This window comes from Pyxicephalus adspersus, chromosome 10 (genome assembly GCF_032062135.1).
Source record: "Pyxicephalus adspersus chromosome 10, UCB_Pads_2.0, whole genome shotgun sequence".
Lineage (NCBI taxonomy): Eukaryota > Metazoa > Chordata > Amphibia > Anura > Pyxicephalidae > Pyxicephalus > Pyxicephalus adspersus.
This window is the reverse complement of record NC_092867.1, coordinates 11,871,095-12,012,517: the sequence shown is the minus strand read 5'-3', so window position 1 is coordinate 12,012,517 and position 141,423 is coordinate 11,871,095. Positions and strand designations below refer to the sequence as shown.

The 141,423-nt window shown below is 39.5% G+C and overlaps 2 protein-coding genes and 1 long non-coding RNA gene across 6 annotated transcripts; 2 read left to right on the top strand and 1 right to left on the bottom strand.

Annotated features, from left to right (window-relative positions):
• The first annotated feature begins 19,973 nt into the window (after positions 1 to 19,973).
• ENTPD1 (ectonucleoside triphosphate diphosphohydrolase 1) lies at positions 19,974 to 81,695 on the top strand. 3 transcript variants are annotated; one of them, XM_072423128.1, is made up of 13 exons: positions 29,061 to 30,176; positions 31,937 to 32,243; positions 33,075 to 33,202; positions 33,353 to 33,545; positions 60,410 to 60,534; positions 63,441 to 63,558; positions 65,908 to 66,058; positions 66,926 to 67,085; positions 68,681 to 68,911; positions 72,034 to 72,294; positions 74,425 to 74,538; positions 75,656 to 75,790; positions 77,103 to 81,695. In XM_072423128.1, the coding sequence occupies exons 4-13, from the start codon at positions 33,497 to 33,499 to the stop codon at positions 77,307 to 77,309; spliced, it is 1,551 nt and encodes a 516-aa protein (XP_072279229.1). In that variant the 5' UTR covers positions 29,061 to 30,176; positions 31,937 to 32,243; positions 33,075 to 33,202; positions 33,353 to 33,496; the 3' UTR covers positions 77,310 to 81,695. The 3 variants fall into 3 exon arrangements, with proteins under 3 accessions (XP_072279232.1, XP_072279229.1, XP_072279231.1); XM_072423131.1 differs by lacking the exons at positions 29,061 to 30,176; positions 31,937 to 32,243; positions 33,075 to 33,202; positions 33,353 to 33,545 and adding an exon at positions 19,974 to 20,318; XM_072423130.1 differs by lacking the exons at positions 29,061 to 30,176; positions 31,937 to 32,243; positions 33,075 to 33,202; positions 33,353 to 33,545 and adding an exon at positions 35,325 to 35,469.
• Positions 50,998 to 52,153, bottom strand: LOC140339562 (uncharacterized). The gene is made up of 2 exons (XR_011922477.1): positions 52,056 to 52,153; positions 50,998 to 51,954 (listed from the first exon to the last, which is right to left on the bottom strand). It is a non-coding gene; the product is annotated as an uncharacterized lncRNA (long non-coding RNA).
• A 19,138-nt stretch (positions 81,696 to 100,833) lies between the features above and the next one.
• On the top strand, positions 100,834 to 126,172 carry CPN1 (carboxypeptidase N subunit 1). 2 transcript variants are annotated; one of them, XM_072423851.1, is made up of 9 exons: positions 100,834 to 101,245; positions 105,437 to 105,633; positions 107,041 to 107,196; positions 111,151 to 111,336; positions 112,097 to 112,208; positions 116,016 to 116,155; positions 120,862 to 120,961; positions 121,453 to 121,571; positions 122,987 to 126,172. In XM_072423851.1, exons 1-9 carry the CDS (start codon positions 101,023 to 101,025, stop codon positions 123,113 to 123,115), a joined length of 1,362 nt encoding a protein of 453 aa, XP_072279952.1. In that variant the 5' UTR covers positions 100,834 to 101,022; the 3' UTR covers positions 123,116 to 126,172. The 2 variants fall into 2 exon arrangements, with proteins under 2 accessions (XP_072279952.1, XP_072279951.1); XM_072423850.1 differs by having other exon boundaries at positions 107,026 to 107,196.
• Positions 126,173 to 141,423: the final 15,251 nt, after the last annotated feature.

The following is a 141,423-nucleotide window of genomic DNA, read 5'->3' as shown; positions in this document are numbered from 1 at the left end:
ATCTGGGGTGCCTGTAGGGGGCAGTGTTATTATCTGGGGTGACTGTGGGGCAGTGTTATTATCTGGGGTGCCTGTAGGTGACAGTGTTATTATCTGGGTAGTATCTAATTTCCAGGTCCGCCATTTATGTCCCATGTGCACAGAGGTATGTTATTTTTAGGAAGGAGGTTTGTTTATTTCTACTCTATATAATATTTGTGATGTTTATATTTATAAATATACCAAATCATTGTTTTATATCTTCCTCTGCTCAGGAGACTGCAAATAATATGACGCTTATCAAATACCCCGATTATTTAAGATGAGCTCTGAGTAAAACTATTATTTACCTTTGTACGTTTATCCCCTCCCCACAGCCAGGGTTAATGCTTGTTTTGTCTAGCGACCGATTGATCTGGAGTAAAGCTATGAACACATGATAGATGATGTTGGCTGGGATGAATGCTCATGAAAGTCTAGCATGTGTACAGTGGTTTATTATGAACATATATGACTAGTGCAGTATCCTATGGGGGAGTACGCAGCGGGGGGCCTCCTGTTTATCCTCCCCTCCCTATAAAACTGAATAACACTGTGTGTGCAGCACTCATTCATTCTTCTGTTCCAGAAACAATTTCCAGCAGTAAACATTTAATGTTTTCACATAGCTTTAAACGTACTGCGTATCACGCTCATGCGGCAAGAGGTGCTCTCCTGCACTGCCCGCTGCTTTGGATTGTGAGCGGGCCCATGGCATCACCCTGAACAATATGGCGCCCATTTACCTGCATTAAGATTGATAACATCAGAGATCAGATAAAGGGGTCGGGGAGGCTGGAACTAAAATCTGGCATTAGGCAGGTGTTTGTTCTGCAAAAAGTATCCTTACCTGTCTGATCACTGCCCATCACGTATGCATAGCCCAGAGTTTTGCCAGGGGTACCCAGCTATCTCAGCTTCCCTTGCACTCCACACGCCTGAGTTACATCATCCCAGCCTGGCCAAAATAAATGGCTAAAGATTGGAATATGGAAGGAAAGAAGGAGGATGATGGCGGTGCCCATGACAGAATGGGGATAATTGAGTATCAATGGGTCTTGTTCTGCTTTAGGAAGAGGTCTGGGGAGGAGAAGGAGATCGTCAGCTGCTTTGAAAGGGAAGGAAAGAAATCTCATAAACATTTCCCCCCTGGACCCCTCGTAATTCAGCAATAAATTGACCCCGGTATAATAAATTGATGGAAGCCATCATTATCAATACCTTATATTTGTAAAGTGCCAACAAGTTATGTAAGGCTTTACAATAGCAGGGGGTGCAGATGACAATCCTACAGACTTGACAAGTGTAAATAATGAAAGATGCCAGAGAAGACCCTGACCAATAGAGCTTACAATCTAATAACCTATTTCTGTTTTCAAACAGAACTTGCCATGAGAGATACACAGAGATTCCTTCAATGAACTCCTTTCAGTACTGCAAGTTTCCTGACTGCTTTATTTTATTTATGGATCACCAACCCAGGAGAAGTAAGTGAACCAAAGAAATCAGAAAGCTTCCCATTTGCATAGTAGTCACTACTCTTCTATAATATTGAAGCAAGGGATGGCTATGATAGCAGGGAATTCACATTTTGTAGGAGAGGTGAGAAATGTTTCCTGTACAGTTGTAGAATTCGGAGCTGAATGTGTTTATGTTTCCAGCATGGAATTTGTCAGTACTGAGATATGTTGGGCAGGGCTGATTTCAGATCTGAGTAATGTCACTTTGTTTTACTTGTGTTATGTGATTATTTAAGTGAAACCAATGATAGAATATTTCTTCTAAATCAAATCCTATCTGCTTTGTATGCAGAACTACTTTTCAACTGTACAGATCACTATACAAGAGAGAGAAAAGATGGAATCAGGTTTCTTGAACTTTAAAGAACTTTCTTAGTCCTCTCAGCATCCCATAAATCCTCTGCAGATCTCTGGCTGACTTCAGTCACTAATATCCATGGAGAGACAAAAAAGGAAAAGATGTAGACTATGATCTGCACATTCTCTTGCTGCCTTAAGCAGTGACCCATCAGTGTCCTAGTTTGTTTTTTATTTTAGATATATTTTAGTTATCTCCTTTAATATAGATTGTATTGTCCACTTGGTAAAATCTTTAGAATCAGAATCTACTGCTTATTAAAGTTTTTTTTTTAATTTTTAATACTTGAAGTGATGATGTCAGTGGGATTTTTCTTTTGCAACAAACAGCTTTTGTTTTACCGTACAGGTCGATGATTAAAGCAGGTCATATAAAAGTCAGAAGTGGGCTCAACTGCAGGTCAAGTGCACCTGCCCAAGGCTGATGCAAGTAGAGTTCCAGAAAGAAAGAGAAGCAATAGCGGTTCATATTTAGTTTTGTAATTCAATTCTTGGTCCTATTGGCAGGTCTAGTACCCCACAAGTACCCCCTGCAATGTGGTACTTGCACTGTGGCTCAGAGGTAGCACTCTTGTCTTTGCAGCGCTAGGTCCCAGGTTCAAATCTCGGCCAGTTTACTATCTGCATGGAGTTTGATGGTCCTCCCTGTGTTTGCGTGGGTTTCCTCCCACATTCCAAAAACATGCAGTAAGGTTAATTGGCTTCCCCTCAAAATTGACCTTAGACTACATTAATGACATTTAATTTTAATTTAATTAATAAACATTAATGTGAGCTCTTTTCAGGGACAGCTAGTGACATGACTATCAACTTTGTACAGCGCTGCGTAATATGATGGTGCTATATAAATACTGTGTAAAAATAATACTCCACTGAGAATTGGATTTCATGCTAATTCCAATTTTACCACTAGATGGCAGCAGAATAAACCATTTGTATCTTATTAATAAGTCATTTGGTAAATCAGAAAAAGTTACAATAACCTTAAAAAAAGGTCAGAAATAGAATGAAAATTCCTGGAAAGGAAATAAAACAAATGTGAAATACACAATTACCTTATCGTGCAGTCCAGCAACATTTTATTCTAAAACAAACAATCCCATCAGCATCCCCTGCTCTAGATCCTGAATTTCTGCAGGGCAATATTTTGCAGAAATGTTCTGTATTAGGTTGGCGGTCAGATAACATAACTGTGATACAATAATATTGGCCAATAATAATATAAATTATGATTATTGGCCGATATTATTGTATGCAACGGATGAATAAGTTAGCCATTTGTGTAGGCCATCATTAAAACCCAACATGGAACTTAGAGTTAGGACAGGATAATCTAGGGAATGGGGGTATTGATAGATGATGGCAGTGGGGTTTTTCTTACAAGAGAAGTTATCTTGCCCAGAATGGGGCAGATTAAACCAAGGTGACCATTGGTATAACCCTGGCTGTATTATAGTCCCACTGGCAATGCTCCAGACTTTCTAACACCAAATCCAACTTCTTAATACTACTTCTTCCCTCCATCATGTTCCAAGACATCAGGGCATAGCTGCTGCCAGTCTCCCATTCAGAGTTTCAATATGGTTCCAAAATGCTACTAGATTGTAAGCTCTTCGAGGCAGGGTCCTCCCCTCCTGTATCACTGTCTGTGTTAGTCTGTCATTTGCAACCCCTATTTAATGTACAGCACTGCGTAATATGTTGGCGCTATATAAATCCTGTTTATTAATAATAATAATAAAAAATCATAGGAGTCGTTATTCGTCAGAAATATGCTCGGCTTTTTGGTTTGGGATTCTCGGCCATCTGATTGACTCCATTGGGATGAGTGCGAGGTCATTCATCTCCAGGATCTCCAGAAATGTACCCAGACTGCAAACAGACAGGGATGATTCCTTAATTGTAGAGAAGACTTAAAAGGGGGCCATTTATAAATGTTTTCCCCCAAATACCCAAAACTTTTTCACATTGGATGAAATTAGAAAAAAAAAGTATGTATGATGCATTGCAGTTGATTCAAACATTTTGTATTGAATCCAATGTGAAAGATTTGGGTAAATATTAGGGGGAAATATTTATAAATAGATCTTAATCTTTTCTTTTCAATAAAAGATTTGAACCATGTAAATTATTCAGCTTTGGATCCACACCCATAATCACCTTTATTGCACACGTTATCCAGCTGTTTCAGACTTCTTCCTATCATCAGTGAAATTCATGGAAACAATGTGGGCTAGAATGAAAACAAGTGAAATTTGATTGCCAGCCAACCACTCCATCGTCTCATTTTGCCCAAAGCGCTTGCCTTATCATTCTCTAGCACATGCAAAGTTTCCTAGTTCATTTTTAAGGTCATAAAGTCCATTTCTTGTTTTTATCAAGATGTCTGCAGGCGGCATAGAGCCCCGCACATGTTAGATTAATGTCGCTGCAAATTATATGTCCTGTTCATTTCCATTAAAATGAATGAGCGTTGTTCTGCTCTATAGAGAGGGGAGGATGAGTAAATGGCACCTCGCTGTGCTCTGCTTCATAGGAAAGTACAGCAGCCATTCCAACTTGGATGCCCATTGATCCGCCATGAATGGTTTTAGGTGAGCTCTGTTCACATGATAAGTTTTCACCGCAATTGTAACTGGTTTATCTGTAAGCATGTTTGGAGATTGCAAGGACAGCAAAACAAAAAATGCTTATCAGAAACAAACTGGACAACCAGCAAGAGGCCCTTATCACCATCTCCGCACCCATGCAGCCATCTGAATGTATGTGACCTTAATGTATCGATCTTTGTAATGAATGCCAGCGGTGCGCTATATATATATATATATATATACATATAAAAATATATACATATAAATATACGTATATATATATATATAAAAGGGAGGTTCTGCCTTTGTTTCTGCAAAGATGGTGCAGATATCCTGAGCTGTTTTCACATTGACATTTCATTGACATGGAAACCGGGTAAGCAAGGAAAAGGGCTGAATAAATAAATAAGCCGAGTAAGATTGGAGGGAAATGTCAGTTCTCACTGGGATTACCAAGAGTGGAAAATAATGTTTAATTTAGGACACTAGTAGGGGCTTATCCAAGGCAGAGGGAGGAGTGCTGGAAAATAATAAAAGAAATAGCTGATACATGACGGAGACATTTAAACCCATCAGTCCGGCGTGTAGACATTTACTATAGAGGAGAAGTCTGGTTTGTTTTATAGAGTAGGGAAGGGATAGAAGCTGTGCCAGGCTTTTATTGGTTTTGCTCTCAGGCTCTGTTCTGCTGACGCAATCATGGTAATGCCAATGTGCACCAAACAGGGTTGCAGAATTAAAAGAAAACCTTAAATGAAATTATATCTGGCAAGTGAGCGTCCAACTAATAGATTAGGAGGAGCATCAACAAACCTTTATAAAGCATTATAATGTCACTTGGCCCATCAGTGTTGGTTCCACTGACGATACGAGAATCCAGAGTGGATGTGAGATAGATGACTTTTTACCATGGGGAGCTACGCTGCGGGGAGCATTTAGGCCCTGACAACAATTCGCTATTTACATAACACAGGGTTCAAGTATAATGGTAAGGTATGCAGCAGGGAGCATTTCTATGATGATTGGGGGACAGGAATGCTCCCTGCTGTGGAGTGCATAGAGGTGGAAGAAGAAGCTTTACTTTTATTCATGGCGACACACAAGAGAAGTAGATAAAAGAGTTCTAAAAGAAGGAGAAAAAGTAGGAGGATCTCCAAAATATACAATATGGTTCTGAATTCTGCTTCATGAATAAGAATTGAAAACCCAATGCGCGTCAATCTTCTGGGTCCTCTTCAGGGACCTAATGCTTCGTGTCATTGCTGCCTTGTGTTGGTTCCTCAGCAGACTTCAGGAGGTCCTTGGTGCAGGAACGGTTCCCAATCTTCATAGGTATGTATTTGCATGATACTTAATGACTAATAATGAGCGATGGTGCACATGGAGAATGAGGTGAAGTTATATAAGAACCTTGGCTCAAGCAGACAGAATATTTGCTAAGTGTCTTCAAGGCAGCACAAACATTTCTCTATGACCTTAGAAATACGCAGAGAGTATGTGAGTCCTGGAAAACACATTTTAAAGTTATTTTAGAACATTGCACATGTGGATTGACCTGTGACCTGCGGCTGACCTCACCGGAGGGGGTAAGGTGACTTCTACAAAGAGTTGCTAGATGAGAACCAAACAAAGACAGCTAATATACCTTGTCAGGAAGGAAAGAAATATGAAAGTTCTGTATACTCCGTGCTGGACAAAGGAACCCAACGCTTGTTCAGTTGGCCAATCAGCTTGATCACTTCAGTTCCAAAATTTCCGATTTTTTCTTGTATGGGATTTATTTTTAAAGCCCCCCTATAATTTGCTTTATACACCAGCGGTGTTTCCTGCATGGAACAGTTAAATCTGATGTTCAGTTAAACATTCTGTCATGTAGCTTACAAGAGTTTGATTTATGGCGTCCCTTTAATGGACAAGTGCGTGCCATTGTAATATGCTTCAAACATTATTATACACGTTTACTTAAGTGGAATATAAGTGTCTTTACTTTCACCTCCATTAGCATGGAGATTTAAATCTGAACTCCAGGGCCTCTATTTATAAAACAGGGAATCAGACATTCCCTGGTGGGAATCTTCCAGGTCTATGTATTTCAATATTGGTAACTGATTCCCACCAGATTGTTTAAATACAGTAATATACAGAAATTAATAAAGCTCTGTATTCATTTATACATAATTACATGTAAGCTGTATAGGTACTGGAGCTTGATTGCTGTCAGCCTTTTGCATGCCTTGTACAGCTGGGCAGGAGAGTGAGAGGAAGAAGCAGCACTAGGTGCCAGATAGAAGGAATTGTATCTGCGTTGCTGTTTCTACTGCCTTGTGAGAGTTTCTTCTGCCTCTGCTGTCTTCTGCAATGCCACAATGGCTAGCGGAGGATTTTGGAATTCCAAACTCATGGAGATTCAGGCATCACAGCACTTGAAAAGAGCAAAGCTTGCTGGTGATTGGCTGGAAAGGTAAGTATAATGTCCTTTGCTTACAGGAAAACCTTCATTATAACATTATTAGTAGAGATAATAAATAAGCAAGAATTCTGACTGAACTTGCTGCGTGTTCTTCTGGGTCAGTGATTCAGGAAATGTAAACCAAAGACAGCCAGACAGCATTTCTGTCGGTGTTCATTGAAGGACATAATATTCAGTTTTTCAATTTATAGAACTTGTGGTTTTATCCTTCTAGCCCCTGAGACTGAAACATGTCTTGGTACAGGGATCCTTCCTCCAGATTCCACATAGGAACCCTTCAGTAGGAGAACTTGTCTAGATTTCATGGCTCCTCATTTTCCTTGGACAGGGAGAAAAGTTTCAAATTGCAGAACATGGCGCCCCGGTTATGGTTTCTGGGGTTGCTTATGTTGACTCTTCGCAGGGGTGTTCTGAATGACCCTCACCACTATATGGAAGCATTCTGGACATAACCAATAGACAAAAAGAGGAATCCAAACTTTTAGAAATAAGGAGGTCATAAAGCAATCCCTGCTGCACTAGGTTTATGAATTAAAGAGTCATCTAGATTCATCATTTCATACCATGTACATATACCGTCTTGCTGCTGCTTGGGAAACTCCACCGACCCCATTGTTCCACATAGACAGTGCCATCAACTCCTTAGACCTTGCTTAGTCCCGGTGAACTGCAGAATACTTAGAACCAAGGAGTTTTCAATGGTATGCCATATTTAGTAGACATGGGAAGAGCATGATGACACCTTAACACGTTTTGTACTAACATTACTTATTCAGAAGACACCTGTCAAGGTGCTATAGTGTTCTTCTTGTTGGAATGTGAATAAAGCACTGAGTATGGTGTACAGCTGATGACTCCTTATTTGTGAGTATTCTGAGTCCAATAATATCTTGGTTTTGGTCTTTATGAATCACAAGGCGGACACATAAGTCTTGATAGTGACTAAAATGTGAATCTTATAGACTGGGTCTTGGCCCGCTCTGTGGTCCACATTACAGAAGTGGTAAAGCAGCAAGCAATTTTTCTTGTCAATGACTCAACCAGAAGAATGATCCCTTCACCTGGACCTGTTATGGTGAATCTTATAACGAAACGGACTGTTTCAAAAAACAAGACCATAAGTGCGAAGTTCAATAGAGTTTGTGTCTTCCAATAAACTAAGGGAGAAAAAAAAAAGTACAAAAATTCCTATTTTTCATGATGCGGCCATTATTGGTACCTTATTTTTCCAGGTTCATTTCCAGCTACCATTTTATTATTTTTAGGAATAGGAGTAAGTGTGTTATACAAATTCTTCTAATAACAGAACCTAATTCTGTAGTTACCGCAGAATGAACAACAAATCAACAAATAACCTAAAAAAGTAAGGCTGCATCAGGAAGACCATTCCACTATTTATTACATGGATTATTTTAATTTCATATTGCTTTGGTTTTTATGTAGATCACCTCCGCAACGACACCATCTAAGCGTGGAATGTGTGTGGTTTTAATAATTATCATTCAGTCTTTTTGATCATACAAACACATGCTAATAATTGTCATTAAAACTTGGTGTTTTTTCCAAATATCCTTTCTTTCACTTGAAGCCTGCTAATAATTACAATGTAGCAACCCCAGTGAGACCTTTCACAGTGTCAGAAGGTATCAGTGTCTCCAGCCACAGAATGGATCCATTGTTTGAGAGGCACCTAGACGAAGTAACACGATTCTCAAGTATTCCCAAGCTGGAATTGTGCCCATCTTTATTGATGAGGTCTCTGGGAACCGGGAAGACCTGGCAGGGAAAAATCACCCAAGCTAATGTGCGATGGTGATATAGCCGTATGGGATATAAATGTAATATTAATATTAAAAAGGATTTTATAGCACCAACATATGCTGTACATTAAATAGGGGTTGCAAATGACAGACGAATACAGACAGTGACACAGGAGGAAGAAAAGGACCCGGCCCCGAAGAGCTTACAATCTAGGAGTTTACTTTTTTTTTTTTTACGCGTTATTTTAGTCTACAGTCCAGCAAAAGTGAGGTCAGGGAAAATTACAACATCCTGGGTCTTCGGAAGTTGTTTCTACATAGTAAGAATATTTAAAACAAAACCAGCTTTTTACAAATATTTGGGATTTGCTGCACAATTTTCTTTCAATTCTCCATCAGAAATTCCACTCCAGGTTTGAGGGTCCAGGTTGGCCAGCGTCCTTCAACCCAAGCCAGAGCTATCACGGACATAACACATCATGTTTGGTTCTCAGATCTGAAATGAAAAAGAAATAAAAGGTGCTATGAACACAGTTTGGTAATACAGATACATAAAACTATATTCACTTTTGTATCATGTATACAGCATACTGGAGATCCAGTAGGAGAGAATTATGGCCATGGCCAAGGATAGGAATCCCAAAGCACCTAAAACCTTGTATATGGTAGGTACAAATCCACCAGGAATTACAATAATTGTAATCAACAGGTGGATACAATCCCAATACGAGTACATCTGCTACACACATGGGACTGGGCCATCCATAACTCATGGGACAGACGATTCTCCCACAGCTAGAATAGCTTCAAAACTTTGTTTTTCTAAACAGCTTAATACAGTAATAACCTCCTCGGGGTAATGAAGCAATGGGAACGGCACTGTGTCATCATACCTGTTATAAATACAAGAAGAAATACAACAAACATGCTAAGCATGTGCTGTGCACCCTCAGGTGTCATTTTTGAAAGGAAAATCCCTTTAAATGTCTATAATGGAATTTAAGAACAATGATGTGTGGCTCAGCTGTAGGCTGCCTATAGAAGCCTGTGCACCAATACCGACCTGATCAGTGTTATATGCACGATAAAAGGAATATATTGCCTGTGCAATGTCGCCAGCATAAAACTATAAACATAAAAGCCTAAAAAGCATTTGTGGAGGAAATGTAGACATTTGCTGCATGGGTTGCACCTCGTCATGTGGTTGGGTAACAATCTATTGCTGCAAAGGAAGCAAACTAGTGTTATGGCAGAAATTAGTAATTTTTAATGGAATATACTGTGGTGCTGTGTAATATGTTGGCGCTATATATATTTAAATATATATATTCTTGTGGTATTATAGTTTGTACTGAAAACATAAAAGATAAGCGTAGTCATATAAATATTAAATATTATTTATTAATACTTTTATCCACAAGCTATAGCTTTTTACCTCTTTTTAAAATACAGTATTTCAATACCACTTGCAGTCTTTTGTTTACAGAACCCAATAGCTTAAGCTGCAATGTATGTACACAAAAGAAGGAGCAATACCTGGAACAGCGAGTTACCTCTCATTTGGACGGCCTTGTCTGAGGTTTCGGTCAGATGAAGTGACCTCCAAGATTATGTTTTAAATGGCCGCCTGATAACACTGAGATCTAGGCGGTGGGGTGGTGGGGCAGGGTTATGATTGGCTGGGGAAAAAAGAGCACTATACTCAAAACTTCTATTTTATTATTACTAAAAAGTATTTATATAGCGACAACATATTACACAGCGCTGTACATTAAATAGCTGTTGCAAATGACAGACAGATACAGACAGTGACACAGGAGTAGGGGAGGACCCTGCCCCAAAGAGCTTACAATCTATTTTGAAGAGATTCTGAAATGTTACCTGAGAGGTCATTGGTAATACATGGCAGGTATCTTGAGTTGGCTTTAGGTGGGTCAGGTTGCTTTTCCTTTGCAGCAAATTGGCCTAGAGTGCTTTGGCATGCACATGGCATGCTCCTCTAGTTCACTATCTGGTCACTTCCCATGATAGGTGGTAAGGCCGATTGCATGGCACAGGTCGGCACAGGACAGGTGCTCAATGCTGACCATTTATAAAACATTGCTTTGCTTTTTCTGTTATTCTGCCCTTGCTACATCTGAGTTTATGAGATATATGCAAGGTTATAGCCTCCGGACAAGGCTGTGTCTCTGGATTTGCATGAGTGTGAAGCTGCAGGCAGTGGCTGTATCTGCACATGAAGAATAGAATCCTATGTTCTCCAAACACTTACTAGTAAAAAAGGTTTTACCTATACAAACAACAATTCAATTTTCCCGTAGCAGATCACCTGAGGTGTTAATTAGGCAAAGTGACACCTGTCCAAATCATGTGAAATTTGGCAAAGTACAGCTAAAGCCCCAATTGTTTCTCAGTTTTGGATAGAGCAGGGAAGGGATTAAACATTCATCATTTTTTCTGTATTCTATTGGGGAGATTTCTCATCATTTTTTATCCATTAGAGAACAAAGTGAAGAAACTCTAATTGAGTTGCCATTGGAACAATTCTCCTTATTCCTATTCTGCTTTTCCTAAGAAAAAAAAGTTTGACTTCAGATTTGCTTGAAGCTAGTTTCAATAAATGTAGATTAAACCTTGGCATTTACCCGTATTTGTAGGATTTTCCGGTTCCATAAGAATTTGCTGATTCTCTCCGGTGGTGATGGAGATGCCACACATTTCTGTATACATCTTAGTCAGCACATTGATTTGTTAGGCAGGTATAGCCGGCTGTGTGCTGGAAATGTGTTCTATATTATTTTATTTTCTATGGCTGATCTAAAACCTGATCCACACATGGTATTAATACAGAGCTGGGAGCATTCCTATGCTACAAACAAAGCAAGCGATATACAAACAACATGGATATTTTGATGTATTTGTTATCAGAATGTTGGAATAAACAGAATATACATGTAAGAGATCAAGACAAGGGAAAAAAGAGATCAAGTTACAATTTGTTCTTTTAGGGTGTTTTCTTTATGTTTAAGTCAATCTTTCAAACAATTATTGTGCTAAAACTATTTACCTCAGGGTGCAACCATGACGCATAATTCACAGAAAAGAAAGAGCCCAACAGATGCTTTTTGCATCTTTATTTGAAACTTTAGACACTGTCATATGCACATAGTAGGAGGAGAAGTACTTGCTCATGTATAAAAGTCTATTTTTATTTTAGCTATTGAGTACTGTGCACAACAGGATTTTGTCAGCAAAGCAGAAAAGGATAGACCGGAAAATGTAAAAAGGAGTTTAAAGCTCCATCTGCTGGCTGGAAGTGGGACTACAATGTTCATATGGAATATTTTATTTATTTCATATATATATATAATACAAAAAATATTAATAACTCTCTAAAAGTGGATATCACTTGTAAAACATAGATTAGGATTGTCCATGGGTAATGATGATTTAATATAAGAACAGGAAAGATTCATCTAATATTGTTTCAGCCCTTTACTAAGATGTTAAAAAAAGTTCTTCTGTAGCACCCTACATGGGTATGTGTGGTGTTCTGTAACTGTACGTGCACCTGGCATAATGATTTCACAGCATGTCTATCTGAACATATGTTATAGTACATATAGGAGGGGGATCAGTATTACACTTACTGACTTTTTTGCAGCACTGGTAATTTGGCTAAGCTGATTTTGTCACCAGCTAGCAAGGATACAGAATTGCTGCACCACTAATGGCTTCTGCACATGAATTTTACTGCGACAATTTGGCAGGGTTTAGGGCTAATACACAGGACTTACAATGTAGCCAGGAACTTCTCTGGCCTCCTTCCTTATTTTATGTCATACCTTTTTCGGCTTTATCTATGTCGTACAGTGTCATTACTATGGCAGGCAGAGGAATCATATGCACCACGAATTGGCATCATGCCCCAGTCATGACCTAACCTTCAATTATTCAATCTTTTTGCAATCACGGTTACTTTTGGTTTCCCTCAATTATCAATAATTATAACCTATTGTGACAAAGTTAGGAACTGGGCCAACAAACTCCATGAGGTCACTGTGCTGTCATAGTTGTAACAATGCCATAATTATAAGTTGGCAGGAGAACGGCACACCCTGGAACATTTAGGTGCTATTAGGCTTATATTATATAACCGATCCAACAAATGCATTGCTTTCTCTACCTTACATGTAAAATATTAGGAGGATGGAGTCAGATTTCCTTTCTTCTATTGTTTCTGGTACTCAGTACATGGACGGGAAGAGAGGGTTGTCTGATACCCTTCACCTGGACACTTATTGGGGGCAACCTCTTTCACAGCGCTTCCAGCACTTCCTAAGCTATCCAAATCAACATATTTACAACACTTTACATACAAACCCAAAACAGAACATTTAGTAACATATGCAGAACTAGGGTTTATAGGTTCTGTGATAGGAGTACATTGGAGATCCATACTGCTCCTCAACATGGTCCAGGTGTCCAACAGGAGCCCAGGTCTTCAGAGGTCCAACATGTCCCACAGCACTCTTTATAGAGCAGCATCTGGATCTCCAGAGTTTTGCAGAGATGGGAAGCTTTAGTTTAGATTTTATAGGAGTTGTCATTCTAACATATGACCTAGCAGCAACCATACCACCTGTGAAATCTGCAAAGACTGACCCTTTTGTTCCAGGTCAATAGCCAGATATTGGGGATTGCACTCCCAGGACAATGAGTCCCTGGTCCCTTGGACAATCATTTATTGCACTTGAAACACATAGACCTGGAAGATTACCACCAGGGAATGTTTGAGGGATTTTCAGATTCCCTGTTAAATGGTAAAAGAGGAGGTAAACATATGGAAAACAATGTTCAGTGTACGTATCTTCACTTAGCCACTGTGTAATATACAAGCTCCCTCAGTGCTGACTTCTTCACTTTAATGTATGCCGATCTTGGTTGACCTGTCCATGCCGATACCATTCCCATGCTTACGCACCAAGTCATGCAAAGATCATACACTAGTGTTGAGCATACCTGAACTGTACGATTTTGGGTACCCGGACCCGGACCCGAACCCAAACTTTGAGCCGAAGTTCGGCTGAACCCGGCGAACCTGAATTTCCAGGTGTTCACTCATCCCTACTATGCACTTATCTATAGACTTAAGATCCAATGCCAAGTTACTTTGTTTTATATTGAATGTTGGATAAACACAAACATATTATTTTGTATGAAGATAAATGGTAATACAAACAAAATATAACTAAATAAACAAAATGCACAAAATACAACATTCCATTTTCTGGATGTGATTACAAAGCAGGGCTCACTGATAATGAACTGTCCCATGTCTGGCTCTATATCTGATCTTTCCCTACACTTTATATCCACATAATGGCACTTATTAATGCAGAACTGGCATATATGGATAACCTTAATAAAGAATGCCAATTAAAATATTTATTTATTTTTTCTTTATATATGTGATCTTTATTTGACAAGTAAACATTTAATGCATGATGCAACAATAGCATGTGCCAAAATATACTAAACTAGAAAATCTAATCTCTTGTAGGAGATATGGAGGAACTGTGTTCGTTCTCTGCAAGCATCAGACCTGTTGATTGGGTGTAAAGTTTTTTTATAATTAGTTTTATTTTTAATTATAATTCTCATGCATGCATATTGTACCCAAAAACTTGCACTTTGGTTGGGTTGCTTATTTTTTGAAGGTACCAAGCATATTTTCTGGGAAGCCAATAATAACTGTGCCCAGGGGAAATCCACACAATCACAGGAGAATATACACCCCAATGACCTACTAATGACTTCCTCACTCATAACCTCCTCACACGCACGGCTCCAGGACTTTTCTAGAGCTCTCTGTAATGGTCTTCCTCATCCTGTTTGGCTTGCTCCTACTTTCTGCTCATTTTAAAGAGCATTCAAAACCTATTTTTCAGACTTGTACCAATCTTCCTCTGTCTTTAAACCCTCACTACTTCCCACCAATCCATTTCCTCCACCTAATGTGTGTTACTTCTCCCTCCTCTCCACTTTCTGTGCCACTGTCTGTATCTGTCTGTCATTTGCAAGCCCTATTTAATGTACAGCACTGCACAATATGTTGGCGCTATATAAATACTGTTCATTAATAATAACATGCAAACACCCTGCAGGTTGTGTCCTGGCCGAGATTCGAACCTGAGACCCAGAGCCAGTGAGCCAGAGTTGTTTTTGTATTTTTCTGCTGATACCTTTCAGCTTTTACACCTCCATTTAGAATTAAAGTCACAAGTGTGTCTTTTTTTGTTTTTTTCTCCCCGGCAGAACATTTGAATTATATGTGTAGGGTTGTCAAACTGCCAGCAAGTTTCCTCGCCTTCTGCTTGTATCTACCCTGCAGACACCCACGTGAGAGAACAGATTAGGTTTATCTCTATACCACCGGGCTCCCCGTCTTCCCACATGCGGCACAAGGCAGGGGACCCTGTGACGTGGTTTTTTTTTAATTTTTTTGTAGCCACACAGATGGATTCCTCTTCTGGCGCTTTGCCGCACGTCCCCGTCAGAATCAAAACTCCTTTAATGGAATTGTCGCTGGCTTTTGCATATCATCAGCGTGCAGCATCGCTTTTTACGCATTTGTGAATGGAGAGGAACAGACCGCACTACTCCTGTTGTGATATGTGACAAGGCAGCAGCCTGGAGTAATAATGATGATGCTTTATTCCCCCTGACTACAATAATTCCATATTCCTCTTCTGAAATATGAGCGTGATTCTCATAGCCTGCTGCAGGGGCTTATTATTATGATGGATTGAAGAGAAACTGTCATGGAAGAATTGTGACAGCTGCTTCTCACTATAAATGCTACTTTTCTGGCTGTCTCTGCGTCTAAAACATTCAAAGTGACCAAACATGCAGAAAGTAAGATCAGAATAAACAATCTGGTTTCATGCACGGGGGGGGTTCTCTTTTAATGTTAATGCCATGGGGGCAGCCTGGTGTTAGGCTTCAATCATTTGTTCAGTTTGTGGAAGCAGAGGTCTCTTTGCAAAGATCTGACACAGCCTTTCCTGAATCAAAGGTAAAGTTCTCCAATCAGCAGAGCCTATCCTTCTTGCTGATTGGAGAATTCTAGCAGGGGAGGGGTGAGACCACTGCTTGCATGCAAAGAGCTCTTTGCAGTATGTGGCCGGGGGACAGGCTTTTCTTCTTGGGATATGGCTGCTTTATAAAGAAACTACACTGTAAGACTTTGTGCACATGTGATGCACCAGGAATGCATTTAGCTGATTTTCAGTTACGTATTAAAGCAAACATTTTGGCACCGACCTGCACCACTAAGTAATTTATGGTTAGTTTAAATGCCAAAAATAGGAAAAGATATGCGATGAAAGACATTAATTTTAAGCGGGAATTTTAAAGCCAACACCATCAATAATAATTACAAAAATAACAAAATTTTATTATTATTAAACAATAAAAACAAACATCATTTTAAATACATAAAACACAATAAAATCATGGGTGTGTATAATGACCTCTCCTTACGGAATACCCCCAAAAGGGTTTAAATTCCAAATTACTTCTTGACGCATTTCGCGGACAAAGTCCGCTTCTTCAGGAGGAAGGAGAGGAGAAGTCTGATGTTTGTACTTCCAGCAGCCCTCTTATTTAAAATTGTTGCAAGGAAGGAGGTGATTATGGAGCAATGGTATATTCAAATTCCGTTTAGCTTATTCGTGAGTAATCTCTTTCAATTTTCAATATAAATCACAGTGATCCTAAGTTTCATGTCCTTCAGTCCTCAAACAGAAATAAGAACATACAGCCCAACAGCACAACCATGTTCCTATTCCATTGGCTTCCCTTGCAAGAGGGCTGCTGGAAGTACAAACATCAGACTTCCCCTCTCCTTTGTTTAGGATAAAGAAATGTATATAGGTGGATGTTTCTTTAAAGGCCAAAAATACCTTCCTAAATCAGATATTATATGATGATCAGGGTCCTGAGTCTTATTCCTTTCTGCGGAGAAGCCTCCTTGTTTGGGTCCCCACATTACTTTCTTTGTTACTTGGAAACTTCCTATTGGCTGAGCAGTAATATAGAAAACTGCCCAGGAAGAGCCCCAGGAAGAGGCAATTGGTCTGATGAGGTACTATGACCAAATAAAAGGGGGTAGGATAGAAAGATAGTAGTTGGTGAATATTTTCCCCCTGGGCCAGTGCTATGTTGGGCTTTAGGCTTCGTCTTTAGGCAGATTCGTCTCTATTCAGACATCAATCTAAATAAGACCTGCAGACAATAACACATGGTGGGATCATAGAACTATCTGCTCCTGTTCAGACCTGCAATCACAGCCTCCGGCAGATGGAAATCTTCCAACCACAACCCCTGCATGCGCAGCTCTCAGTTTATAATTAGGAAAAAGGAATAACAGGTTATAGGAAGAACTTTAGTCTACGTCTGCTTGGAGAAATTTGCATGGACAGGAAGTTGGGGAAATGTCCCCAAAAGAGCTCAGATGGCAAGAAAATGATCACAGGCATTCTAAAACTTCCTAGTTCTACCCAAATATAAATACGTATAAAGATTTTTATTAAATGGAACCCATGGATCTTTAGGAGACTTTTTATGGTTGTGTGGATGAATGTGATGACCCTAATGTAAAGAATTTCTTGCAGTAAATTGGAGTAAATATGAGGTTGAATATTGAAAACAACCTCAATTTAATGTTATAGATTAAAAAAAGATATATGTATGATATGGAAATTTTATTTTTAAAAACAATGGATTTTCCCATGGCAGATAGTTGGTCTGAGGTCTCACTAGAAAGACAATCTACCAATATTATTCCTCATCTAATATACAATTATACCACAACAGCAAAATATATTTATTTTCCTAACATAGCAGAGAAAATCATTCTGTGGGATTTTACCCTTGGCACCCAGAGGAAATATTATCACTGGTATTGCTTGATATCTTCATGTGGCATGGCTGCTTATTCTTCCTGTAGCATTTTAATTTTGAAATTTTTGGGTAATCGTTCTCTGCTATAGTCACTGTTGCATTACCGGATTTGCTACACTTGACATTGTCATACCGGCAATACTGGATATTCTTCTTGTGACATTGTCACTGTAATGTAATTTCTATGGCATTGGTGAACAATGTTTGTGTGATATTTGAATGGTGGTATTGCTGGGTATTGGTGGGTAGTCAACCTATGATCTTTAGACCATGGCATTACTGGGCATTCTTTCTGTGACGATCCAACGTGGAGCATTTGTTCCTACTGGAGAATCTTGCAGTGAATCAATGCGCCATTCTTGGATTTTCAATGTGGCATTGCTGTGGCATTGTTCCTGTTACATTATCTGTTGTATTGCTGGGCATGCTTCATGTGACATTCCTAAAGAATCTTTCTGTGGTATTATGGTCATAAGGATTTGGGTTATAGGGATTTCTTCCCGTGCTGGATATTCTTCCTGTGACATTCTCAATGTGCAATTGTTATGAGGATGTAGCCATCTTTTGGCATATAGTGTCTTTTCACATTCTTAGAGGAGTATTCATAAAGCAGTGAATCCATTCACTAAACATTCACTATGGGTTAATCTTCCAAGTACATCACCACCAGCAAACTGTTTTTTTTTTAAGTCAATAATTGACTTCCATACCTCTAAAGCGGTATAATGGGCACCATGAGGATCCTATGGTTGTATATCAGAAACCATAGTGACACTTAGACTGTAGAGGAGGTACTATAGGGACTCTGATGCTGTATATCAAGTGCTGGCTTTGTTGGAGGCACCATAGTGACCCTGAGGCTTTGTTGGAGGCACCATAGTGACCCTGAGGCAGTATACCAGGCACTGTGAGAACTTTGAAGCTTTATAGCATGCACATTATGAATCTTGATGCTGGATACCCAATCTGCCAACCTTCTTGGATGAGAAATAAGGACAGCATTAAACATAACATCCATCCACCCATTTACATGCAAACAATAATTGGTTAAACCCATAATTACTTTTCTCACCACTCCTTCCTACTAACATAAAATAACAAATGTAATCACTTGCAGGTCAATCAAAGGGTTCAGTGCAATGCCAACCACTGATCGGTAAATAGTAAATGTGCTAAAGTGGTCTAGGTGTCAGACCAACAAAAGGGACAACCAGGAAAGAAGGACTAGATTCCAAAACATGGAGAATAGTTGGAAGGTGGGAGTAAATTGGCATAGCTTTCTGTGCTGCCCCTTCCTCAGTTACCCATGCTAGACCCCTTCTAAAATTCAGCTACCTACCCACTAAATCTGCCATTCTCAGCCAGGGTTCTGTGGAAACCTTTGGTCCCTTTTGATTCCTTGAGCTGTGTCTAGTTCTGGATGTACTGCCAACTCAATAAGCTGTCTACAAGGAGCCATTCTTCCCACAAACCACTGATAAATACATTCTAGCTGGGGTTCTTTTAAACCTTAATCATTTTTAAGGGTTTTTCTGTAATGAAAGGTTGAGAAAGACTTTACATGACAACCCAACATAGAAAGAACTAGATCCATGCCCGTAGGTATGAGCACCATCAGATGCCACCTCAATAGGCTGTCTACATGGAGCCATTCTAACCAATGATAAATATATTTTAGCAGGGGTTCTAGTAAACCTTAACAATTTTAAGGGTTCCTCTGTAATGAAAGGTTAAGAAAGACATTACCAGGCTGACAACCCAACATAGAAAGGACTAGATCCATGCCAGTAGGTATGAGCACCATCAGATGCCACCTAAATAAGCTGTCTATATGGGGGCCATTCTAACCACTGATAAATATATTTTAGCAGGGGTTCCATTAAACTTTAATCATTTTTAAGGGTTTTTTTTGTAATGAAAGCCAACCCAACATAGAAAGGACTACCTCCATGCCAGTAGGTATAAGCACCATCAGAAACCTTCCAACACTCACCTGGGCAGCAATCACACATGGATCCTTCTCATTTAATTATATGCAACAATCCTAATAAATAAAATGACAGCTTTGTAATTAGCAGCATGAATAGCTAGGAAGGTAACCTGGGCTAGGAAACACAAGGTGATCAGAGAGCTGACCCTGCCTGAGCCCTGCTGTCACCAGCTCCAGCACTGAAAGGTGATTTGATGAGCTGCATTGCTGCTGCCAGGGAAGGGCTGGCTCTTTAAGATCAGTCTCTCTCTCTCTCTCTCTCTCTTTGCTCATATGTATGCTTTCCAGAGTCGCTAGAAAGGATGAATAATGAGCGCTTGTGCTTGCAGCCCAGGGTTGTTCTTGCATGGGAAAGCCTCTGATCATGTACTGTGCAGGGAAGACATGGGCTGCCTGTGATCACATCATAAGGAATCCTGCAAGGGGGGATCAGCCAGGAATTCCAAGCTGCAGCAAGCAGGGCCCTCTGTATATGTCTTCCTCCTCCTGACCTCCTGTCACCAGGATCCTCCATGTCAGAGCTACACAAGAGTCCACCCACATGCATGGACCGTTAAATAGGCAAGTCTCATGTGCATCTCTCAGTGAGACCTCCCAAGGCACAGGCTGAGCACCAAGCAGCAGAGCTGATGGAAGAACCAAAGGGTGAGTGACTGCTGCTTACTGCTAACCCTTTCCTCTGATAACCCTTTCCTATACATTGACAGTACAACTTCACCTAAACTTTTATTTCATGGATCTGATGATCAATACATTGATCCATCAGCCACCTGCAACTGCTGGACACTTAGATCAGCTCAGGTTGTTGGCACTTAGGAAAAGTTTGCTGTGATGCTAGACAAGTTTATGGCATTCTTCTGATTTTGTAGCAATTAGATGTTACACTGTGATACAGTAGTAATGGTAAATTCTGCATGATCCAATCACTGGGGTTATTAGATTATTTAGGTATTGCATTGTAATACATGCGGTAGTTATTGCATGCTGAAATCAAATGTTACATTGTAAATATAAAGCAATGGTAAGTCTTATTATTCAGTCGCTGAGGGGTATTAGATTATTTAGATAATACATTCTATTACATTTGATAGTTATTGCATGCTGAAACCAGATGTTACATTGTAATTCTATAGCAATAGTATGTCTTGTATGATCCAATCACTGAGGGGTATTAAAGTATTTAGATATTACATTGTAATACAAGTGGTAGGTATTGCATACTGAACTCAGAAACCAGATGTTACATTGTAATACTATAGAAATAGTATTTCCTAAATGATCCAGCCACTGAGGGGTAATAAAGTATTTAGATATTACATTGTAATACATGTGGTAGTTTTTGCATGCTGAAACCAGATGTTACATTGTAATACTATAGCAATGGTAATTCTTATATGATCCAGTCACTGAGGTGTATTAAAGTATTTAGATATTACATTGTAATACAAGTGGTAGGTATTGCATGCTGTACTCAGAAACCAGATGTTACATTGTAATACTAGAGCAATAGTATTTCCTAAATGATCCAGTCACTGAGGGGTATTAAAGTATTTAGATATTACATTGTAATACAAGTGGTGGCTTTTGCATGCTGAACTCAGATCTTAAATCAGATGTTACCTTGTAATACTATAGCAATAGTACTTCTTGAATGATCCAGTCACTGAGGGGTATTAGACTATTTAGATATTACATTGTCATACAACAGTAGTGGTAGTTATTGCTGGTTCAATTCACCTACAGCAATCAAATGTGACATTGTCATACTATAGTAATAGCACTTACATGCTAGTCACTGAGGGGTATTAGAGCCATCAGATGTTACATTGTATTACAACATAAGTGGTAGTTATTTCAAGATCAACTTGCTTGCAGAAATCCGATGTTACATTGTGATACAGTGGTGGTATATCTTACATGATCCAGTCACTGAGGGTATTCCAGTATTTAGATATTACATTTAATACAATAGTAGTGGTAAGTATTGCAGGCTGAACTCACAGCAATCAGATGTTAGATTGTAATACTATAGTAATAATACGTCTTATATGCCCCAGTCACTGAGGGGTAATAAAACCATTATATATTCCATCCTATTACAATAGAAGTGTTGGCTATTACATACTATTACGGACAATTTACCAACAGCAATCAGATGTTACCTTGTAATCCATTGCATGTTTCAGCTACATTGAGGTATTAAAACCATTGAGTCTTACTTTGCAATACTATATAAATGATACTATTTGCAGGCTTTTTTTCACTTATTAATTTACAACAATGAAATGTTACACAGCAATAAAATAGAAGTGATATGGTAGAAGTGTATTCCTTGCATTACATTACATAGTGAAACCACAATAGTTCTTGTTGCATGCTCCCATCATTGGGGGCTTTACAGCCATCAGATGTTACATTGTAATATAACAGAAGTGGAATTATTTGCAGACCTCATCCGTATACTGATAGACCACATATGTATTGCACGCTAGTGGACCACTGTTATGTATGCCGTATACTGATAGACCACATACATATTGCACGCTAGTGGACCACTGTTACGTATGCCGTATACTGGTAGACCACATAAGTCTTGCACGCTAGTGGACCACTGTTACGTGTGCCATATACTGGTGGACTACATACATGTTGCACCCTAGTGGACCACTGTTACGTATGCCGTATACTGGTAGACCACATAAGTCTTGCACGCTAGTGGACCACTGTTACATGTGCCATATACTGGTGGACTACATACGTGTTGCACGCTAGTGGACCACTGTTATGTATGCCGAATACTGGTAGACCACATAAATCTTGCACACTGGTGAACCACTGTTATGTATGCTGCACACTGGTAGACCACATACAATTTGCACGCTGGTGGACCACTGTTACGTATGCTGTATTGTGGTAGTCCACATATGTCTTGCCTGGTAGTGGACCACTGTTATGTATGCCGTATTGTGGTAGTCCACATACGTATTGCACGCTAGTGGACCACTGTTACGTATGCTGTATACTGGTAGAACACATATGTACCATGAGTATATGTAAACTATATTTCTATGTAATATTTGTTGGTACAAACAGAAATGCTATATTTTTAGCTCAATACATGTCTCCAATTTCTAGGAAAATTAAGTTTCTTTACTGTTATTAATATTCTGTCCATGAATTTAGGGAAAATATTTCAAATGAATAACTTTTTTTTTTAAACTAAGGCCAGTCTGGTATTCTGTCTTTGGAAGATCCTGCCATGACCCCATTTACCTGCCCCTGGTTCTCTCTACCTGCCACATTGCAGTCTTCCTGTTAGAGTTTTCTTTTATTTCACATTTAGATTATTGCAGCAAGAAGATTGAGATAACAGATCCAAGAGATCCCTTTAAGACTAGTAATAATGGGAACTTTATAATGGGCAAGCTAAACCATAAACATCCACTGACATATGAATAATCCATATTGGGTAGTTTGTACGTCATATGAAATCTATTAATATCAAGTCCTGATGGTTTGGGGAAAAAAAAAAACTGGGTGATGGAGAGTTAATTTTCAAAGCTGCTGTTATTTGGGTGCCAGCACAGTTAATATAGAAATATTGGTAGAAATATTATATGCGGTATGTGTGGGCATGCTTAGCACAACGTGTTGTTTGACTCTTCGAGCCTCGTAAGTTTGCAGTTCAGCAGTTGCAGACAAATCCATCTGTTTCTGAGCTCCATTTCTCCTACCAGGGTATTAAACCTATAAAGCAATGTAGGGGTTACAGGGGTGACATAGAAATATGACTATTCTTGTAATTGTGTCACTATATATAAAAAGCCCAAGCTGTTTGTATTCAGTATGTATTGTGTTTCATTATAGTGTGATCACTGCACATTTGTTGTCCCTAATGGATTTTTTTTGCTTGTATACACCTTGGAAATGTCAATCATTCTCCATTCCCGGCTGGGTATAATCCATGTTATGGTACTTAATACATTTCTGCTTTGCTTGTCACTTGATCAGCATTTCTATTTCCATTCTTGTCATTTCACACTTTCATAAATTGAGAAAGCCGGTGGAAAGCTGGCGAAAGGAAATGGCAGATTTTGCCGGCTGCTTTATACAAAACCATAAATATTGTGTCTGGTGCCTTGTAGATGAAGAATTTTCCTGCTTCTATTTCTCTGCATAGAAAAGTCAGCATGGTCACTCCAAGGCAGAGGGACTTACTCATCTGAATGGTGGAGGCCCTGATCCTAAGTCCTGGGGTGTTGCTAAAAGTTCTGTTTATCATTTCACAGAACAGAATGACCTTGCTGTTCTAGGAGATAGCATGGGGGCTGCTCATATCATCTGTTTTTCTATGGATCAGCATATCTCTCTGCCTGGTGCTCTTCTAGTGTATACTGGCTTGTAGCATAGTCATGTTCTCAACACACCTTTTCCTACAAAGAAAACTATCTTATATAAACTTACTGGGATGTTCCTAATAATATTATGACATGTTTCCTAGGAAATATTTAATTTGTCATTCTATATGCTTTTTGTAGCAAACATAATGTGGGAATGTTGCAAATATCAGAGCTATTCATGGGCAAAATTACTTTTTTTTTGGTGCAACATTTTTCTCTAAAACCTACCTGTGTTTGGCTTCAGTTCTTCCAAGTCAAGTTGGAAAAAGATGTCAAAGCCCATCTATGCATAATTGTCAGTGACGCAGAAAGTATTGAAGCCAGGGAGCTAACACAATCAGAAGATACATACTTCAAAAGCTTGGAAAGTGTTGTAGTGCAGCATAATAAAATTGTAAAATGTAGACAGACTGGCCCCGAAGAGAGGACAATCTGGTGAAATGTGGCCAGAGAATGAAAGATGAAACCCTCACTTCCTTTTATTAATAATCATGAGTTTCTCTAGGATTGGTGTAATCTGTTGGCAAGATTTTAGGAAAAAGAAGAAGATTTTAAGAAAAAGAGAAAAAAAGATGAATAAATAATAAATAAGTTTGGTATGTTCCAAAAATATAGCTAATTATATTCACATATGTTTAGGAATAATGGGAAAGAAAATTGAAACTATCTAGATCAGATCTTATGAATAGGGATGAGTGAGAACATTAAGTTCGATCCCGCGGCGAATCAGAAGGCCGTTCTCGCTTACATTTTCGGTAAGCGAGAACGGCCTTCTGATTTGCTGTGAGGTCGAGCTCACGCCGAACAGAAGGATTTTCATGCAGCTCTGGAAATCCTCTGCGATCCCCGGGCACTAGAGGTAAATAACCTCTAGTGCCCCGGGGATCACACACTCTTTTCAATGAATGCAGCCACAGCTGCAATAAAAGATGCCCAGCACAGGGGAACCTCCTGACATTGTAATATAAGTATCTCTTACAAATGATACATTTGTATCTGTAACAAATGTATCATTTGTAAGAGCTACTTATATTACAATGTCAGGAGGTTCTCCTTTGCCGGGCATCTTCTTAATGAATGCAGCTGCATTCATTAAGAAGAGTGTGGGATCCCCGGGGCACTAGAGGTTAAATAACCTCTAGTGCCCTGGGGCTCGTAGTGGAACTGCAGAGTTCATCTACAGTTCAGTTCCCACGGTCACGTGACCGTGGGAACTTTGTGGTCACAGCTGTGGCTGCAGGTGATCCCTGGGGCACTAGAGGTTAATTAACCACTAGTGCCCCAGGGATTGCAAACAGGGAGATTCCCGGGGCTAAATACAGCTCTGGTAATCCTCCTGTTTAAATTTCCTCTTCCGATGGTTTTGCGAAATTGGTTTGCCGAAATTTCTTTGAACCATTGGAAGTTCAAGGAAATTTTCACTCATCCCTACTTATGAACTCAACCTTTTCTTCTTCTTCTAATGTTGGTTGTTCTCTGCCTTGCATTAGATATTCAGAAGTTTCAATTGATCATAATCTTGGTGAGTTACAACCTTTTTATTGTAAATATACTTGGTTCCCAGGTACAGGTTAGGTACACCCCAAAATATGAGACAATATATAATTATCATGTTTACCCAAACTCAGTTTATTTGATTATCTAAAGTTTGGAGAATATATTTCTGACCTGTTGTGTTTTATGTTATCCTCTTACATTGAAATGTTCTGAAAGAAATATGTTGAGAATGTACAACTATTTTCCTTCTATATATACGGTATCTTCTTTTTATATCCTTTCTATCAATATCTGGTACGAGTCCAATATTTGAGACGCTCTTATTGAAACAATCATTCTATAACTTTTCATGTTTATGTGAATTTATGAAATTCTAATTTGTTATCCTAATTCATTCCACCAGGTACTGGAACTGGGGCATAAACAACTCTTTATGTAAATTAGATCATTACCTGTTTATTCACCAATATACCTTTGGCATAAAAATCCCTACTGTTTTCTGTATCTTCTTGACTTTTGGTATGTAAATAATAAGGGTTGGCATAAATTGATATAAGAGACGCTCACTACTTATCTTTATGAATGTAGATGTGGACAGCTTACAAGTAAGCTATGGTGACTTAAAATAATAAACTTGGTAAAGAACAAGAGGACAATAGGTCATAACTTCCGGACCTTGTTGTGTATGGTGACCCCGCAAGTTCCTGGCAGTGGAGACATTGCCCTGCTCCTTTCTTTCCTGAGTGATCAATTCACATAGGAGGTGGGGGATGTGCCTAATATTCAACTTTCAGAAAGTTTGTATTTGTTAGGACACTTCTGAGGTGCTCTGAGCTGGAGGTACGTGAACAATAATACATGGTGTGTACAAAGGACAGACATCCTGTAGATGGTAGGTGGTAGACATATCACACCTACAAACTGTTTTCGAATTGTGTAAAAGTACACAGGAAATTCTAGAAGCGTTAATGTAAATGTGTAAAATGTACTATTTGAGTGACCTATCTTTGTGACCACTATTCTGTACAAAGCAACTTGTGTTTTTTGACATGAAGTAGACTTGGTTTTTGTGGTTTTCTAACATCTTGGTAGCTGTGATAATGCATGTTTAGGTTGCTAACGCTCCGATTTCCCTCCGGTGGCTACAAACACAAACATATGGCTCCAGGGACTAGCTTTGTGATAAACATGCTACAGAATTGTGGTTACCATGTAACCCTTCAGGAAATATATAAACCTAGATGGGGCTCCTATAGGAGCTTTGTATGTCAGCTTTCAGTAATTAACATTTACTTTTCTGTATTTCTTGTTTATCTTCATATTTTGTGCCTTTGATGAAATCGTCTTAGAGCAGCATCACTGTCCCCATTGTAGAAACACAACTGCTGTAACTCATTTCCACTACATCCAGTGAGTTTGACACATGCACCGCACATAGTTGCCTTGCAGAGAGACCAAGTCCACCTCCTTTCCTGGCTGGAGGACATCCAACATCATCTAGTCCTTTCCTACCCAACCCTATTATCTCTCTTCCACCAATTTCATTTCATGCATTCTAATGCAATGACCACTCCACCAGTACCACATCCAGCCATCAATGTATTTTAAGATTTACATAATTCCCCTGAAGCTCACAGCTTGGTATAGGACTAAAGGTTTGAAGACGAATGATACTGAGACTGGATGTGCTAAAGCAGCTTTTCTCAATGTTTTAACCTGGGGTACCCTTTAGGTCCCCAGTATGTTAGTGTGGTGGTCATTGTGGCTCTTACATTGCTGGTCACCCTTACAGATGGCCAAAAAGATCATTGGTGTCACCTAAACTGACCAGAGGGAGACAGATTGCTCAAGGAACTCCTAGCAACCTGGTTGAGAAACCCTCCTCTAAAGTTTTCTGAAAGCTCTTGCCTATCTTCTATTACTAGAACTTAATTATTACTAGCTTATTTAGTGTATGTAATGTCAAAAAAAAACATTTAAAAAAAAAAAAACAAAAACCAAGATGTTGGCATCAGAGGTAAGAGTCCTCCAAACCCTCTGCATTTCTTACTTGCGTTCCTTTATAGTGCCTTGCATTTCTGCAGCTGGCAGAACACATTGCACTACCTGGTTAGGGGAAGAATGCAACTTTATCCCTGTTACACTAAAAGAATCTAAAAAATAATCATTAGGCCTCAGCAATCTCACAAAATCAAGTGATGTCAACCCTTCCTGGTTGCAAACATCACAAATTCGGGTGGAGATGTGAGGACCAATCAGGGAGTGTAGGTAAAGTGAATATATTCTGGGCAGGGTCCTCTCCTCCTGTGTCATTGTCTGTATCTGTCTATCGTTACCAACCCCTATGAAATGTACAGCGCTCCGTCATATGTTGGCGCTATATAAATACTCTTTAATAATATACATAAGATCAGAGAATAGGACATAGGCAAGGTTGTGGTGTTTACTTACTGTCCAGCCAGATAAAGTTCCATCCAGGCAGAAAAAGCTAAATGCATAGCATTATATACAGTATATAATATATAAATGAGCGAGAGAGACCACTCTGTATCTGTTAGACTGCTGTAAACCTACAGTTTTGAAATGGTGCACATCTTGCACTGGATGCATCACAGATGATGGCGGTCTCCCTGTTTCTTGAACTATATGCATTAGTTTAAAACAACAATATACTATGGTCAATTAGATGGTTTAATGGCAGGTTTTTGAAAACCTCAAGGGACAAACACTACAGATTGAATGCTATGGCCCTTCCTTTTCTGTTAGGAGCTCAGACATTCTTTATCTCCACTGTTTTAGGGGTTAACACAATCACAAGCCTAATCTTTTAAAAAAGGAGGAGCATTCCTCTTTGGACATTTATAACACATTGTTCCCGTTGAAATTTTCTGCATATTCATGGGGTGATGGATTTCAGCCTGTTGGTTTATATTAGCTATCAGAGGGCTAACCACATCTTCCACCCCATCAGAAAAGGACAGTATAGTATACTGACCCTCCTCTAACAACATATTTACCCTTATCCTTTTTGATCCGGAGAAACCCAAATACAAAATCATTATAAATGATCCATCCAAAAAATATCTTGATGCCCAAATGGCAATTTAGATATTTCCTAGCCCACCATTCTCCAATTATGTCTAATAATTAATTATGTCTAATAAGCAGCCATACATACGTTTCTTTCTGCTAGAACCATCGCCATTGGTAGGCTCTTGTAAGAAGCCGTTCTTTAGCATGTGGCTTTATGTGTTTTGTGGCACAAATGAGTTATCTGTGGCAGAACTTTCTATACCTGGCAGCTGATTTTGTATAAATGCACAAGCTCTGGGAGTTTAATAGATTTAAAGGTAAACCCGTCATGGAGGCTGCCTTGATAACGTCTCTATCTGGAAATTCTAGACATACTGACCATCTGACTCCATCATTAGGTCTGACCTGAAACAAGTTTATTGAGAAGGACTTATCTCTCTTTCACACTTTTCTGATCCTCTCACATATTTTAAGTCTCTGGCTTGGAAAGTACTAGATACAATGCCAAGCAACTTGTACTTTCAGGAGATGTGATTAGTGACTACCCCATTTTTTTCTCATAGAATGTGTCAAAGATTTGTGAATAGATGGAAATACATTTCACTTGTTAAATAACTTTCTTGTTTTTAGACTTTGGTTGTATTCAGATCAGCTTCAATGTGATATTTAAAATGGTCCTGCAAACGCATATCAATATTTTTGCTTCTCTATGCCAGTCCAGGAAGTAGCTCCCGTTGAAATGAATGTGATGCAAAGAATTGAATCAATTTCAATAGATTTGTCACGGACAAAATTGGTTTACTAGACTTACTTTGTGGCCAGGCTATGGACAACCAAATATTTGTAATAAGCCCTCACTGATCTCTGTAGCTGCAGGAATTGCAAAGTAATCCATCCCTAAGTCATCAGACACTGAACTCCGAACTATTACATTTATGAACAGCTCCTGGAACGTTCTGTACTATTAGATAATAGCCAGCCACAAAATGTTTATAGCTGCAATATGAGTGGCTTTGTTGTGAAGTTTGAGGAGGAGTTCCTCCACAATGTCTGCAGGTTCATAGGTCAGTGAGTGTCCACGGCTCTACATTACCGTGGCTTCCTATTGGCACATGTTGTGGATTATAAGCAGTTTTAAGAGGGATATTTAAAGCACATATTCTTCTAAAATGGGAAAGTCTGCTTACACTCACAGGGCCCCCCTCCCTCTCCAAATCACCTACTCTTCACAGGTAAAACGTGCTAAAAAAAGTTTTTATACTTGCCTTACCCTGTCTTCAGCATTGCTGCACATGATGTCAACACCTTTTCAGGAAAATTCTTGTGTTATACAGATAAGGGAAATCTTGTAGTAGTTACTCCAATAATTGTGAGCGCCTTGAGATGAGATAATCAGTCTACAGCTTTTTCTTTCACTGTCCAGTCACAGCCAGGGGGAGGGACAAGACCTGGCATTGTTACTTAGCTGCACCAGAAAAGCTCATGTCTTCTCCCTGCTAGACAGGTCTGTATGGTGTGGTGGAGCTGTGTACATCTCAGAACTGGATGGACAGAAACATAAATCCCTTTGCAGGTACAGCATATTCTTTATATGTATTTTATTTGTGCATTTAGCTGTTTGCTTAGAGTTAAGCTTTCAATTGCATATGGAAATCCTTCACTGTTGATAGATGAGACCGGCCTGTCTGCCTGATGTTCAGCACACACCATATATACAGAATACTTCAACACAGAAAAGATTCAAGGTGTGTGTGTGACAGAGGATTGAGTCATTCATTGAAATGGGCTTCAGGCAGCTCTAGTGCCCTATTACAACAATTGTCCCACTTTGTGATTCAGAATATGTATTACTGACAATGGTATGACTGCTACAACAAAATAAGGAGACCAAGAAGGAATTCCAGATGGGGCAGAAAATGTCACCAATGTTGTCTCTACATCTCTTCCTCTGCAAATCACATGCTTATTCTAATTTCTTCCTGTACCAAAGCAAGATGGCCTTATAAGAGACGTCTTCCTTCTGTCTGGCCAAAAAGAAGTCCCCAAGTCTGTAGGGGCATTGTTATTATTTGGGGTGCCTGTGGGGACAGTGTTATGATCTGGGGTGCATGTGGGGGCAGTGTTATTATCTAGGGTGTCTTTAGGAGCAGTGTTATGATCTGGGCTGACTGTGGGTGCAGTGTTATGATCGGGGGTGCATTTGGGTGCAGTGTTATGATCTGGGGTGCACGTGGGTGCAGTGTTATGATCTAGGATACCTGTGAGGGCAGTGTTATGATCTGGGGTGCCTGTGGGAGCAGTGCTAGAATTTGGGGTGCCTGTCCAGGGGCAGTGATATGGGGTGTCTGTGGGGGCAGTGTTAATATCTGGGGTGTCTGTGGGGGCAGTGTTATGGGGTGTCTGTGGGGGCAGTGTTAAAATCTGGGGTGGCTGTGAGGGCGGTGTTATGATTTGGGGTGCCTGTGTAGGGGCAGTGTTATTGGGTGCCTGTGTTGGGGCAGTGTTATGATCTGGGGTGTCTGTGGGATCGATGTTATGATCTGGGGTTACTGTGAGGCCAGTGTTAGGATCTGGAGTGCCTGTGGGGCAGTTTTATGATCTGGGGTGTCTATGTAGGGGCAGTGTTATGGGGTGGCTGTGAGGGCAGTGGTATGATCTGGGACAGGGGTGCCCACACTTTTTTGGCTGGCGAGCTACTTTTAAAATGACCAAGTCATAATGATCTACCAAGAATAAAAACTTGGACTTAATAACTCCTGTGCGCGGTGGAGTTTATTTTGAAAGGCAGGGCTCTGGGATCTACTCGTGTTTCCTTTGCGATCTACCAGTAGATCGCAATCCACCTGTTGGGCACCCCTGATCTGGGGGATCCTTTAGTAGCTAAGCTTTAGGTTCAAAAAGTTATGTTCCCAAAAATGAGGTCAGCAGACTACCTAAAGAAAAAAGAATGACCAAGTCTTTCCAAGCATGGACGTTTCTTCCCTGATGGCACGAACATATTGCAAGATGACAATGCCAGGATTCATCGATCTCAAACCACAGAGTTCAGACCTTACCACCACTGAGAATCTTTGGGAAACTTTTGTTCTGGAGAAGACTTTACACGGCGGTCCGATTCTTCCATTACCAATACAAAATCTTGGGGAAAAATCATTCATCTCTGAATGGAAATAAATGTTTTGGCATTGCATACATTTTCCTAAATGATATCACAATGGATGTGTGCTGCAATCCCAGCCAAGTGTGGTCAGTGAATTATTGGAGTATGTGACTTTGATTTGGCCAGCTGCACATTCGGCTTTGTAGTGTGAATGTTTCACTTTATTCTTTCAGGAACAATGCTCCACCAGTTCCTTCATACAGTAAACTTGCAGTCTTGGAAATGTGCCCTGGGATATGCAGGTTTCACAGATGACGTCTTGTAGAGGCCTCCTCATCCGAGATGACACACAGACGCTTACACTGTGACTGTGCCGCTTCTGGGTGTCGGAGAATAAAAGAACAGGAAGTGCTTACATTCCACTCTCCAGCATCTCATTATCCTTGGTGACCAATTCACCAAAGCACGTTTCTACAATCTGTTAATAATATCCCCATTTGTTTTCTCATTCCTACAGCAGCTTGTCGCCCATCATATACGGTACTTAAATGGATTATTTTTTTACAAATCTGCTAATTATTAGTCATTTTTACTATTAAAGAGAAAGTGTATAACAAAGTGCGTGAACCAAATTAAGAGCCCTGCAAGGATACAAATTACAAATGGATCCCCCACTGCAATACTTAACTCCTATACAAGGCTGTCTGTCTCTGATCCAATGCCTGTCTTCTCTTGGTCTAAATGGGGCAGAAAACTGGAGGGTCTTCCTTAAGGGGGTGATGCCATTGAGCACTGCATAGAATGGCACCAATGTCTTCACATCAGCTATACTGTCTGCATAGTCTAGGACCATTCCTCTTTAAAAAAAAGGTATAAAAAAGAAACAACAGTGGGTGCTGCACAAAACGGGGGTCATGGAATGATTTCTGAGGCCATGGGGTGTGTCCATGATAGAATATGGTTGGGTGACATTGAGTGCCACTCCACTCCTAAGGAAATAAGGTGCTGACCAGGATTGGAGAAGGACACAAAAATGGTATTGGGGAAAGAATTGGAGGCCAATATTCAAATTGATTAAAGAGACATTACCATGCACCCAAACAGGGCACAGTGACCATACAAATGCCCACTTCCTCACAGTTGGGTTTGGGGATGCATGCATTGTCCTGCACCCTAGTCGTCACCCTTGTCTCCGAATCTGCTGAGATGGAGTAGAGAGGGAGCTCAGCAAGATTAGTATAGGGTTGGGTGGCATTGCAGAGACGTGCAGGGATAAGGTGACAAGGCCTCTTTAAATGACTGCACCGCTCTGAAATACAGAGGAGCCATTTTTTATGTTGACCAGAATGACCTTTTCTGTTTCCTGGCTAGGACTGACTCTTGCAATGTCACTTCTCCTTTACTGGATATATTTATAGAAGTGCGTCTGACAACAAAGAACACTGGAAACCTTTGTGGATTGCTGCAAGTTTATATAAATCCAATGACTAAACTCCCATGTAAGCTCAAACATGTTACTGCAAAAATGTTATTTTATCTTATTCTGCAGCTTTCATTTAAATAAAACCTGCTGATCCTCCCATACCAATTCTTGTTTAGGCTGTTACGGGCATAACGTGACAACGTTCTGTTGCTGTCTCTAAATTCAGGTTCTTCGTTGCCACCATTCATTGGGATTTTGTTTTGGTTCCCTATTGTCATTATCGCATTACCCGTTTTCAGAACAGCCGTCAATAAAAAGTGCTTGTAAACAGGAAGTGGCTGTAAAGAAGAAGTACCAAAGCATAAGGAAGATGGGTAAACAGAAAAACACAACAGCCGGTACAAAGAAGATGCCAATCGGTAAGGTTTACATCTTTGTTAATATATACAAATAAGATATATTACTACTGCCACCCAAGAGGAGGGACCGTGGTATCACTGCTAGACTTGTGCCACTAATTAAAGTCTATGGAGGTGGCAAAGGTGGCAATCCACTCCAGGACGCTACATGTAGAATCAAAAAAAAAAAAAAAATGTGCCAGTGATTCCACCTAAAACCACTCGTAATGCATACTTTGCAAGTTTATAGTAAAACTTGAGTCTAAATTCTTTTACATGACGCTTTATTTATTTATTTTGTAGAAATGTGTCTTCTGTGATTTCCCTTTAAGTATTTATAGTAAAGTGATTGGTGATTGTGTACTTATGTAGTTTTAGCTGTTTTATGTATAAGGTTCCATTTATGTTTTTAGTATCACCATGCAGAGTAATGTATGTGACCCACATGCATGGCTGCATTGGTGTGAACTCCGCCTGAATGTTTGTGGTGTGTTTACTTTGGACACCTTCTGTATTTACACGATCAGAGATGCCACTTCTACGAATAGCTTTTTGCTGCTTTGATAAGGTGATAGAGGAACATTTGCTTCCAGTATAATAATATTTGTTTAGCTGGTGATCTCCTCGACCTTGTCATGTCCCAGAGCTCGTCACACAACTCCGTGCAGATGACTGCAAAACAAAACTACTGTTAAGGGATGTGTAATGTGTAAACCCAAAGGACTTCTCCTATTGTTCCCTTCAGGTCTGGTAAAGCTGAAGTTTATTCTACTTATTTTGACTTCCCTAGTTGCAACTCCCCTCTTATATACATGCTATATATGATCTTGTTCAATTCTTTGTTATTCACTAAATTCCTTTTTGGGCTTTTCTATGCAATGCGGGCAGTTGGCTTTCCCATATGTGGTACAGAGCCTCATTGATTGAAATCCAATAACTGAAAGATGTGGGTCAGTAAAACTGGGGAGGAAAGGGTTGGATCATGATGGGTGTCCCATCCAGGGTGTCCATTGGTAGACAAGGAAGGTTTATATAGGGTAGCCTGTGATCCACTGGAACAAGGAGCACAGAAGGTTTGAAATACCCCCAGTGGTAGTGTGTGACCCCCTGGAAGATGGAGCATGGAAGGTTTGGATACCCATGGGGTAGTCTTTGTCACAATGGATGATTTTACCATTGTTTTTAGAGACTACTCCATTTTCTGGATTTCTTTTTACTTTCAGTCTCCCATTGGGAGTTCGGGACATGGACAGGGGGAGAACATACAAACTCTGTTCAGATAATCAAAGTGTGATCCCAGACCCGGAATAATGAGCCTTTCTCTTCTATTGTTTAGAAAAGCAGCATGCGGTTTATTTGTTTTTAGTGATGCAATGTAACTAAACTGTGCCCACATAACATTCGTCCAGGAGTGGTCGTACATCGCTTTTATGTTCAATAATGTTTATTTGACTTTCCTGTCATTTGGCGTGCGTTGTTAGAATTCATGAAAACATTTTCCTAAAAAGCCTGCAGATGTAAAAGTCATCTGGACGCCATACTCCCTACATAAGGAAAGCGGTGTTCATTTCCTGGATCGGATCATGGAAACTTGTCTCCTCCTGAACTGTGGGAATATTCAATGAGAACTGCCCAGGGTGTCACCATCAGGGCAACAGACAGACCCTTCTCTGAATCTGGCATGAAAAACCTCCAAAAAAAATGCTGCTCGTTCCTCAAGGGAGGGGCAGGTGTGAGCTGAGATTGGCTGAGGAGGAGACAGGAAAGGTGAGCCCATCAGCCTGCTGCCCAATTATTGTCCAATCACAGGCTGGGCGTGGGTTGTTGTCAGCATTGCATTTCTTAATTGTAACAAATAGAGTGGAGTCATCCTCCTGGTTGTGCTGTGTTACAGAGCTAAGCAAATCTTTGGACTGAATGGATGGAAATACAGTTTCTTTGGCAGGTAAAACAGCTTATATATCATATTATTATATATACTCTATTTCTGTATTGAGGTGTTTACCTGGAATTTAGCTTTAATTATATTGTTATATTACGTCGGCATTGTAAATTGTCAAACCGGTCAGAGAAGTTTTATTGTTTTGTCTTTATGCACCTTCTATCTATCAGAGGTCAGAAGAGATAGTGCTGGCAGTATATCCCTTTTTTTATAAACCTGGAATGTAAAAGAATGTGATGTTTGTAGATTTTTGTCTTGGCTCTTTTTGAAGGCTGGCTATATGCAAGTCACTTTAAAAATAGCATCAGCAAAATGAACACCATTCTATAGAAAATTTATAACTGAACAGGGAATTCAGAAAATGACACAAAGTAATAGACAGACCTTAGACTTTGGACATTGAAGTATTTAAATATTGATAAATGAGCTTTTAAACAAGACTCCACTGACCTCTATAGCTAAAGACACCATGGAGCAATTCATGCTGAAAGAGAAGCAACAAAGTTTTCTCAGCAGCTCAGCTCGTCCTGCTCCCTTCACCACGTAGTGACTTAGTGGCTCAGTGCACGCCTCCCCACCCAAGCTGTAACTTGGCATCTCAGTGCATCTAGCTGCCCTGTCCAAGCAGTGACTTGGTGGCTCAGTTCACCCTGATTCCCTCCAAGCAGTAACTTAGTGGTTTGGTGCACCCCTCTCCCCCTTCGAAGTAGTGACTTAGTGGCTCAGTGCACTCTGATCCCCTTCCAAGCAGTAACTTAGCATCTCAGTGCCCCTTCCGCCCTGTCCAAGCATTGACTTAGTGGCTTGGTGCACCCTGTTTCCCCCTCCAAGGAGTAACTTAGTATCTTCGTGCCCCCTCTGCCCTGTCCAAGCAGTGACTAGGTGGCTCAGTGCACCATCATTCCCTCTCCAAGCAGTGACTAGGTGGCTCGAAGTAGTGACTTGGTGGCTACGTGCACTCTGTCCCTCCTCTAAACAGTAACTTATCATCTCAGTGCCCCTTCCACCCTGTCCAAGCATTGACTTAGTGGCTTGGTGAACCCTGTTTCCCCCTCCAAGCAGCAACTTGGTATCTTAGGACCCCACTGACCTCTATAGCTAAAGACACCATGGAGCAATTCATGCTGAAAGAGAAGCAACAAAGTTTTCTCAGCAGCTCAGCTCTTTCTGCTTCCTTCTCCAAGTAGTGACTTAGTGGCTCAGTGCACCCCTCCCCACCCAGGCTGTAACTTGGCATCTCAGTGCCCCTTCTGCCCTGTCCAAGCAATGACTTAGTGACTCGGTTCTCCCTTTTCTCCCCTTCAAGTGGTAACTTTTCATCTCAGTACCCCATCTTCCTTGTCCATGCAGTAACTAGGTGGCTCAGTTCACCCTACTAATCTTTTCTTGCAGCTTGGCCCCCATTTGCTCCTTCTCTCCCCAGTATATCATTCACCTTATTGGCACCAGAAGTATCTGACAACCAAACTGAACAGTCCCCCCATCTTACAGCACTGATATCCCCACAATAAAAGAAACATATTTCCTTCCAGCTGTCATGTTACGTCAGGTAATGTTCTGCATGTTATCAGATGAAGTCATTGACAAGAAGGAAATATAAATCCACTGATTACGTTGTGAGATCATCTTTAGCATTCCATTTATTATGAAGCACATAGACAGTGGAATGCGGCAATGCTGTCCAAACACTCAGGTTTTCACAATCATCAGTGACATGTGTATCTTGTTATTGCTTTACACGTGGCAACATCATACCTTTTTATGAATAAGAAAATCGACATAATGGCCACTCCAAATACAAAGAGAATATGATAATTATTTATTAGGAAATCACTTGTACAAATACCTGACTCAGTCTGATATCTCCATACAGTCCAGGATGTACATAAGGATAATGGATATTATTAGAAATATAGATAAGTGAAACAGGTAATGGGTAGGGGCCCTGTGACCATTTTGGTTGTGTGTGTTTTGATAGTGTTTGTTTTTTTTGTGCATTGATGTTCATATGATGTTTTGTACCTTCAAAACAGTTTGTACTAAAGCTTATAAAGACGAGGAGTAATTTATGAACGTGGCTGCTCCTGCTCATTGTTCCATGTTATTATAGAATGCTAAATGAAACGGAAAGATCTGCCCTCACTACATTTTCTTTTTTTATTGTTTGTGAACTATTGTTGGTGATTGAAGGTCATCTGCGTGATGACAGATAAATGAAGACTGTGACCAAAGTCAAGGTTTCTTTTCTACAACATAATCTTGGCTCTCTTCTTCGCTTTCTCAGTTCCTTGCAAGCCAGCTGACTAAAAATGGAGATTTGCTTAGTTCCCTTAGCATGTTTTCAGCTTCTGATTCCTGGCCAATGTAGGAAACGCTGAGGTCATTTGGGTTAGGATTAGGTAAAGTTACAAGGAAATTCATTCTCTTTGAGGAGTTCCCAAAAGCCTGCCAGCAAAGGACATGCAAGAGTGACGATGCCATATGTATTTAAATGGATTCTACCCTGCTTATTTTTCCTGTTTGTTTTAGGATATATTCTCATCTGGGTGCCGATTATTCCTTTTTCTGCAGAGAAAAGACAGCAAGTTTAAACTGAATCTTATGTAGAAATCAAATCCAGATTAAGTAATTTTCTGGATCACTCACCAATAAATCTAAGCCCTGATGAAGGGGGATTTTGTATGACCCCTGGAACGTGTTGAAAGATAAATCTAGATAGACCTTTATTGTGCGAAAAAATATCCGGGCCAAATCCTTTTGGCTTGGCATTCCACAGAACTCCTCAAAGTGAAAACCTAATTTCTTTTTTCTTTATGTTTTATTAAACGTGCAAAAGAGATCAACCTCATCTGAACCTGATATATATTTTCATTGTATAGTAGGAGCTATAGGATGTGAAATGCTGAGTCTTTGGTAACACAATGTACCCACTAATGTACCAAGGAAGGAAGTTTACTTGACTTTTTTTTTATCTGCATTTGCATTATTCTAAATCATCTGATCAACATGGTAACATTTTAAAGACCTTGCTTGTATACCTAGTATGTATAATAAGACAGTCCAATATTAATGCAGGTTCTGCCTTATTGTTAGTGTTACACGTGTAAATCATTTTATTTAATTGCCATATACTAGGCAGCGGCTGTCTAAAAACCATATTCTCAGTGTAATGGCGTTCTATACTAATAATGCTCATAGCCAGGAAAAATATTTGCTATGGAACACTGAAGCCACAGGTTTATAAAATGCTAAGATGTATCATTCTTCAATAAACTTCCCATTGCATTATTTGTGCCATATTACAGGCTATGACCTCTCTTGCTGCTGCTGCAATATGTCTTGGTAGTGCTAAAAGCTCTGATCTATTATAGGGAAAGGCAATTGGTTGTCAGTGTGTGTGAATAGGAACATTTGATCAGGTGTTTCTAGATAAGGTTATGAATATTTCTAGATTGTAACAGAAGCTCATTCTCATGTCAGGTGTTCTATCTTACACGGTGTGATTGGGTCATTTCCATGAAGGTTGGGTCAATTATTAAGAGCGTGCGGTAACCCGTAGTGTCCAAGCAACTATTCCTTTTTTAAAGGGGATTTACAGTGTGTTTATGAACATAATAAACTGAGAAAATGCTTCTCCTGCCTGCAGCAGACTGATGAAATAATCTCAGCCTAGACATAGTCATCAAAATGTACAGTTTTCAGGAAAAATTATGTGGTTGCTGTTTAACGTAGTATAAAGAGAATCCTGGTATGGTAACTTGTAAAAGTGCCAAAATGTCCACTTTTTTGGTTTTACCTATCTGAAGTTGGGTTTGCCTATCTGATCCTCCTATCCCTCTACCAGACAAGGCCTGTATAATTTACCAATTCTCTATTATGGGGAGATAATAAGATCCAACTGCATCGTATTGGAATGCACCGTCTCCCTTTTGGATCCAAATCCTTCTGATCCTCTTGCCTCCTAAGCTGGCCCTCTTTTTCAGCCTGATGCATAGATCTCGATACACGCTATGTTCTTTATAACTATGAAAAATGTTACAATGTAGTCAATCGCTAATTCAAGCTGGAGGTGGACAATGAGATGCACAAAAGGTGACTTTTGTGATTTTGCATAAAGTTGAATTTGTAAAAGCCAAGAAAAGAAAAAAATAATAAGGATTTTGGGTTAAAGTAATTATATTTAGTGCATGTAGCTAGGTTTGGACCCATAATGGGAACAGGCATCCCTGTGTGGCTTCTGGCGGCTGGCACCATGCCAGCCACACGATTGACATCGATGATCATTACTGAACTGTTCACAGCCATCCCCATTTATTCTGTTTTTGGCTGCCCTGGGTAAGACGCTACATGAAGCATCTCGCTAGAGGATGAGGTTCAGTGGCACAAGCTAGCCGTAACCTCACGGCAACCTCACCGCCAGTCTGAACATAGCCTTAGTATATAAGAACCATGTAGCCAGGGGCATGGCATGGGTGTGTTTCCCATCTCAAAACTTTTTGCAGTATGCTAAAGGTATTAAGATGCCATATAATCTTTGCATAGGCTTTAGGTCTCATGGTGGAGTATTTATTATTAATGGTATTAATTCAGTACTTTTATTTTATTAAACTATTAATGGGGTTTGGTAATGCTGCTCCGTACCCTACAGACTTATGTGATGTGTGCATTTTAATGATAGGTCCACTTTATTGGGATTAGAGCCAATTTGGACTGATTTCCAGTTCCCTTGAAGCATTTTCAGTCATTCCCAAATGCCCAGCAGTGTACATCTTCCATATGACCCTAATTACAAACTGAAATTTTAATGTGATCATTTCTGACATTGAGTGGCATTTAAGAAGCGGCTGCTGCTCATCAAATGGCTTTAATTTTGAAGATACAGAAAGCAAATATATGTATTAGTGCAGTGAAATGTGAAACTTCAACAATTAAAAAGAAATAACAAAATACAAATTTCACATGATCTCCACTATATAACAACAGAAAATAATTGTAATGAAAATAAATGAATTCCTAGACATTTGTTGGGTATCATTATAAAAGTATTATTGGTTCCAGATGAAATACAAAATACCTCTTTCCTGTATTTCTTGCCTAAATATTGACCTGTTTATGTATTCCTCCACATGGACATAAATCATTTGTGTTTGTAGCACCAGGCTTTTCTGTAAATACGATCTTCTAAATTTTTAGCTGTCCTAAGACGGTGACTTGTATTGGCATTTCCCAGTCCGGTTGTCTTCTGGGAGATAGCATGGAGATGGGTTTGGTTTTTGCTTCCATGAAAGGTTATATTCTGGCCACATTATAAAGTAAGTAACATGATTGATTATTTTTTGTAGAAGAACAATTGATTTATTTTGTAGAAGAATTGGCATGCACACAGTAATACTTTTTATTGTGATGACTGTTCCACCCAAACCATCCTTCAAAAAGATCTTTGACTGTTTTTTGCCCTCTCACCATAGCCATGCAGGACCAATGGCTTTATCATCAGTATTGGACAATCCCACCAGTAAAAGTTCCCAATCTCATTTTAATCCTGGGGAATGGAAAACTAGCCCATCAGATGTGGTGGTACAGTGGATTAAGCTGAGTACCATAGTGTACTAAGAACTGGAGTTGATAATAAACTAATCTAAGTATCATGCAATGCAAAATATTACACAATGAAATTTCAATTCTCATCCTGACAATGTTTTAATTTTTTCCTTATTCTCCCCCCCAGAAGAGAAAAGCCATATTTGTTTAGGCGTTTGTCCAAGGTTAGCATTTACTTCCTGTGCAAAGATTGCATCCCAGAGATGGGAAATGCACATTTTGGTGCTCATGCAGTAAATCTTCTTTCTTGGCAGGGTATAGAAATGTTGCCTCTTAGATCAGCCCTCCTGCTGCTGTCTCTTATTCTTTGAAAGTGAAAAAATTATTTACACATACAACTTGGACTATATGCTATATCAAACCTTGACTTGGAATAAAAAGTGAAATCCTGCAAAGGTGCAAAACACCCCTTGCTGAGATGGATATACCAATTTATATTCAATAATATATAGATAGAGATTATTAATATTAATAAACAGGATTTATATAGCGCCAACATATTACGCAGCGCTGTACATTAAATAGGGATAGAGAGATATTCTTCTGACTCGGCAGGGAGTGATTTGGACCTCTGCAAAGATACTATTTCTTCATCAAGCAAGGATCCTTCTTTACAGCATGCGGGTACACTACAGACTTTTCTGCTCTCCGGCTGCTTTCTAAAACCTAACTGTATTACTTTGCACACTTTGGAGGAACCCTAAATGTACAGCTTATACATTAGCTGAATACTGTCATCATAAAAGCTTGTTTCTTTAATATACTCAGTTTATTTCAGGACAGGAACTTGCTCATACAGACTTGTAAAGTTATTGAGAAGTTAGCACTTCTGTTGTGCAAGACAGGCTGGCCTGGTGGGTGATGCCATGTTACAAGGTACTAAGAAACCACTTCTCTTTTACAGTGTTGCAGTTCTCTTCCCCTTCCTAAAAATCAATTTGTGCCCAGTCCTGTTGTCAAATACATAAACAAGAAGTAACTTCCTAAAATTGCATAATATTGGTGAAAAGTGCCTTCCTTTGGAGCATTTGTTCTTGTAATAAATTTGAATTGTGGCCAAGTTGTGTAACTCATGGTGTCCTATTGATGAACAGCATACCGGACCGGTGATATATAGTGGATCCGATTTATTGAGCAGAGGATGAAAGCTCATTGCTATGGTAGGAGGAAATGATCTTCTTTATAATGGGGTTGGGTTTCTTGGGGGTTGATTTGTGTATGATGAATAAATGAATGAGATGGATAAATGTAGTGAAGGAGACCAACTTTGCCACATTGCAGGGTAGAGCGAAACGGGATCTATTCTATATCATAGGATTCCAGTTCTATCCCCCTCCCATCTACTGCTCTGTAGCCTGGCCTTATTTGCCATCTCCACCAGCATGTTGACCTATAAAACCACCAGTTTCACATGCTGCCCAGTAGCAGGGGGTAGGCGTTAAGAAAGGGGGTTTTCCTTAAACATACTGAATACAGATTTAGTCTGCTGGTGATGCCTCCGATCTGGGACAGGACCATGGAACCTTCTCTCCATATATCTGTAGCCCTAAATGGCCTGATTTAATAAAGCTCTCAAGGCTAAAGAGGATAAACTTTCATCAGTTAAGCTGGGTGATCCAGCAAACTTGGAATGGATCTGGTCCAGGATTCAAAACTTTTTTGAATTTGCTAGCAAATGACTGAAGAAATCCGTTCCAGGTTTGCTGGATCTTACTGATGAAAGTGTATCCTCTCCAGCCTTAGAGAGCTTTAATAAATCAGGCCTAAAGATCGCATATGGACAATTTGCCATGTAATCATCCTTCAGGGATTGATGACTGAACTAATTTTTCTGAGAATGCTGCTTTATTAATATGGGGGGGGGGTAATGAATTAAGTGAACTTTTCTTTTCTTTTGCAATGTCTGCTTTAAATTTATTTTTACACAAGGCCAAAATATGTTCCTGATGTCGGCCTCTTCTAATCTAAAAAACATTTCTTTTTGTGCAGCAGCACTCTCAGCCAATCAGGTTCTACCAAATTGCACAGTATTTAACGACTAGCACTGGGTTTTCCGAGAAAGTGTGCATGGCTTCCCAACCACAGGACTCCAGGCAATATAAATCTGTTTTTGATGACATGTATCAGCTGTTTTCATTGTAGCAATTTTAAGGATTCCAAACTTCTAAACCCAAATCCATTTCAAGACCTCCAAACTGATTTGGTAGATTTTATAAATAATAATTTGGGAAAAGTTTTGCATATATCTTGTCTTGTCATTTTATGTTTGTAGCTTCTACACCTCACCTGAAATCATCTGATCAGATGTTAGTTTTATTGTTCAGTCCCAGACTATATTGCTCAGTTGTTGTGTAGTCATCAAGGTGGCCGAGGATCTGTTCATGAGATGTCTGAATCACAAAACTTGATGACCACAATATAAATCCTTTGGAAGTACTGGTGTAACTTCTGGGGAACAACTCTTCTTCTTCTGGGGCCAGGGGATGGCCAACTTTTTACCCTACCTCTTCTTTTACAAGGACCCTTTCTCTGGCAAGGGCTACAAGAAGCTTTAAGAGCTGAACAGATGTGAGTGGCATCAGAAAGGTGATTTGAAAAAGAGAACCCAAGGCTGGGGCCGTAATATACTTTTTTCATTCAACTGCACTGTTCTACTTTGTTTGGAGATCACTCATAGTGGCCGCATTTTTTATGGGGGTAAAAAAGGTGTCATGGTGGTTGCGTTTTTTTATGGGGATGAGTGACATGGTGGTTGCACTTGACATGGGAGGAAGTGTGTTATGGTAGCTGTAGTTGATAGGTGTCACAGGGGCAACACTTGTCATAGGGGTAGAAAGGGTGTCATGGTGGTGGCATTTGTTATGGGGGTGAGAATTTGGCATGATGGTTGCACTTGATATGGGAAGGGGGTGTTATAGCGGCCACAAATCATATAGGAGGGAGGGAGGATGTCATGGTGGCCACGCTTTGGGGGTCATGGTGGATTCACTGTTATTGGAGGGATTGTTGTAGTTACCTTTGTTATATATAGCCCCTAGTGAATGCGACTCATGCGACTTAACCACATTACAAAGTGTCCCCATCAAAGTTTTACTGAGGAGCCCTATGACTGGTAATTACACCCCTTGTCCTGTTAAATGGTACTCGTGTGTTTTTTTGATCTTTGTTCTTTTTTTTGTCTTTTCACATATTTTCTACCTAAAATGTGACCTCAGGGGGTTTCATCAAGAGTTTGTGATCCCTCTGTCCAGGTGCAGTTGTGCTGAGTTTAGCAGATTGGAGAAGTCGGCCATAAATCCAGCACGTACCTCTTTGTGAATATAATCTCATTGCCTTCTGTGTTTTCATTTTAGACTTTAAACACAAAGAAATGATGTGGTATAATATAAAACAATGACCTGTGACTAATCAAGTGCAGCCACCTCTGTTTTGTGCAGGATGTGTTCTTATTCAGTCAGTTTTGTCAGTGAGAATTCAGCACATACTCCTCCGTTCTCCTTTATCTACTGTACATTCCTGAGGATTGCAGATAATGCGTCTGAGCTGACTCTATGAAATGATTCACCAAGAGCTCAGCGGTAAGCATTGCACATTTTCTACAACAACAAAACAAAATAGCAGGAACATAAGTTAGGGTTTATAATACTTACTGAGCCTTTCAGATAAGTGATTGCAGAGGGAAATGTTTGCATGGTTTCCTAGCAAACATTTCAGCATGTACAAGACTTCTACTTCTAAGAAAGGTGGACATTTGTTAGTAGGTATGGTTCCTGTTGTACAACAGTGGTGTAAAGTCACATTCACATGTTAAACCTAGTTTATGGATGTTTTCCCAGCATTTAAACACCATAAGTAAATGTCCCAAAAACATTCCCCATTCATATTAAAGTACTTTTGAGTGTTGCATTTTTACACCGTTTGGGCACCTTAAATCAACTAATACTTTGTAGCTGCTCCAGTCCTTTCTATTGAACATAGCTGAGGAATTTATATGCATTTTTTTCTATTTTAGCCTTATAACAAGAAGATGTTATTTGAGTATCAATAGATTTTTTCATCTTGTTTTAAAAGATATCAATAAGTTGAATATGCCTCAATTAAAGCATAAAAATCATATATGTGCTTTTCCACAGCTAATTCTTAATCTTAATGTACTTTCTCCAATATTTACAACCAATACGACTAGAACTTCAAATCTATAACAAAAAGTACATGTTAAGTTGTGCGGTTTTTAAGCTTTTATGTTGAATCTCGAACTAAAATTGTTCGGGGCAAGGCATGTTTTTGTTGATTGTTTAACCATGAGGGTTAAATCAAAGCCAATGTTTGTATTATGATTAGGGTTTAGATGGATAGATCAGTAGGTCTGAATGTAATTTGGTACAAATTACATAAAATGGTTTATTGAATATTTGTATCAGTTTAAATCAATCATATCAATTGAAAAAAACATCCAGGGACATTGCATAGTATGTGTTGTGCATTAGACAATAACTACACTTGGCACATCCAACCTTTCAGTAATCTTTCCAACAAAAGTTCAACCTACAAACGCGCTGGGTCACGTTGGCCACATGGAGATGAAAGAGGGTAGCATTGTTTTTTATGAACATTGTGAAAAATCAGTTCAGGCTGACTGGCTCCTCCATGAGTTGGCTGGTCAGGGTCACGGAGAGGCTACAACCACATGAAAGTATCGGAATCCAACCATCAGTGAGCTCATGGAGCGAACATGAGACATTCTCTAATATCTATAGGCATCTGTAGTTTGATTTTAGAGTAGACGTTTACTTTTAGGTTCTTGTAGACAGTCTCAGTGGATGCTTTAGGATCATAGAAACCTTGGAAAGCTTGTCTGCTTGGTGTTTTTGCCTATAGGTCACTATCAATGCCAGAGATGGGCCTAAACCCAAGTGGTCATCCAAGGCCACCATTCATGATCAGGGATGAACTAGTCAGGTATATACTTGTGAGAGGAGTCACATTTTTTGACCGTCATATTAACATACCCTCAGTGGCCCATCACCAGGTTTATGTCTCTGCTACATAAACCTAGAGGTCTAATTGTAAGGATCCAATGAAGTTTTCCAGGTTCGTAGAGTTTCTTTTTTGCATTCTTCCAATTTGCTGCTAACTTCTGAGGATTTACCTGTATTACTCCGTAAAATGTATGTGGCTTTGTTATTGGACTTTTCCCTGCAACCTAGAATAAAAATACATTTAATTTGGGTATACAGCTTGATTTAATAAAGCTCTCTAACACTGGAAAAGGTAGACTATTATGGAAGAACCTTGGTGATCCTGGAAAATATCTGGGCTATGACTGAAAACACTTGCCATTTATTAGAAAATTATTCTTCCAAGTTCCCAGGGTAGCCCAGGTTTTCCCATGATAGCCATGATTCTCCAGCCCATTATGTCAATGATCTTAAACCAAAAAAAATGAAACAAACACTGCCAAATTTTCAGTATAACCACATTTAAAACTCCTAATATTATTATTTATTATTAGTATTATTTAAACCTCTAAATAACCTCTGGTGCTACCAATACCTTCACAAGGTACAAAATTGGTTGAATTTAGTTTACTTGTGTGAAAAGAAATTCACCTGATTCTTGAAGACCCTAAGTTTTTTAGAGAACGTATCTCAACATGAAGATCAAGAACACACCATCATGAAGATGAAGAAGCTATTAAGGGCCGGTTTATTGTGCTGGAGCAACCCTAACCAGGTTCAGTTTATAACCATCTATGGTTCTATGCGGCACTGTAACGGGTCTGTATGGGCCGGCAGTACTCTCCTTTAGCCTGTCACTTACTGGATGGTTGTTGGAAAGTTCTTATTGCTGTATGCATTCCGAGGTTTGTATGCATCAATCATTCAACAAATTTTATCCACAACTATTAAAGAATATAAAAAAATGGACCTGAACTGTGGAAATGGTGGCTGAAAAAAATGGTGGGCAAAGATCTAGTGACCAATATTCTCCACCATTACTTGCCATGCTTCGTCTTATACTATGCTTCCATTTGGAGACCATCTTGGTGGATGAGCTGGGCTTTCCTGGATCATAGCTGCCCTACTGATGAGTAGGGATAAAGTAGTATGATAAATGGTGAGGGAAATTTTCAAAAAGCAGCAGAAGAGGCCGTGAAATCACAAATGCACAGAATGAATGAAGTAGTAGTAGGGAGGTCCTTGCACATCAGCTTTTTCCTCCAGCACGGAGAGAAATGTCTCCCCAGATTTGGTGATGCCAATATTCACTCAGACGTAACATTGCCTTTGATGAACTGTCACTGCATATCAGATCTAAGTGGCTCAAAAAATAAAAGTTGTGCACTATTTTAGCAAAATTAATCGCAAAATAGATATACGCACATCACACCCTAAAAATATACATTTTTAGATATTCCCAAAATAAATGAAAAAAATCCTAACTTTTTGAATTCAAGTGCCTATAAGTGTAAAGTGCTTTGGCCCACATATACAAACCAACCTGTCTACAGTAACCTATCTGTGTATTCTCTATTCTAACCATAAGAACAAAATTTAGGTTTGATTGAGGAAGTTATTTTTATTTATTGTGATTTGCCGCGGCCAAGGTTTTCTGGTATGTGATATATTTCCTCTAAGAAAAGAAGAAGCTTGTTCAAACTTCTGCCACAACTGATAATTTTGTTTGAATTGTAATTTTGTCCAGAAGGTGTTGTGAAATACAACTAGAAAATAGATCTATTTTCCAATCTTGTCTCAGTAGTTTTTGGGTTGTATGAACTGAAGAATGCTTCTGTGTAGTGGGGGAGGAAATTACTGAACACATTCCAGGAAAACTTTCACACCAAAGCTGACTTCTCACCTTTAAAGCATGGGGGAGTCTGTTAAGCTGGAGAAACATACCATGAAAGCCGGGCTTTAGGATTTGTGAAGTGGCAAAAATGCTTGAAAAGCCAACCCATAAAACTTCTTTATGAGTGTTTAGTGGGGGAAGCCTGTGATAACTCCCTCTGAGTTTCAGCCTTTCATCATTTATAACATATATCCTAAAGTTTATGCAAATATAACGCCTTTAAACACCTTCAAAATTCATCTAGAACTCTTCTCAACACTATAGCATTTAAAACATGTAATTTTCCTAATAATACTTGTGTGAACATGGTCTAACTTAATGAAGGGTCTTCATGCCTGTAGGGTTGTCTGTGGGGGCAGTGTTATGATCTGGGGTGTCTGTGGGGCCAGTGTTATGACCTGGGGTGTCTGTGGGGCCAATGTTATGATCTGGAATGTCTGTGGGGGCAGTATTATGATCGGGGGTGTCTGTGGGGCCAATGTTATGATCTGGANGTCTGTGGGGCCAATGTTATGATCTGGAATGTCTGTGGGGGCAGTATTATGATCGGGGGTGCCTGTGGGGGCAGTGTTATGATTTGGGGTGCCTGTGGGGCCAGTGTTATGATGTGGGGTGCCTGTGGGGGCAGTGTTATGATCTGGGGCACCTGTGGGGCCAGTGTTATGATCTTGGGTGCCTGTGGGGCCAGGATTATAATCTGGGGTGCCTGTGGGGTCAGGGTTATAATCTGGGGTTCCTGTGGGGCCAGTGTTATGATCTGGAGTGCCTACAGAGCCAGCGTTATGATATGGAGTGCATGTGGAGGTAGCGTTATGATCTGGGGTATCTGTGGGGCCAGCTTTATGATCTGGGGGGTCTGTGGGGCCAGCATTATGATCTGGGGTGCGTGTTTGGCCAGCGTATATTGAATGACCAGGCTTTTTTTCATCGATTGATTATTTTTCCCTTTCTTATGGTATGGGAATGTTCCAAGGTGACAATTCCAGGATGCATTGCCTTCAAATGGGAATATTCAGGGAGAATCATCATTGTCACACATGGATTGGCCACCAGAGTCCAGACCTTCACCGCCTGAGAATCTTTGGAATGTGTATCATGGTCTGACACTCCTATCATCATTGCAAGATCTTGGTGAAACATTATGGAAATAAATGTGGTGACATTGCATAAAGTTATGATACCATGGCGTTTGTGTGCCAAAATCAAAGCTAAAGAAGGTCCAAGGATATATTAGAGTATGTGACTTTTCTTGGTCAGGCAGTTTATTTACTCAATTTATCATTGACATCTTGACACATATACCCTGCTGTACAATGATCAAGCCTCTATGGTTCAACTGCATTTTCATAGCTTCATCTTTTCATGCTCTGTCCAAATTCTGTCTTAATAAGTGAAAATAGTCCATGTCAGTGGTTCCTTTTTAGTATCTTGATGTCAATGTTGGCTTGTTGCAGACAGACCTTTTCAGCTCTTATCGTTAAGCTGTCAGTTCTTTATAACAGCGGAGTTATGTATATCCGAACCTTTCCACCTGCTCTGAATCCACTGTAAATATTTGCATTTCTAGCAGTTTCCCTGCAGAGCCGTATTCATTATTATCGCTGTTTATTGAACCAGGGATTTCAGTCCACCGGCTTATCTTTTAATTAATGCATGTATATTAAATCTAGACTTTGTTGTAAATATATGACATACACCACTCCCATCTCTCGTATAGATTGCAGTGTATAAAAGCTTTAACATGTTAATGCCATTTGCAATGTTATAAAATCTCCATTACTTTTCCTGCTTTAGCCAGGGAGGTTGTGCAGCACATTGACCAGCAATGCTGTCGTCTTTTAGGAAAATAATTATTTGCATCATAATAAGCTATCAGGACCTTAACCTACCCCTAAATCTAACCCTGACTGCAAGAATAGCCCCTCTACCTAACCCTTCAAGTGTATGAAAGATTTGGCACCTGTCAGGAGACTTTTTGAGTTATTCCTGCGTTAGATAGTAAATCTTTCAAAGGGCAAACCTGTTCTGGTACCAAATGTGTTGGAAAGAAATATAGAACACAAAATGAGACAGAAGTGGAGGCTACCATAGAGAGACACATCTTCTGTATTCTGTATTATAACTGAAGACGCAAACATATCATGAAATGTACTTTTAGGTTTCAGGCTTTGTTTAAGACCTCCTAATGTACATGGCCAATAAAGAATAGTACCAATCTTTTACCCTTTTCACTTTGCCACAACTCATTCAACCCAGTGTGGTAAAGGTGTATGGACCCAATGGGAATGATACTAATGAAATATAGAAGAGACTCCCAAACAAATAAGTATTTAGGAAACTTGCCTCTACTTAACAAAGTTCTATATGGTCCTGCTTTCCGATCCCTCAAAGAGTTTTGTTGCTATGTTTCCCTATAGATCATTTTAATGGTTTTATTTTTCTGTGAGCCCTCCTCATATTGCAATAATAAAGTATTTTCCTCCAAATAAAGAGGCCCTAACCATTCCCGTCTTTATCAAGATTTGCTTTAGATTCACTTCAAAGCTGCATTTTGGACAAATGGCAATTGTAGGGTTTCCTGGTCTTGCACTGGGAGTTCATGGAATGAGTGCTACTGAAGTAAACCTATCCATGCATGGCATAGCAAGAAGTTCATCCCATTGGGGCCATTCTAGGATATGGGTCATTCTAGTTGTAACTTACAAAATGCTATCAACTCTCCATTTGGTAATGGGTGGTTGGTCTAGCACTTTAATTCGTGAGCCAACATTTTGGGATACTTTAGATTACCTGGGCACCACCAGGTAGTATTTAACAAATTTGAAATATTAGGAGGAGAACATAATTTAGGATTTACCGGTACCACATTTGTAAATTTCAAACCCCAAATTATTGCTGTCAATGGCACACAAGCCAGTGTTAAGAAGTAGTTTGGTGTCATGAGTCATGAAATAATGGAATCATGTGTTCATCTGATTACATGCAGAAGTGATCATGAACGTACGCTAGCCGATTACGTAGGACTGTACCCTCGCTGAATAGGAGTAATTAGCACGTCTCCAAAGAACTGATTGGCCATTGTGTTTTATGGAGCGGCAAGGCTGTTTTATTTGTAAGCAGACACCGAGCTGAGACCTCCTTTCAGAACGTCCTCTTACGTGGGATCTTTGGTAAAATAAAAAGGCGTCATTGTGTCTAAATTGTCAACAGGTGCTTTATCCAGTCTGCCTACGTATTACGCAGCCTTGTGAGACTCTAATTGCCATATTGGGTAACAGATAGTAATTTCCATATTAAAAACTTTGGCAACAAACATTTTGTATTTTGCCTTGTGACGCACTGTGCCCATATGTAGAGCCTGATAAATTCTCCAACTTGTGTCCTGCATCCCGCTGAAACTGGACAGATTTGTCAGATGGATTTTGTGCAGGAATAAACGGTCATTTCTGGAGTATAAAAATAGTTTGTTATATGTCCTTGTTCCGCATCAGTGGCGGAACTGTTGTTTTTTCTATGTTCCTTTTTTTTAGATAAACACATGAAACAGACCTGCTTTAAGTGGAACTCCAGTTCAAAAATTAGCTAGGAAGTATGTTGTGCAAAAACAAATATTCACTTGATTTGTCCTTCAAAAACTCCACTCCATCAGTAGCTGCTGGGTCCTCACCTGGGGTTCTTAAAATCAGTTGCCAGGATTTAGGTTGACTTAGCACCTCCTCATAATTTTTGTTGATGTGAAGTCTTCAATAAGGATACCTGCACCCCCAACAAATTCCAGATTGTCTTATTCTTTAATGCCATTCCACCATTTTGGGTCTAGTGCTAATATCTAGTGCCAACATCTTCTGTTATGGCATCGGACATCTCGTCCTGGTCTCTAACCTGTAGATAGCCCCTTGATGACCTCAGATCCTTTGCATAGGTGTCTCATGGGGCCCCACAGTCAGCCACTTCCCTATGGATATCTTAAGGTTTGTAATGGAACCTTCTGCTTCCTGGTATAAGCGTTGTAGTTGTCTCAAGAGGCTGCAGGTTCTATTAGATTAGAGTTTAGGAAAGAGGGACATTTGATTAGGGAATGGTCCAGTTTGGTCTACTTTGGGTTGCATTTTTAAAAAAAAAAAATCAATATTTACCATCTCTGCAGCCAAAAAATCCAGTCATTCATTGGATGGTGCTCCTCTTCCAGGGTGAATGATGACCAGCATCATGCAACCCATTTACAAGCCCAAGCTGTATAGTTAAGGAACAACAAAGTTTAGTCCTGGTGTAGGGAGAAAATATAGTGGCGTATGCTTGATGTAACTAAATAGCAAAGTACAAACTATATATAGAAACACAGGATGTAAAACCTTGTTATTATTCTCCTGTAATTAGTATGTTCATGATGGTTGTCATATTGACGTGTATATCTACATCAAGGTATTTATATTGACGTGTGTCTATATTAGGTTACAAGACTTCTCCAGAGCTGCTCCAACTCTTTGGAATAGTCTTCCTCATCCTATTCGGCTTGCTCCTACTTTCTGCTCATTTAAAAGAGCGCTCAAAACCCATTTTTTCAAACTTGCCTACCCGTCTTCTTCTGTCAATTGAAACCACCACTACTTCCCACCACTACATATCTCCCATCCTATTGTGTGTGAAATTCCCTCACCTACTGGATTGTAAGCTCTTCGGGCCAGGGTCCTCTCCTCCTGTATCACTGTCTGTATTAGTCTGTCATTTGCAATCCCTATTTAATGTACAGCGCTGCGTAATATGTTGGGGCTATATAAATCCTGTTTAATAATAATAATAGAGCAGTCACATTGATTTCCATATCTAAAGAACAATAACCAGTATATAGTTTCCTTCTCATAACCCATGTCTATCGCCTGGATACTTTAGATCTGTCAAATATTACAGTGACATGCAATGAGAAATGGATCTTGGCAGTAATATTTCAGTATGGGTTCATGTATGAGCCAGAAAGCTGGTGGGAATGATATGAAAATGACACTTGGGCTGCCGGCACTGCGATATCTGCATAATACAAGTGTAGGGGTTCGGTTTTATTGCCCCCAGCTTGTGAAGACAGGTGAAGGGCGTGCTAAGGATACAACGCATATTGCTGCCGGTCAGAACCATTGACTACATTGTCATGAAACATTTGATGACTTCTGTTTGTTATTCATATACTGGAACAATGGACCTGTCACCTACAGTTGTATTGATGCATGAAGAGATGACATCAAATCTGATATACAATACTTTTTTATATTCATAGCTGATTTTGTGTTAAAGTGTATGTGTAATATTTAAGGTACTTTTTTGCTGTAGGTGTCCAGCTTGGGACTTTCTCTCTTGAAGACAATACATAAGATATATCCAAATGAGGGCAATGTATTGTAGACAGATGTCACCGAAACATTTGTTCCCATTGTAAAATCCCCTTCATTTTAAATTCCTTTGCTTTGTATCTTGGTGACAGTGGTCACCAGGACTAAAACATGGCTTAATTCCCATGGGGCCCACTGGTAAAAACCGGACCCAGTCTAAACTCAACCATAAATATTTCCCCACTCTATGCAAAAGTTCTGCCATTACATACCCATTTATTATTTCTGTACCTGAAGACTTCTCATCTACTCAATACAGAAGTTCCACAGCTGAACCTCTTTGAATGTTGAAGGAAGAAATAGAAGGAATGCAGCTTTCTGAATTGAAGACAGATTTTATTTGTTCCCCTTCTTTCCTCTCCCAATTGCACAACACGGCATATTAATTCCTAGTAGAAGATTTACAAATAGGAGGTCATAGACCCCTGAAACTATTTAATTTACAAAGAGTTGTACAAATTGTTCTGGACTATTAAACTTTTAATTGTCATGCTTAACAAACTCCCAAACCAATGAATGCTGGAGGTTCAGACTTTATACAGATCTGTGCGGCTAGAATACTTATATCTCTTTGCATTTACAAATCATCCAAGGGCCAATATTTGTAAGACCCAAACTCTGAAAACGAACTGCCGATGCCTTTTATAATAGGGGTATGCTTCAACTTTGTGTTGCTTCAATTCCTATGCAGAACGATGTGCTGCAAAGTATCCTGGTGCATATACTGGTAATGAAAATGCATTAGGTTTGTTGTGTTCCAACCCGTGAACACCTACCTTAAATGTTCCTCCCTATAACTCATATTTCAAACATGCAGAATTTTATACAGTTGTCAGTTGAGAATTAACAGTGACTTTTCCTTGAAGTATTTTCTTATGTAATTTCATACATAAATTTGATTTCTTTTATGTAAGGCAAAGTTCTTTCTCTTTCTGGGCAGCTTTTTAGACAGCACAGCTACTCGGAGAGCGGCACTCTTGCCTTTTAGACTCTGGGTTCCAGGTTTGAATTCTGGCCAGGGCACTATTATATAAAGTTGGTATGTTCTCCCTGTGTTTTGGGGTTTCCTCCAGGCCCTCTGATTTCCTTCCATGTCCGAAAAAACATTCTGGTAATAACCAGCGATGGTTAATAATATGTTCTGCCCCTGGACTAATTTTTTTAATTTTATAGGGTCCTCAACAGTTTTATTTTTTCCAAAAATAAAGTTATTTGTATACAAGCATTTGTGTTTTGTTGGGGACCTGGCTTTGTAAAACCTTTGGCACAATTTGAATTTTAAATAGTAATTTGCAAATAACATACTGTTACATATAATGCAAACATGAATGTGTCATATAATATGGAAACAATGTTTCAAGGAAAAGGGAGTTTGCAAATATATTGTGTAGAAATATTTGTTGACCCTAAAATGACCATATCACCATCCTAAACAATTACAGGTAAAAGTATGGAGTATTTCAAATGTGTATGTTTAGTATTTTTCCTTTACATAAATGGGCTTTATTAATTTGCAATATACCTTTTCATGACTATGCAAGCTCAAATCTATAAAATAAATTTGGAAAATTAACTTCCAATAAAATTTCTCAGTAATCTGACAAACATCCAACAGCCTTGTATTATGAGTTCATCTAACAAAACCATATACAGTAATTCAGTCGTCTCCTATGCTTCCTCATTGTTCTCTTCCGACTGCACTGGACACCTTGGACTACTCAGCTGTCATAACAGATCAAGAACAAAGTCTTAAAATATCTGTAGATGGTTCTGGAGATTTATCACCCAACCACATCTGTTTTCTGTAAGATAATGAAGGTATTCTGGAGTCAATCATAAAATTGTGCAATTTAAAGGGTAACTGTGCTCTCTAATAGTTCTACCTGAACCCCCTCCTTCCCCTTCCTATGCTAACTATTCCTCTTCACTTGCCGGGTGGCACTCCAGTTATCTTCTCGGACAATGGGGCCATGTGGAACTGTCATGTCCACCTGTTCTCTATTGTGCTCCATGGAGGCTGCATAGAGGTGGCCTTACCTTGTGAAAGGGCCACACAGGTGTTGTGGTTCTGTACAGACCTGCTAGCAGAGAGGAAAAACAGATCAATGCCAAGCAAAGGCTGCTAACTGTGGTTTATGGTAAGTAAGTATAGTTGGCATGGGGAAAGGAAATGTGGTCTGTAAGTGTAAAAGAGTTGTAAAAGAGCTGTCAGTTGTAGAAGAGACTCCATGTAAATCTTCTGCATTAATATCTCCTCTGCCAGCAACGTTTCATCTGAATGGACATGGCAGTGTACTTTCTAGGCAGACTTGGAGCATAGAAATGAATTATCTACCCAAGCATGGTGAGGTATTTCTTCATCCCAAGCTTGCCCATCAAGATCGTTGAAGCCCAATCCATACTAGCATGTCATCAATTACAAGTGGCCCATTGGAGCAACAAGTGGGGCCATCACATTGTTGCAGGGATGGTTCTTTGGTATGTCTGCCATAAATGACCACTACTCACTGTGCATTTTTGCTAATTTTGGCAAAACCTGAGGACCCTTTTTGGACTTAGACTATAGCTTCTCCTTAAATCCTGCCTCAAATATAAACCAAGATCAATTAATAAAATAATACTGTTAATTGGAGACTTCCAGCTCTGCACCACCATTCATGGGTCGCCTGTCTTCCTGGAGAATTCTTTTCAAGAGATTATGAACATGCGGGTCAAAGATCGCTAAATTCATTCCAACCAAAACATAGTGACTGCATATTTTAGGACTGTCTTGGACTGCCTTCTGTTCTATTTTAAACTCTTGACCATTTAGAAATAGATTTACAAAGCTGGGAATGACTGGTAAGAGTCTGCATTCCTTCTCAGAATCTGATGCTCAGCTTAGTTACCCCAAACTATGTAAGTACTGAGGTCGTTGGTATGGCAGCCAGGCTACTAGCCTTTTTTAGAAGAAGCTCCACCTTACGTGATTCATTCACCTTCCTGACCTCAACCTTCTGATTTTACTGTAAACTGAGCATCTCGCCATGGACCTGATTTATTAAAGCACACTAGGACCGAAGAAGATAGACCATTATCGGAGAACCTGGGTGATCTAGCAAACATGGAAAAGATTTCCTAAAAATCATTTGTGCAAATGTTTTTAGTCCTAGACCAGATCCTTTCCAGGTTTGCTGGATCACCCAGGTTCTCCCATGATACATCAGTCTTGGAAAGCTTTAATAAATCAGGCTCAATGTACATTAGAAAACAAGTCATTACACAGCATTATCTAACCCTTATGTTTCCACCCTATTGTCCATGGCCTGTCAATTTCATCTTTTGATAATGGAAGAATCACATGTGGACCTTACCATGGGAAGATAATGCAGCACCCATCCTCCCCCAACTCGTCTTGATCTACCAGCATTCCTTAAAGAAATACAAAGACCAGGTGATTAGGATATTGGGATTGTGATGAAAATGGAAAGGTTTTACTTATTATTAATATATTAGCATGTGGATGAGGAGAGAAAGGAAGAACCAAGGAAAGGTAAATACGAGCAGATTAAACTTACAAGGTATAACAATAAAACTATACAATGTTACAATAAAAATAAAGTAATGTGAAATTATACAATTTTAGTTATAACGTAAAAGAAAAAGGTCTTCCAATGTCTTTATGTAGTAACACATTCTGGTAATGATAAAAGGAAGAAATGATCTCTGGAGACTAACTGCAGTGTCTACAATGCTTCCCTTAAATGCCCTCAGTAAACTTCCTTTCCCTTGGCTCCCATTCCTGAGCAGTTCTTTCCTAGAGAAAGATCCCGCATAGTTCTGAACACACAAACGTCTAGTTGATTGCAGTTGGTCTCAATGTCAGGCAATGGCAGCTGGACTGTGGCCTGTTCTTCTGTTTATTATGCAAATGTCTGTGGAAGAGACAGAGAGCGCTCAGACGCTATCTTGGGCTTTACTTGTTTTTCACTCGCAGTGTTTGGCTGAGTGCGAATGTATCCAGATGGAAAGAATGTGCTTTGTAAGAGGCAGTGAATGGCACAGATTGTTAGTATGTGCAACGCCATGCCGCAGGGAATCCCAGCTTACACTCCAGTGACATAATTCCACTGGACAGCAGGGTATTGCCCCCTCTGCTTCCAGCCAGACACTCCACTTTTTCACAGTTGGCTGCTGTTAATGTTCAGGGACTGAACTCAGCAACGCCTTTGTAGATCTGCAGTGTTGTCCCACAGCTGTTTATTTTTACATGTGTATGGAAGCCATCGCTAGAAACTTAGCTAATTATTTATGGGACCGTGCAAAGTGTGCCGACCCATGAAGGCCAATCAGATTGTATTATTTTCTTCAATTAATCACATAATCATACTGTCCTAATATTTGCTTTGGCTGGGGTCACCTGAGCTTAAGTAGATGTAGTTGTATTGGTAACTGAATATACCTTTGGTTTTTGTTCTAGTATAATACTGTTTCCTATATAAAATTTGACAATGGGTCCCGATTGTAACACATACCTGTTGAACTACCACCAAATATAATACAGGAACTTTTTTAATTGTAACATCCTACAATTACATAAAATCATACATGACCATAATAATTGTATAGATGGAACAGGTTCTTTTACGCGTTTCGTACAATTGCTTCATCAGGACAAACATCATCCAATGTATCTCCAACCACTAGCCTCCCTTAAGGGAGATTAAGTAGATGCACTGCCTGGTCTGAAGAAAAGTTTCATTCTCTGATATTTTGTTGGACCTCCTTTAGCTTTGATTATGGCAAGCATTCAGCTGGTATTGTTTCAATAAGTTTATGGAAAGTCACACCATTTATTTCCCCTATAGAGTTGCCTTGTTCACCAAAATCTTGTATTGATTGTGAGAGAGTTGGACCACTGAATAAAGTGTTCTCCAGCCCATCCCAAAGATTCTCAATGGAGAATGGGTATGGACTCATTGGACTGCGGTGGACAATATATGTGTGAAAATGATGCTTCATGCTCCCTGTACCATTTTTTTACAAGTTGAGCACAATGAATCCGGGCATTGCCTACTTGGGAAATGTTGTCAAAGAAAATATTGATTGATGGAAAAACACGGTTTTCAGCTGACCTCATGATGCATGCCTAATCCTTACCATGTGCAGAAGGAGCAGGCCACAGCCTCCTGGGATATGTGATGCAAGTATTTCTTTTTGCAGATTTCCTTTTAACGCCATTGCGGTAAGGACGGAAGCGGAGGGGTCTGCCCCAAGGAAATTTAAAAAAAAAATAAACATATTTTATATAATGTTAAAAATTTGGTGATGGGTCCAGTTTAAAGAAAACCTGTGCAGAGAGAAGTGGCTGGTCTGTTCTTGAGCATCCCATGTTAAAATTGCTGATTGCTTGACTATTAAGCTTTAATTCTATTTTAGATATCACATATTGCATACTTCAGAAACTGGACGCGGCCAGGCAACTAAAGAAGGTCATCATCGGCAGCCCCATATTTCTCTCCATACAATTTTTTTTACTCTTCACGATCTGCAGATATTTCAGGGCTGTACAATAAAGTGTGGGGACAGAGGGGTAGGAATTCTGAAAAATTCCATAAATGTGGCAATATATGCAAAAAACAGAAATTCTTATTAGAAAACTTATTACTGAAATGGAAAGGTAACATTTAGCAGCAAGTATTTCGTTTCACAGTCGTGTATATTTTATCTTTTTTTTGTTTTTAACAAAACTGAAGTTTTCTCTTTTGTAGCTTGAACATTTGTGATAATTTTACAATTCTTGTTGATTGCTTTCTGAATATAACTCGAAAAATGAACATAATTCTTATTTTGTTCTGCCAGAAACTTGTGAACAGATAAAACAAACACTCTAAAGATAGGAATGAATTCAGCGCATAAAACATAATATAGTTTATGGGAAAAAATGTTTTGTAAGAAACACATCTTATGATTTGGGGAGATAAAGTTGTTTTCACAATGTTAACTCCAGAATCAATATGTGGACATAGATCTGTGAAGAACTATTACACCAATGTAAGATTGTGGGACATCTAAATCCAAAACCATAATTGTCCCCCGAGCTTGTTGCTAGATCTGTCTCCAGCTTTCTTTATGGCTTCCCACAAGACTTTTGGGGTTTATCTTTGGAAATGTGTGAATTTGTGAGGCCGGGTACATATGTAATATGAATAGACCTGGCTTTCAATAGGCATTTGAAGTAATGTCCAAGTCATGTGGCCCTATGTACAAAACCATAGTTGCCCCCCCTCAAGGTTGTGGCTAGACCTGTCTCCAGCCTTCTTTAGGTCTTCTCACAAGATTTTGGAGGTTCATATGTAGAAATGTGTGCATTTGTGAGCCAGATACATATGTAAAATGAATAGGCCTGGCTTGCAATAGGCATTCAAAGTCATGCCTAAGGCATGTGGCCTTATTTAGTTAGGTCCAGCAAACCTGGAATGGATTTCTTCAAAGTCATTTGCTTTTTGCTAGCAAATGGTTTGAATCTTGGACCAATTACATTCCAGGTTTGCTGGATTACCCAGCTTCATTGATGAAAGTGTATCCTCTCCAGCCTTGGAGAGCTTTTATAAACCAGGCCTATTGATCAGGCCCAACTAGACCAAGACACCTGAGCTCCTTCACACCAAAATCTTCAAAACCGTGTCTTGATGGATCTAGTTCTGATCATAGGGGCACAGTCATGCTAGCACAGGAACCGGCTTTCCTTACAACTGAATACAACTTCTTCCCTTCACGAAAAAATTCTCCAATCTCAGACATTTTCAGGAATGTTCATAAAAATTTTTTTCATCGTCTAACAATGAAAGATTATCTGACCTCTCCATTGGAATAATTGTCATCTGTACCCACCCAATGGAAGCCATGTCATGACTTTTCTCACCAATAATTCTAACAGCTATGACAAGGGTACCCATCCATTCAATATTTCTATAAGTATGAAAGGCATGATGATTCTGTAGACAGATGCTGCTGTAAAGAGGGATTTGCTGATCTTTTGAGATTTAAAAAGAATACAATATTTCAGTTGTAAAGTCAGAGTCATGATCATTCACTCATCCTTTTGTTTTCTTTTGGTTTGATCACAGTTGCAAAACAGAAGACATGGAACAAGAAGGCCCTTTTGATCCTTGGAGTTTTCTTTGTTTTGGGGATCGTTGCTTTAACAGTTGTGGCAGTGCTGCAGAATAAACCTCTCCCGGAGAATCTTAAGGTAATGAAAGTCCCATTGTATATTCCTGCAAATCCAGTACATGACCAATAGAAGCAAAACTTCCATATTAGTTTTAATAAAGACGACCTGACTTTGCCCCATCCGACAATTACTTATGTTCCTTTTAATCCCATACCTAACTGTTAATCAACCATGGTTCTAATGGACTGTTTGAGATTTACATGTGGCAAAGCACCTCACGTGTTTCTGCGCTGTAGTGCCATTCATTTTGGATACAACCTCAATACACTAAGAGTCACCTCAACCCACAACATGCTGTAGAAATGCACTTGAATTCAGAGACCACACAGATCTAACTGGGCTATAAAGTTCTGCATGCATAGTAGGTTTTCATCACCCAAAATTACCATTTTGATCATCTCATCTCAAAAATCTAGAGCTAGCAAAGATGCTCCCCAACATTGTTGAGGATGTTAACAAATGACTATGTTGTATTTTAATGCAGTGTGGTTCCTCACACTCGTCCTCCCTCCTTCCTTTTCCATTTTCAATGACAATAAGCTATTAGTGAACAGTTGTTTAACCATGTACTTGGTGGCAGCCATGTTTGCTGGTTTGAGTGATTGGCCTCTACATTATAGCCTAGCGATCCTTTGGTATGGTAGCTGCATTTGTCTTTTTTTTTTTTATTTCTTTTGATTTCATGTTACCCAGTACTTCTGCCTGTAACACACTTTCTGACCTGGGTTGACAACACTCTTGCTGTTCTGTATCTATGGTGGAGAAATATTGTCACCCTAGAGAATGACAGCAGAACACCTACGCTCTCTTCTTGCCTTTGTAACAAAGCTGTTCTGTAATTTACAGAGGAGCCCAAAGCAGAGCTTGAGTTTTTAGTGAATTGGAAACAGAGCATACAGAGAGTTTGAAGCTATTTGCATTTGAAACGGCAAATTGTTTTCATTGTATATTTTAAAGCCCAATGGGCCAAATAGGAAAATTTCATTGTTGGAGTTTATATACATTCTATTTTATAGTGTATAGTTCTTTCATCTGCAAGTACTCTAGTTATTACAGACAAATTTTATCTTGGCAGTTATTCAGTTGGGACAGTGACGTCTGTGTCTGATGTACAGATATGGGCACTAGGGGGATAATCTACACGGTACTTTGTATTTAGAAGATAAAACAAACTCTTGTAAAAGTCACATTAAAATGCTTAAAAAATGTAACTTAAAAAAGCAGTAGTTTCCCCATAATGTTACTGGCTCATATAACTGTTTAGTGCTTGCAGCCCCAACAGACTGATACTTCATAGCACTTTTTCACATGGGGTACATTAGTGTGGTAATCAATAGAATTCCTCTTATCCTATCATTGCTAGTCATTGGTAAGAATTTCCCCCTTACAGACCAAAAAAATGATTTGGTGTCACCTGATCTGACCCAAGAGGCACAAACTGCTCATTGCTCAAGAAACCCCCGGCAACCTCTGGATAAACACTAAGGTTCCATGGAACCCTGGTTGAGAAACACTGATCTATTGTGTTGCGCTTTACTGCTGACCAAGCAGTTGTATTAAAGGTTATGTAGGGAGCGATAGGCTAGCTGGGTCAGCGAAGACCACAATAAGACTCTCCAAGACCAACCGGCAACAGTTTCTTTGAGTAGTTCATTAAAAACAAATATGAATTGAAGATACTTGTTTTGTCTTAGCTTTTATCTGCATTTTATTGTTAAATTGATGACAGGGTCTCTTTAAAATGAATCTTGTGAGCCATGGGGCCTATAATTGTTTTCTTGGACCATGTCCTCTATGATTATGTGCTGACTTGTAGATGTTAATAACAATGTTAGCTGGAGAATGCAGGGTCATACAACATCCTTCAAAAAAGCTTGGTGTTTGAGAATGGTAACACATAATTAAAATGGCAGAGCCTACTCAATAACATCCCTTATCTGTGCCTGTCGTCCCTATTTGCATTGTTTGCCTCTTCTACAAGAGAGAAGATCATTAGTGTCAGCTTCAGACTGTAAGGTACCATTTATCAAGTCTGGGAGAGATTCCAGGGTTAAACATGCTGACAAATCTACAAGATTATATACACCATTACCCCATTAGACAGCTTTTGCACGTTTCAGAGAACCAGCCTATACTTAGTCTAAGCCAGCCTTGTGTACGGATGTGTGATTAAAGCCAGAAACTCTAAAACCCATTACTTCTCTTGGTTCTTTATCCAGCATAAACATACATGCAATCCAAACAATTCACCAATGTCCTCTTCTCACATGATGCTTTCCTGATACAGATTATGGCAACTAAGCCACCATCTTGGTAGTGGCAGCCACTGTCATGTCACTTCTTGACCTTCCATGGCTGATATACCACTGTTTATGTGTAAGGTTTTGTGCCTAGGGATGGACTGGCCTGAGGTCTCCTAAGATAATATATCACACATCTCAGGAGGCTTCGAGACAATGTTCATGTAGCTGGCCAGCTGAAGTGTACACCGTCCTCAGCTTGGCAAAGAATGTGGAAGGTAGATTTTTTTAGGGAAATATTAAGAAAACTTCAATTTTGTTATAGGGAATGAGGAGGAACAAGATGAGGCCTTTTTATTATAAAGAGGAAATATAAAGGAGGTAAACAGTGGAAATACACTATTGGACTGATTTTTTTTTAAAGCTCACCAAGCCTGTAGAAGAGAGACTATCATGGGAGAGACTGAGTGATCCAGCAAACCTGGAAATGATTTCTTAAAAATCTTTTTCTAATAATAGGCAAATGCTTTCGATCCTGGACCAGTTCTATTCCAGGTTTGCTGGATCACCCATGTTCTCTCGTCTATCTTCTACAGTCTTTGGGAGCGTTAATAAATCAGGTCTTGTATGTTTGTGGAGACCTGACCATCAGATGTAACTAACAGTCTGTCCTCTCCTCTGCAGTATGGTATTGTGTTAGATGCCGGTTCCTCACACACCAGTCTGTACATCTACCAATGGCCAGCGGAGAAAGAAAATGACACGGGCGTTGTCCAACAAGTAGAAGAATGTAAAGTGGAAGGTTGGTGAACTTTGCCATTCACATGGCAACTTGTTTATACAATTCCTAAAAAGCTTGCTTTTCAAAGTGAACTTATTGTGTCCTCCTTATAATAGACCGGGGCTTTGCCTATGTATAATCTAATTTCACATAAACATACTAGGTTGGTAGTGTAAGATTTCTTGACCTGAAAATGTTCTGCACTTGGAAGTAGATCCTGGTGGTTGCGCGACAAGCCAAAATAATATAACCAACTGTCCCCTAATCGTGTAGCTCTCCTTGCTGATGACTATTGGGAACACCATAGGGTACTTATAGGTTCAGTACTGCGGCTTGCATTTTCTGAATGGGCAACAAAGCTCAGGTCATAGTTTTAAATAATACCAAATTAATTTTTTTGTTGATTTATGTCCCCATTATGAAGATTGACTCCCTTTCTTTGTTCTGGTAATAAATTCACACCAAAGTGAGGGAGTACACTACATTTCAGTTGTTTCCCAAAAGGAATAGGTAAAGTTTTCCGGTATGAAGTCTCATTTTAGTGACAACTAGCTTAGCAAGAGGCCTCCTTTATTTTGAAGATATTTTCTCCTTCGACCTGTTGTGCCTATGGAAAGGGAAAGATAAAAAGTGGTTTCAGTTGCCAAAAAGTGTGTATGGATGAAACCAGGATGGAGAGATATAAGTGAGTATCGGCTAGACATGGTTCAACCACACACAAAAAATCTTAAATGATTCCTTAAAGGACAAGGCTGCAGTCCATACAACATCAGTTCACATGAAAAGGACCATTTCGGTGACCAACGCGTTTCGCCGTATAGCTATATAGCAAGTTGTATGGACACATCACAATTAGCACAATATATATATATGTATAACTTGATGTGATAACCAAAAATAAAAGAAAATGTAATATTTCCTAAGTATTTTATGTATATACATGGTTTCTTGTAGAAATGATGATGAAAAGAGTGCTTTATAGTTTAACAATAGATGTGTCAATATTTATAAAGAGGTTTTCATTGTCTTGTATGAGAAACCATATACTGTTTATTGAGAACAAGAGTCAGTTGATCCTGGCACTAGGGAAGATTTCAGATGTACTTTAACTCTGTGGTCTCGGCCAATATTTACACTCGGGTGAGCTGACCTTCCAATATTCAGAGCCCTCCTCATTTTAGGATAATCATTACAAACACATCCTAAAATGGTCTTGCTGGGTCTTGGATTCCTGTTAACGTATCTGTGGCTACCTTTGTTTGTTTGTACATCTTTATCCCCCACTCATCCATGCTTATGACTCATTTAAACTACAGAAGGAGGATGCACTCCAGTGGGTTGCTATAATTGGATATCTCGAGTGATTAATGTGACTGAAATTCCTATGAAAAGCCTTTTTCTTCTAATTTAGTCCAAAGCTGCGAATACCAGTTGGATAAAACATACGTTTTGGCCATCATCCATCAGTGTTAAATTTGTACCTAAAGGAAAGTACAGCAGATTTCTGGAATGTTTATTTTATTTCTGTCTCACAGTGCCAGAGCTGTATGTCTGCCAATATAAAGTCTGGCAGATATCCAAAAACAGAAAATGATAAATTTCTAAGTGACCAAAGCACGTGTTGAGAGCGGATTGCTCGCGGTCACTGGCTGGAGTTCATCATTGCGTCAGCTAGTGTGAAGATTATACCAGGCCATGTGTTCTCAGGCTTTCTACATGAGAAATGAGTGTTGTGTGCATTACAATGGGGAAATATTCTCCAGACTGGATCCCTCGGTCAGATAAATCATTACGGAGCGCTTTACAAAGTCCATAGTCATCAACAACTGTCCATCAGAAAGCTCACAATCTAATGTCCCAAACATACTCCCTATGTCTAAATATATAGTTTCCTTGTGAAAATTGTTGGGTGTATGGTGAGGACATCACTGACCACTTTCTTTGCCTGGTTTCTCACTCCATTGACTAATGATAAGGTCTGCTGGGTAATAAATACTTAACTTTAGCAGAAAAGTTACTATGTAAGTAAAAAAGTAGTTGTGAATACCATTTTTAATGGATAACTTGTTTTAGGATTTTATTACTACAAAGAAGTTCAAAAGTGCCATTTCTGGCAGTGTAATGTTTCGGGTGAAGTGATAATTGCCCTTTCTGCATTCCTGACATTAACAGGTGTATTCTCTATTTACTGAAAAGGTTTTTGGCCTGAGAAAACCAAGGCATCCACCACATCCACTAAGTGTTGGAAAACTATTATGTGTGATGCAAAACATTGATTTTGATTTTTTAATGACATGTAAAAACTTATATAACATTTTTGTAACAACACAAGATTACATATATCTGAAACCTTTTTTCTTTATTTGTCAGGCAATGGAATATCCAGCTACAATCAGAAGCCAGAGAACGCTGGTCTCTCTCTGCAGGCATGTTTGAACAAAGCACGAGAAGTTATCCCAGTGAATAAGCACAAAGAGACTCCCGTGTACCTAGGAGCCACTGCTGGAATGCGGCTGCTCAGGTATTCTCAATGGCCCATCATCCAAATTATTTACCAGTACCTTGCACAGAAATCTCAGCATGGTGTATTAAAGTATTTGTATTTCTGGTTGCCACCAGAACAAGTCCAACTGTATATACAGTAGTTTTTTTTGTTTGTTCATTCGAAAGGGTTAAAAGAGTTGTACTGTACCTCTTATACAATGCCAATGCCCAACTGTGATTTCTTGAGCAGTGTTGGGGTGCCGGGTGTCAGATTGCTGGAAAGCTTTGCAACAGATTAGGGCCACACTTCGACTCTTCTGCATTAGATGATGACCAAAGGTAAGTTGGTGCCAGGAAGGGATGAGGCATGATCTTGACTTGGAAAAGTCGGAGCCCACCTTAAATCTATTCGAGGCTTTAAAATAATAATGCATCCTTCTCAAGAAAACATTTATTTTAAATGAACTCATCTGTTGCTTCTGGTCTCTTCTTTTAGGTTTGTTCATTCCCTAGCTGTCAGATGCTGTGATTTAAACATTTGGGACAAGTATAATAATAAGAAGAGCTGATGCACTTGCAGATTTTGGGGTTGGACTGAACCACGGGGGGACTGGATAAAACCTTTGTTGGGCCCTTCCCCTAACCAGCTCTAGTGGCCCCAGATCCTCAATCTGACCCTGCTAGTATATATATATATATATATATACATAAATTACTAAAGGAAAGTTTTACAGAACAGAAAGTTAGTGCTTCAAAGAAAGGGAAACTGAACACTTATAACGACACAAAGGATATATGAACATATTGCACATATGTAAACCTAATTGTGTTTGTTTGTAACACTGTATTGAATTCATCTGTATTATGTTTTGTAGTTCTCTTCTCATAATTCATATTCCTTTAGGCTCACTAACTCCAGGTCAGCAGAAGAGGTCCTCACATCTGTGGAAAACACATTGCGCTCGTCTCCCTTTGATTTTCAAGGTGCCAGAATAATTACAGGGCAAGAAGAAGGAGCCTATGGCTGGATCACCATCAACTATCTCCTAGGAAACTTCATACAAGTTAGTACACAGCGTGCGCTGTCATCTACTCAGAACACGTATTTTATGTGTTGTCCTATGTTCTTAGCAAACCAAAAATTTCACAGCAGCAGCAATTTCGAGCACTGTGGTTCTAAGAATAGTCTGGTGTACTGTAATCAGTGCTACAAAAATAAAACTGGTGGTGGTTGTCAAAGAGGTGTGAATTGTCTCAGATGGTCAGTATTTCTCTATAGCAGTCATACTCTAATTGTCATTTTCCAGAGACAGTTTATTCTTTTTATTGTTAAGTCAGATGATTTGTACCACCCCCCCCCCCTCCTCCCCTAAAATGAGTGCACATTCTTTTTTGGAAGAAAAGGCCTAAAGTTGTATACTGTCTGGGCAAAAACAAAAGTTCCCAATCCTGTGAAGTTAGAGTTATTATCTGGTGTGCCTGTTGGGGCAGTGTAATTATCTGGGGTACCTGTAGGGCAGTCTTATTATCTGGGGTACCTGTAGGGCCAGTGTTATTATCTGGGGTACCTGTAGGGGCAGTCTTATTATCTGGGGTACCTTTAGGGGCAGTGTTATTATCTGGGGTGCCTGTAGGGGCAGTGTTATTATCTGAGGTTGCTTCAGTTGATCATGTCTGGGTTGAGCAATATTATATGCCCAAAAAGGAGGTCAGCTGACTACCTGAATATGCTGAATAGGGTAAGCGAGTGAGAATATCTTAGTAAGCAAGGTAATAGGGTAATATTAATAGGGTAAGCAAGTGAGAATGACCTTCTGATTCGCGGAGATGTCAAGCTCTTGAACAGGAGGATTTTCAGGGCTGCATCATGCTCTAATACTCCAGGGATCGCAAACAGAAGGATTCCCAGGGCTGAATGCAGCTCTGGGAATCCTCCTGTTTTATTTTCCTCTTTTAATGGTTTCGCGAAATCGGTTTGCCGGAATTTCGCAGAACCATTGGAAGTTTTCGCGGGAATGTCAGAGGTATTCTCGCTCATCCTTAATGCTGAACGACTGGGTTTTCTGATCATTTGGATTAGTTCTTCCCAGATACATATTCCACGTTTCAATGCCAGGATTCATCGGGCTCAAATTGTAAAAGAGAGATTTAGGGGGCATGAGGCATCATTTTCTCACATGGATTTGCCACCACCGAGTTTAGACCTTAAGAATCATTGGAATGTTCTAGAGGAAACATTACACAGCAGTATGATTCTCCCACCATCTTGGTAAAAATGAATACAATGCTTAGAAATAAATGTTGTGGCACTGCATAGGTAATAAAAATGATACCATGGCAGATGCATGCTGTAACCAAAGCTAAAGGCGGTCCAACCAAACATTGCAGTGTTTTTTTTTCGTGCATTTTCAATTGGACAAAATAAACTGATAACTGTATATGCATTTTGTTTAGAGTGCAGTTCTTGAATTATTAAATATGCTAGCTGGCATTTTTGTAGCTGTAATAACATTCTTTTAGTTCTTTAAAAAATACTTCCGAACCCTGCCTAAAATTTAGGACCTGCTCGTACTTGTCTGGTGTGAGATTCTAGTGATGGGGTTTTATGAGCTTTAATATGTTAAACCTCTTTCTAACATCCTTTCTCTTCTTACACTAGAATTCACCCTGGTTCAACATTATACCAAATTCTAAACAAGGAACATCAGGTGCATTGGACCTCGGAGGGGCTTCCACGCAGATCACGTTTGTATCTGATGAAAATATTGAATCGCAGGATAACACTTTGCGCTTCCGCTTGTATGGGAAATCTTATAACGTCTATACACACAGCTTCCTGTGCTATGGGAAAGACCAGGCTCTCCGTCTGCAGCTGGCCAACAGTATGACGGTAATGACTGCAATAATAGAAAAAGTCTTGTAGTCAGTGGGCCTGATCTATTAAAGCTCTCTAGGACTGGAGGTCTTAGATGCTCAATACCAAACCTGGATAATTTCCTATTTCGTGGCAAATGTTTTCAGTCCTGGACCAGATCCATTTCAGGTTTGCTGGATCTCCCAGGTTCTTCCATGGTAGTCTATTTTCTCCATTCTGGTAGAGCTTTAAAAAATCCGGTTGCCTGCTCTGGTAATACTGGTTAGAGAATGAACAAAGAATACTACTGGTGGGTTTTTCTAGTACATGAGGGCCAAGCAGCGGGTTCTTTTTAATGTGCCCCTACTCCCCTTCTTAGGAGATCCATTCGGCTGCCAGGAACAAAGAAAATTTCTGGTATTTCTAGGTATGGAGGAGCATGTGACTCCCCCATTGTGGACCATGAATGGCGGCTGATTGTCCCAGCGCTGTTACCTATGGCAAGGAGAGTCCTCTGGCTGGGGCCATTTGGAGCTTACTCAGGGTTTGTATGTTCCCAGTGGCTTAGCAGAAGGCCAGGATAAGAAAGAAAAGGCTTGTATTTACTGCTGGGAATGCGAGAGGGTGTGCATTAATTAAACCCTGCATAAAAATCCAGGGGTTCAGTTCAGGGTTCATAACCTAAAATAATATACAGAAATGCAGGGTTTACCTTTGAGAAGGATAATGTGGAAATATTACTATGTAATTTGATTTTATAAATGGACCACATGCAGGCCTGGTGTTGATTATTGAAGAGCATAATGGACCTTCACCAGCTCTCCTTTTATCAATCAACCCATAAGTATCCATAAGAGTCCAGTGTAGCACAATATATATCCTAGAAGGCGGATAAGAATGTTTACTATATAATTTTCTCTAAAGAATAAACAGACGGTAATATTCAGAGTGCTAAAACCAAACGTATGGTGAAATGCTTCACATTGCTTCACGTTTTTGAATATACAAAGTCCCAGACTGTCTGCTTTTAATATTGCTATAACCTGTCAGATTTTTCTTGCTTATTACTGCTAAGAAAACACCCCCTGGGGCCCCGGGAACTGCGGCTTACCAGCCTTTCACCTCTGGAATGATTTGCTACAATTATCTGTTCATCAACACCTAAGTACTTTTTTACTCCATATTACTGAAAAAGATTCCCTCAGGATAAATACATACTTTACCTCTTAATAAAGTGAAACTCTAGGAGCAGAAATGAGGGGACAATGCGGGTCTGCACAAAAGAGGAAGGTCTGGTAATATACTTTTAATTCATCGCTGTTACTTTGCATTGGGTAAGGAAAGGGACTCATAGTGGCTGTACTGTTATGTAAGCCCTGGTGGAAGTCTCACCCGAGCTGGAAGGATTAGGTGGAAGGGCCCCCTGAGTACAAGAATCACCCCATCAATTAGGGTAAAAGGGCCCCCTGACTACAGGAATTGCCCCAAAAGGCCCTCTAGTTGGAAAGGCCCTCTAACTAAAGGAATCACCCCATTAATTTAGGTGGAAGGGTTAGTTGGAAGGGCCCCATTACTACAGGAATCACCCCATTAATTTTGGTTGAAGGGTCCCCTGACTTCAAAAATCATACCATCATTTTAGTTGGGAGGGTTAAGTGGTCCGACTACAGGAATTACCACATCAATTTAGCTGGAGGGACCCCTTGACTACAAGAATCATCCCATCAATTTATTTAGGAAGGTTAGCTGTAAGGACCCCCTGACTACAGGAATCACCCCATTAATTTAGGTGGAAGGGCCCCCTGACCAAAGAAATCATCCCATCATTTTAGGGGGAACAGCCCCCAGACTAAAGGAATCACCCTATTGGTTTAGGTGGAAGGGTCCCCTGACTCCAGGATTTACCCCATCAATTTAGTTGGGAAGGGGGGGGGGGCATGATTTGCCATTAGGCTCCTGAATGCTTATGCTGGCTGGCCCCTAATGGCTTTAAGTGCAGACCCTCTTCTAGATTCTGAGAGGAGTGAGTGCTAGGGTTTTTTAATGATAGTGTTCAGTTAGATGAGGATGGTTGGTACTTAACTGGTCATCATCTTTAGGACGAGCCTTAGATATATAAATATGAGGTCGCGTCTCAACACCTAACAAAAAGATGCAGTTTATAATTCCAGTCCATAATAAATACCTGCACTAATCCCAGCGTTTTTCTCCTCTTACCTTTAATCCATTAATCCTCCCTAGTGTCAGAGCCTTGGAGTCATCGCTAGAGTTAAACAGACTAAAATACATCTTGTGGCAGCATGTTCAATCACTTGGTTGAGAGTATTCTGGAACCCCATAATTGATGCTGAAAAAAAGCGTATCTCAAACTTAACTCAGCCATGTTTTTGTGCCAGCTGCACAATGGCAACAATTAACTGTTTTTATTGTTCCCTGCACTCCGTATCGGGTTTTTATATCACTTGCTGTAAATAGAGTGCGTTTTAGTTTAGATAATTGTTTCAACAAATTGCACGTCTCGTAACGCTTCTGAAACTTTTCACTGTGGTTCAACGTTCTAGGTATTTTGGGAAAAAATATTGAGCTGTCATAGCTTGAAAGATCTGATTTTTCTTTTTCAAACTTGGGATTGTTAAAAAAAAAAGTGTACAGTTTTTTTCAAGTGTTTCCAGCATATTGCCTAAACTTTTATAGAAAGTTTTAGACTCTTGTGGAGTGAATGGTGGAAGTCTTCAGACAGTTTGGATTAGCTGATTTTTAGATGACCTACGCAATAATCTGTCACCCCTGTCCATGTGATATTTGGGCCATGTTAAAGACCTTTTCTAATGGTCTTACTGGTAGTTAGGTAGCGACCCTTCACCCAACATCATTCACATGAAGAAGCCAAATTGAACCTCCTTGGCCGATCTGATGGTTATGTAAGAACCATGATACATGCATAAATCATTATATATATATGTTTATGTAAAAACATTTATAAAAAGGTCTAAGGAATATTGAACTTCTTGGTCTTAGGTCTATGCCTCATTAGATTTCAAGTAATAAGTATAGTAGCTATGGCTGATCATGTGTGTAATAGAGTGGAAAAAAGTGTAATATTTATTAATATCTATATGCTTTCCTTAACACATTAAAAACCATATTTCCTATTGCAGGATGGACAGAACATTACCCTCCTGGACCCATGCTTTAACTCAGGATATAGGCGGAATGTCAGCACAGCAGACCTCTACAGCAGCCCTTGTGTGTCTAGTCTGAGAACCCTCACCCTTCCGCAGACCATTCAGATTCAGGGGACCGGCAACTACCAGCTATGCAAGAAGAAAGTCGAGTCCATTTTCAATGTATCCCACTGTAGCTATTCACGATGTTCATTCAATGGGATTTTCCAGCCAGTGCTGCAAGGAGAGTTTGGGGTAAGAACATATCAGTGTCATCATTCTAGGATTCTGGGGGTTTTATTTTGTTAATAGAACTTATGAACTGTGGACAAGCAACCATTGGCGCCCAAAGCAATATCTGTGTTCTACACGGATCATTTTCTTGTTTTAGTCCTGGTTATTGTAACAATGGGCCTGATTTTAATAAACTTAAAAGCATTAAAGGGATACTGAACCTTATTCGCACCCTTAAAGCACATCTGCATAGACATCTGAAGAACCATAAGTTTGGATTATTTTACTTTCTGCTCTCAGGGTTGTAGAATATGTTTAGTACGGCCCCAGAGGATGCCTTTACAGCCATGGAACATGGTCCCATAAACCGCTAAATGGTTGTATTCTGCATGTGTAACTACCTAGTGAGCAAACGTAAACAAACTCCAAGATTGTGACCCAAGGATAGTAGTAATTAGGAATCTGAAGCAGTAGAATGGATTAGTTTAGCTCAGGGTAGGAGATTGGAAAATGTATGTATGTCCTCTTAGGGGTCATTTTAATTTTAGGGGTCCCCCATTCCAGTCTTTGCTTAAGACTGTACATATTGCGCTTCTGCAGTCTCTCTTGAGGTTTTATCCCGAGATTTTTACCCATTTCTGGTGCTTGTCTCTGTAGTTACCATATAAAGTATATATAATATATATATATATATAATATATATATATATATTATATAATATATATATAATAAAATCCTTTATTCCTTTATCCTTTAATACTAAATCCTTTATAAATCTTATTATTATCTCCAGGACTGGAAATAGGTTCTAATTAATCTAAATGGAGGAATCAGGACCTCCTTCTTCTTGCTGGTGAGCCCTTTGATGTACCCCAGTTTATTACCTATGTTGAGGAATCTGAACCTCCTATTTGTGATTCCTCTATTTCTACACCCCGGAACAATAACTTTATAAGGTAATCAGGACCTTATTCCTCATGCCGGTGATCCTTCTTTCCTTCTGCAGGAGATGTCTCTATTGATGCACCCCAGAATTCTATCTATATAGGAGACCACCTGCCATTTGCTAGTGCTAAACCCACAAATTCTATCTATAAGAGAATTGGGGCCTGGATATCTTTTTATTGCTGCACACCAAAATTCTGTCTGAATTGGAGAATCCTTGCATCTGCTGGTGATCGTTCTAGTTGGTATCCCTATAAGAATAATCAGGACTCCTTTCCTCCTTTCCTTCCTTTGATGCCCCTAGTAATGTACGCAGGAATTCTGTCTATATAGTAGAATCAGAACCTTCTTGCTGATGGGCCTTCCAGTAATACATTCCAATACAATCTTTATAAGAAAAATCAGTACCTTCTTCCTCATGCTGGCAATCCCTCTAGCAGTAGATGCACCCTAGAAATATATCTATGCAGGAGAATTAGGACCCCCTTCAACCTGCTAGTGATACACCCCAAAATTCTATCATTATAGGGGAATCGGTGTCTTCTTCCTCCTGTTGGCAATCCCTTTATTTTTGCATCACAGAATTCTACCCATATTGGGAAATCAGGTTCTTCTTCCTCCTGCTGGTAATGTCCCTAGTAAAGAACTCTTCAATTCTATCTATATAGGGAAACCAAGACCTCCTTTCTCCTGCTGGTGATGCCTCTAGTAAAGCACCCCAAAATTCTATCTAAGGAAATCAGGACCTCCTTCCTTCTGCTGACTCATTTCACAAAAATGTTGATAACCTATTGTCCTATTCAGTATCCTCTGGGTGATTGGACCTCCTTCCACCCCAATGTAGTTTTTAGTTTCCTTCTTCCTACATTAGTATCAATGACGCCAGCTATAGGATTCCTTTCAAAAAAGTTGATTTTATCAGTTGTAAAGAAAGTTTATTTTTGGAAAATAAGATCAAAGGTGGGCGTGCAGGAAGAACGGTTATGTGAGGCAAGCTGGCAAGATATCCAGAGATCAGCATTAACTGTTGTTCCTCTTGATTTTCCCACTACAGTCTGATTAACAAGGGTTCTCATGTGTGAGGGCCTTGTGGTTGCACAGGAAGTGGGGAGCAGCATGCTGCTTGTCTCCGCCATGGCAGGAAAGGAAACATGTTTACCGCCCAAGTGCTTTCCTAATGCTTTGTGTGCTGTTTTTTTCCCGCAGGCCTTCTCTGCCTTTTTTTTTGTTATGGACTTTTTAAAGCTCGCCAAGGGGAAAGCTTCTCTGGACAGCGTGAAGAACACAGTGGAGAGACATTGTTCTAAACCATGGTTTGAGGTAAGGGGTGGAAATGGCTGTGTGGTATGCCCACAGACTGCTGAATGCAGCATATACACATTTCTTGGTAATCATTTATTATATGTTTTAAGGATTTACTATTTCCTGTTCACATTTCAAAATATTTAGGTTGTAAGGTTGGGGTAAATCTTTCAATAGGTACACTTAGAGGCTTCCTGTCACCTCCTTGGGGCAAGAAGTGCAAGGAAAACTCCCCCAACATGTAACATTGGAAATAGCCCTTTACTTCTCTATACACACAAAAAAGTTTTGCCTATACATGTACTTTAAGGTGAAGATATCTTGACTTCAGTGCAATTCTTTGTGTACTTGATGGTATTGGTAGCCTATTGAATGATTTTAATGGTTGCTCTTTAATGCAAGCAAACATGTAAAATGTGAAAAGACATTGAAGAAAATTTTTATAACACTATGGTAAAATGAAAAACAATGTGCTTTCATAAAATATGCCATAGAAATCATTTATAAAGCAGCCATATAGTCGCTTCACACAAAATAATTAACACAGTGTGCTTTATAGATGGAGCTGGAGGCGAATAATGGAACACAATAGGAGTTCTATGTTTAAAAAAATGTGTAATTCAGCTGAATTAAGATAAAAGAGCTCCATAGTTAGAAAAGACCCTGGTCAACTCCCCCATCATTATTAATATTATTACACGGTATTTATATAGCGCCAACATATTACGCAGCATTGTACAAAGTCCAAAGTCATGTCACTAGCTGTCCCTGAAATGAGCTCACAATCTAATTTCCCTACCATAGTTTTATGTCATTAATACAGTCTAAAGTCAGGAAGCCAATAAACCTAACCGCATGTTTTTGGAATGTGGGAGGAAACTGGAGCAGTTACTGCTTCCTTGTGGTAGTAAAATACTGCCTCGGTGGAGATACTACTATGGCACCCCCATAGACAATGGGGCAGCAATGAGTGGTTCAGTACCAATCACTCTTCATTAAGAACCAGCGCCAGTGACCAAGCGGCTGGCAAGGGATCACTTAAACCCACTGCAAATGTTAAGCTGCCCTAAAGTAGATAGTGATATATGTTCTTCTTTATTATTCTTCCTCAATGCATTCCATTATTGCCTTGCAGGTGAAAAGGGATTCCGGCAATGTAAAGGAGAAGTATCTCAGTGAATATTGTTTCTCTGGTGTCTACATTCTAAATCTCCTGGATCTGTATGGCTTTAATGCTAGCAGCTGGGAGGACATCACATTCCTAGGCAAGGTAATGTATATTGTATAAAAGTTTTAAAACATAATCTGTTTACATTTATCCTTTCCTGGGTCCTTCCTCCTCTTGGCAATATTTGATTATTTTTACCCCAATTCTTTCCATGTGTATTACATACAATTTTTTGGCCCAGTAATGTTATCCAGTCTTTGTGCTTTCTATGCAATACAGCCTTGCCTTCTATACCATACAACTCCTTCATCCACCTCTGTCTCTCTCTACAGTGATACCTTCAATTTTGTTTTTTTCTCCCAGAAAACAAGGCTATGGCTTTCACTTTCAAGAACCTTTAATACCTATGCATAGGAACATGCCTCCACAAGTGTAGGGAAGGGGCTTTTAAGACATGTAGTTTTGTGGGTGTGCCTATGTTGATAGTAACTAAGTTCTGAGCAACTGCCCCTTCAAGGAGTTTAAAAGGATAGTGATGGTGTCACAGGGGTAATAAGGGTTTCTTCTGGTTAAAGGACCATGGTCAAAGAAAAAGAATGCTGGGGCAAAGTTAGAGCAGTGACCCTGGGGCATGGCTAGAGCAGTGTTTATCAACCAGGGTTCCTCCAGAGGTTTCTAGGAGATTCTTGAGAAATTATGATCTTTTTGACTATCCGTAAGGGTGACATTCTTCCTATTGGCTAGCAATGTCACCCCAAAAATCTACCTATATTAGGGAATCTGGACTTCCTTTCTCCTGCTTGTGATCCCTTTAGTAGAACAACAATACCTATATAGGGTAACCCGGACCTTCTACCTGCCACAGGTGATGCTTCTAGTGATGCACCCTAGAATTCTAACTATATCTGGGAAATCAGGACCTCCTTCTTCCAGCTGGTGATCTTTCTAGTGTTATACCCCAGAGTTCTATCTATATCTGGGAAACCAGTACCTTCTTTCTTCTGCTGGTGATCTTTAGTGATATACCCCAGAGTTCTATCTATATCTGAAAAAATCTTTCTAGTGTTATACCCCAGAGTTCTATCTATATCTGAGAAATCAGTACCTTCTTCCTTCTGCTAGTGGTGTCCCTAGTAAAGCACCTCAGAGTTTTATCTATATAGAGAAGTCAGGTCTGTTTACATCCTTATTCTGGGAGTCATTGCAACCACACCAACAGTGTGAGCAATAGATATAATAATTATAGAAGGGGTTCCATGAGGACCTGAACATGATTTCAAGGGTTCCCTCATTTTAAAAAGTTTGAGAAACATTGGTCATGATGTAGGATGTAGAAAGAGGCTTCGGGGTAAATTTGGACATTCAGTGGAATACGATTGTTCTAGTGTATTGATTTGCGTTGTTGTTTCCACAGATCCACGGTAGCGATGCTGGATGGACTCTGGGCTACATGCTGAATCTGACCAATATGATCCCGGCTGAGCTTCCTGCTTCCCCTCCGCTGTCCCATGGTGGCTATGTTGGACTCATGGTCTTCTTCTCCGTTTTCATATCCATAATCCTTTTGACTTGCTGGCTGACATCCCGAAAACCAAAATGTCTACAGAAGGGTATAATCTAGGAGCCTCGTTGTATCCAACCTCCAGAAATGGACAAAAAGCAGGCCTGCAAGATTTGGTGCACCGTGGATTTATATGGTGACTTTGCAGACCACATTGATCAATCAGAAGTGGACAATAAACAGGGGAAAAAAAACGAACGCTGCTTAGATGATGGGACGTAAAAACTGGGCATGGACCTGAGCGCTGCCGTTCCTGAACGGGTCATTTTGTTTATCAACTTCATATTTATGAAGACAATAATTAACATTTATCCTTTTCAAGAGAGGGATATGATGGAAGACTGTGAGTAGTGGACTATTGACCAAGGAACGCGGCCGTGGGAGCTCGTGTTCACATTTTAAAAAAAATAAAATAAACTGATCTCAGGTTACATCATATAATTAGCTCTATTATTGTATTTTTATAAGTCAGTTTCATTTATGATGGGTTACATTCCTTTATCCTTGTCAAGAAAGCCATAGCATTACTACTGTGTACCCAAACACAAAATGGTTTATATATAAAAAGAGGAAAAATTCCACCGTCACTGTTGGTGTGTGTGTGCTTGACCAGCCACTGTGTTAAAGTTCCACCAGGAACTTCCATGTAGGACATCATGGCTGTTCCTAATACAAATTCTCTGTATTACCGGGGTTGTGGAGGTAGCATGTGGCAGCAGCTATGTAGGTTTCTGAATTTAAAAGTGCATTCCTGGCATCATTAAATCTTCAAATGCATAAAAGAACTACCTTCTCAGGTTCCATTATTCCAGGTTCCAGTATCTTGATAGTCCAGGGACCCCTTCTTGTGATGCAGGAGAGGTGTTCTCAAACACACCCGCTGCAGGCTCCATGCTGACTCTTACATATACAAGTCACTATCAGGAATTTTTTACAGCCACCAATATGATTTATTATACAGGGGAAATTTACAGCACCTGCTATATGACCTTGTGAGATGCCCTCCAGAGTCTAGCTGCTGTGGATTTTGGAGAATTCGGAGCAAAATCAGTCTGACTTTGAGGTTTTCCTTAATAATTATTTTTGCCTGCAGCATTTTCAAAACTCTTGTCACCATGCACTCATTTTCTTTTATCCTCTCCATAGATTTGATATCCGTAGGACTTGACCACAGATGACATAGAGATGCACTAGTTTTGCATGTCCAGGCACCATTGAGTGCCCTAAGATTGCATGCAGCCTGGTTTTTATGTTTTTACTGCTAATCTATTATTAAAAATGTCCATTTTGCTTAACGCGAACATTTGAGGGATGTTATTGGCTGCCAAAAAGATCTCAAATTGGCACCTTACTAGAATATGCCTGTTAACTTGTATCAGCTGCTGAGAAGATGATGCATGCATTCACAGTGATTTACCTGTATTGACCGATACATGCAACACAGCATTTATTGGGTCTGAATGATTAAAACTCTCCAAGAAGGAGAAAATAGACATGTTATTACTTTCTTCAGGAAAGAAATTGGGTCTGATTTATAAAAGCTCTCTAAGACTGGAGAAGATAGGCTGTCATAGGTGAAGCTGGGTGATCCAGCAAACCTGGAACTGATCTGGGGCAGGATTGAAACCATTTTCCAACTAATAGCAAATCATTTTAAAGAAATCAATTTTAGATTTGCTGGATCACCCAGTTTTTCCCAAAACCCCATCATATTTTCTCCAGTCTTGGAGAGCTTTAATAAATCAGGCCCATAGACTGAATACATAAGATGTCATTCTAAAGTCTAACCACTAGAAGGAGAAAAGAGACTTCAGTCACTATGAAGAGTCAGAGATAAAGTTCTGTTGTACAGGACTAAGCCTTCGTACAGAAGCCCAATTTTAAAAATTAGCAGACAGGAAGATATTGGTGTTGCCGATACCATTCATATAATAAATCAGATATTGGCTTTTATTTCCTAATCTGCTCATCTTGTTCAGATAATTGTAAACCATTATTCTAACGATGTGCATACTAACACCCTTTCGCTAAAACCTCTGAACTTCTACATGAAGTGTTTTCTGCCCATGTAGTTGATGATCCTCCAACCATAGCAATGCAGTGTCCTCAGTGACCAGTAAATGTTCCATCGCTGGACTTCCCAATGGCTCCAGGAGGTGGTGGGGCTTAATGCCAACTTGCACCATAGTGCTTGGATCCAGGGTTTTCCCTATTACATATAAGTTTATGTTAAAATGAACAGCACTATATATAGGCAATACATTGTACCTGCACTGTTCCAGCATTGTTGTTACTCAGATGTTTGCAAGGACTTGACCATCCTCCTAAAGGCCGGTTTTAGTTCTCTATACCTCTGTACTGTTTAAGTTAGTTGGTACAGACAGAATTGTTAACATGTCAGGACACCATAGTAAAGGCCTGGTTTGCATGAGCATTTGTGGGTTCCTTCATTTAATATGATGGCTGTGAAATGAAAAATTGGAATTCTGGGTTGAATCCAGACAGATCTCCATGCAGCTTGTGTGCTCAGGCTTTAGACTTGGAAGCTGGTTAAATGGAATATGCTATTGAGTTGCTTTGCCCATGCTTGTGTGGTTTTTACCTGTTTAGGATTAGCTTTAACGGTAGTCTGAGCTGCTTCTAAGATGATTTGAATTGCCCAAGAAAGTAGACAAATGCCTACAAGCTCTACAGATGTGATGCAAGAGGAGCTTAAAGAGGAACTAAACGCAGGAACAAAATGTAAAATATTGCAGTCATTGGTGACATTATTTTCTTTAGTCCAGTTTAGGTGAGAATCATGCTTCCTCCATATATACAATGGAGTGAGTGTAGTCAGCCAGGGACAGGAAGTGTTAGGGAAAAAGTTTGGACAAAATTACTCTAATTAGTAAGATTAAATATATTACCTTTTTGGGTTTACCTTTTCTCAATATTGTGGTCCTTAAAGAGATAAACTGGGGGGAAAAAACCCCACTCACCTTAACCTTCACAGATCCGTTGATCCCCCAAGGGGTTTTCTGAATCCCAGTATCCTCCTTCGTCTCAGTGAGGAGAAAGTGCCGAATGCAGCCATCTTCTTTTTTCCCTTCCTTCTACGTCACCCGATCTAGCACTGCGCAGACGCAAGATTGGGTGATGTAAATGGGGAAAAAAAGAGTGTCAACCACATTGCGCATACGTGAGTTCGGCATTTTTGTTATTCCATTGAGAAAAAGAGCAGCTAGAAGCCTCCTGGGATCCATGATGTATTTAACCCGGGAAGCTTAGCATTCCCATTCTAGCCACGGCAATCAAGACAGAAAGGGTAGGGGTTTTCCTTTTCTTTATATTGTTTTAAACCCTTTCCCCAAAAAAGGTTTGCCTTGTAAGGTAAAGATTTTAGTTTAGGTCTGCTTTAAGGAACCTCTGCTTAAAATCATTATAATTTCAACTCATGGTAGCCATATTACATGGTGGCCAATAAAAAAGAAACCCATACACCGACGGTCAGCATTCCTTAACAGTTCTTCTTACAATAATGGTCAGTGGTAGGAACGTTCACTTACAGACTGAAAACATGAATATTGGTATCTGTGGCTACTCACCTGAGAAAACTCCAATGCTTCAATGCCTTCCAGAGCCTTATGCTCCGTGGAGACCAGATTTTTGCAGACAATATCAGGTAGAAGGTCAATCAGATCAAGGAACCTGTAGAAAACTTTGAAGGTTCATGAAGGCTGAGCTTTGATACGATCTAAATGCTTAACCTAATATTGCCGTCTAGGGATTGTAGACAACCCCTCCCACCCAACTTTGTTGTAGCACATTGTAATCACAAAAATGTTATGTCCATTGTTCCATACACACTGGATGTATTGAACCAATTTTCTTCTATCCATTGGGGTTCTACTCACCTTGTCCTGACTTTGTTGAAGTGACAGAAGATAATTAATGGTTCATACCACTGGAGAGGTTGTAATTGCAAAATGCAAATGGCAGTGCACATGTAGCAACATATCGCAACCACTTGGATTTAAATGGATTCTAACTGGCTGCACTGGGGACTTCAACATTTTTTTTTGCCCTTAAGACAAATGCATTCCTAAATGCATCCGATTTAGTGCATGCTGTAGAGTTTCTGGTCCATTCAGATATCACAATATCAGTGATGTGGTCAGGAGATGGTGAGAGCAGTCCACCCACATGGGCATAGCCTAGCTAACCACATCTCCTGAGAATAAGGCCCAATTATGAAACAGATGCATTTAATGTAAGAGAGTCTTGTGCTTTCTTTGTTACTATTACAGACTTTTTTCTACCACTAATGTTCTTGCTGTGTTTTTAGCTTCATATGGTTTGGCAATGACTTTAAAGGGAATTTAACCTAAATTCTTAGTATTTTATGTACCTTATTCTATTGTATGTAGTTCTATATTATATAAATAAAACATATCAGGTTTCTTAGTTCTGAACATTTTATTGAACATTTGTTTCTGGGTGTATTAGATGCATAATGGTGCAGTGCAATGGTTTTCATGAAGGCATTATGTGGCCTCCTGATCCACTGATAATGACCCTACCAGTGATATTCTTTTTCCATCACAGCTGGAACCATAATCGCAGGTATGTAAGCCTGGGAGAAGATTTTATGATAAGGGATATGTTTGAGACATAAATGGAAATGGGCTAAATGGTGTTAAAGGTGTGGCTTAAAAAGCTGCCCAACGTCTGCTTAGAAAACAACCAAAGAATTATATCGGTGTGTATCACTGTTGAAAGATAACCATAATGGGGCAATAAAAGGAGCCATTTACACTTTGGGTTGTTGAGGAAACACATGCACCATAATGTATTTTATTGTGTATGAGGTAACACATCTGATTTATTTTAATGGGTCCAACATGAAAAATCTGTCCATATCTATTTTTTTCCGGTTGTGCCACAACATTAGGTACAATGTACAAAACAACACATAATATAGTGGTATTCCAAAATGGCACTCATATAAAAGAATACTATTTTTGCCTAAAGTGAATTTCGAAAAGCGAATATAGATGTGAATTGAGTTTAAAGTGCTTTGTGGTGTTTTTTGGTAGAACTAATAGCACTCAATAATATGCTTGGTGCGTTAGCATGTGCTGGAGATGTTGGGAGAAGGACAGGATCGGAACTATGATAAATTAGAGCAATCAAGACCGATTTGTTCATCAGCCAGGGTGACAATGTTGGATACTAGAATTGGTCGACTAAATTCCTAGTGTTAGTTGAGGTTTGGTTACATGGGGAGCAGTGATGTTGCACCCTCTGTCATGCTTGAATTGGGCTCTGTTATTACATAGGAGAAGGTTCCATGGTCTTCTGTACTTAGTAGCTCATGGCATTGCGATGGCCTGATGAAACAAAGAGAGAAGAAGGGCAAAATCTAAGCACTAAAGACAATAGAGTGATAGTGGTGGTGGGAAGTCACTGTTACTTTGCCCTAAATGCCCATTGTGGTGCAGACACATTGTCCATTACCACGTTGGCACATTTGGGTTCCTTTACAAATGAATGGCACTTCCATGCACACAAGTTTGGGCAAGTTGCTTTGAAATTCCTATTTACATGAGTTATAAGTCTAAATGGGCTCTGAAAACTACTGAAACAGTTTTTAATGATGGCCAAATTTAATAAAACAGCAGCTAAAATTTTTTATTTTGAACATTGCCTTCTTCGTTCCATCCTATTTCTAAATCCATGTGTGTTTTCACTGATTGCAGATCTGTTTTGATGTTTAAGGGTAATTATTGTTTTTCAGTCCTCTATCAAGCGACAAATCCAGAATTTAAGCCTTTCGTCATGAAGACACTTTAATAATGGCCTGGGGATGATCAGCTGTAAACATGTCCTTTAATTATTATGTGTAATGCTGCTACTATTACAGCTGTAATCATGAAGATAAAGTCAGACCGCACATCGAGATGTCTCCTGAAAATGGATGAATTGTTCAAAGCACAGCAACCGGATCTTTAGTAAAATGTGCAGTATTGTGTAATTTAAAGGAATATATAAAGCACAATTTTACATGTTGATAGTGTAAGGTAACCATTTGTATATTGATATTTGAGCCACCAGGTGAAACTTTAGATCAGTTTTATATTTCTGTAAAAATATATATTTAGTATATCTAATACAATACATGCATATTTCCCCATGTTTATCCTTTACAACATACTTACTCTTTGACAAAACAATACAATGTATTTAGGGCTCTAAATTCCAGGTAATACAGGTAATGTCCCTTCTGCAATAAAATATACTCTCTCTTTAATAAAGTACACAGAGCCACTCGTTGTACAATAAATGTATCCTGGCATTCCTCCTGGGTTTTGAGAATGAATTCTCATGCACATGTGTTGGAGATTTGGCATTCCAGCTTGGACAATAAGGATGGTCAAAGACCTGAACCTGGAAAAGGATCAGGTGAAGATAGAGGTGCCCACAGCGGTGCCTAGACAAATGAGTGTGATCAGGCAGAAACATTTTATTTTTTTTGCAGAAAAGACATCACTTATCCCTTCTGAAACAAATTTACTTTATTTCTACTTAAATTTCTGATTACAAAGAACACAGACTTCTCATCTTTCCCCAAAAAGAGCACAAATAAAAGTGATTGTTACGATTTACAAACATTTTATTAGCTCGAGCTCTACTTCCAACACATAGGTGAATGAGTTAAAGGAACAAAATCCCCTCTTGGATGTCTTATGAGGATTGAGGTCTTTGAGGTTCCAACAAGAACCAACCCTGCAGTACCATTTCTTCAGATAAGTTGCAGTGCTCTGGGGAGCCTTTATCAGGTTGTACATTTTTAATTCTATAATAAAGATTGTATAAAACAGTTTATAAGTATAATAAAGTCACATTAAACCTTATTTAGTTTCACTTTAAATTGTCTTTTAGGTATATTGTGCTAAATCCCTGAGCATTAACCAAATAAAAATGCCCCTATCATCATGAAAAATTCAGGACCAGCAGCCATGCGGTAAAAATTCACCCCAATCAGTAAAATAACTGGTGGTAGTTTGACTTTTGAGTGTAAAGCAAAAATTGTTAGGCCCTTTTTTTTGGTCTGGTTCTTTAAATTTAAGTTACAAAAACGCTTTGTTATACTCTTTGGTACCTTGATATGCTTTATATAACTACAGTTTGTGTAACAGTTACAATATTACAAGCACAGGGAATATCTTTTACATAAACACATACAAAAGTGAAAGCTCTGTACATGACATGTGTAGAAGCTCTGGATCTGGAGACCACATGGGGTACTATAAAGACACATGTGCTACAGATGGGGCCACTAAACTTATAGTTTAATGGCCACATGTAGAGTGTCTGGTCAATCTGTGACTTCTCTTCCTTTCTCCTGTTCCATATATTCACCATAGATTCATTGGAAGACTGACACATCCTGTGCTCCAGGCTATTCCATGCACATATCTTCTCACTGGTGACCAGGGCAGAAGCTGAGTTGCTGATTAACCACTGTCCATGCTGGTGAGAACACAATGTTCAGAGGCAGGGCTGTAATTATACGACTGAGCACACAGATGTTCAATGTGTCACAACATTTTATCAGAATTAGGAATTTATTTCCAGGGACTCTGTGAAACACAACCAAACCCTCATCATATTGTCTCTGAGGATCTTAGATGACCACATTGCTTCATGTCCCTGATCGGTCTGCTTTTACATGTAAAACTCTACTATATTATTTATTTGTATTCATTTACAGATCATTTGAAGCATTTGATGGTCATGTGTTCCTACCTTAAAAAATACTTTACCAGTCCGAGACCCTGTAAACCAATTTTTGGATGAAGCCAATAAACCTACTAGTAAGTAGTTTTCATGGAGGAAACTGGGAAGCAGAGAAATTCCACATAGACATAAGATGAACAAATACGCTATAGGCTGAAAGAATCTATTTTGGGAATCAGGCCCAAGAACCAAATGCTGTGAGACCACCCACCACCAACTGACTTGTTATAATACTAGAGCTTGTAAATCATCAATTATATAGAGAATTGTGCTCATGGTTTAATATAGTGTACCAAAACTCAAAAAGTCAAGATTTGCAATCTATTAGGGAACATTTTAAAATGTGCCTAAGCTGTACCCTGGAAAATCTACATTTTTGTCTGGGATTACTTCTAAAGCAAGCATTGCATCTCCTGTGCCTAGATACACTTTAGCATCATTGTGCCCCTGACTGGTTTTCTCAGCAGATTTGGTGTAAGATTTGGCAATCTCTTGAATGTGCTGATCACTGTTTTCCTTGCTGGAGAGAAAGCTGTACCTGAGGACCCGCAGTACAAGAATCTCCCTGTTCCTTCTTTATCCATTCTCTGGGTTATTGAACCTGAGGTCTAAGTGGAGAAATTGAACTGATGTCCTGGATGATGTGCACGTAAAAATTTGTCTTTACCTTGCTTCTGCCTGCTATGTCTGACATAGGCCTCAACCAACCTCACCTGGTGATGGATATAGCACTCACTCTGCAATTCACACCCAGCCTGGCAATCAGATCAAATGTTCACAGCCCATTATAACATTCAGTTCCTGTCCTGTAAGTGCATTACTTGTCTGATACCTGTTACTGACCCTCTGATTGCTTTCCGCTGGTTTCTTTGCCTGGGCTACAGTATGGCTTTCTTTGTATGACTTCAGCTCTCCCCTGTGACCTGCTTTGCTGAAATATTTTTAACTTATATTATAGCCCTCATTGTCACTGTGGACTTGTCTGTCTTGTGGGCTCCCAAGACATTTGCCTCCGGAGTCTCGTCTACAGGAGAAGTCTACAGAGATAGATTGGGGAAATTGCTTTTGGTACAGCTTTGGCATTGAACCCGAGTTCTCACATTGTAAAGCTCATTGTTCTTTTTGCTGGAGGTAAGCCACTGGCAGGCATTGTACCAACTATTAAGGTATGACATAGATATGAGTTGTAAATGGCAAAGGTTCAAGGGTATATATTCCCCACATGAATGGTTTCGTATACATACTCCACAGCCCTAGGCTCTCCTGTAATGAGAAAGCAATTTCCATACGTGTATGTAAAAGAAGAACCTAAAGCGTAGTTATGTCACAAATTGATTTTGGCATGTACAGGTATGTACCCCCCTATTGATACCCAGCACAGTGATGGTGGTATATGTCTGCTTTGCACTGTGTATGAAGATGGCATTATAGGATACAGCAGACCTTCTAGAGTGTTGAGTAACCCTTGGTATGTTTCTGTATCTTCTTCACTCCTTGTGACTGCGATCATGTTAGACTGCTGATGTGCCACTTTCCCTGTGGTTAGTAAAAATGCAATTCTATCATTATTTTTCTGTTTACTGAAGCAAAACACAGCCCAAGACAGGTCAAATGTGCAATGTGAAAAACTGGACCTAAAGAGAAAAGACAAAAAACAAACCATCAGCTGTTTTAAATATATAAATAATGTATTAAAATAATGTATAAATAATAATCAATAAACTTAATATAAATTTATAATAAAAATAAAGGTTCATTATCAGTGCATCAGTAAAAAAAACACGTTTTACTGAAAAACACAGCAATATGGGCTCCCACCAGGGACCAAGGTATGTGGCTCTTTCTTTGGACTCTGTCATGTGCTAAGTTGGCAGAGTTCGGACTTTATGTTAATGGTAAATTTTTAACTTTTTTTATTTTTTGCTTACAACTTGAAAGATTGATAATAAACTAAGTGAATGTATGCTTGAAAGTTTAAAGTCATTTATGAAATCCTTCAAGCTGTTCTGTGTGGAGCCTGGAATCAAATACTTCAATCCAGTGGTTTTTCAATTCACATTTTCAAGCCTTATCTTCTTCATTGCTCCATTTATTCCTATGAGTAGACTATACTCAATGAGCCCTTTGGGGTTCCCCAAATAAAGGCTCATCTATGGAAATGAATATGACATTGGGGCTCAGGCACAGTATTAGGAGGAGAAAAAATAGCGGAAGATAAGTATTAGTATTAAGTATTCCCCAAGTGGGGAAGCAATAGATCGGAAATAGGGGTCCCTTAAACTATGGCTCACCTGTAGGAATGAATGTGGCATCAGGACACATGCACAGTATTAAACGGAGAAAAGGTTTGGGAATGTAAGTATTATTTCAGATGACAAGGTAATGGAGAGACATTGGGATTTTCAAGCATATGCTTTGGCTTATCTATAGGAATAGGTATGACACATGTGCAGTATTAGGAGGTGTAACAATTGGGGAAGGTACATTATGTGCTGGAGATTATCAAGGTATGGCTCACCTCTAAGAATGAATGTGGCATTGGGACACATGCACAGTGCTAAACCGAGGAAAGTTTAGGGAAGGTAAGTTTTATTCCAGGTAGGGAGGTAATGGGGAAGCCATGGGGTCTTTAGAATTTCCTTAAGGTAAGCCTCACCTATAAGTATGAATGTGGCATCAGGACCTGTGCACAGTATAAAGTGAAGAAAAGTTCAGGGAAGGTAAGTGTTATTTTAAATGGGGAGGTAATGGGGGTGCAATAGGGTCCTCAGAAATCCCTCAAGCTATGGCGTACCTGATTTAGCGTAGCATCAGAATATGAGCCCAAAGAAAACAAATCAGGAAAATAAATATTATTCAAGGTGGGGAGGTAGTTGGATTAGGTTGTAAACAAAGTCTATTATCCTTCAAGGCTGAACCCTGGGATATGCAAATACTGTCGAAATACAGAAGCCATGGGTTGTTACCGTTTTGCATTTCTTCCAGATCTGTGCAGCAATCCAGTATAAAAGATTGCCTCTGTGCAAGAGCTTTTTGTAATACAGACCAGTCACTGCTACTCTCAATCACTGCTACTACAATCACTGGTCATGTACACGCCCCCTTTTCTGCAGGAAGCATGTAGTGGGTGGAGCTTCTGGGTCCCTCCCACTCTTTTTATGCTGGGTGCAGGACATAGAGATAATGCCACTGCTACCTCTACCGGATAATATCTGGGTTTACAAAGACATTTGGTGCAAATAAAGTGAATTTATGTATTTGTGGCTATCAGGTAATATATTTAAATGGCACATCTGAAGTTTAACTTTACAATAGATAATCTGTCATGTTACTATTTGGCATGTATGTTGTTCTAATCGTTTCAATACTTATAATAAATACACTAATAACCAACAAAAACAGAAATGTTTAAGCTCTTTGCCCTACTAAGATACAAATAGCAATGTATGCACTGTACTAGTGTGTGCCTCTAGATGATGACTGTGTATTAGTAATATATACTGGCGGTACATGATTGTCTTGGTGCTACAGATCTGACGCATTAATTGCTATGGCAACACAGCACATTTCACAGTTTTCTCGAAGTAGAACTCTGACTCATTCACAAACCACTATGAAGAACGAGGTAACCTTAAAGCTGAGCTCTAACAGCCAAATACACAGCTGATAAACAAATGTCTGACAATGGTATCTGACAAACTATAATACTGTTTAGTTGTCACATGATCCCAGTCCCCAGGACCTGCCCCGGCCTGTGATTGGACGACTTTGCTCTCTGCTCCTCTTGGGAAGCGCTAAACTAGTGGCACTGCTCACTGATTGGCTACCAGTGTGCTCCTTCCCCTCCCAGTAGGAGCGGAATGATAGATTCAACTACCTTTACCAGCTATATATGTTTAATAAATCTATAAATATATGAATTTATAAATGGAAGGATGTTTGTATGTGTAAATACCTGTTACCTGAAATAATAATAAAACAAGCTTTCTCAAGTGTAGGCAAAACTAAACGACATAATAATAAAGGACATTTCAGTGCTACTAATTTCTCATTCAGAAAGACAATCAACACCTGTGTTTAAATTTCCTCTATGAACAGCAATTTATATTTTACTTCACTTGTCCCTATAGGGCACAAATCCTATTTTCTGCCCCTGTGGGGTCATAATGCCACCCATATCCATCCAGCTTATTAATATATAATTATATATAGTGGCCTAGTGACAATGCTGCACAGGGTGACAATGCTGCAGGTATATCATTACAGGGCAAATATATTGTCACCTTGTGGGAAGACGGTTCTTTACAAGCACAATCACCAAGTATTGGGATCAGCAGAAATTCGCAGTTTGATTGACATTACAAAGTCATTTAGCCCCATGCACAGGCAGTTCCCTCACCCCTTGGCCCAGGAGTTCAGGCAATGTAGACACAAATAAGCTTTATTCTGCAGCAAAGTGTACAAAGAAAAGTTTGTTCTGTTTGTTGGATGTACATAGAATATAACATAGATATTCACTGATGGCCAGTCTAGTGTTGAGCTGCCATCTGCTGCCTCCTGACAGTAATATCACCCTCAAACCATTGTATTATTATTTATCATAGAATAATTCTTTTTATGAAATAAAACAACTTCAATGTCATGGATTGTTTGATGATTACCAGTAGAATGAAAATATCTCAACATTAAAGAGCTGATGACAATATTTGTTACTGTGAAAATAATCCCGATAGTATAAACTGCATAGAATTTGAAATATTTAACATTTATATGATTTTGCTGTGTATTTTTTCTATCAGTATGAGTGTTGGGCTGTTTTTCCTCTAACTCTCTATGGTCCTGGGGTAATTATTTAATCTCTAATTTCTTGCAGTGTTGCCCTCTTCTGGACACTGTTAGGTATTTTTTATGTTCCGCATGGCAATGCATGGCAATGCACACGCTTCTTGCTCATTTCTATGATATAGAAGGTGCCAAGAATAGGGACAGGTTACCAGGACACTAACCACCCATTAGCATTAAAGTGTGAGTTGGGATTCTAAGAAAAAAACAGAAGCACCAAACCAGCTACAGTAAGTGTGGCCCTATTAGCACTTGAGAAGTAAGTGTGCTATAATGTGTGAGTATGCAGCCATCTTTGCTAATTACATACACAGACTTTGCTTTCAATAATTGTGCTACACTGCTCTTTTCTACAATGTAAGTCTGTATGCTTTCCATGAACGCTGAGCTCAGGGCAAACGGGCACAATACAGGGGTGAAAAACATAAATGAGAGTGGTTTTCTGCTGACCTTCCATATAGAGAACCTGAGCTCTGTAGATCTAAGTGAGGACCTGGGCATGGACCGGGTGGCCAAGGATCCCTCCCAACTCTCACTTGGCAGACACCAGAACCTTCAGCACCGGCTTTCCATAAAAGCCAAAACGCACATTTCCCTGGATCCATTATTAGACATAATAAGACTTTCCTCTCCAGGCCATGGGACACTCGGTCACAGTGGGTATTGGTGTACACTTACTATGTAACATGCCTCATATGAAGGGAATAGTGTGGACTTTGTGGGACAATTATATGTGTGACGGCCTTCTGAAAAAGTAGAAAATGATCCAGAAAACGTGTCAGGAACTAGTCTATTTTCCATGCCTGCCCTTGTATTACCACCACATTGGCCATGTCCTCATATTCTTCTAGTTCACCTTCTGTCTAAATGATGGCCGATGAGTGAAAGCCACCATATCAGAATATTCATGCAAGTGACATCATGACAAGCCTATGACATCATCCAATCAGGTGTTTCTGGATATGTTCATATGTTCTGGATATCTATAACTGGCAGTTGTTATGGGTATTAGACAAATGTATTTCTTATAAATATCCCAACTGGAATTGAACTGGAATTGAACAAAACAATACACACACATGAAGAACATACTAACGCAGTGCAGATGTCCCGATGGTGGATTAAACCAGCAACCAACGCTGCAAATATACGTTTCTATATTAGGAAATCTCTCCAATGCCTTTTTAGACACTTTTTACCTAAATACATGGGATCATTAGAAGATTTTCCCTCTCCAGTTCTTGGATGTCCCAACAATGACCACCAAATAGAGAAGGTGGAGAAAATGGATCTCCCCAGTGGGAATATGGGCAGAATGAAGAACCTGAAAGAAGTTGAAACCCCTCACTACTCTATCCAAAGCTGGGCTTGAAATATACTATAAATAAATACAAAAATGAAAGGTCCACTTAGGGAAGAGTTACAATTATACTTACCTTACCTCCATTCAACAAACTGCTGGGTTTGATGACAAATCTGTTCCAGGCTGAGCGTTTCAGAAGGAAGATCGAGTGAAAGCTCATGAGAAGACACTCCCGTCTATTGCAAGACCTTCTTTTTGTAAGATTTGCCCTGATCTGTGTCACACTTACCTCCTGTTCCTGTCTTGCTGTTCCAGTGTTTCCAGCGTCTTCCTATCTCACCTGCATTTCCCTGTCTTCGGTGACCCTCATGTCACCCATGTCTCTGGTGTCTATCTGTGTTGCCTGCTGCAACCCCTGTGTTTCGGTGCTACCTGTATCTCTTGTCATCCTCCAGTGTCCTGTGACCCCATGTCACCTGTGTCTCTTTGTTGCCTTCTGGTACTTGACCCCTGGAATTGTTTCTGACCTTTCTGTTTACTGCCCACCTTGACCCCGGCCATCATTGACTACTCTCTTATCTGCTGATTTTGTACTTTGTGCTGTTCTGCCCACCCTGGTTGTGGCCAAGGACCACAACCTGGTATCAGTCTGCAATGCAACACCTTCACCACTAGAGGCTCTGGAGAAGACCAGGCTGATGCTTAGAATGGCCCTTCTTAGGGATCACACTACCACTGAGCTTTACATAGCGCTCCCTAGTGGTTCTCTGCAAGCACGACAATCTGCATTTTGTAGGGTTATCAATAAGGGCAGGAAAACCATCATCACTATCCTCATCTAGCCACTGTGGGCAAAAAATGGGGGGTAAGATAAATATAATTGTAACTTTATCCTTTAAAGGTATTTTATATCTTTATAAAGTCAGCAATTTAGGAAGAGGAGGGGGCCAGCATAGGCAACATTACATTTTAAAGGTCACATTAACATTTTGCCTTATTGAAGTATCAGTATCAGTATTCTTTAGTTATATTAAAAATAATTAAGATATATTTGGGATTAATATTCTAATCTGCAAGCGTTGGCTAAACAAATGCGGCCTGCTAAAGATTGCCACACTTCACCACAATTGGTGCCGCGCTCCGAGCGTCTTCTAGAACACGTGGATGGTGTTATTTGTATACCCTGAACGTTTTGCAGTTCATTCAGAAGATTCCAGAATAGTTCTGGTATCATTTTAGCTGTGTGAATGGCGATATTTTTGTTAATTAGACAGCACAGAACAAAGGGAAAAGCACTGGCCAGAGATAAAAGTGTAATGATTGTGGGAAGTAAGGTTCAAAGAGCTGATCGGCGGGACGGCCAGAGGAGCCCAGACTGCTTTCATGTCATTCAATCCCAGCACTGATGTGTGAGCGTGTTTACACTCCATCCGTATCATGACTTCACTCTTCCTTTCTTGCCAATCCTGCCATTCTCATTAGATCTGTGAGAAGACCACAGGCCGGCCACCAGTGCCAGATGAGGGCCAAATGTCTCCAGTTTCATCATCTTGTGTTTCCAGCTCATGGAAGGAGATCACTTTCTGTGGGTGACCTTTAGATCAGAAAAGATGTTTCTGGCCCAGCATTCCCAGAGGAATAGATTATGTATGCTGGCCCCCACATAAAAAAGCAAAAAATGTGCTGATCAAATCCGATAAAGGGAACCTGTCACCAGAGGAACACGGAGAATGACCTAGAACAGGGGTCGGCAAAGTTTTATGGCCACTAGGCCATTTATGGGGTGGGCGGGAGCACACTAGGCCGGACCCACCTCAATGGCTTGCCCACCACCAGGGAACGCCCCCTGAAGTGAAATCCCTCGGGGAGCTTTTACCTATTTCCCACAGCCCGCATTGATACTTTTGCCGCCACAGTATAAACGCCGGCCGCGGTAAATAGGGAAGCAACTGCAAGGGGGCAGCACAGGAGCTCCGGCGGCTCTGGAGATCCAGCAGCTCTGGCTCCCGTAGTTCCTAACGCCCCCTGGCCGATCCGTTGCCAACCCGCGGCTCCGGAGTCATGGGTTGCTGGCCAGCATTAGGCCGGATCGGCCAGGGGGGCATTAGGCCGGAACGAACTACCGGCTAGGCCATATCTGGCCTAAAGGCCAGAGTATGCCGACCCCTGACCTAGAAGATATCAGTTGCCAGGCTGATGACCCTTTTCATTCAAACAATATATATATAGGAGGTTCTTACATTACTGGTTTTCTTAATCTATGTAGGTCAGTGGCTCAGACAATAATAAAGCCGGAGGGTGAACATATTAATCAGACAACCCGTATCTTCAAACAGAGGGTTGAAGTATAATTAAATTTAAAATTTTAAAACAAAATAGTGTTGAAGACCTCATGTGCCATGTCGTGTGCTGATAATGAATTAACTTGCCCGTGAAAATAGTAAATCGCACTCTTCCTATTTCTGGGTGGCTACGTTGCCTTGTCAGGTCCTATGGAGCCTTGATGTTGCCACTGCATGATACAAACTCCCTACTGACTTACAAATAGCTGTAAAGGTGCTCACTATGGGCCTGAATTCTCTAAACTCTCCAAGACTGGAGAAGATAGATATCATGGGAGAACCTGGGTGATCATGCAAACCTGGCTAGACCAGAATCCTTAACTCCTGTGCTTGCGCTTTGGAGTTCATTCTCAGCATCCAGCTATGCCAGACTTGTAAACCGAATCGCACCGAATGTGCATCTCAAACAAAGTATTGAGAACAGGCAAGTTGGTTTGTTTTTTTGCAGAAGAGACATCGCCTGTCTCTTCCTGCAGTAAAGAGCTGGCTGCTCTCTTTTTTCCTTTGTTTCTTACATTGAGCTCCACAAACTATACTATTTATTCAGTGTACACAAAAGTAAAAGATAAGTCTAATATAATATATAAATTATATAAATATACAATATATAAAGTATTAAAGAAAGAGACATATGGGGCAGGAGGGAATTAGGGTAAAAGCTTTAGAATACATTTATAAGGAAAAGGTATTCTGGAACTTAAAAAACAAAATGACCTCCTTTTCCATGCAGGGTTTACTACCAGTATGAGCCAAACAAAGCATAAAAAGAATAAAGTCTTCTGAAAGATCTCCAATTTCCAAACAAAAATCTATTAAAATGATACCATATGGTGGTATAGGGGTATGAGAAGGAGAAAAGTTAAAATACTTCAACTGGGCTCCCTATTTATCTCATGACAGGTTTCCTCTAATCATAGAGTCTGAGAAATGTTAGGTACATAAATATAAATGATTGTCTTATGAAATGTGTCAGTGGTCTTTGGGCTTGTGTTGGTGGCATGGTTGTTGAGTATGAACAAGCAAATATTAAATTTCCATTCAAACAGTGCCTACAACAAAAACAGGCGATATACCTGAACACAAAATTAATTGTTTCAATTCTTTATGTAACAAAAATATCAATATATGTAATAGGATAAAGTGAAATGTGAATGCCTACCCCTGGAATCAGAAGCTGGTATTGCTCATTTCAGCAAAAATTCCTTTTTGCAACCTTGCCTTGGTCTCTGACATCAACATTTTAACCTACGTGCAAAGTTCATGTGGTTACAAAATGTTGATGGGTTTCTGGCCTTTGCAATGCTGGGTCCCAGGTTCAAATCTCGGCCAGGACATTATCTGCATGGAGTTTGCAGGTTCTCCACATGTTTGTGTGGCTTTCTACCCGGTACTCTGTTTACCTCCAACATTCCAAAAACATTCACTTAGATTAATTGGCTTTGTCTCTTGTACATTACTTTTTCTAAACATGGAAAGATTGATTTCTGATGATTTGTGATCTTTTACATCCCTTGATAGACCTTTAGCCTCCTTTTTTTTCTGAGGTTCTTGGTGATTTGGGCACGACCCTCAATATCTAAAATTTAAAAAAATAACCATAACACCGGATTTTCATTTCATGGATTTGAAGGGTGGAGAATTTAGGAGTGTACTTACTTTTCCAACATGACAAATCTGAATTTTGCACAATGTATATCCATAGTTCCATGGGCCCCTAGGGTTCCTCCAGAGGTTGAAGAGGTTGAAGAGATGCATAATCAATGAGCACCACTCAGGCCAGTTTAAGGGACAACAATGATCTTTTTGGCTATCTGTAAGGGTGACATTCTTGTCAATGGCCAATAATGTAAGAGACATTCATCCCACTGACCACCACACTAATGTACTGTGAGCTGTGGATATAATAATTATAAGAGGGGTTCCCTAAGACTTGAAAGATATATATTTGAGTTTCCCCCATGTTTAAAAGGTAGATTTAGAGTATGACGATGAAACCATTATGTCCATTTGCTCAGATATATAACTTTCACCTGTAAGTGCCATTTAATTGGTGATCTGATGTTTGACTTAAATATGTTAAAAAAAATATGTTAAATATGTTAAAAAAAAGTCAGCAATTACCAACAAATGTTTCACCTGGCTGTATTCTAATTTTAAAAAGGAGAGGAGGGATCGGTCTATAAATTACATCACTCAAGGGATCTGGATCCATATTTTATTTTGTATTTCTGACATCAGTATAGGTCATTTGGTAGAACTGATAGCTGATTGGTTGATATGGAGTGCTGGGCGTCTGTTGCACACAGTTGAGTTCACACATCTTCACACATGTAGGTATATCGCCCCCTTGTGGAGTAACATGTCATAATGCACACATCGCTGCCCATCAGAGCAGACTTTGCCCGCTACCAGCACTTTCCAGTACTTTTATGTAATACAGTCAGCCAAGATAAGCAAACCTGTCCTAAGCAGTCAAGGATATTTAAAGGGAATAGCAAATGCTGCAATTAATATTTAAACTGGCCAGGCTCCCACATAAAGCCAAGAAATGTGCAATATGGTCTAACACATGGGTAGTGTAAATTAAAAATCAAATTATCCTCCAGATTCATAAAGCTAAATACATTCCAGGTGCTTCAATACAGAAAGTGTTCAGTGTCTTATAGATCAGATTCTAAAGTAGCCACAGCCCATAAAAAGCCTTTTTACAATCAATATTATGAAGAAAAGGACCCCTGTGGTCTGTGTGGAAGCAGTGGTCTTTCTGTAAATGTCTGTGTGGAAGCAGTGGTCTTTCTGTAAATGTCTGTGTGGAAGCAGTGGTCCTTCTACAGAGGTCTTTGTGGAGGCAGTGGTCTTTTTGCAGAGGTCTTTGTGGAAGCAGTGGTCTTTCTGCAGAGTTCTTTGTGTAAACACTGGTCTTTTAACACCCCCCTTTAAAACAGACCTATAGGTCTGCAGTCAGCAAAGTTCAAGCTTCCTGCTGATTGGACAGCTCTGACCCTAACATTGCAGGGACTATATCAAGCACCTTGAAAGGCCATTGCTTGAATTTAGAGAGCCAAGGATGCTGTCTGCATTAAGACACAATACCAATGATTTAGATCCATGGAGAAAAGTTCAGCCCCCGAAACACATGAAATGAAGTGTATTACTGCACACACATTAATATTTGGTGCTCATTCAATGTACAATACATTAAGGCAGCCTGTTTATTCATGGACTTGGACATGCAAAGTTCAGTTTGGTCCTAAAGGAACCAAATAAATCAAAGTTCACTAAAACTGAGTTTCTATTCTATACAGTGGTCACCATACCCATTGGCATATGGCAGGTGCAGAAGGAGGGCTCATAGCACTTTATAAAGCGGGCTTATTATCACAGTTTAAACATTATATAAAATGGTTGCTATTCTTTTTTGATAATGAAAACATGTTTTTGTTTTTTTTAATTCTTTTGGGGGGGACCCTTCCCTTCTGTTTTTACTGCCACGGCAGTAAAATCTAATTAGAAAACCCTCAGCCTCCTGGGATATATAGGTCACATACGAGGCTTCATGCTGCTCATTTTCACATGTCTGATCTTGGGCATGCACAGAAATGGAAGAAGATGGTGACGCCTGCGGGAAAGAGTCTGGCACGGCACAGGAACTTCTGGAATTGGATTGCAGAGGGATTGAGGGCTCTTCGGAAATAAAGGTAAGTGGTATTTTATCATGGTACCCATTTGTCACCATTTCTATTGACTGGTGTTTTCAGGGGCCGGTCTTACTAAAGCCCAATGATTAAAATAAACACAGGATGTTTTCCAAACCCAAGGTGAAACAAACTCATCAAATCATATATGAGCAATTCATTCTTGTTCTTGAAATTCTTGCAATGTTCAGTAAAAATGAATTATTAGGCATATAATGGTCCACATACCCATAGGCCAATGGCTGACAGGTGTGGAATGAAGGTTCACAGAGCTTCCTTCTGGAAAGATTCCAGGAACTATGGAGGATGCCTTATCTTTTATATGTCAGCAATTCCATCCTTAAGTACCATACGGAGGATCGTGTGCCATAAACTTTGGGAAACATTTCTAATAATATCAATGTGAATATCTCCATGTTAGTATTGGCAAAGTGTGCTGTTTGAAAAGTTGCATCTGTCTTTTCATTTTTAAATTATTTTCATTATGAGGATATAAAAAAAAAAAGAAGCTGATGCTGCTTGCTGCACTCCCTGCTTCAGTGCCATCCATGCCAAGAGAAATAGAATTTTTTATAGAGGAAATGTCTATAGCTGAGTTTAAGACACAGATGCAGATAAGAAAAATTCCTGAAAGCAGGTTAAGCTCCGGCCATCACCATGAACCTCATCCAAACTTTTAAGGCCAGACACTTAATAATTGTCACTGGAAGGATTATTAGTGATCATTTCAGGTGACAGTTTTAGGAATGATTGATGTACAGGCCGGCTGTTATAACAAGGGGGGAGAGGTAAGGAAGGAGCAGGAGACTCCATGCTGCACCTTCCCCAATAATAAAGCAATGGCAGCAATAGCAGGTAGTTCTCTGCCATGGCGGAACACTAAACATTATGGAACATCTAAATCTTTATCAAAAATCACTGATTACCATTAAACATCAATAACCAATCTTACAGCATAGTTCAGATTATCTCTGGTGCCCAGGTTCAGCTGCTATAGAATAAGACATGAAAAGAGGACTTTTATTGCCTCTGACCACCTTCTAAAATATCTGTCTGACTGATACTAAGGTCCTGTACAGACGTCAGAGAATTGTCGCTGGAAATAATCTTAGGTGATTGCTTACAGCGATAGTTGAACAAATGAGCTCTGTACACACAGCCCTACAATGGAGAGGAGAAGAGGAGGAAGAGTGAGTGGCCCCCTGCTGTGTTCTCCTCCAGTGAAACGCATGAAATGGTCGTTCCTGATTGGTCGTTCATCAATCCATCGCATGAGAACCTAGTAACTATCAGAAGAAGGTTCAGCAATGGCAACTTCCTTTAAAAAAAGTTAATTATCTACAAAGTCTCTAATAGATCAAGTCCAACTCTGCTTCCCTGCCAGAACATGCCAGAACATCACTTATATCACAAGAGACAATTGAAATTCCCAGAAAATGTAGCAAAATTCAGAAGAATGCAGCAATTTTATTTGAAATGCATTGAAGTTACTAGGAAAGGAGAAAATAGGGGTGTTTGATGTTTTAAGGGTTCCATGGCCCCTCAATGGGCTGCCTACTGCAAGGAATGCTAGAAGCATACGTCAATCCATGTTACATGGAGTAGTGTGCGTTGTGGTGCGCTACATCACAGGACTGTCAGCTAACAGGGTGCTATTCAGAACCAATGACACTGTAGTGGTTATACCCACAGTGCTGCACCACACATGGGCCCGGACAGTAAATTTACAGTATGCCATGTATCCTAAAAATGGGAAGTGCACAAACCTTATGATTGTAGGCAGGGGAGTAGTGGGGTGGGCATGGGTAGTAATGCCGTGCCCTCACTTATTTTACAAAGAATTCTTTGGTGGTCTGCGGCTCTGGCCGGTCCGGCCCCCCGTGGGGTCAGGAGAAGGACCCTGCTGATGGGCGCACCAGCCAGAGCTGCGGACCATGTCTCCTGTATGGAAATGTAGGCTCGGGGCGGTAGGTGGGTTGTCTCTCTGAACAGAACCTGCCCACTCTCCCATCGCAGGCTCGGACCTGCTAGTTCTGGTATCATGACATCATTCTAGGGAAAGTTTCTTCCCCTTTGAGTGACACATAGGCAGGGGTCTCTTGGGGCGGGTATGTTTACATACCAATGATGCGCATGCGCACTTGCCATGGATAGTTCCATGCCCCCTGTTCTTTTTTACAACTACACCCCTGGTGGTAGGATGTCCTTTAAAACTTTTAAGCACACACTTGGATAATCTGGGGATGGGAACAGATAGAACCTCATGGAGAAGAATTTCTGCCTGTGGAAGGGAAAGCAAATCAAAGGAAATCTCTCCAATCCTCAGGCAGGTTTATACAACTGGGGGCGCCTCTTCTTACCTGGCTGTTCCACTCCTTATCCTTCCATGGAGCAACCAATGGCCCATAAATAAAACTGGCAATCAGAAGACATTGATATCACATTTATCATAAATCATTTTTGCCAGTTTTAAAGTGTGAAGATAACAGCTGCAATTGAAATAAATAACATCCTAATGGAGGTTGTAATCTTTACACTTAATAGCTGATGAGATTCTTTCACACTTATGCTTTTGGTTAATGCAGTGTGAATCCCTTCTATAATTACTATATTCACAGCAGTAGGTTTAATGCCTCTTACGTTACTGGCCATTGGGAAGATAGTCACCTTATGCATAGCCAAAAAGATCATTGGTGTCACCTAAACTGACCCGAGAGGAACAAACTGCTCATTGCCAAAGGAACCCCTTGCAACCTATGGGGGAACTTATTGTGGTGTTTGCTGTTGTGCTTTTTACTTTAAAGAAAGGTGTGACATGAAGAGTTCCAGGTGTGCTGTTTGCATTTAAATGGGGAAACTGGAACTGTTTATGACTTTTTTATATAATGCAGCCTAGAGCTATGCTTTGCTGGTGTATTACAAAGCACGTGCCCTAAAGCATTATAGTGTTATTCAGACTGGCTGCATTACTGCACAGCATGGTGTGTATTTATTAGGGAGTTTACAAAACACACAGGTGTGAAAGGAGCAGAAACTAAGGCTAAGTACCGTACTCACGTGCAATAATTGTCCTTGGAAACCATCTTTCATGATTCTTTCCAATGACAAACAATGCATGAATGAGCTCTGTACATACAGCTCTATGGAGAGGAAAGGGGGGAACACCACGGAGCGTCACCCCACTGTGCTCTCTCCCCTTCACTTGCGTTACAGTCGTCCATCGCCTGTGGATCCACCAGGACGGTCAGTCAGACAATGGACGACGAGCACTGTATACACGCAAGAATCTCATCCGATATCAGCCAATTATCGGACATGAACAATTGCACATGTGTACCTAGCCTAAAGCAAACCAAAGCCATCAACTTTCTCCTACGAACTGCATAGAAGAGGTAACTTCTACTTTTCTCCAATTTTCTCCATAACTTTGTCATGTTGCTTCAGATTTGTTTAAAGTCAATAGAAATGCAGCTCTGCCAGTTGACATGGCAGTTAATAAGTGAACTGAGTTCAGTTCACCTGGTGGGAGTGCAGGCCAGGGGGAGGAGGATTGGAGTTTGGAGGTGGTGGGGAAGAGGCGGAGGGGGGTCTTTGACAAACAAAGTTGGAAATGAAAGCTGTAAGTCACTCTGTAGGATGCTGTACAGGGAGGGGCTCTGCCAGAGTAAAGTTTAGTCCACCTCGCATACTGTGCTGGAGTGGGCTGGCAGTTCTCTGTGTAACTAGAGCGCTGTGATTGCTGGGGGAGAGAGAACAGGAGAGCTGTGTGTTGTATAGGGTTGTATGGGATACAAGGCGAGCCTGCAGAAATGAAGGTGACACTCTACTGCCTCCTCCAACTTTTCTTCCTGTATAAGGTGGCACTCTGCATCAACTTCAAATATCACCGCTACGAGGACCTGATGCAAACTCTATACGAGGTGCACAGCTCCTGTCCCTACATCACCAGGATCTACAGCATTGGACGCAGCCACCAAGGGAGACACTTATACGTTATTGAGTTCAGCGACTATCCCGGGGTCCACGAACCGCGTAAGTACCCAACGATGGTGGCCTGCAATTGGCAAGCCTTTAAATTATTTCTTACTAACCAAAATATTCTAATTGGTAAGTCAGTGTAATTGTGTGCCAGGCTGGGAACTTGTTGGCACCATCCCTTGGCACCACTTGGTAGTTCTATAAAGAAGTCATTCCATGGGCAGCACAAAGCTAACACACCAAGATAAGGACACCTTTCCAAAAACGTCCAATGAGATTACCAAATGACAAACTGCTAAAATCTGTGTGCTAAAGCTTTGTGAATTGAAATGTGTGAGCATGATGGATGGAAATAAAATTGTTCAACATGTTGCGTTTTTGCCAATGGAAAAAAGCAAATCCCTTATTGGTACTTCATATACAAAATCCTGATCTGATCCACATTTCGGGTAACTTAGTAAAGTGGCGACAAGTTTTTTGTCAAACATTTAACCTAAGTGCTGGCATTTCCCTGCATATGATTGGACATTTGATGCCAACTTTGCCTTATTTTAAATAATCACCTCCAATGTGTAGAGGTGTCACAAACAGAGCTTCATTATAATATATATATTAATATATAAAAAAGGCGCTAGTAACATTCACAGAGATGTAGGTAGAAATCTCTGGACAACAACATAGATATCTGCCAGTTAGGAAACTTTTCTGTGGAGCCCGTGGCTGTGTGCTGGCTGCCATTGTTGGCACAGTCAGGCTACAAAATGACAGCTGGAAGTCTTATTCTATGGGATTACTGGGCAGGAACTCAGGAGCTGGGTTGGAAAAAAAACCCAGTCTACCAACTCTGTTCTGATCATTTTCCTATATTTTAGTGTTCATCTATGGCATGAATTTTAACGTCTTCTACATAAACCAGAATGTTATATAATGCCTACAGAAAAGAAAGTGTAGTGTCATATTCAGAGTTCAGGCATTTTTGGGATTTGTTCACATTTGTGCATGCTTGTAGTTTTCTTGCTGTTTTAAATATAGAGATTTGAGGATTAGACATTAGAGGGCGCCCTCAACAGCTCAGTGCAATCACTCTGTCTGCCTTCTGGGTCATACCGGCTGCCATTGGGTCTTCTCATATTTATCACTTTTTATGCTTCTCAGGCATTGGAGGTGCCAGTAGTGGTATAGGAGGAAGATGCATGGAAAGCGAGGGTGTAATAGCGGCTACATCTAAAGGCGCCAATTTAAATATCACATTCAGCCTAAAGGCCTGAATATTTAAATAGCATTTCAGATGAAGATCAGTAAACTATTTTGCCATATGTGCCTTTACAATAAGCTATCTGTGCTCAGAGAGCAGACAGATTTAAAGCTGAACCCCCATGAAGGAGGCTAAATCCAACATTTAAATGCATGTATGTGATCTGTTATTTCTGTCAAAATATTTTTATGGCTGTTTATCCAATCTTGTGACCAGGGTACCTCTGCCACACAGCACAATTGGGTTGGTGACCTCACCTTGTTGGTTGGTTGGTTGGTTGGGTTGGTGACCTCACCTTGTTCTATAGCAAATAGCTTGGTCACCAACCCTTTAAACCAGAGTTCCTCCAGAGGTTGCTAGGGGTTCCTTGTGCAATGAACTATTTTTACCTTGTTTAAGTGGCTTTCCTGGCTAGTGGGAAGCTGGCATTATGAGATGCATTTTTCCCACTAACCACCACGCTAATATATTGTGAGCTGTGGTAATGATAGGTGGGGATCCTTGAATACCTGAAATTTTTTTCAAGGGTCCCCCATGGTAAAGAGGTCGAGAAATGCTGCTCTAAACAGTTAGGGAGTAGCAGAAGACCCATGAGGTCACATTGGCTCATTCCTCCTGTTAGCCTATTTTTTAGGCAGAAATGAGCAATGTAAAATAGATCTCCTGGAGCGAAACCACAAACTATGGAAGCACAAGCTCATAGAAATGTAAAGGTTGCATAATCTCCTTAGGTCCTATGACTTGGTACAGTAACAGTAAGGCAGACAAAGTCCAGACTGTGTAAATATCAAGCTCTGTAAATCTGTATATGGCTGAGAACAGGTGGATGGAATAGAATTAGCAGGTAATTGTTTCTGTAGTGTTTCCTCACATTGCTTGCATTCCTGACCTATTATCTTTCAACGTGTTACTGGTAGGATACGGAGGATTGCCCAGAGGTGATCTGTATCAATACAGATGTGTAAATCGCTTGATGATACCATCTCTTTATCAACCAATGAAGTTCAAAGAATCAAAGAGTAAAAAACTATACCTGGAACAAATAATTCATTACCAGCCCTCATGTGGTGGCTGCATTTGCTTTCTTTTTAACCTGATGATCCTATCAGCGTTACCATTCAGTCCTATAGAGAAGCAGCATTGTCACTGTCTTCTGATGTGGACAACAAACATCTCCCATGCTTACCTTCAATACATACAGGGGAGATGTTTTGAAGCTCTTAGGAAATTACTGGAAAAGCCATCTTCTGAGATATATCTCATCACAATCTGAACTTTGACAGCCTGCAGTAGGTGAGGGTAAATGTATCCAATGAAGAAAGTAATTAAAAAGCTGTAGATAGATCATTGTGGAACCTTAGGATGGTTATACATCAACAGATGATGTAGAGTTGGCTGGGCTGCCAGATTGTATGGGCAGAGGTGTTTCTTGAGCACATTTACAGTGGGATTATAAAGAGAAAATAGGTGTTACAGAAAAAAAAATCTCCCCCACATATTAGTGGTCAGAATGGTCCTTGAAAGGTCCTTGGTTTTATTTAGTTGGCTCTTCCAAATGGTGTTGACCAAGAGAAAGCACCATCTAATGGGAACTCAATCAGCCACAGTTCAAGAAAGCTCTGGCACCTTCTGAAGAAACCCTAGGGTTACACAAAACCTTGGTTGAGAACGGATGCACCAAAGCAAGAGTAGGTCCAATAACACGTTTTGAAGGTCCAGAACAACAATTATATTGTTGGATTTCAATTGGATTTTTGGTGCTATGTCCACATTTTTTTTGTAATCTAAAACTCACCATGCACACTATAATCTGACAAGTTTGTACGATAACCTTTAGATTTACAAAACCTAATATGAGGACCTTCCTAAACTATCCGGATCTAAAGGAGGTTGTCCAACCCTGCTGTGATGTGTGTTGTGGGTTTTTAGGACACTGTAGAAAGATTGTATAATTAGACCGTAACATACGTGGACTTCATTGTCAAAGCAACTTCCATGCCCAAAGGTTTATAATATTTCCTGAGGATTTGGTACAGGAGGCCAGCAATATAGATAGAACAGGGGTATTGTGTGGTTACCATTATCCAACGTCTTTGCCTGCCTCTTATAAAGCTGTGTCTGTAGGGGAAATACTTTCCTACGCACAGATAACTTCCTGTCCTGCATTCATATTAAGAGAGGCAGCAGGCAATGTCATCACATCTAGAAAAAGCAAATAATAAAGTCAGTTTCCACTTTCGTACAAAGTACGTATTGTTATATCAGATGTTTCTAATCTTCAATTCTGTCTGTGTTACGTGTTAATAATAACTCTTTTTTGGAAGGAAACGTATGCTTTGAGTTAGGAATATCTCAGCCTCCCTCTATTTCATAACAGGGAAAACGACAAACATATCTTATATCGTATGACACCCATCACCAATGTCACACCTGGCAGGATTAATGGAGGCTGAGATTAGGGAAAATTCTAGAAAAAATGAGGGGACAGCTACCTAAATTAGGTAACCACCAGGTCTAATATTGGGGTACTGAAGGTATATTATGCCTTTCATCTGAGTTTACCCTCTAAATGTTTATGTTTGCTGGGAAAGTTCCTCTGAAATCTTTGAGTTTTCCCCACCAAACACCCAAAACAAGTGAAATGCACCTATTTGTCACAATTCATACCATAAAGAACCTATAAGGACAGATAAACAGAAGTTGCCTACTGATATTCAAGCTGTAGAAGTCATCTTCTTCCTTGTATCTTTTTATATTGAGTCTCTGACCTTGAAAAAGTAGGCAGGTTAAGGGGAGAGATCTTTTTGGCTGTTCAAGTTCTAGGTCTGTGACTTAGCAGGTAGAAAGACAACCGTAAGATATGCACTTTCATAGACAAGTCACCAATGGTGGATCCCATATTGGTATGTTTGAGAATTCTTCAAGTTCTTCTTGTTTCCTGCTGTAAAGCTTACGAATTCACACCGATGTATGTTCCATTCTCTCTATAGTGGAGCCAGAGTTTAAATATGTAGCCAACATGCACGGGAATGAGATCCTGGGAAGAGAGCTTCTCCTCCAACTTGCCGAGTTTTTGTGTGAAGAGTATCGGAACAGGAATGAAAGAATTGTCCGACTTATTGAGAACACACGGATACATATCATGCCTTCCATGAACCCAGATGGTTATGAAGTTGCTGCAGACCAGGTACTAATGAGCTCTTAAACTAAATGTGTATATATGCTATATCCATACAGTGCACATGTCATTGATTTGTACCCTGTACATCCCATGGTTTTTGGTGATAGTGACTTTTAGTTGTAGTCTACTGGTTTCTGGTTCCTTCCCAAGTAATAGTTGTGGCCAGATTTGGTTAAATTGTGGGAGAACAACCACAAACATGCCATGAAGGTTCAAACAGTTCAACACCTCACAAATGTATACTGATACTGAGTACTGATGGTTGACATCAAATTTTAATATCTTCTATTGAGGTGACCTTCGCTCTAAGTAACCATCTGGAGACCAAGAACCAGTCATCACATTGTTCATATTGCAGCTCAGGAGAGAAGTTGTCATCTTTCAGATACTAAATAAAGCAGGGGATATATTTCACGGAACCAAGGCCGCCTGTGTTCTCTTCTGTGTCATGTGTGAAAAGTGCTCTAGAGATCCATAAGGAACATATTATTCTTTTCCATTTGCCCACAAAACACAATATTGACATGGCAACTGTAATTTCCTTCCTTGGTTTGCCATGTATGGAAAATGAATTTCCTTTTCAATTTGGCTTACTACACCCTTTACCTACCTAATTGGTAGAGTTAAAAAAAATGTGAATTTTTCGCTGAAAAAAAAATATGGGGTGCTCCCACTATGAATAAACATAAATTAAATAGCAATCTTACTTTTGGTATGTTGGTTCTAATAATAGACAATTCCTATTGTCATCTGTTTTCTCTCTTCTGCAATGTCTGGGTTATAATACTAATATAAATTTATCCACTCCATGGTACAGACTGAACCTTAAACCCTAGTATTATAAGGCATTGCATCATCTGTTGGAAGATCATGCTGTATTTTACTGGTTAGTTTGCTGCTCAAAAGCTACATCCCAACTAATATCAGGCTTTGGAAAGCTTTTTATTCCAAAACTTATCCCCTCATTTTTTACTTTTTTACTTGGTGTAAAAGGTTCATATTAAGTTGAATTCAACTTTTAATTGGGTTTTAGTTTTTACCAATGACATATACCAGGGCTGCCCAAGTCATTGATGGCCATGATCTAACCATATTTTTAGTATTTTTGTACCAGATAAAAATAAAAACATAAGGTTTGGTTTGCAAAGAGTCAGGAAAAAATATTATGAAGACCCTGGCTTGTATGTAAGCTTTGAGGACTAGAGAACATTTACAAATAATATAGACAAACCCTTAGTGTCATCTAATTACCCAGGGCTTCAGGTTTGAGATCTGCTGTTTATAGTCAACACAGACACTTTTCTTGGCTTCCTTTTGTTCTTGTGTGTTTTATTTAGAATATTTTAAACATGTGTAAAGTTCTGAGAAGAAGAAGAACATAATAATGATGTTATTAAGCAACTTATTCAACAGGGGCCATATTTCAATGGGTACTTGACTGGAAGAAATAACTTCAATGATATAGATCTGAACCGGAACTTCCCCGATCTAAACATGATCATGTATTACAATGAGAAGAATGGAGGACCAACTGATCACCTTCCTCTACCAGACAATTGGAAGGAGCAGGTGGGTACAGACTTTAGCTTACAAAGTGTCTAAGTGTCCATGAATCTCTTCTCTTCCCTCACAATGTTGGATTTTAAAGGGAACTGAATATTATACAACCTTGTTCTTTTCCTTTATTTTTAAGGAGTCTAACCAAAACCAATATATCCATTTTTAAATATGCTGGACTACTAGGCTTCTGTCAGACCATTATGCTTTCTGTATCTGCTCCCCTTCCATAGAGTTTTATAAGAGGTTCCAATCTTCATACTGGAGATCCATGATTTACTTTTTAGCATTGATGGGTGGAAACAACCTAAACTCCAAAGGGAGCTGTTATATGGTAGGGGACAATGGCAGGTAGATCTGACTATTGGAGTCCTTTCAAAGAGTTTATTATGGGATTCCAGTCTCCATGTTGGAGCTTCATTTTAGCTTGGCTGGGTGGAAACATCCATCACTCTGAAGTGAGCTGGAATAAATAAAAGAAATAGAAGGCAAGAATGTGGCTCAGCTCACCAAACCTCATATGAAGATATCACCTTTGGTTGAACTTAATACTTAAAAGAAACAAAATTTGAGATTACAAACTAATGTGTTTCCTATTACTCTCATGCTGCTATAATATAACTTTTTTAATTAGGAACAAAACACGTAATTCAGTTTGCGTACAGGAAAGTGTCTTAAAATATTTTAAGTTATCCACATTGCTCCTAATAAATCAGTGATTTTTTTTCATTTCCTGCCAACTACTTTAGCTGTCTGTGTTGTTTAAGGTGAATCTTTTGGCAGACTGAAATTCTTTCTTTGTTTAAAAGAACTGGTACACAATACAAGCTGGATAAAAAATCACATCTGAACGTTGAACAGGGTCCAATATGAGGAGCAGATCCTAACACCCAATTCTAATTTATAAACAGCAGAATATGGGTACTGGAAAAGAATGTATGTCTATGGATTACCTGCCAGGAAATTTGTTTTCGTGTCCAGCCAAATCTCTAATTTAGATACCAGGCCCTTGCTTCTTATTCTTCTCTATTGCACCAAGAACAATTCAACCTATACAAGGGTTGTGATTAAATATTGAAGGGACAATTTCTCACTGATGAAGCCATTCCCATCCTCTTCTCCACTCAGCCTGCTCCATTTTCAAAATGCAATTGAAGGTTTTGAAAAGAACATTCTATTTCTCTGCTAAACATAAGTGGGCCACAAATTAAAGGCAAATTTATGAAGCTGGAAATTTGACTTTTACCAAACTTTTACAGTCAATATAAACTAATACACCAAGTGTATTCACTTGCAGAGAATATGTATTGAATGTCCCTACCTATGATAGTGTCTGCAGAAGGGTTCTGTGGATGCTTTATTTATGTAAACTCAATGTTAAGAAACCAGCAGTGACATTACGTAGGCATGGAAAGAAGTATAAAACCTAAATATGGTTTTAATTTCTATAAACTAACTGACTATTAGTTTAAGTTGTCTTCAAATAAAATTCTATGAATTGCTGACTTACTGAAAACAATGCACTTTTTATATTACTGAAATTTAAAGCAGACCTAAATTCCCAAACATATAAAATCCCAAAAGTGGCCCCACAACATACTCAGAAATTCAACAGATTATGCCTTCCAGAAGTGGTTTGATGAGTTTTCTTTGATGGAAGAGGAACAAAAACATATCAACAGAAAATGTCATTCCTAAGAGGAGGGGAGGAGAGCTTTGCCCAAAGTTAATAAATCCATAACGGCAATCAAATAAAACCATCAACACATTTATTTGATGAAAACTCTTTGTGCCAATCTCATACCAATAAGACACATGGACATATCTGACCTAAATCCAATTTAATGAAAACTGAAAAATATTTTGTTCCCGGAAGAGCACAAGTGAAGTTAAGTATATGTTAGAACTGGGGCTTTCAGATCCATATGGCCATAGTGGCTCAGCCAGGGTTGCCATGTTTTTAGCAAGGCATTCTGAAGTTAATTGGTTTTGCTTGGAGATCCTTACTGAGTTGATATTCTGAATATATTTTACTATAAGATGGGTGTTCCTCATTTAGGCAATGAATAGGTCTAAAATGTTGGACTAGCTGGAGATTTTTCTCCAAAAGTTAGATTTACAAGGTCTCTTGTCATGATGCTAGAGCACACTTTGGAAAGAAGCAGCAGAGCAGAAATCACTCTAAGACTGGCTTCCATGCAACATCTGAATCAGTTATAGGTGAAGTCCAGTTGAGTATGTCGTCCTTTGCTTCTTTTTGGGGGGGGGGCTTGGGTTGATACATGTTTTTATAGCAACTTTGGATATTCCTATTCTCTTACATATTCCCATTAAAAAACAAACCCAACAAGACCCCTCCTAATGGTCCCAGACGTTGTGTAAATCTTAGAAACTAAGGCAAATGGTTTTCCCAGGGGATTTGCTTTGGGAAATGAGTAACTGTTATGTGACATCCAAAGCTTTATTTTGGATAGAGTGATGAACAGTTAGAACTATCAAGCTTAGATTTTACACTTTATGTACATCTTCCTTTATGTATTTATCTGAACTAATATTTGTTCTGGTGTCAAATAGTCAATTTCTCTTGTGTTGTCAAAATTTTCTCCTACTCCATGTCATCTCTAAAATTGTGGAAATCCTTGAAATGTTAACTTCAGTATTCAGTAGTTGGAATTTATTTAGAGAAGACTCACCTGTTACTATTTAGTTATATGTCCTTGCATTGTGTCATAGTTCCGGTGTCTCCCCATTATTCTGGACTGTATGAAGTTCTACCTAGCTGTCCTGGTTGAAGGTGGAGATTGGGAATACCATACCATACCATCCAATAAACCATTTTTGCCTGTGATGGACACTCCCTGTATTGCAAATGCCAATAACCCTCCTGAAGAAGTAGCCCTGGCATGAGAGGGCACCAACTTTACTTGCTTTAGGGAGTTGTTTAGATGTTCTTATGTATTGTTTTTCATGTTTTATAATGAACAGCATGTGATCCTATCTAGCTTTTCATTGTATATATTGAATAATGTTACTCATTGTGTCACGCTTAGGGAGACAGGACCACTAGGGGGGCAACGTCTTGAAACAAAGTGGTGTGAGCCCTAAGAAGGGTCTTCTCCAGTGCCTCTAGTGGTGAGGATGTTTATCTGCAGGTTGTGGTCCTTGGACACACCAGGGTGGGCAGGAAGATACATGGTACCAAATCACAAAGCAGAAGTATTGTCAATGGAGGCTGGGTCAAGGCAGGTAGCAAGCAAGAGAGGTCAGGTCACAAGCCAGGGGTCAAATACCAGGGATCCAGGAAACAGATACCGGTGACACAGGTACCACGGCAGACACAGAGAACACAGGAGACACTGGAAGCAACATGAGGCACAGGTGACACGGGAATACCCACAGGCAGGGAGGAACATTGGAACGGCACAAGGGAATAGGCTGGAAAACAACAGACTGGGCAACAAGGGGTTAACAAAGGAGCAGGACAGGAAAGCACTAAATTAACCAACAGGTGTACAGGAACTGCTCAGCAGAGCTAGAGGGCTCAGCACTACTGTAGACATGAACGCTGAGTGCTGTGTTTGAGCCAGCTAAATAGCCGGGTATGATAAAGAGGAAATTTCCTGACTGGCCAGCAGGCCGGGCAAAACCGATAAAACCCGATAGAGCAGGCACGCCCAGAGTCAGAACTGCGAGAGACGCCTGTGCCCCAATGAGGAAGAGGCAAGCGTGACACATTGGTTATATATGACTGGGTAATTGGTCTATTTTAAAAGAAAAAAATAACCTATTTTTGCTTTTTTCTATGTTTATTGGTTAAATATGCTTTGGGTGCTTGGCCTGTTCATCACACTGAATGACACATTTGTGAAATATTATAATACCATTTACTTATATGAATAATGGTTAATGCATTACAATAATATTATTTTCCATGTTACAAATAATTCTGTTTCTGAACTTTCACAGGTAGAGCCGGAAACACTAGCTGTAATTAACTGGATAGAAAACCACAACTTTGTGCTCTCTGCAAACCTCCACGGGGGAGCTGTTGTAGCTAATTATCCATTTGATAAAAGTAAAGAACTTCGGGTCAGAGGTTACCGTCGCAGTGCTAGCTATTCTGCTACACCGGATGATAAACTGTTCAAAGCAGTAAGTATTACCATAATAAAATGGATTACAGCTGACTGTTAACTGCTCGTATTTAACTTTCAGACTGCATGAACATGGATAGTACCATCATGGTGGTAGGCACCACTCTGCCAAGAAATAGTGCACAGTAAGGACAATGGCGGATTGGAATAACATTTCAAATCCAGCTGACTGCTTCCCATATAACACAATCCTCCAGACTGTTGTATTGTTGTTGCTTTATTTATTATTATTGTTGCTTTTGAGAAATAAATGATGTCACAAAATCTGGCATTGTACCTACAGGTATCTGTGTATGGCCAACAAAAGGTATGGCCCAGGCTGTCTGGCCAGTTTGGAAGCAACATGTGAGGGTAATTGAATTTCTCATTGTATGTGCCACCGGTACAGCTAGAAAAAGTGACTCTACCCTACTCAGGAAAATAATAAATTGGATTTATATATATATATATATATATATATGTGCAGTATTACCAATAAGGATAAAATGGAAAGCTCCATTACAAGGCTGCTCTTAAATCTACCCATGGATTGGAGTTTCCCCGGGCACAACATAGATTTAATGCTCATTTGCCTAGCGGGGAATGGAATAACTACAAATACTTGCCCTATGCTTCAACATTTTTTTATCCTATTGAACATTTCTGGGATATTTGGGGGCCTTTCACATCTCCACATACAATTCTAGACTGCTAGTCATTAATAGATTGTTTGTGCATTGATATAAGCAGGTTGATATCTAATATTTTTGTCTTTGCAGCTGGCAATGTCTTATTCTTTCGCTCATGGATGGATGCATAGAGAGTTTAATTGTGGAGATTACTTTCCTTATGGCATCACTAATGGAGCTTCTTGGTATTCATTATCGAAAGGTAATCATGTGTTATGGATGCGCAGCATTTTTTTAGTTCTTTGGCTTGATCAGGCAGGTAACATGGGTTATTGCAGAAGGACCTGAATTTTGGTCCTGGTCCTGGATTTTGCAAAGTGGGACTCTAGTGGTCTAGACTGTGACCACCTGTAGTAGTTTAGAATTTGCTTACCTCTAGTACAGAACTCATGTAGTGTAGAATGTGATCACCTCTAGTAGTAGAGAATGTGATAACCTGTAGTAGTGTAGAACACAAATACTCCTCACCTAACAGCCTACCCTAAACAATCAGATTTTGGACCAGCTTTCCAAATTGGCATTGTGCACTGTATAGGAACTTTGGCCTTGGAATGGCAGAGCGGTATATCAGTGTCATGCATCTCATCTCACATCACCTTCTTAGTCATGTTCCTAACTCTCCTTCCTGCAGTGGCTCCAACTTCACAATACTAATGTTTGTAGTTCCCTAGACTTGAATTTTATCGTTCTCCTCGCCCAATGATCAATTCAGTCTTTAGAACAAAACTTGGTTGTCAAGTAAGGATTATCTCATCTCTAGAAGTGTGGAATGCAATCACAGTTTGAATAGCAGAGTGTAATCACCTCTAGTATTTTGTAATCATCTTTAATATTATAGATGTAATCACTTTTACAAGTGTATAATGTGATCACTTCTAGTTGAATAGAATGTGATCACCTCTGGAAGTGGAGAAAGCAATCACCTTTTGAAGTTCAAATTCTCTCCTAATATAGAATGTGATCACCTCTCCTAATATAGAATGTGATCAGCTCTCCTAATAAAGAATGTGATCACCTCAAGTAGTAAAGAAAGCAATCACCTTTTGAAGTCCAGCATGTGATCATCTCTTGTAGTGTAGCATTTGATCACCTTTAGTATTTTATTATTACACAGTATTTATATAGCGCCAACATAGCTTGAGGAGAATAATGGAACGCAATGGGAGTTCTATGTGTAAAAAAATGTGTAGATCAGCTGAATTAAGAAAAAAGAGCTCCATGGTTAGAAAACTCTGACCCATCATTATTTTTACACAGTATTTATATAGCACCAACATATTACGCAGCGTTTTACAAAGTCCATAGTCATGTCACTAGCAACTCACAATCAAATGTCCCTACCATAGTCATATGTCATTAATACAGTCTAACTGCGTGTTTTTGGGACGTGGGAGGAAACTGGAGTACCCAGAGGAAACCCACACAAAAACAGGGAGAACCTGCACACTTCATGCAGATGTGTCCTGGCCGAAATTCAAACCTGGGATCTAGAGCTGCAAAGACCAGAGTGCTAACCACTGAGCCACCAAGTAGATTAGAATGCAATCACCTCTAGTATTATAGAATATTTTCAGTTTTAGAAGTTTTAGAAGTTTTAGAAGTGTAGAATGTAATCATCTCTAGAAGAATAGAATGCGATCGCCTCTTGTAGTGTAGAATTCACTCTAATAGAGTACAAAGCACACGTGTCAGAAGATTGCCGTGTTCAGCAGGGTAGAATGTTCTAACATTTGGCTGTGTATAAAATCTCTGCTGTACTATAAACAGAATGTCAGGAACTGCTGAAAACACAGTTTACCACAAACACTCCGAGGTTTTTCTTTGTAGTTTCAAATGTTTCTAAATATGTAGCTTTAGCTATGTTTGCTTTTCTGTAATAATTAAGCATATCCAAGCCGGTTAGATTGTTTAAGGTCATGGAAGGCTAAACCAACCAAAATGCCAAAAATAGTTAATGAGATTATTTCTGGGAGTAACTGGCTACAGACATTTTACATTCTTGGGCTGGTGACACCACTGAGAACATAACAACACAACATTCCACTTTATTAATTATGCTGTTAGACACATTATAAAGGACATCTTTGTTACATTAATGAGTAGTTTATGTTTGAATCAGCATGTTAGTATATTAGGATGTTAGTAATTGACTTTGTGTAAAATTAATGTGGAGTAGGTGAAGAATTGTAGCAGCAATTAAGGTTATAACTCCCAACGTAGCATTTCTATATTAGTGTTTGGATTATATGCTGGACATCTGGGCTGCAGAATAAAATAAAATTTGAATTGTTTAATGAAGCAATCAATCTGAGATAATTATGTGTACAGTGCAATGACCCAATGCAACCAATCAAATTCTCCTTTCCATCAAACAAACAGAATAAAAAAATGATAAGCGGAAAATTGTTTGTGCGTTACTAATTTTTGCTTTATTGATGTTGACCTCTGGCTAAAAAAATTCACTTATATAGATATGAAGTCTTATCTGCCAAAGGATTTGTAATTCTTTCCAGACATATTTGTGAGACATAATCCAGACAGCACTATTAGGCTTAAATATTACATTGGCGTCATCTTCCTGCCTGTAACTCGATGATTGGACAATGAAGGAGCAGCAACCCAATAGTAATCTATGCGGTCTGTTCATGTTGCTCTCCCTCTCAATGCTTTGGATGGTGATCATTTGAGGTTGTCAATGATACATTCATGTCACGTGATCTTATGGCCCCTTGTTGTGTGCCAGGTTGGGACTTTTTGTCATAAACGTTTATACAGACGCTTTCATTTCCTTGTATGTTTGACATTCTACCTTCATTTTTTTAGCAGGCAAATCTTACCTGAAGATTGTGCTAGTTATAGTCATGGGGGGGGGGGGGGGGTGGACAAGAGGTTCTTCTATACTGGGCCCAAATAAAAATGGCTTGACTTTTGTATTGCTGGGACTTTTAGAGATGGAAGAGGGGGGTCCAGGAAGTTTACCTATTATTACATAGTAAATTCTGCTGAAGGGTAGCATTGCAATGCCACTGCTTGTTGTCATCTTGCTATTCATGCTTCTTTATTTCCCAATGGTCTGCCCATCAGGTCTATCAGACAGACAAAATTTAAATAAATATATAAATTTGTCAACGCACAATCAGAAAAGAAACCCAATGGCCAAATAAAATTGAAATATTGGTACACTGGCAACATTTCAGTTCCCCTTATATTGTATTATTGAGGTTAAAGTTGAGTTTTAGGCAGATAGAAAAGACTGCTGTGTAACTCAACCTATTATTATTTAACTTATTCAACTCAACTTATTAATAGCTGATTGGAAAATTTGTAGTGGACATTTAATTGTTGATGTAGACCTAACAAACTGTTAATAAACATTAACATAAGCTCTTGCTGACCTCTGTAGCTGCAGCACTCTGGATTAATTCATTCCTAAAGTTCACAGTTAAAATACTTAGGTCCTTCAGGTCAGATATGAGAAAATGATGAAAAGGCTGGTAGGATGCCAAATTGCTGATGACAGATGGGAGCTGAGCTACAGAGAAAAGGTAAAAATAAAAGTAAGCTTCTGCTGCAAACTTTGAGGATGAATGACCCCACATTGTATGGAGCCACTGAGGTCAGTGAAGACTTATCGTGCATTGAGCAGTGCTGTCTATATAACACAGGGAACTTGCTGATATAAGGTTAGAGCTGAAAGATACCCTCACCTGGGTAGTATTCACCCGTTGTGTCCAATCAACAGGTTTAGGGGATGTTAGAGAACAAGATTTAATATTTACCTGCAGTAGAGAACAATGAGGTTATAGACCATGCTGTCTTGCAGGGGTACCCGGATAATAAGGTTGGCTGAGAACAATTGTGTACATACATAAAAGTTTACATAAATGAGTTTCAACCTCATATTTACCTTTAAGTGAAATATTTTTCATAGTGTTTTGTTCCAACACTTTCTCTTTATTTAGGCAAGATATAAAAAAAATACATATTTACCTTTATTTATTTCTAACAGGTATGCAGGACTTCAATTACCTTTACAAAAACTGTTTTGAAATAACTCTGGAGCTGAGTTGCAACAAGTTCCCGAAAGAGTCAGAGCTGCCGCGGGAATGGGATGGAAACCGAGAGGCGTTGATCACATTCATAGAACAGGTGAGTTCTTCACCCCAAATGAAGATAAAGATGAGGGGGCTAGATTTTTTTTGGTATAGGTCCTCAAAGAAAACATTCACTAGTCATGCCACTCCAGAATGGTATTTAATGATAAGAAGAGACTGGTGGCTAGGTCAGCAACCAGCAATGAGACCTCCCTAACATTATTATTAATTATGTTCTCTGGAATTATTGGGTGTTCCTGTTCTCCTTTCTGTTCACTGGCTCCTCCTGTTACATTTTCCATAAAAGATGATAATATATATTTATTAATTTAGTATATTTATCTATAATATTATTATGAGGAACTCATAGTAGCCAATAGCAAGCGTTAAGACGAGAATTTGCAAATTTTATCAAACCAGCAGGGTCCCTAAAAAACACAAATATTGGTAGTTTAATAACTTATTTACCATGAACTATTCATTAATTTTGTAAAAACTGACACTTTAGCTGTAGAACACCTTTTATTCCTTGTTAATTTTAATTATGGCTCCAATTTCTCAACTCCTTCACATGGAACCCCACAATTGTCCCAGGTTGGAGATATTTGGATAGCTGAAGAGATTAGATCAGAAGTATCCCTGATTCAGATTAATACTGTTTCAGGTCCAATGGGGGGTTTAAAAAGAATTGTACCCACCCTATTTCCTTGCTGCTGCAGGCTCTTTTCCTTGGTGCTCCATGCAGCAGTCTCAGGCTTTGCATCCTCTGCAACTCAGGGCTAACAGAACTCATTGTAGGAAAAGACCTGTGCAAGAGAAAAAGAGAGAGTGCCAGGGGGGTGAGGGATAAGGTGAGCAAAAGTCCTTTTAACAACCCTATCCCATGCAACATGAGGAACATGAAACCCTTGCAGTGCAGAGAGATCACTACTGCATGGGCACTTTTCAAGAATTCCCACAGTATAGCTTTAAAATGTAACAAAATATTATTAAAGAACTATAAAACTAATAGAATCATAATAACAGAATTAAGTGATCCTTCTATGAATTCACAACATCACTGTAAATCCAGTGCTACATAAAATAGAACCTTGCTAAAAATCTGCATGTCCATCACAAATCCCAAAAATATTGGTTATGGTATCTGGGAAAAATGAAAATACTGGCACTATAAATTCCTAAATCTGGTTATAGATTATTTTTCATTAGTACCCAATACTGAACGTGAGGAAAGCAGCAGTGTGAGTCCGCTTTGCACGCCATTATCAATTTAAAAACCATTTGATGTCAGTAGACTGGAGGCAGAAAATTGACTAAAATCAAGAAAATTCCACTGATTTTATTTTTACATAAACACTGGGCTAGTTATTACACTTTTATTCATCTATTTATTACCTTTCATTATCGTAAGTTTTGTATTAGTTTTTATCTGTTTTTCAATTTTCATCCCCTTTTTATTGTAAGAGGTTTTGTATTGTTCACTTTTTATCCATTTTTATTGTAAGGGATTTGGATCATACACTCAGTTCAGTTATCTGACTTTTATTACTGTAAAGCTTTAGTATGGTTCAGTTATTATTGCATTGTTACTGTAAAGGATTTGTATTGTTCAGTTTGTGTCTCTTTATTATTGTAAATCATATTGTTCAGTATTACCCATTTTTTATTGTAAAGAATTTGTATCAGATAATTCAGGTTTTTGGATAATTCAGTTTCGATTTCATGTAAAGGTTTTGCAATGTCTAGTGATTATCCTTTTATTGCTATAAAGGCTTTGTATTTTTCATTTGTCACCCTTTGACCATGCTAAATATTTTTTATCCATTGTTATTTTTGTATTGTAAGGATTCTATATCTTAAGGTATACATCAGCCTTTTCTACTGTATTGTTTAGTTTTCATGCCTTTATTATTGTAAAGGCTTTATATTCTTTAGTTATCACTCTTATTATATTATACAAGACTATCACCCCCATGGTAAATGTTTTGTATTGTTCAGTTTTTATGCCCTTATGATTGCATAGGCTTTGCAGTAACCTTATGGTAAAAGTTTTATTTTCAGTGTTCATGTATTTAATATTGAAAAGGCTTTATATTCTTTGGTTATCATTCTTTGAATATTATAAAGGCTATCACCCTCATAGTAAAAGTTTTGTATAGGTCAGTTTTCATGCATTTATTATTGTAAAAGCTGTATATCTTTTAGTTGTCACTCTATAGGTAATATAAAAGCCTATCACCCTCCTAGGAAAGGTTTTGTGTTGTTTAGTTTTTGTGCTTTTATTGATATTAAGGTTTTCTAAAGTTTATTTATCACCTGTTAATTTATAAAGCTTTTTTATCATTTTGTGAAAACCAGGGAATGGCTGCTGGATATGTTAGGGTGTGAAATGTGTCTGAGATCCTTCCATTAGCAATATGTTGATTACTAGAAGTACTGAGCCGATTTCAGTATTTACGTATAATGTGCACCAGGCAGACAGGGCAGAGGAAATGGATGCAGGAAGAGGAGAACACATAAGTCACACATCCTACACCCTGCTCCAGGCTACATTAACTCCATACACTGCACTCATTGTTGGCCTTCCAGCTCCTGTTTTCCAGAAGTCTTATTTTATAGGCTCTGCAGACTTTCCAAGTAACTGACCTGCAGCCCAGGAATAACTGTCTCTGTGTACTTTTCACTGTGCAGGAATGGCGGGTAATTAAACACGTGAGCCATGATGAAAGAGACAGGGTGATGGTGCAGTGTGTATTTATAAATCAGAGTTTATTTTAGGGCAATGTTTTGATTAGCTATCTTTTAGGGGATTTTCAATATTCTTGGAAAAACATAAAAACATATTCCAGATCGTATTCCCCTCTCCTAGCATTTATTCTATTCATGTCTATAGCAAATAAATATTAAAGGAATTTGCAAGGAATGGAATCTATCTCTTTAGTCTAGGCAATGGTCTAGCTAAAAATGTAATGTCTCTATTACATTTATACAAAAAAACACAGAGCAGGGATTCCTATAAACCAAGAAGGGTCATGGAGACATAATTTTATCCACTGCTACACCAAAGTTGAACTCGTTGGGCCTGATTTATTAAAGTTCTCCAAAGCTGGAGAGGATATACTTTCAGCAGTGAAGCTGGGTGATCCAGCAAACCTTGAATGGATTTCTTAAATTTCTTGTTAGCAAATGTTTTTAATCCTAGACCAGATCCATTCAAGGTTTGCTGGATTATCCAGCTTCACTGATGAAAGTGTATCCTCTCCAGCCTTGGAGAGCTTTAATAAATCAGGCCCTTTGTGTCACGTAAGAACAAACTTCAAACAAAAGAAATGGTTTTCTGAATTGTAAAGTGCCTTGTGACAAATAGTGGACCATATACAAATACCTGTTTGGGAAGAAAAATAGATGGATGGATGGATGCACTTCCTGTTATTCTGTCATTTGGGCACTGAAGAAGGTGGAGGCCCTGGGCAATTCCCCAGTTTGCACTTTTCCTCCTTCATTTACAGTCCAGATGGGGAAAACATTCTTTATGTCAAGTCAGTCAACTGCTCACTACTCGGCACTGCTTTCTATACGGTAAACCAGGGGTCGGCAAATTTTTATGGCCACTAAGCCATTTCAGGGGTGGGCGGGAGAACACTAAGCCGGACTCTGAGTCCCGCCCTAATGGAGTCCCACCACCAGGGAAGGCCCCCTGAAGTGAAATCCCTCTCCTCTGTATGCATTGCAGAGGAGAGGGATTTACCGTCAGGGGGTGTTCCCTATTTATCGCAGTGGCCGAAGTATCAACGCCGGCGGCTCCGGTAATTCTTAACGCCCCCTGGCAGAGACGGCTGGCATTAGGCCGGATCAGCCTAGGGGCATCAGGCCGTAACAAACTACCGGTTAGACCGTACCTGGCCTAAAGGCCAGAGTTTGCCAACCCCTACGTTAGACGAAAGCCCTGGTCATATCTATGTTGTGGCAGGAGGTAGTTTGGACACCCAACCAACCCCAAGAACCCTAGGTGCCCCTTCTGCAGCTGCAAAGTCTATACAAAAAATGTCCTACCTACTGTTTGTATTAAATTCATTTACCTGATTGCTATTAGAAAAGTACTTAATTTTTGGGTTTAGTGGAGCCTGACCAAGCTGACTGAGCAGCATGCCCACCACATCAAAACAATATTCCTCATGGGGTTCAGTGTACAAATCAAATTGTCTCTCTCTGGTGCCATATTGTACTATATATTTTAGGAAATCACATATGGCTCTAGAATAAAATGCAATCTAAATTGTTAATGAAAGGGAAAATGCTGTAGTACTCTTGGGGACACCCATGGAGTTGTTACCCCACTCGGCATGCATAAAAAGTACATCAGGGGACAGTTTGGTGATTTCTAATTTTATTAAATCTAGAAAAGTAAACTTACATCTATTTTATATAAAGCCTTTACGTTAACAGCAGAAATCTCACCCCGTGCACTCTTCCATGTTGTATTAATTATCTCAAAATGAAAAGCAAACACAATAAGAATTAAGAAAGGAAAATATGGATACAGAGAACTCAGATGATCTTCACTGTCAATGATCAGTCACAGGAGTGAGATATTAAAGATTACAAATGTGTGCACAAAGAAATTGACTGCATCAGCAGATTGTAGAGTTCACCTCCGGCTTTATCATCTGTTATGTTATAATCTGCAGTTGTCTGGAACTCCTAAAACTGACCTCATTGAACAAACCCAACATGCATTAATTGTCTCTGTTTTCTGTCTAGGTGCACAAAGGCATTAAAGGTATGGTGACAGATGAAAATAATAACGGTATAGCCAACGCTGTCATCTCAGTGGGTGGTATCAACCATAACATTGTGTCTGGTAGGTATATGCACTTTGGATATTTACTTTTCCTCTACAGCTTGTAATTAGGATACATAAAAAGGGCCAATCTGGCCAAAAGTTTTGTATAAACCCGTTGGGAAAGGAGGCTTCTGGCTCTTGTGTCTTGGATGCACCATAATGAGATCTCTGGCCATAATTCCTTGGTCTGTTTCTGTCCCTCTGGGAGTTTGGGGTGTTTTCCTTTCTCAACATTTGTGTTTCCATCTCTTCTTTTTTTCACATTCTCCTTAAAATAAAAGAAATCAAACATCCAACAAGAATAAAATGGAAACTTCTTTTAATGGACACAGTTCTGCAGGATTCTACAGACGTAAAAACTGAAAGATCTACCCCATGAAGATTTCCTAGACATACGGGGGTTTACCTGTTCAGCATGTACCAAACAATAAAATCTATTGGTTGTGGATTATTCCTTTAAATATTCCTTTAAATATCTACATAATAATAACTGATGGTTTCCCCAACAGGTGAAGGTGGAGATTATTTCCGACTGTTGTTACCAGACACCTATACAGTAACAGTTTCAGCAGATGGGTATTATCCAAAGACTGCAACGGTTACTGTTGGTCCAGATGAAGCTACAGAGGTAAGTTACAAAGACATTATTCCCATGCTTGAAAAAAGAACTCAAGACAAAATATTTCCCATATTAGGCAATTGCAGAGCTGTTTTAATGACTAAATATGCAGCATTTCAGAGGTTTATATACAGATTCTTCTTCATCAGGACTTTATTATGTGCATGCCATTTTATAAATATATTCTCTCTCTTTATTTTGCTATTTCTAAGCCCCATAAAGATTCTTTTAGACACTAAAGAGCTGCCTTTCTGAACTACCTTACAAGATTTAAATGTTTACCATCAATATTGTCATCAATAGCATCCATCAATATTTATCCAGCGCTCTGCTTTCCCATATCCCTCATCAAAGAAATAGGGTTATCATTCCTGACATTCCATAATTTCTGGTTGTAAAGAGAATTTTCTGTATAATGATTATTGGTCATCCTTACGTTGGAATGTTTATATATTGATACATAGATCATTTCAATATTTTTTTCCCTAACTTTTATAAAATGTTTATTTTACAAAGACACATGATGCATGCACAGCTATGGCAGTTTTATGCACAGTATTGTGGGTGGAGAGGTTTAGTACGTAATCAGAAATAGTGACTACTTAAGTAGTATTGCCGAGCCTAAACATTTTAGGAGAATGAAGAAAAAAAGTCTCTTTAAGGAAATATTTGTATAAATTAATAAAAATCTTTTATTTATATTTAATAAAATAAAATGAATGTCTTAACATACACACATATATAGTTTAGTACTCTGACAGTATGAATCTAGATACATTACATTGTGTTGGGTATAATGTATACCAACCCCAATGAAGTAAGGGTCAATATAGATATTTTCCTATTAATGGTCTCTTCCGACACGTTTCGCCCTCATGGACTTCCTCAGGGGAATTGAGATCCTACAATTTATACAAACACATATAAGTCAGTATATAGAATTAACAATCCACTACCATATGAGTAGTCATAAGTTACTTGGTATATTGAATAGGTGGTGATGTAATTAATAGGATAGAAGACCAGCAATTGAACTTGCACCCAAATGCCAGAATAGTAAAAGTATTGTGGTTCCTCTAATGACCCAGCTCACCAGGAGTTTTTCTTGTCAATATTTTTTTATCGTTTAAAGCATTGAATCTGGCATTCATTAACATATTCCCTGGTGGAAAGTTATCTGGGTCCATGTGTTTCAATGACAGTAATTCATTCTACACCAGGGAATATTTCAGTGAATGTCAGATTTTCTTCTTTATAGTAAGACCCAATGTTTCCTATCACTGCTTTATAAGTGGACCTCAATGCTTCCTACTTACTAGTATAAAAAAAAAAACTTTTTAAACTGTTCATGATACAGAAAGAAAATATATACAAAGCCCCTTCCATGCTCTCTAATAAACATAGTATTATCTGTACGTCCACAGCTTAACTTTCAGCTAAGAAAAGAAAGATCCTCCAGTTCAAAGGAAAGGATTGTGTCCAGAAATCTGAACTCCAAGAATCACATCAGGAAAGTGGTTCCCCGAGCGGCGGAGAGGAGGCGAGGGAGATGAACTCGCCGTTATCATGGAGGGTCAGACAGTCGTCACCCCAGACTTGGCACACAACATATTCTGTTCTATGTTATACGGTTGACAATCCATTCCTAAGTCTCTAACTTAATGGACTTTAAGAGCCAGTAGACAAATTTATAGCGTATCCAAGAAAATAATAATAATATTCTGCAGTTTCAAGGTAAGTATTTTCTTACATGTCAAGTATTTATGTACAAAGAAATATTGGAAAATAGGTTCAATATCTTCTATTTTATTATTGTACCGGGACAACAGGTACAGATATTCAGGACAACCCGTCTTGTATTACCAAAGCTAAAAGATTTTTTCATAGCTGTTCTATTCGGGGTGATTTACTAAAGTAATATTCACCTAACAAGGTGTATTATTACCTTGCAAGGGATAATACACCTAGCTTGGTGAATGTGGTCACTTAGCAAAGAATAGCTAATAACATGCAAGAAAATGTAAAAAAATGGATTTTTCCTTGCATGTGATTGGGAGATCTCATTTACTAAGCTAAGTGAAATATTCTTGCAAGGAGATAACTCACTTTCCTTAGCCGGTATTCTATTAGTAAATCATCCCCTTTGTGCACTGTAAACTTATACTTTTGTAAAACCTGATTAATTGTGCCATTGAGAAAAAGTCAACATTACTGTGTGCTGATTATCTACTTATTACGTGAGACAGCAAATTCACCATGAGAATGGTTGCAAAGGGACAGCTTATACTTTCAGGAAACAATACAATAAAAAAGCTTTGGCTTCATTGAGAAACTCTGGTCAAAGCTTTACCATTGAAGGTAGAACAGGGTCAGTATTTCCTCCATTCTATTGGAGGGAACCCTTGGAATAACTTTCAGGTCTTCAGGGAACTCCTGCTATAATTACTATATTTACAGGTGGTCAGTGGGAAGAATACCTCTTACATTGCTGGTCAGTGGGAAGAATATAACCCTTATATCATTGGGATATTGTAAACTGACCTGAAAGGTACAATTCACTCATTGCTCAGAGAACCCCCAGCAACACCTAGAGGAACCCTGGTTGGGAAACACTGTGTTAGAGTGACACCCAAGAAGGTGGTGAACCAACCACCAAAGAACCAAAGGTTCCAGTCCTCTCGAAATTCATTACAATTGCATCTTTCTTGTTGTGTTCATATTGGAGACACCTTTCCTCATCTCTTGTCCTGGGGAAAGAATAACATTTCACCATAGATACACACTGCAATAAAAACTGGACAGTCAAAACTTCTTTCAAGGCCCAGCTACCAAGTACCTGGACACCATAGCTCGGTCACAGCTCTAGTATTAGTCTGAAAACTAGGATCATCATGCTTCTGTTTTTATAAGGTAGGTCCTAGATCTGGACTTACCAAACACTGGTGCTGCCTTAAGGCTCAACACATGAACTTACAAACTGTGATGTGCCACTCACCAAATGACTGATTGTCTTTTCTATACAAAGCAGTTTGGTAGCTGGGGTCAGAACCACATTTCATTATTTTTCTGCATGGTTGGTTTCTTAGTTCACCTAAAGCCCAACTGAAACCGAACTCAAACATGGCAAATTTTATGGCAATTAGGTTGATTAATGTAAATGTTACATAATAAAGTTTATTAAATCAAAATCCTATTGAGTGTCTATGCACCTATCCACACATGCAGGACTTCTCGTGGCTTTTAGAGCTCACCTCCTAAAACTTGTGACTACAAGTCTTGCTCCTGTTAACGTAGACTCATGGTTTCCACTGTAATGCAAGAAAGCTGGGAAATGTAGTCTGGCATCTACTATTCTTCCTGCTTTGGGAGACCCTTGGTCATTCATGATGCAATATTCAAGCACATGTGGCCCATAAACCCAAAGATTCTGTTCACAATTATCATATATATGTACTATTTCTATTCACTTATTTACCTGATTTCCAATAGAGTTTGCCCTGTTCAATTTTTGGGTTTAGTTGGGCAGAAAAAAATATTTCTGTGCTCCTTATCAGCTTGCTACAGACATTCATTGCATACATAGAAGCTTCCAACTTGTCCACCAATATTGGTCCAATGTCCAATTGGACAATGCAGGTTAACCTATTTATTAATAATGTTCCTCAGGTGCTTTTGGTTAACCTGCCAAAGAATATGACATGGTGATATATTGCCAAAGAAACTCAGAGGTGTGGTTTGCATCATTTCCATCCTCTCCTTCAATAACATGTGGCCAGTATATATGCAGATATCATTTTTGCTTTTGTATCTTTGGCTTTTGGGTAAACACCAAGAAATAGTCCATGGCTAAATTTCCATGGCCTACAGATTGTGCCATGGTGCCAGACTGGTGGACAACTGGGCTTAAGTGAAAAGGTAGGTGCTATTAAACTGCACTCAGTGGCTATAGAAGTCAATGATGGAAGACTTCCCTAGGTGTTACCAGGAAGCTGGTAGCTATACAATACTCAACACATGACTTCACTAGCTTTAGTGGAAGCTTCTCCATCTTGACTACATTGACTGTGGGTCATAGAGGTGGTAGATTTTCACTTCCAGTATTTCTATTTTCATGGCCTATATTTTTCCAGAAGCTCCACCAGTCTTTCCAAGCATTGGGCAACGGACACTATTACATTGGGCCAAATTTATTAAAGCTCTCCAAGATTGGAGATGATAAACTATCATGGGAGTACCTGGGTGCTGGTATTGGGGATTCTGCCATTAGCCAAATTAGCCAACTGATGTGGCGTTGTTAGTGGGGTGGATTTAGGTTTATGGAATATAATTCTGCTCTATAAAAAATGAATATCTGTATTGTCTCAGCATTGGTGGAAGCTTCTCCATCTTCATTACAAAAGTCTTTATTATCCATGAACAGTATTGTATGTCGAGCTGCCTTGCTGCGTCACATTCATATATGTGGTCACTACATTGCTGATATTGTTATGCTTATATGTTTTCTGTATTTCCTTCATTCCTTTTCTTGTGTCATACACAAACAAACCAACACAACTTTGTAATTTGCATTACATTCCTCAAGAGTATTAATAAAATGATATTGTTTTGTATCTTCTGTTGTTTTATTTCTTGGTTTACAATGCAAATCTTGCTGAGAAGCAAAGAAGGAAATCCAAAGAGTGGAGTAATTAGGTAACAAAAGAAACATTCACGTGTGAAATTCCATTCTGGATTGGCTGTGAGCATAGTTAGCATACTTCTTCAAGAAAACAATCCCGTTCAGGGATAAGTTATGGAGCCGTCATTGAGGCACCATTCATTGTTTTATTCTTGAACCAAAAAACAGCATTTAGTGGTCCAAGACTGCTGCTGGAAAGTCCATGCCAAATGCATCCAAAATTATATCTCTCAAGAACCTATTCAATGCAATGGGCCTGTTTTATGAAAGCTCCCCAAGACTGGGGAGGATAGACTGTAACAGGTGAACCTGGATGAATAAATGTTTTCCATCCTGAACCAGATCCATCGCTGGATCTCCCAGGTTTACCTATGATGGTCTATCATCTCCAGTCTTGGAGAGCTTTAATAAATCAGGCCCAATGTGTGGACAAGTAAATTTCTGTACTTGCAGCTTGTATTGCAGAGGTGTAAGTATTTTTTATTTTGCTTTGACATAGAGTTTCATCAAATTAAATGGTCATTCTATCTGTGTCCCCAGTCATCGATGTCTCCAGAATATTATCAGATTGGAACTTGTCTCGTCCTAAAATGTCATTCCTTGGTTATTTTCAGTGTGTTTAAAATAGAAAGGCTTAATTCCTTGCCGGTAAATGTAGTTTTTCTTTAGCTAACTAGTAACCACAAGAAAGCAGTAACATGATCTACATGTTAGCAAGCCCTATGTCCCCTGTAATTACTGACGGCCTTGGCCGGGACACATGGCATCCTGCACCTTCATTTTCCCCCACGTATGCAAGGTTTAACTCTTTTAGTGCTGGGGGAATTATCCGTCTATATTCTGCAATCCTGGCAAGTGTATCTCATGCTGGTCTCTTAAACTGTAGCCAAACTCCATCCAAAAGTTGGTTTTAGTCATAGGGTTAGGACAGCTATTGGGTTTTACCAATCTCATTGGAGAGTTTTTCTTTTCCTGACAACATTTCAAATTAGACAGGAATTTAGAGCAAATCTCCAAGTAGGACACATACAGTAATATAAGAACAGAGTAAGAGCACTTTCAGACTTGCAATGTAATACCATTTGGTTTTCTGCCCCTTGGTGCACAGCAAACTGCTTTTGTGCAGCTGAGAGAAGCAACCACATTTACATGGTGCAAATCTTCAAAGAACAACCAAAAGCAACATGTCGCCGCTGGGAATCTCGTTGTGATTTGCCAAACATGGGAGAACACGGAGGCTCATCATGGGTCTGAAATGGCCCTTAGAGAAGGCTAGGATCCCCATCATACGTACATTGGTGCTTGTGTGCTCTATGAAGATTTTATTTTTATTATTTACTTTTTTGTATTTCTATAGAGCCAACATATTACGCAGAGCTGTACAAAGTCCATCAATTTTATGTCTCTATGTCTCTAGCATAGTCATATGTCATTACAGTCTAAGGACAATTTTGATGGAAAGCCAATTAACCTAACTGTTTTTCTTGGAATCTGAGAGAAACTGGAACACATGGAGGAAATCCACGTAAACACGGGCAGAAAATACAAACTCCATGCATACAGTGCCCTGGCCGGGGTTTGAACCAGGGACCTAGCTCTTAAAAGACCAGAGTGCTAACCACTGAACCTCACTTTCTGTCTGGAGGACAATAATTAATGTTTAAAGGAGATAAAAGGGAATTCAGCAATATCTTAGACAGGGAAAAAAAGTAAACTGAAAGGGGGTTCGAATACTCCACTCTAGGGTTCTAGTGCCATGGTATGTTTATTTTAAAACAATATCTAGTTTTCCTATTACCTATTACACTTATGAATATATTTTGTTTTGGATATTGCTGAACCACATAGAATAGAAACAATAGAAACAAACTGACCTATAGTACTCCATTATTTGCATTACAAGCACCACATACTAATCTCTGCAATCTGGTTACCTGAGAGCTTTGGGAATATCCCACATCCCACACCCCAACATCACCCCTGTTTGCTTTGTCTTGAGATAGATATATATATATTTATATATATATATATATTCTCTTTTTAGCTGAAGGGAGCAGATCTACACATACTTCCTCTTGCTTCAGGTTCAGGACCATTCTTTACCAGCTGGGTCAGATTGACGTTATTCCCGCACATGAGCACAAGAGTTCATTCATTCCGGCATCACAACGTGCCAAGAATGTCCTCATTCGTATTTCCAGAACTTACACTGAGCTATGAATGTACCTTCTAACCTTTCACAATTAAAATCTGGAGCTCGTTACCTTCTGGATCTATTTATTCTACCATTTGATGATATTAGACTATCCAACCTTGCCAAGTACTGCGCCACTCTGAACAGGATTTTATCACGTATAGCACAGCATAAGCGTATCCATGGAAAGCATTTAAAAATATTGTTAAAAAGAGGATCCCTCTTATTTTAGTGATTTGTAGTTGAGCACAGAACCTGTGTATCTCCTATACAGTATGGGGGAGCAGGGACCATGTTGGCCGGCATTCTGTTGAATTCTCTTTTGAAGTTCTGCTTTGTAATTACAACCATGTCCATGCTAGAACCTTTTTGGTTTAAATGATTTTGAAAGGCAAAGCAAGAGTTCTGTGTAAGTATTTGTACTCCACAATTACAGTTTATGACCATCACAACAGGTATGTTTTCTGAACGGGCATTATTATTACAGAATACAATTCATATAACTCAGAGCTGTCTTTGTTCTATAAGCAGTGATGACAAGATGGGATTCCAGGGGGGCTCCTCCTAGTTCTTCATCTCACCAGGGGGGCACACATTACAGACAAAGAAATCTGTTGGTTAGCAGCTGTTGTATAGAACATGCCATCTTCATACAGTAATTAAAACAGCCTGGGCTATGTAAGGGCCATTTAGGGGTATTGGATCCACATACTAGTACTAGGTATTGTAGGGGACCTTCTTAGGGATATAGGATACATATACCAGTATTAGTGATTGTAAAGACTTTGTTAGGGTTATTGGATCCACACACCACTACTAGGTATTGTAGGGACTTTGTTAGGGATATGGGATACTTACACCAGTACGGGTCATTGTAAGGGCCCTGTTAGGCATAAGGGGTACGCCTATCAGTATTAGTTATCGTAAGGGCCCTGTTAGGGATATGGGATACTTACACCAGTACGGGTCATTGTAAGGGCCCTGTTAGGGATATGGGATACTTACACCAATACGGGTCATTGTAAGGGCCCTGTTAGGCATAAGGGGTACGCCTATCAGTATTAGTTATTGTAAGGGCCCTGTTAGGGATATGGGATACTTACACCAGTACTGGTTATTGTAAGGGCCTTTTTAAAGGTATGTACACATGTCCAATGGTTCACGCCAGACAATCGGCTCAGGGCCAATATTGGGCGAGAACGGACCACGGATCCACGGACGACGAACGATCATAAGGGAAGGTGGAGAGCACGCAGCAGGGTGCCGCTCTGTCGTTCTCCCCCTCCCCTCTCCATATATGTACAGCACTCATTCGTGCATCGTGCACTCTTTTGTCGTTAGAAAGGATCGTGAAAGATCTTTTCAATCAACAGGCATGGGTATTAAAGAATAAACTTAGTCCCGAAATCTGGGAGTGCTCTGGCAGCCAATCAGGGGGATGGAGGGGGTGCTTGGTCCAGTTATATTTAGAGCAAACCAGTTGCGTCTTCCTTTATGGGCAAAGTTCGAGTTGACTTTATACTGGATCCTTCTGGCTCATCCGGCTGAATGTTCATATTTCAGCTGCGGTTCGATCGATCTTTCTTGTCAATAAGCTGCTGGTGAAATATACAGTATATGTGGTATGAAAGGTGTCACAGCATTTCCAGTATTACATGGTGTCACCTTTATCTCTGAGTTGTTCTGATCTCTTATCTAGAGCAAATGTTTGCCATGTTCAGCCTCTGCATGCTCCGACCTTTGACACGGAGGAGGGAATGTGGTCAGGTTAAAGTGTATCTAGACCTGAAAACAAAATGGAAAAATATTGCAGCTCACCATGCCTGACATGAGTTTATTGTACTTTTTTCTCTTTGTTCAGGATTTTATTCCTTTATTTTCACCAGGTGATCCTGCAAGTAACACCTTTCCAGCATAGGACGACTCTGCTCACATACTGTACTGTATCAGGGCAATGGAAACAGGACAAGACTGCAGAACACGCATCCTATTAGTTTTCTGTAACGTAGATGGATTGGATTCTGTGGTTTATTGTATTGGGTAACATTTTATTTTAAGAGACCCAGGCCATTCATTTCAACAATATGCTTCCCAAAAAACTAAAAACTGCTGCTGGCTGCTCCACTTTTGATGTAATGTCAGTAGACTCCAAGCTGTCAATCACGTTTCATTGTATAGCATTCCCCTGTGCTACACAAATATATGGGAAGAAGCAGAACACAATCAGAACACAGAGGGGATAGACATTCCCAAAAGATCAGAGAGCTAAGATGTGGGAAGGGGGCTTTGTTAGAAAAATGACACTCTCTGGAAAATCAGTGACCTAGAATGTTTAATGGCTCATTGCAAGTCCACAGAAATGTTTATAGAAAGAAGAAACCATTGCAATTTAAAATATATGACTTGCACCTGCAGTTTTGTAGGTTGGTGACATGTTCTCTTTAATAAAGTAGAATAGGAATATTTGATCTTGGGTGCTGCTTCACAAATGCTAAATCCATTTAGAAAGGATAAGTCTACCCATGTAGTTATATTCTATCAATAAAATATGAATTACTCTTATATTTGTTCCAATGGATTATTTCATATAAAATGAAAAATGTTTGAGCAAAACATGTATATGTAAAAAGAAAAAAAATATACTATACACCCTCCACCAGCTGATCGATCCTGAAATATTACAGGCTGGGAACACCTTCACAAATGGGAGATCTCCTAAACCCCCCATAGCGCTCATCGGTTCCTCCTTATGACCCCTACATCACTGCACTAGGTATTGATAACATAGAAGTCAATGGGATGGACCTGTAGGAGCTCGTACACCCCCCAATGATTGAGCTGCATTCATTTGTATCCTGATGACAGGCTAAAGTACAGTCTTATATCCTATTATGTATATTGTTTTGGATTGAAAATATAAATTGGACTTAAATTGTTGCACAGTGAATGATAATAGCATACAAGTAAAAATATACATTGCATTGTAGTGTGACATAAAAAAACACATGGCAGGGCACGTGCAGGATTTATGGCATAAACAAGCTGAAAGTGCAGCAGGTCCACCTGGAGGAGATTGTAGCTTTGGGTGCCAAAGGTTTTGTCTCCAGGGATGAGAATCCGGCCAGGACTGTATGTGTTTAACAAAGAAAAAAAAAGACTAAAGTTTTTTTTTTTTTGGACAGATTGCCCAATATGAGGGGCAGCCGGCTGGCACTGCGGCTCTGTGCTTGTGGTTTGCAGTATTAGGGTATCAGGTTTAATATCAGCCTGAGCAATATCTACATAAAGATTGCATGTATTCTCTCCCACAACCCCACTGGCTTGGCTTTCAACTAAAAACTTTGGGTCTTCTGAGAAAGAGTTAGTGACTGCGCTACTTCATATGCGATCGCTATATAAATAAAATACAATGGTAAAACTTGCTGGTGCCAGGAAATCTTCTCCTTGCACGATATCAAAGCTACAAAATGTTAAAATGCAGCACAATCAATATTTGTGGGCCAGTAAGAACTGGGAATATTCTGTATTTGTTTTAAATGGAAATTTGCATAGTTCTATTGTCGGCTAGATTAAGCAGTCAGGTTGTGTACCAGCAATAATCACCCCTATTTATTGTACAGTGCTCAGTAATATGTTGGCGCTATATAAATACTGTTTATTATTATTATTTTTATTATTAATAACAATAAAAAAAATAATAATAATAAATAAAATCCTCATTTCCTTTGATATATCTGTAAATCCTGCTAGGGTCCCCCTAGTTCCTTTGCTTTCTGTAGAATGCAATATCATTAGTGCTGATGGCTCCTTGCATTGCAGGGTGCCTGGGGATCTGTAAGGAAAGAGCATGTTGGTTCAGGAGCGTGCTCATGTGCTCATACTTCTATGTGCGCATGTCTATGTCTAATTTTGCGCATGCACACATAGGCATTCCTCAGCTGACACAAGGAGGCTTATTCAAACTTAGTCTATTGGCTGCTTTCTTGATAAATGGTCCTCAGCCCCGCATGCACTTGGCCAGACCTGTGTTCCTGATAACTTTTGGTGACCCGGACTGTACCTTGACGTTGCTCTTCGAATCACCCTCCTGTTACCTTGTCTGGGTTCTGTCCAATCAATGATAACCTTAGTTAATTCCTAGACCTGCTTTGCCTATTGTTCCTGCCAGCAGGTTGCCAGCCTTTGCCAGTTACTTGATTCACTTGTGATCAGTACTTCTGTTCCTGGTTTACCAACATCACCAATGTCACCAACATCAGGGCAGCTGGGAGAGGCGACCTCCATCACCTCTGGTATATACCAGGTACCAGCAGAAATATCAGTAATACAAATCTTATTCCTCATTACCCCAGCATTCTGCATTCTTTCCTTCTCTCTGACATCTTGGCACGTGGACGGGCATCCTGGCCCTGCATCAGAAAGCCTTCGACCTATGCTGAAAACTAAGATGGGCCCCAGTCAGATAAAGCCACTTCCTATTTTAGCTGGAGGAAATCCAATATCACCTAGTCCCCCCACCTGATCTGCCCCTGGGCCATCCTATCATTTATTGGTTTCCAGTTCTTCCATACGGTGGCAATAAATCACATGTGTGCCATGTTCAGGAAGTGATGTCCACCAGTCATGATCTGCCTGCATTGCATACAGAAGCACAAAGGCCTGTCACTGGGTCTAAAATCAAATAATAATTAATAAATAGTTCATAAATAAAATCAGGGGGATGGAGAAGGAATGCTCAAATCAAACTTCAGTTATCATGCATGTCCATTAAAACCCCATATAATGCACCCGATCCCAACTCCCAACATTCGGGTATTGTGTATTTCCAAAAATGACACTCAATGTACATTATAGAGATAAAACTGGCACTGCCGTGGCATGGCACCTAGCAATGAATAGATATGAATGCTCTGTGGGGCCTTTATTACTTAAAAGCAGTGCTGCTGTGTGTTATGTTTCTCGTGTCAGTGGGGTTCCCCAAGGGCCCATTCAACCACAGATTCATTCAAAGGTGCAAACTGTCCCTTAGTGTCACTTGTGTAATAAAATTAAATAGACAACACTTATATTGTACTCTGCATCACACAAATGTCCCAGTTTTTTCCCTTGTGAAATACCAATGTGCTGTTTACTCATTGTCAGGCAGGTGTTCATTGGAATTACAGTGTGTAGTAAGTGTTACTTTGCTTTCAAGACACATCAAACTGTTTCAGTGATGGGCTGTCTCTGTAATTACATAGAAATGAAACCCAAGATGTTACTTAATTACACAATGACAAATAGCTGTGATCTGCCCAGGAGTCTTATTATAGAGTGCAATGGAAAACACAGTGTGCAGGTGGCTCCCTCTAGTGGGCAGTATAGGCAGTACAGTGTTCTTGGTTCTGCTGTTCTGCTGTAATAATTCAATTATTTATAACATTAATATCAAATATAAATACTTTTTATTTCTATAGCACTTGCTTAATATACGACACTTTAAAAGTCCATAGTCACGTCACTCTCTGTCCCTCACAATCTAATGTCCCTATCATAGTCCTCCTTTGTGTGATACTTCCCCACCTTTTAGATTGTAAGCTCTTCTGGGCAGGGTGCTCCCCTCTTCCTGTGTCACTGTCTGTATCTGTCTGTCCTTTGCAACCCCTATTTAATGTACAGTGCTGCGTAATATGTTGGCGCTATATAAATCCTGTTTATTATTAATATTATTATTAATTATTATTTTTATTATTATTATTATTTTTAATAAACAGGATTTTTTTAGCACCAACATGTTACACGGCGCTGTACACGACAGATGAATATAGACAGTGACACAGGAGAAGAGCAACCTGCCCTGAAGGGCTTACAGTCTAGGAGGTGGAGGAATTAACACACAATAGGAGGGGAAATAATATATATAATAATAATAATAATATTAGTGATATGTCATTAACACAATCTTTTTTTGGGGGGAAGCTAACTAACATATCTGCATGTTTTCGGGATGTAGTAGGAATCCCATGCAAGCTCCTTATTTTATTAATTTTCACATTTCAATAATTAAATTTGGTCAATGACAACACCCAGCATTCACCCCATCTGGTGAATCTATCATTCAGCCAAGGAAACGTAGTGTGTCAGCATCAGCGTATGGGGGGGTCCTTGTATTTGAGCATCATTACATCACTGGACTAAGCAAATAATGAGAAATTTACTTCTGGGGACATTACTGAACTTTGATTTAGATTTCACTAATAAGGTGTTTTTGTGCCACTGGAGGATTTTTAATCAGGTGTGTGTTATTAATCCTGCTATGGAATCTGTATTAATGAACCCCTGAAGCATTTATTTCCCTATTTATTCCAATAGAGTGGTCTTTTATTATTATTAGTAATAATAATAATAAACAGAATTTATATAGTGCCAACATATTACGCAGCACTGTACATTAAATAGGGGTTGCAAGCGACAGACAGACACACACAGTGACACAGGAGGAGGAGAGGACCCTGCCCTGAAGAGCTTACAATCTAGGAGTCTTCTAGAATAAAACATAAGTCCTCCTAAATAACTCCTGCACTCTTCTGGGGACACCAGGGGTGAAGAATAGGTCCTTGACCCTCATTACTGGGAAACGGTACTTAGCAAAGGTGAAGTGTTTCTGCCCTCCAATGCAAGGTAACCCCCTCCAATATTATCAAAGTTAGATACTATTCTTTATACTTTTTTTTAATTGTATTACAACTTTTGTGAGTTCTATCCCCACTTCTTCTAACAGGGTTAGCAGAATGTTAAAGGTCTGTAAATACAACAATTTTTCAGAAAAAAAAACAAAAAAACAACACAGGGTAATAATAATACAATAATAATAATAATTATATTAATAAAACAACAATGGGTAATAAATATGAGAAGGTAAATCAGATAAGGGGCAGAGAAGATGGCTCTGGGATGGGAGGGGGGGAAGCTAAGGCTACGTATGCACATCAGATGATTCTCATCTGATTATCGCTTCAGGGCTAGTATCGGGCAAGAATCTGACGTGTGTACAGCGACCGTCCACGCGGATCCATGAATGACGAATGACTGCAATACAAGTGAAGGGGAGAGAGCACAGCGGGGTGCCACTCCACCATTCTCCATCCTCCTCTCTCCATAGAGCAGAACGGAGCTGTATGTACAACGCTCGTTCATGAATCTTTCAGTCTTTCGTGAAAGATCTTTTCCAACGACAAAAGTCTTACTTGTGTACATAGCCTAAATATGTATCAAATAGTTTGATGACCAATCTCACCTCTGTAATTGTTTTTTTCTTCTTCTCCCTCCAATCCCCAAAAGCCAACTTCTCTGTCACTTTTCTGATATACTTTCTTATCTTTATTATCCATTGTTGTTTTGTTTTTGCCTTCTTTGTACTCAATCTTTACTCACCTCTGCAAGTGCACAAATACCAGTACAATCTCCCCTAATGCTGAAAGGCGATTGTACAGTTATGAGAGGGCAATACACAGATCACCCCCCCCCCCCCCCAGGCTCCTAAATTGTAAAGGATCTGGATAGATTTGCCTAAATTCAACGTTGCCCTTGACCATGCTTGTTTTGCTGTATATTATTTAGATATACTGGTGCCATTTGTGCAATTTGCCTATTAGCACTAAAAGTTGCTGAAAATTGACCCCCATAGACATTATTGGGGTTTGATTTGTGTTGGGGTTTGTTAAACATCAGCATATTTTCAATGAACTCAGAATAAATCTGTGCAGTGTTCCTAGTGAAAATGGGCAATGTCCATAAGCCAATATAAAGTACACGAGGATGGCTCTTTATATCTCCTAAATAAAAAAACACAAATTCACACCAAATGGGCATTTTTCAGACAAAACTGATTCTTGTACACAATACCCTGACATTACCCCATCAACTGTCACAAATCAAATGTCGATATTTGAATTTTAATAGATGAACTCTACACCCTCCCTGATATATTTACCCTTTATGAAGCTTCAGCCATTCTTGATGGAAACCTTGGGAGAGAAAAGTTTGATAAAATATAAATTGTAAAAAGAAATACGTTTTCTTGGACTATCCCTAGCCACATTTTTAAGTATTTCTTTTTTGAAGAGGAGAATGATTAGAACCCTTGTTTTTATGTGTCGTTCCGTTTTTGTTTCATTGGGGAGAATTATGTCTCCACGCTGAGAGGTAATCAGGGTCGAACCTCTGGTGGGCTCCGGTCATCTGCCCCCAAAATTAGTTTTTTGTGCCCTATGCTGGGCTTTTGGTGCCAGCTAACCCCCAAATGTCAGGAAAGCTATGTGCGCTGGTGGGTCCTCCTCGTCCCTTCCTCTGGCGAGATTGGCAGGTTCCAAGGAGGACAATAGCACCAAACCTATAAAACAAGAGCAGCCACTGTGCCAGGAATTGCATTTTGCTTGGCCCACCGTGATACTTCCTCTGGTGGGCCCCAGGTCCTCACACTTATACAGCTACCACCTGCAAAGAACATAAACAGCAATATGACAAAAATATCATTTTGAAAACCCGGAAATGGAAAATGAATGAAATGAAAAACTTTTTCTCTAAAGTCCTGAGCTGCATATACTTTCCAATATCACTTTCTGTAAGGTTAAATGAGCCATCATTGTCCAGGTTTCCCACTTCTGTCCTCCAACCCTCAGCTCACTGATGGACTGTTAACATTTTTCAAAAAATGATTTTCCAGCAAAAACTCTTTCTTGTGTTAGTTCTTAATAACATGTGTGTAACAAGAAAGTCTTTTCATTAAATTGTATGAAATAAACATAAAACAGAATAAAAAAGTGAAAAAAGTACAGAAAACATGAAAAAGATTTATTTGGGCTTTTATGCCCACCTATCATTGAGCCCCCATTTATTTCCTCACTGTATGTTAATGTATGTGTGTTATGTTGGGGGCTAATGTGCATGAAGGCAGCCTATTGAAAATGAATAGGCTGCCAATGCAACCCCATAAAAAAAAGTGCGTAATCCTTTTTTCTCACTTTGTAATGGCGCTCTACAATACAGATCCATTGCCAGAGTGCTTTGGGATGCCACCAATAAATGAATGGAGTGTGGCAATGCATTAGTATGTAGTGCTCCTAGATTGTAAGCTCTTCAGGGCAGAGTCCTTTTCTCCTCCTGTGTCACTTTCTGTATCCGTCTGTTGTTTCCAACTGCTATTTAATATACAACACTGTAAAATGTTGGCACTATATAAATCCTGTTTATTGTATTGTTATTATTATTATTATTATTAATAATAACAATAATAATAGTAATAATAATAATAATAATAATAGTAAATACAATATGATACCATAACCAGATGTTTAATTTAGCCCTGAAACTCAAAAGACAGCATTAGTAAATTACATGTTTAGTAAAAAAATAAAAGAATGAAAACTGTTCCAAGCCACTAATAAAACTGATATTTTAAGCTCCCTTATATTAGGTAAAGCTTAGGTACCCCATGCCATGATCCTTGCTTGCATACGTTGAATGTGTTTCCATCCCTAATAATTGCAATACATATACAGATGAGCAGATCTGTTCAGATTCAATCTTGTTGGCTTGATTCCAAAAAATATGTTAGATTAAATTTGCATTAAATAAATTGCAAAGCCTTGAACATATAATTGTCTGTGAGTGGTGGTCACAAAATTAAAGTATCAGCAGATTCCAACCCCCAATCTGGCACCAAAGTCTTTACCAGTGGATTGCTCACTGCTAAGCTTAGGGGGGCAGCCCCAGCACTGCAGAGCCAACAGGGCTTAGGCATGCAAAGGATGGCATCTGTAGACAAGGACTGGCAGAGAATCAAGGACCTCCCCAGGAACCGAATCATAAAATGAGAAGTCGGGGGCGAAGTCAAGGTTAAACACAGGTAAGAAACAGACCAGGTAGGAGTTTGTAGTCAGAGATTAGGCATAGGTTGGTCCAAGTGGCAATAAATTGGAAAGAAAGGATGCAGAGCCAGGCTGAGTCAAGAAGATGAGTTAAAGATTCATCTCAAGGGCTGTCCATGCCCACAACTGCCCCTGCTAACAGAATAGTGCCCACTATCAGAGCCATGTCTGGGCAATGACAATGCTGGGATGTCAGGCATTCACCCAACACATGAGCAAGGTGAGCAAAGTGGTGCCAAGTGCTGACATTGTTACTAGAATTGCTCGGTAGGTAAACCTGGGAACCTGGCTATGTAATGGGCAACGTGGCAATTCACCTCCCGTAGGAGCGGCTGTTTGTACTTACTGGTAGGGGTGACTCCAGAAACTCACAGGCTCTCCGAATTATCTTCTTCGTATTTTTATAATGATGTCTGACACACACGGGGGAGAGGTCATGGGTAACAGTGCATTACAATGGTCAGTCCACCTCTAACATACACACCCCACCATAACTGGCAATAGTAAGCAGGTTCCAAAAGCAATTCTGACACCTCCAAAGCAGAATGAGAACTACCCTAGGGTACTTGTCCTGAAAATATGGGATACTGTCCATAAGTCTTGCAGCTGCCAGCCTGGTTGGGCCCCTGAGGCAATCAGAGCCAACGGCCCTGATCTTTTACCCTATCAGCATACCAGGTTCCAGGAGGGGTTATCCCTGGCACTTCCAAATTTAGACACCGGAGCACTACCCATCCAGTAATGCCCCAAGATAGCGACAGAGCAGTGATTGGCTGTTACTTATACCCCCACAGGCAGGGCAGCCATCAGAGGGGTACTTTGGTAATACGTTTGGGTTTAGCTTAGCTGGTCTGGAACATTTAGACATACCTGGGGGGGCCCAGGATGTCATGCTAGTATGGGGCCAGAAACAGGCATCCAGCTATCATTCCCTATTGAGAACTAAGTTTTAGAACTAAAAACCCTGAACTTCCATAAACACCTAAAGTGACCCTGTCTTACTAAAGGGGTATTATACCAATATGACTGCTCATAATAATATATTGATCTCCTGATGCTAGTTACCTGGCTCCATTGATTTCTTGGACCTCCTGATTTGCATACAAGCTGATTCATGTTGTACAAAGCCGTTACGTCTGATTTATTAAAGCTCACGAAGACTAAAGAAGATAGACTATCATGGGAGAACCTGGGTAATTCAGCAAACCTGCAATAGATCTGTTGCAGGATTGAAACTTTCGCAAAATAACAAATTATTTTTAAGAAACCCATTCCAGGTTTGCTGAATTGCCCAGGTTCTCCCATGATAGTCCGTCTTCTGCAGTCTTGGAGAACTTTAATAAATCAGGCCAAACATATTCACATGGCAGCCAGGCAATCAGCATATTCCAAAGGGTCAGCCAACAACATCACCCTCCATATTCTCCTTCAAGCGACCACAACTCCGGGACTCTGTGCTACAATGATCTTAGATTTCTGATCTGAAAACACTTTATGTCCTATCAGGGACGGCGCAGAGTACAGATAAATTAAAAACAGATTGCCGCGCCAGATCACTTTGCCAAAATCCTTAACCCTCTCCTGTCCGGGCAGACAGCACACATGTGAAGGGTATTAAGACGGAGAAAAGCCGGCAATGAAACGGTTACCATGAAATGGTAACAGCGGCTTCTCCGGGGACAGGAAAGCAATATTAGGGATTTTGGCCGGGACAGAAGAGCTGCAATATTCTGCTAACCATGGAGAGAACACGACATACTGTGCTCCATACTCGGGTAACAAGGCATGTGTGTTATCTCAGCTCTGTGCTGTGTGAAATGTTTATACACTGATGGAATGTTCTCCTTATTCATCTGTATCAGATAATGTATATTCTTAGAAAAGAAAGAATTGTGCTGTATATACATATGGGGGGCAAATATTTACTTCTAAAGCACCTGGGGCTGGTATGGGGCCTTGTATATATAGGAGGCAGGAGGAACCACTCATCGCGTTCACATAGATTATGAAAATGATTGCATTGTAGGTGGGATAGGTCTGGTCAATAGGGACAGAGAGGGGTTTATAGCAGACTTTGTAATAACTTTCAGGTTTTAGGGACCCCTGACAATTATATCAATATCCACAGCTCACAAAGCTTGAGCAACGAGCAGCCGGGGTTCCCCCAAAGACCTGAAAGTTCAAGGGTTCCCCCAAAGACCTGAAAGTTCAAGGGTTCCCCCAAAGACCTGAAAGTTCAAGGGTTCCCCCAGGGTTCCCCCAAAGACCTGAAAGTTCAAGGGTTCCCCCAAAGACCTGAAAGTTCAAGGGTTCCCCCAAAGACCTGAAAGTTCAAGGGTTCCCCCATGTTACAAAAAGGATATAATTAGAGAGAGAATGGAGAGAAGAAAGGGCAGGCTTTTTCTGGCAATATGTTTTTGAGTGTTATCGTGTTTATTTACGTGTTTGTATTAAACAGAAAATAACAAAGAAAAGTTTCTGTCTTATCTCATATTGTACTAGATAAATGTTCTAGACATATAATTCCTATCATTACCATATAACAAATGTTCTTTACACATATTATATGATCATAGAAATTAAAAGTAAAATAAAGATTAGTAATGACATACCTAAAGAATTCTATTGCCTCAATTATTTCCCGACACTTTTCACCCAAAAAAGTGGCTTCCTCAGGGGATGGAGAGAAAGAAAGAAATACAATACAAGCTTATTCTTAACGTCAAAGAATTAGTGAGATAAATGTCTGTAATATGACAAAAGTCAATTATCAATGATTAGTAAAAGGATTAGCATGATCAAACATCCACTGTATCTATATCATGATGACATTTCTGTACAAAAGTTATGAAGTTGACATATTATATTAATATATTATTATACTATAAATAGGGGCAGACATCGGGAGGTGCAGAGTGTGCCACTCCACAGGGACCCTGGACGCTCCCCAAATCATTTTAGCAGGGTGCTCTGAGTCAATTTTGCACAGGGGCCTATTGCTGGCTATGTCTGCTGCTGGTTCTAATGTAATGCAGCAATGTATTAATATCATTTTCTGAACAGGTTGGAAGTCTATGGGAC

Bases quoted from the DNA above. Each gene is read 5' to 3' on its own strand.
- ENTPD1 (XM_072423128.1), top strand. From the start codon at position 33,497: ATGGGTAAACAGAAAAACACAACAGCCGGTACAAAGAAGATGCCAATC. The intron at 66,059-66,925 runs GTATTCTCAATG...ATATTCCTTTAG, and splicing joins GCTGGAATGCGGCTGCTCAG to GCTCACTAACTCCAGGTCAG. The intron at 75,791-77,102 runs GTAATGTATATT...TTGTTTCCACAG, and splicing joins ACATCACATTCCTAGGCAAG to ATCCACGGTAGCGATGCTGG.
- CPN1 (XM_072423850.1), top strand. From the start codon at position 101,023: ATGAAGGTGACACTCTACTGCCTCCTCCAACTTTTCTTCCTGTATAAG. The intron at 105,634-107,025 runs GTACTAATGAGC...GATGTTATTAAG, and splicing joins ATGAAGTTGCTGCAGACCAG to CAACTTATTCAACAGGGGCC. The intron at 120,962-121,452 runs GTAGGTATATGC...TTTCCCCAACAG, and splicing joins CAACCATAACATTGTGTCTG to GTGAAGGTGGAGATTATTTC.